The 144,179-nt window shown below is 37.9% G+C and overlaps 7 protein-coding genes, 1 long non-coding RNA gene and 2 other non-coding genes across 13 annotated transcripts; 4 read left to right on the forward strand and 6 right to left on the reverse strand.

The window, feature by feature from the left end:
- Positions 1-36,397: 36,397 nt before the first annotated feature.
- On the reverse strand, positions 36,398-36,873 carry LOC139196057 (protein neprosin-like). The gene is made up of 2 exons (XM_070821722.1): positions 36,853-36,873; positions 36,398-36,787 (listed from the first exon to the last, which is right to left on the reverse strand). The coding sequence occupies exons 1-2, from the start codon at positions 36,871-36,873 to the stop codon at positions 36,398-36,400; spliced, it is 411 nt and encodes a 136-aa protein (XP_070677823.1).
- A 6,177-nt stretch (positions 36,874-43,050) lies between these two features.
- TRNAG-CCC (transfer RNA glycine (anticodon CCC)) lies at positions 43,051-43,121 on the reverse strand. The gene has a single exon. It is a non-coding gene; the product is annotated as a tRNA-Gly (tRNA).
- Positions 43,122-44,315: 1,194 nt separating this feature from the next.
- On the forward strand, positions 44,316-45,769 carry LOC103448412 (uncharacterized). 3 transcript variants are annotated; one of them, XR_003773080.2, is made up of 4 exons: positions 44,316-44,719; positions 44,809-44,895; positions 44,990-45,086; positions 45,309-45,769. It is a non-coding gene; the product is annotated as an uncharacterized lncRNA (long non-coding RNA). The 3 variants fall into 3 exon arrangements; XR_011580967.1 differs by having other exon boundaries at positions 45,336-45,769; XR_531215.4 differs by having other exon boundaries at positions 44,990-45,769.
- Positions 45,770-49,531: 3,762 nt separating this feature from the next.
- On the forward strand, positions 49,532-52,140 carry LOC103448411 (laccase-11-like). Its single transcript, XM_070822261.1, has 6 exons — positions 49,532-49,866; positions 49,953-50,104; positions 50,201-50,445; positions 50,540-50,668; positions 50,754-51,677; positions 51,802-52,140. Exons 1-6 carry the CDS (start codon positions 49,705-49,707, stop codon positions 51,930-51,932), a joined length of 1,743 nt encoding a protein of 580 aa, XP_070678362.1. The 5' UTR covers positions 49,532-49,704; the 3' UTR covers positions 51,933-52,140.
- An 8,533-nt stretch (positions 52,141-60,673) lies between these two features.
- Positions 60,674-62,386, reverse strand: LOC114824786 (syntaxin-112-like). Its single transcript, XM_029102030.2, has 2 exons — positions 62,164-62,386; positions 60,674-61,917 (listed from the first exon to the last, which is right to left on the reverse strand). Exon 2 carries the CDS (start codon positions 61,889-61,891, stop codon positions 60,998-61,000), a length of 894 nt encoding a protein of 297 aa, XP_028957863.1. The 5' UTR covers positions 61,892-61,917; positions 62,164-62,386; the 3' UTR covers positions 60,674-60,997.
- A 6,523-nt stretch (positions 62,387-68,909) lies between these two features.
- LOC114825312 (small nucleolar RNA U30) lies at positions 68,910-68,995 on the forward strand. Its single transcript, XR_003773954.1, has one exon. It is a non-coding gene; the product is annotated as a small nucleolar RNA U30 (small nucleolar RNA).
- Positions 68,996-74,919: 5,924 nt separating this feature from the next.
- LOC139196387 (protein ANTAGONIST OF LIKE HETEROCHROMATIN PROTEIN 1-like) lies at positions 74,920-77,147 on the reverse strand. The gene is made up of 4 exons (XM_070822262.1): positions 77,096-77,147; positions 75,946-76,457; positions 75,626-75,851; positions 74,920-75,531 (listed from the first exon to the last, which is right to left on the reverse strand). Exons 2-4 carry the CDS (start codon positions 76,453-76,455, stop codon positions 75,149-75,151), a joined length of 1,119 nt encoding a protein of 372 aa, XP_070678363.1. The 5' UTR covers positions 76,456-76,457; positions 77,096-77,147; the 3' UTR covers positions 74,920-75,148.
- A 2,760-nt stretch (positions 77,148-79,907) lies between these two features.
- On the forward strand, positions 79,908-82,080 carry LOC103448493 (universal stress protein PHOS32). The gene is made up of 5 exons (XM_008387750.4): positions 79,908-80,271; positions 80,671-80,750; positions 81,357-81,475; positions 81,637-81,713; positions 81,811-82,080. The coding sequence occupies exons 1-5, from the start codon at positions 80,049-80,051 to the stop codon at positions 81,834-81,836; spliced, it is 525 nt and encodes a 174-aa protein (XP_008385972.1). The 5' UTR covers positions 79,908-80,048; the 3' UTR covers positions 81,837-82,080.
- Positions 82,081-95,269: 13,189 nt separating this feature from the next.
- Positions 95,270-95,596, reverse strand: LOC103418134 (uncharacterized). The gene has a single exon (XM_008356279.1). It carries the CDS (start codon positions 95,594-95,596, stop codon positions 95,270-95,272), a length of 327 nt encoding a protein of 108 aa, XP_008354501.1.
- A 24,610-nt stretch (positions 95,597-120,206) lies between these two features.
- Positions 120,207-124,221, reverse strand: LOC103448410 (transcription factor bHLH63-like). Of its 2 annotated transcripts, none has more exons than XM_008387673.4 (7): positions 123,259-124,221; positions 122,672-122,896; positions 122,428-122,562; positions 122,259-122,330; positions 121,281-121,487; positions 121,093-121,192; positions 120,207-120,402 (listed from the first exon to the last, which is right to left on the reverse strand). In XM_008387673.4, exons 1-7 carry the CDS (start codon positions 123,757-123,759, stop codon positions 120,365-120,367), a joined length of 1,278 nt encoding a protein of 425 aa, XP_008385895.3. In that variant the 5' UTR covers positions 123,760-124,221; the 3' UTR covers positions 120,207-120,364. The 2 variants fall into 2 exon arrangements, with proteins under 2 accessions (XP_008385895.3, XP_008385893.3); XM_008387671.4 differs by having other exon boundaries at positions 121,281-121,490.
- Between the last annotated feature and the right edge of the window lie 19,958 nt (positions 124,222-144,179).

The raw sequence follows: 144,179 nt of genomic DNA on the forward strand, positions 1-144,179 counted from the left end.
TTGAGTCTCTATAATCTGTTTTGAGTCTTGTGACTTTGTTTTGAGTCTTGTAAGTTTAGTTTCATACTTTTAAGTTTGTTTTCACATATTTAAGTCAGTTTCAAGTGTTTTAGCAATCCTTCCTAATCCCCGGCCTAGAACGATCCCTACTTACATTCTTTACTACAATTGACAACAAGAGGGTTTAATTTGTGTGCTTATATATTTGGCATCACCACCCTCTTGCCGACTCCTTTATGATCTTCCACTGTGCTTGTAGAATATCGAAAGCTCTCTCAACATCTTTCTGGTATGCCTCTTGGTGTAAGGTAAAACACTTTTTAACGTAATTCGTAGGGTTTGGAATTGCTTGGACAAGTGTCACCCACTTTGGGTAGATGCCATCTGCCAAGTAATACCCTTATATTGTACTGATGGTTGTTGATATAGTAGTCAAGTTGAGGTGATTTACCTTCCATCAGATTATTGAAGAAGGGTGAACGCCCAAGAACTGTAATGTCATTTTGGGATCCAGAGACTCAAAAGAAAGCATGCCAAATCCATGTGTCATATGAGGCAACCGCCTCTAACACAATAATTGGCTTTCTTGACCTTCCGCTAAAGCCACCTTGCCATCCGGTCGGACAATTCTTCCAATTCCAATGCATGCAATCTAATGACCCTATCATGCCCGAAAAGCCATGGTCTTTAGCTTTGCGAAGGAGTCGATCCAGATCTTCTTGATTTGGCTCATGGAAGTACTCCTCTTTGTAAAGATGAACAATTGTGTCACAGAATTCAGAAAGAGTATCAAGGTATGTAGACTTAGACATACTGTATGTATCATCCATCGCATCAGCTGGGGAGGTATAGGCTATCATTCGGAGTGCAATAGTAACCTTCTGATGAGGTGAGAAACCAGTGCGGCTGGCTCTGTCTAACTTCTGTCGAAAGTATGGATTGACCTGCTAGACATCCTGAAGTAACTTGAACACATGACGCCTCATCTGGGAACGACATTTGAAATCCTCTTTTGTGTTCCCTGAGTTGGGGTTGAAGTAGTTGTTCATCAGATTGTCATGTACCATCGCTCTGTTTCGTGGTTTATAAGAGCGACCATTAATAGAGCCACCCCATTGAGGTTCCTCAGTTAGCTGACACACCATGGATGTAGCTATGGCTGCCACATATTGAGTGTTGTGCCATGCTTCATCTTCTTCATCAGACTCCTCATCTTCTCGTCTCATCTGCGCCCATTTTTCTTCCAATTCAGAATTGGATTCGGACCCCCAGTTGGAATTTGAAGAGAATCCAAAGTTAGAATTCATTTCAAACTTGAATTGAAAGAGATTAAGTTGAAAGAGTTTGAATTGAAAGAGATTGATTTCAAAGGTGTGTGAATTATAGCTCAATATCCACCCTATTTATAGCCAAAAAAAAATTCAAATCCAACGGCTAGCTGACGTTAGCTAGCCGTTGCTAGCCGTTGGATTTGAATATTTTTTTTTCAGGCAAATTTTTTTAAATTTAAATAATAAATTATGTTTGACCCTCGGTTGGAGATGATTTTTTGTGATAGGGCTAAAATGAGACCTATGGCCATTTGACCTTCGGTTGGAAATGGTAAGAAATATGGCCTTGCACTGTTCATTAAAATATTAATTTGTTGGAGGTCCAAAGGGCTCAAACGAGCTCTCTGGTCCTCCTTCGGTTGGAGATAGGCTTACAAGCCACATGATAGGCACTTTTCACACTGAACCGTCCATCCTTATTGAAAGCCACGAAAGCTAAGTGGCATGGAAATGATAGCCTCGCACTCTTCGTTGGAGAATAGGGATCTAATAATGGGGACCTTCCATTGTTTTGTTTAGTGGCAGATAAGATCAGAGACTAAATTAACCTCACGGAGCAGAGGCTTTGGAGTGAAAACACGAAATCGATAGGGATATGGGATCCAGTGGTCCCCCCAAATGTCCACAGCCTCACTCCATTTGGGTTGCTTGCAAGGGGCATTTATGCAGTAAAACTTAAGGTGCGTGGTAGTTAGTTGGGTGAATGATCGTGAGGTAAGACTCAAATGGGTTTGGTTATGTGATGATTCAACATATGGAGTGAATGCTTGCAAGGGCCATTTAATTTTTCTTTTGCTACTTTCTTAGTTTCTCATCCATTGCATATGGCGTGTTCAAGATGGACCCTTTTTTCTATGCAAGTGTTGTATTTCTTTCAGTCCAAAATTTCAATAGTCATATAATCTCGCTCATCGTAGCACTTATTTGTCATTATCATTTCTTGGTTCAAAATACTTTGGAGAAATGTTGTCAGTTTCTTCAAACTATATGCGATTAGATATATATTTATAGTGCTATGAACAATATCAATTTTTGTAGGATTTTTTTCTCACAAGGATGGAAATCCTTTTATTGTTGTTGTGTAAAATGTTGTCAAATATTTGCCAGAGTTACTGCCTTTTTTTTAATTGGGAGCTTATATTTCGATTTCAAGCTGCCATATGACCGAATAACATAAGCATTTTCGTTGTCATTATAATTTTCTGAAGGATAACTAAATAGAACAATATTTTTATCATTTTCTGCATGTAAATGGGACAATGTTTATTAAATATTTTGTATGCAAATACCACTGTCAATCCATAGCCACAAGAACTACCTAGGTGAAATATGTCGATCTAATCTTTTGGACAAAGCTGTCTAGTTAACGTTTTCATCGTAAACTGGGTTAATTGCCGCAATTATTTTACGTAATGTATTGGTTTTTTTTTATTGTTCTTTTATTTAGGAAAAATTAGTATCCGGTCCCTAGTTCTTACTGTTCATTGACTAAGACCTTATTAGTTCTCAAATTTTGATTCAAGTCCCTAGCATTAATGTGATAATTACATGTTTATTATATAATTTTTTAATATAAAAATTAGTAATTAATTTAGGGTTTAATACTCACACCTGTATTAAAATTCTAATTAATTTTCAATTCAAACATTTCCAAAATAATAATAAATTAAATTAAATTAAGTTTGTACCTATTAGTTTTTTTTTATATATATATAAAAAGATTCTCAATTTTTAATCTTAAATGTACCCATTCATATAATTTTTCAATTTTTTTTAATCTTAAATGTACCCATTCTCAAATATATCAATTTGTTATATTTATAATGTACCCTTTTTTTTAATATAAAATCCTTTCAAATTTTTTAATCCATGTTTAAACTTATATGGGTACATTCTTTTTCGTTGATTTGAGAATGTATCCATGTTTTGGTACAATAACTTTTTTTGTTAATTTTGGTTAATGTACCCATACATATATGTATATACACACACACACACACAATATAATAGAGAGTATAATTTATATTTTATTATTTTTTATTCCATAAATTATGGGTTTTATTTAAAATCTCATTAATATAAACAATTACAAATTTCAATTTTTAATTTTTAATTTAAAAAATATAGTAACTTACATTATTACATTAATGTCAGGGACCTCAATCAAAAATTAAAAACTAACAAGGTTTCAATCAAAGAATATTGATAGTTAGGAACCGCATCCAAAGTGTCCCTTTATTTAATTCTGTTATGTGTATAATTTTGTGTTTTGTTTTGGTTTTTAACTAATGTGTTATGGTGGATATATAGGAAAACTTTTGGTGCTCCGGTGGACAACTTTTGTCATATTTTATCAATGTAAATCAAACAATATTCCCTTTTTTTTATTTTTTGGAGTAATGAGTTTTTTCAGTGGTGCTAATTTTTGAACAATTTATGATGCTATTTGTAAAATTGAGTCAAAAACGTTTTTTAACAACTATGATATAGTTTGATTTCAATTCATAATTACTTATTTTGTTAAATTTAAGATTGAATGTGTTAGTAAATCTTTATCCTTTATGTCCAAATACATATATAATGTTGTATGTATAGTTTTTATAATGTTGTTAAGCATTTTCAGTGTGTTCTTTTTGTGTGTCGAGGGTGAAAAACGCGTCATTCGCAGAAGCAAAACAGGGGACATCTTCTACTTCATAAAGGAAGAAGAGGTTGGTTTGATTGTGATTGCTTTTCTGATTTGGTTAAATTCGAAGTTAGTTGGCTTGCGTCTAATTTAGTTGTTTGTGTTGTTTGCATATGTAGTTGTTTTGTAACTTAGTTGATTTGGGTTTGTAAAGTTTTTTTTTCCATACTATCCACAAACTGACACACCCCGACCAAGATCGAGGCATGCTGGCCGTCACGTGAAGGTGACGTAGCCATGTGCACAGTGCGGAAGCAATAAAGATAAGAAATATACAAATAAATAAAAACCGAAAGCTACTCATGTGCACTAATAAACAGGAAGTGCTAGGAGTGAGATACAAGTGTAAATACTTCTAATCATGGAAATTAACATATTAGCCGGAACCCCTGTAGAAGTCTGTACAGTTGAATTCATAGCTTATTAGTCAATCTAGTCGGAGTCACTACAATGACCTATACGGCACTACACTGCACACAAGTCGGAACCACTAAAAGGGTCTGTACGACAAGACTGGGTGTAATATAATTATGCTCAATACTACGCTCTCATGATAGCTGGGCGATAAATCGCTGGTCACCTACGAGTCGGAACCACCTATGATGGTCTGTATGACAAGACTGTACACCTAAATTGGATCCAAAGTGAGCATGTGGTGCGGGAGGTGACATTATATACAGGCTTGTGCTATATCTCTGGCTAAATCACAATCACTCTAGGTGCAGGTTTATGAGCTCAACGTTGCTCTATCACATGTCACATTATCGATAATTCACATAACAAAACATAACTCACCTGAGCGTCCACAACACCACAATTATATATATATGCAAACAATTCAACTCATAGTTTAAGCATAATTCAATAGGCATGACATTTTCAAAGCATACTTTCATTTAAACACATTTTCTGGGAAATATTAAGTATATAAATATACACTGAAAACCAAAAACCCACTCACTGGTATGTTGAAGGGTCGTAGCCCCCTAATCACCCTTGACTGCGCTCGTCCTCGGGATAAGTCTCCCCTATATGCGAAACAACTATAAAAACGTTAATTTAAAGCACCTAGATAAAACTAGCTAATAACTTCTCATACAATGCTCAAATGGGGTGTTTAAATATACCAACGTAATCTACACAACTCCACGAACATCCCCATATTTTTAGAAAATTTTTTTGACCAACCATGCGCCGGCCAAGGCACGGCCAGACGCACCGCCCACATGCGGGCACACTAACGGTGGCAGTAACGGCGTTAGGGAATATTCCATCCAAAAGCAAGCATATTCCGTCAATTATTAACAGTGTCATCTAACGCTGTTAGCATATTTCGTGAAAACTGGTGACTTCGCCGGTTTCTGGATTTTATTTCAAAACCTTATATCTTCTTCGTTTCTTAACCAAATTCTATGAAACTTGACCCATTTTGAAGATCTCACCAAGACGAACAAAACCATGCTTGAGTTGAGCCCTGAAACCACCAGAAACCCACTGGAAAAAGCCTTGATATTTTGGCAAATTTTAAAACTCGTCGTTCTCGATAATCCGGCATCCAAATTCTTCCAATGAACCACTCCAAGCCTCATGAGGACCTCCTTAAGCTACATATAAGCTTCAAATCCCAAAAAACACACAATTTTACGATTGCATGAATAGTGACATAAATCGGGTTAGGGTTTTCACGAGTTTTCGAAGAAGTTCTTACCTAAAAATGGCACCATTCAATTCATATGAACCTCAAGAACATGATGGTGTCCTTTAAACCCTCCATCTGCAAACTTTCCACCAGTTTTTGTTGTTAATCCGTACGGGAGAAAGGAGAGAGGGTGAGTTCGAGAGAGAGAGCACGGGAGAGAAGAGAGAGAAAGGTACTTTTTGTGTGTGTGGACCAAATTGGGTCACCAACCAAACAACTAAACTTAAAAAAAATTATTTAGTCCAAACCTTAGCACATTTACACACACCACCGCTCAAGGGTAATTTCGTCAATTCACGTTATCGATAACTATAATTCAGGATGGGTTATGACAATGCACATGCATATTCATGTTATACTCACTATTATTCACTTCACTGAATATTAACAATATTTTTCTCTTGCAATTTTTTCCCATGTTAAATTGTCAAGCGACAAGCAATACAAACTTGTATGAATTTTGTTTCTTCATTGTTAATCTACTGATGCTAGGGATAATTTGAGCTTTTACATTCTTTTGAATATTTTTCATATTTGATTCGCAGGATCAGTGTCACTGTACACCTTTTCGCAACTATTTGTTCTGTCTATCTGCCTTCCTCTGTGTAATTTTAGTCAAATTGAACTACTTTTTTTAACTTCAGATTTAACTGAAGTGCTAAGACTTAGTAAAATGAAAATTTACTTTGGTTTGATGACATTTAGGTGTTCAGTGTTGAGTCTATGATTATTAGGTCCACAATCATTGGCTACATGATTTTTATATATTTTAACCATAATATGTCATAAAATTTTCAATCCCACAACTACGCGCAATTCACTCCCGCAACAACACGTGGGTCACAATTTCTAGTATTTTACTAACACTCGAATTAAAATTTTAATTATTTTAAAATCACACTATGTTTCTTCCTTTGTTTTTATAATTAAATAGTTTGTCAACTAAAAATTAATAATAATTTTAGTTTTGTGTACCAAAGTAATACACTTGGGGTAATGCTAGAGAGACTAAATTTGGAGACAAAATTTACAAATTAAATGATATGTCACCAATAAGAAGTAGCACGTTTATGAACGCTTAAGTGATAAACCAATATTTAACTTCCATGTCCTTTAGTTTTAAAAATATTGTCTACAATTTAGTCTCTCTAGCTAGCATTACCCAATACACGTAACATGGGGATTAGTGAAAATGTTGATTGAAAAGATAAATAAAATGATAAACTACATTTTACTGTTGGAAATGTGCCCTAAAACCAATCATATGATGATACTTTACGGACATTTCAAATGTTAAACTAATCTAGTTTAACATATAAAGGGCAAAGATTATTGTTTGAGCCGTCTCATATAAATGTTATATGCTTAAACGATAAAGTCCAAGGAATATGTGATTGGGAGAATGCAATCTAATGAAGTTAGATTAATGAGACCATTCTTTCGTAGACACATCCTAAATGTTCCTGATCATAGGATTACCAATTGGGCATTGACAGTCCGTTAAGATCAGTACGTACTGTGTCTTCTCTCAGGGAGAGTGACTAGTCTCGAGTCATTGGTGTGTGTGACATCAAGACAAGTACGTAGGTGCTCAATAAGAGAATGAGTTCACTGAACGTGATCAACGAAGAGTTCTTATATTCCATGTCACATGAGAACTCATGGTTGGGATAATGCAAAGTAGTCCTTTGACCTGAGGCATCACAGTTGTCTTGTGGTTAAGTCCTTAATCTTTGATTATGTCTAATTCACCCCCTAGGGGTGTCACGGCATCGTTGGGGTTAAGCCACTTAGCTATGGAGACAAGTAAATGCGCAACAAGGGATCTCTAACCTTCAAACAGTTGAGGGAGAATACTCTATGATATGATTTGGAATCTCTGGCCAGAGTATGAATGAGATTGGGGAATGCGTTCCAAATCACATTCAAGGAAATCATATAAGCAAACGATTCACATTGGATAGTAGACATGAGTAAATAAACTATCATACCAAACAATGTGGTCAAGAGTATTAGATTAGAGAAGGACCGTATTGCATTTGTAATCCCGAACTGAATAGGTTCTCTAACCTCTTCTGATTAGCTTGGGTAACCATGACATGCTGCTAGGCGTCAACCATGGTTTGTGGAAGCCCTATACGTGTATAACCACTAAAGGGAGAATTGAAAATTGTTTCAATTCACAATCGATGTAAAATTGTTTTAATCGCCCACTGCCTCGCTAAAAGGAACCTAATGGATCGCACACCATAAAAGGTAGAGATTGAAGATTAAACGGAAATGAGTAAGAATGATTAAATGGTTTAATCATTTATTTATGGCAAGGATTAATTAATATGTTAATTAATCAAACGAATTAGTTCGTTAAAGACTTCGGGATAGTTTTGGACCTTAAGGCCCAATGGGCTTCGAACGTCAAGCCCATTAACTTAAGTTGTATGACAATTTAATGAATAAAGATTCATTAAAGCCCAAAAGCCCATAAATCCCTATATGGCCGGCCATGAAGATGAATTAGGGTTGTTTGGTTATTTAGGTCACTTAAAGAAGTGACTATATAAATGACTTTATAACAAAATATTCATAATGAGATTAAGGGTTTATTTTGGGTGAAAATGGGTGAGAATTGTCTCTCCATTTTCTCTCTAAAGAAGCTAACACCTTGGAGGGTACATCTAGCAATCCTACTACTCCAAGGTCACTCATTTCTTCTACAATCAAACCTTGGTGAAGAGACTTAGAGGTTCTCAATTTTGGGAACTTAGAGAACCTATTCTTCCATCCAAATCCATGGATCTAAGAAGCAAGGAATGAAGGCCCTATCTCTTTGGGTGATTAGCCTTTGCTTATGCAAAGAGGAATCTACAAAGGTATTAATTTCAACTCACTTTGTTTTGAGTTGATTATTGGTTCACCAATCTACTAGGCTTTGAATTTCATGGTAATGTTTTGTTTTTGAGTGCATGCAAGCATGATTCCGCTTTTTAATTGTTAATTGCATGCTATATGATGTTGCTCAAATGAACATGTTTTTCAAAATAAATCCTTCAAGTGGTATCAGAGCCTAGGTCTAGTAGTTGGTGAATCCTTTTGGGTTTTGTAGTTCATAAGTTTATGATTTAAAAGTTGTAATTGTTACAAGCTTTATTCTTGCTTCTTTGAATGTAAATTTTGTTTGAAAATTTGCCATCTCAAATGTTGTAGATGTAGTTCATATGAGCATGAATATTGGAGCTAAAATTTGGTGCCATGATTTTGGGAATTTTCGGCCAAATCCAAAGGGTGATTTTTTGGGTTCATGTTTGTCTTGTTAAAATGGTTTTAAGGTGACTTTTGGAACCCCTAAGTACCCTAGGATGTTAGCCTCATTTTGAATGATGAAAATTTGAGTTTTTTGGCTTGAAAACATTCATGGAGCTCTTATGGGTTTTCATGGATGTTCTTCATATGTTCTTGATGTTCTTGCCAAGAACACAAAGGTTTGTGTTTTGATTCAAAGTTTTGATTTATTTCATAAAGTTTATGATATATGTTTTTCAAATGATTTATCATGTATTTAAAGTGTTAAATATTTGTATAAATGATGATGGAAACATCAATCATCAAAACATATATTAATTTTATGAAAGTATTTAAAGTGTTAAATATTTGAATAAATGATGATGGAAACATCAATCATCAAAACATATATTAATTTTATGAAAGTATTTAAAGTGTTAAATATTTGTATAAATGATGATGGAAACATCAATCATCAAAACATATATTATTTTTATGAAAGGTGAAAGCACTACTTGATTGTTTTTGACAAAACTAATAAATCAAAACACCCATCACTCATTTTTATCCCTAAAAACCGGCCACCCTAATAAAATAGGGTATTTTTGGGGCTTTTATGCAATTACATAAAGTTTTGATACTTTTGTGTATTTGTACTTTGACCCGAAAGTTTACGTTTTGACGTTAAGGCCTAAAAACGCTAAAGGACAAATTGTTTTGCTCCTTTAATGAAGTTTTTGAATTTATTTAAATTTTGGGTTCTAGTTGTATTTACATGAAGTAGTGACTTTTGTGTTTTTACAAAGTGACCCCAAAAGTTTATGTTTTCGCAATATGGCCCAAAAAGTTGTGGTTATTGCATGATGGCCCAAATAGGATGAGAACAAAATTGTTTTGTCTCTTTAAATGAGAATTGGATTTTCATTTTGTTTAGCTCCACTTAAATCAATTTTATGGATACAAAAACCAAATGAAAATGTTGCATTCAATTAATTAGTTAAAGCGTTAATTAATTAAAGGATGATTATGAACCTAAGCCTAATATAATTGAGCTATGTGAAAGGCGTTTCAAATTTGTTTGAACCATGGGAATGTGTAGATTAGATTTTGGTTGTAATTTGATTTAATCAAATGTTGTAAAAGGGCATAAGTCCTTCTTTACTTTAAGGTAATTTGTTTTATGCAAATGTTGTAATGAGCATAAGCTCATCCTTTACTTTGAAGTATTTCTTTCTTGCTTTATATGATATGCATGAAAATGAAGTAATTGGGTCCAACGCCCCTAAGACAACACGCCTTAATGTGATTAAACGCGTAACTAAAATCAATCTCCATCCCTAGACCGAGATTCAACACAAGGCTCGTGTTGAATCTAAACAAAGGTTCATAGTCATCCTAAGGCCCTAAGGCAACTATATAGTCCATTAAATGAATGCAAAGGTAATGTTAGTAGTATCATATACTCTTGCTTTAAAAACCGTTTTATAAGCATAGTGGGAGTATTATATACAACTAAAACAATCCAATGGACCAATAGTTGTAATAGGACCAAAATTGTTTTAATAGAGATTAAAATATATATTTGTATGTGATGAGACCTAAAACCCTCAACCAAACCATTATTAAGTTGATAAGCGTGAGAGTGCTTAGAACACTCTTTCGTAGGCCTTCCACCGTGGTGGCTCCAATCGTTTATGACTTGTACACCGGCTTCACCCTATCATGGGGGAGTACAAAGTGCATGCTTATACTCAGGAGGAATCCATAAACATATGATGAGGTTAGTGTAGGCAACGAGGATAGCCGACATCGTATCATCGTGAGGCTATTCTTGAACCCCTTCACAAACTAAGCATGGTGGGAATGACTTAACTAAGTGCAATGGAACCAACATCATATCATTGTGAGGTGACATTCTCTAGAGGCCAAATAAGATGGGTACTTGCATTAGTTGCAAATGAGTAAGCGTACTCTCTCATTATTATTGTTGCTAGCCATATATCGTATCATCGTGAGGTGGGCTTGGTAATAGTGAGCCTCCCATAACCTACTAAGAGTTTCATCCAAAACTCTCGAATTCCAATGAGGGATATGGAATTTGCCAAAAATAGTGGGTGATGCTATTTGATTTAAAGACCCGAATCAAATGGCTTAAAATCAATCAATTTATATACGTTATGTATTTGTTTACCAATATATTTGCAAACGCTATCCAACACTTGACAAATAAAAGCCGAACGTTTAGTTTACGGACTTGGTACTACAAAACCATAGATTGTCTTTAATGGCTTGTAAATGTACCTAAGTAGTCTCATCCTCACAATCTTCCTATTGATAATGTATCATTAGAAGAATATGTTAGAAAAGGTCTATCATAGAGAGGACAACACTTTTAATGTCATAATTCTTCAATTACAAATTGTTGTATGAAGAAATAGGAGTTGCTTTGAACAACCCTTAGTCAATGCAAACACTTAGTGCTTGTTTCTTTGTTAAATGAACAAAGAACTTGAGAAGAAAGCACAAAGGCATGGACACTTAATGTGCCATGATTCTTCACTTGCAAATTGTTGTATGAGGAAATGAGAGTTGCCTTGTACAACTCTTGAAAGTTTGTAATTATGTTTAGAACATAATGGTTGGTTGACAAAAATAGTCCATTAACATGGACTTATGATGATTTTGAATCATTGAGTGTTGAAGTGTTAAACCACTTAACGAGACGGAAACTAGGCAAGGACTTCACCTTTGTTTCCCCTATCCTAATGGTTCACTAAGTTTATGGTAAACTATGTAGTGAACAATAACCACATACTCTCCAAATTGTTTGATGTGTATAACACAATTGAAAAAGGTTTCAAGAGAGATAGTGGGAGTTTAGGGACCATGACTAATGTAGTCAAAGGTGAAAGTCAAATAAAGAAGATAAATAACTCCAAGGGAACAAACTTTCTTTATGAAAGGATGGACATTGGAAGGGGTATTTGCAAGAAATGTCTTGCAAGTGTCAAGAACACACCTTTCGAAGGTGTTGTAAATTGTTCTTGAATAGTTCAAAACAGTTGGTTCTTCTACTTGAATGTATGATTCCGTATTAGTAACTATGTTTTACAAATCGTTGTAAAAGTGTGACTAATAAGAAGTAGAAGATATATGAGAGAAGAAAAGGTGCTTCACATACGGAACGTGAATAAGATATAGATCTCTGCGAAAGCAGATAGTACTTACTTCCTCATATGAACTACCAAAGAAATTGGATTATAGTAATCTAATTGATTGTCTCTATAGTAGAGATAATATGGTAGTGTTAACTGTTTAGAAAATAATGATGCTTAAAACCCAAAAGGTTGCAAGGTAGTGACTAATCCCAACTAAAGTTGTGATACCTCTAAAAACATAAATTACGAGTTGGTCATAGATGGACGCTTTGGATCGTTAGATCCGGATCCAATACCTTCTTGTTAAAATTGTATGGAGGCGAAATGTTCGAATCTTTATTCTTTTGGAAAGAAGAAAGAATCACAAAGTTGTTGAGGTTAATTCACTTAGATGTTAGTGGCACTTGTCCACAACATAATACTACTCATGTTATATGACATTCACCGAAGATCACTCTCGGTTGGACTATAGTTTATTTTGAATAAACACAAGTCCGAATACTTTGCAAAAGGTTTCAAAGAATTCAAGAAATGTAAATAGATGAGTAAGATATCTAAAGTATTTACCTCCTTAGATTTGATCCAAGGAAAGGTAACACTTTAGATGAGTTTCCTTGAAAGATATCAAGGAAAATAGCATCATAAGATAATGTATTTCTCCATTAGGAGAAGAACGAACTCGAATAAGATTTAGTTCGTTAAATGTTATCTATTACCCATATATAGGATATATACTTCTAAAACAATATGATTGTCGATGAGAAGATCTTCCAATATTTTCATGACTCCATAAGATGTAGTTGGAAAAGAAAGACAAATCTTAAGCATGTTAAAGATTTGGGGTTGTGTGCTAATAAGCAATATTCGTTTGATAACAATCTTGTAGGATATCCTTAAAATAACTTTTGGATATCGCTTCTATAAACCAACTAACAAATGTTGTTTTGTTGGGAAGTTCATTGTAATCCTACAATGTGATTTGCCTAAGAGCAAATGAACGAGAGATAGAACTCAAAGAATGGGTTCTTTGAGAGACAAGGAAGTAATCAACAAATATAACAACCTAGTTCCTATACCACAAGCTCCAAGGTAGTCGATAAGAATGAAAATCCTTATGACTACATTGAGTGCATATACGATATATACTCAAGGAAATGGTAAAGTACCATTTGACTCGAAATAATGAAACCTTCATAGCTAATTGGTAGCTTAAGGTAACTACAATCAAAGAGAATGGTTGACTTTGAAGAAACCATCTTTGAGGTAGGCTTGGTTTCAATTAATTCGAAGATTGCTAGCTACAACTAAAATGGTGATTCAATGTTTTGACATAATATGGGTTTCCGAAACCATTATTAAGATAGTCTTGATAATATATGTCCAAAACTATAAATCACAAGACATGTAAGTTGTAGAGATCCATCCATCATGGATCTTAGCAAGTTAGTGGGAGCTATTTGCATTTTATGAGGAAAAAGGATCAAATCGTTTGATTTCTCATCAAGATGTAAATGAATCTTTTGTTTACGAGTTTTACAAAAGATTAGTGGGAGTTAATCATGTTCCTAAAATTTAAGTATATATGATATATTAATTTTGGAAATGAAAAGAATACTTCTTCGTTAAAGTTATGACTTTAATACATTATATGAAGATAGAATGTATATGGGAGATATAGTCTATATACATGGGATGGAAATCTATAATGATATATTTCATGATATAATTGGATTATATCAATCCCTAATAATAGACAATGGATGCTAGGAAGTTTCTCATATGATGATAAACTTCAATAAGAAGGACGATTCTAGTGAGACTAGCAAGTTGCCCTTCTCAAAGGGAACGTACCCTTTGACTCCCATAAAAATAATGCGTAAATTGAATCCTTTATGCATAAGCAAAAAGGTGATTTATGTATTTCATATTGTATGAAAAACATTGATATGAGTTGTACCTAGAACGGTACAAGACGATATCAGTGCAAGCCCAGGATCAGAACCGTGGCAACTGTCAAGTGAGTCCTTAAGTATTTAAGAAATACTAAAGGATAGATTCCTCAAAGAATGAGGAAGAATTAGAGTAACGTAATGGAAGCGTAAATGTATTAGATTATGAATCTAATCCATCATTGGATGTTTCTTCATTATGAATGAAGAGATAAACAAATATCTCTTTATTATGACTAAAGAGATATTTGGATGGAAACATTAAAGTAATGACTTTAGTGTGTTCCATTATGAATGCAAGATATATTGCCATATAGAAGTTTACAACAATGTTGTTTGGATGGGAAAGTTCATTTATGAACTCTCTATTCGATTCCAACCAGAAAGTGTATGACACTAATGGGGCGATAGCTCAAGCCTGGGAATCAAGGTCTCATCAAGATCCGAACACAAATGAGAGACTGAACCACATGATTGAGAATCATGTATAATGGTGACGTCGTTATTCTCAAGGTTGCTTCTGTGGATAAACACATATAGATATCCATTGACTAGGCCTACTACTCAGCCATTTATGAAATGACTACAGAAGAGGTATCATCACTGATGACCAATGCTGATTGGCTCTAGTGCAAGTGGGAGATTGTTGGAAATGTGCCCTAAAACCAATCATATGATGATACTTTACGGACATTTCAAATGTTAAACTAATCTAGTTTAACATATAAAGGGCAAAGATTATTGTTTGAGCCGTCTCATATAAATGTTATATGCTTAAACGATAAAGTCCAAGGAATATGTGATTGGGAGAATGCAATCTAATGAAGTTAGATTAATGAGACCATTCTTTCGTAGACACATCCTAAATGTTCCTGATCATAGGATTACCAATTGGGCATTGACAGTCCGTTAAGATCAGTACGTACTGTGTCTTCTCTCAGGGAGAGTGACTAGTCTCGAGTCATTGGTGTGTGTGACATCAAGACAAGTACGTAGGTGCTCAATAAGAGAATGAGTTCACTGAACGTGATCAACGAAGAGTTCTTATATTCCATGTCACATGAGAACTCATGGTTGGGATAATGCAAAGTAGTCCTTTGACCTGAGGCATCACAGTTGTCTTGTGGTTAAGTCCTTAATCTTTGATTATGTCTAATTCACCCCCTAGGGGTGTCACGGCATCGTTGGGGTTAAGCCACTTAGCTATGGAGACAAGTAAATGCGCAACAAGGGATCTCTAACCTTCAAACAGTTGAGGGAGAATACTCTATGATATGATTTGGAATCTCTGGCCAGAGTATGAATGAGATTGGGGAATGCGTTCCAAATCACATTCAAGGAAATCATATAAGCAAACGATTCACATTGGATAGTAGACATGAGTAAATAAACTATCATACCAAACAATGTGGTCAAGAGTATTAGATTAGAGAAGGACCGTATTGCATTTGTAATCCCGAACTGAATAGGTTCTCTAACCTCTTCTGATTAGCTTGGGTAACCATGACATGCTGCTAGGCGTCAACCATGGTTTGTGGAAGCCCTATACGTGTATAACCACTAAAGGGAGAATTGAAAATTGTTTCAATTCACAATCGATGTAAAATTGTTTTAATCGCCCACTGCCTCGCTAAAAGGAACCTAATGGATCGCACACCATAAAAGGTAGAGATTGAAGATTAAACGGAAATGAGTAAGAATGATTAAATGGTTTAATCATTTATTTATGGCAAGGATTAATTAATATGTTAATTAATCAAACGAATTAGTTCGTTAAAGACTTCGGGATAGTTTTGGACCTTAAGGCCCAATGGGCTTCGAACGTCAAGCCCATTAACTTAAGTTGTATGACAATTTAATGAATAAAGATTCATTAAAGCCCAAAAGCCCATAAATCCCTATATGGCCGGCCATGAAGATGAATTAGGGTTGTTTGGTTATTTAGGTCACTTAAAGAAGTGACTATATAAATGACTTTATAACAAAATATTCATAATGAGATTAAGGGTTTATTTTGGGTGAAAATGGGTGAGAATTGTCTCTCCATTTTCTCTCTAAAGAAGCTAACACCTTGGAGGGTACATCTAGCAATCCTACTACTCCAAGGTCACTCATTTCTTCTACAATCAAACCTTGGTGAAGAGACTTAGAGGTTCTCAATTTTGGGAACTTAGAGAACCTATTCTTCCATCCAAATCCATGGATCTAAGAAGCAAGGAATGAAGGCCCTATCTCTTTGGGTGATTAGCCTTTGCTTATGCAAAGAGGAATCTACAAAGGTATTAATTTCAACTCACTTTGTTTTGAGTTGATTATTGGTTCACCAATCTACTAGGCTTTGAATTTCATGGTAATGTTTTGTTTTTGAGTGCATGCAAGCATGATTCCGCTTTTTAATTGTTAATTGCATGCTATATGATGTTGCTCAAATGAACATGTTTTTCAAAATAAATCCTTCATTTACACCCTCAAGTTTATGTCACATACTAAACTCTTGCATTATCTTTTGAACATTGCAATGACAAACATAAATTTATGAACTGGTTCAATGTTATACCTCTGTTAGTCAATCTATTTGTTTGACCGTTAAATGTTGACTAAACAAAGATGGAACAAACATTTATTACAACAACAACAACAACAACAAAGCCTTTTCCCACTAAGTGGGGTCGGCTATATGAATCCTAGAACGTCATTGCGCTCGGTTTTGTGTCATGTCCTCCGTTAGATCCAAGTACTCAAGTCTTTTCTTAGGGTCTCTTCCAAAGTTTTCCTAGGTCTTCCTCTACCCCTTCGACCCTGAACCTCTGTCCCGTAGTCACATTTTCGAACCGGAGCGTCAGTAGGCCTTCTTTGCACATGTCCAAACCACCGGGACCGATTTTCTCTCATATTTCCTTCAATTTTGGCTACTCCTACTTTACCTCGGATATCCTCATTCCCAATCTTATCCTTTCTCGTGTGCCCATACATCCCACGAAGCATCCTCATCTCCGCTACACCCATTTTGTGTACGTGTTGATGCTTCACCGCCCAACATTCTGTGCCATACAACATCGCTGGCCTTATTGCCGTCCTATAAAATTTTTCCTTGAGCTTCAGTGGCCTACGACGGTCACACAACACACCGGATGCACTCTTACACTTCATCCATCCAGCTTGTATTCTATGGTTGAGATCTCCATCTAATTCTCCGTTCTCTTGCAAGATAGATCCTAGGTAGCGAAAGCGGTCACTTTTTGTGATCTTCGCTAGATTGCTCCGGTCATTAGTGTGGATAAGTATATAAATGGATAGAGATAGGAAAGCAAACACAAGATGTACGTGGTTCACCCATATTGGCTACGTCCACGGAATAGAGGAGTTCTCATTAATTGTGAAGGGTTTACACAAGTACATAGGTTCAAGCTCTCCTTTAGTGAGTACAAGTGAATGATTTAGTACAAATGACATTAGGAAATATTGTGGGAGAATGATCTCGTAACCACGAAACTTCTAAGTACCGGAGTGTGGTATCGTCTTGACTTGCCTTATCTGTCTCATAGGTAGATGTGGCATCTTCTTTGGAAGTACTCTTCCTCCATCCAGGGGTGGTAACTGTAACTGGTGGAGATGCACAAGGTAATGTATCAATTTCACTCGAAGCTTACTTGTAGTTTCAGGCTCGGTCAAGCGCGATACAAACCATGTAATAGGAGTCCCCCAAGTCGCCGAGCTAGGGGATCTGCTGAAAGAGGTGACAGACAAGGTAAGCAATCAGAGCTCCGGCTGATTGTTCACATTCTCCCTATCTTGCAGGCAACATGAAGGATAAAGAGAAGAAAAATGAGAAGAGATGATCATGAAGGATAAAGAGAAGAAAAATGAGAAGAGATGATCATGAAGGATAAAGAGAAGAAAAATGAGAAGAGATGATATGGGATACTTTTGCTTTTGAAGAAGTAACTTTCCACAGGCTTATTCTTGAACTGGGTTGGAGGGTTTTCTGGTTTCCTCCAGAGTATAAGGCCGACTGAAGAATTTGAGGGTCAAAACAAGTCCATCAAATCTAGAGTACGTTCGACCCTGCTGATATGGGATACTTTTGCTTTTGACAGAGTAGTGGATGTATCGGCACGTGTGTGCTGTTATGCTTGTCTCCACATGCTTCCTTGTATCCTTCTCACTTGCCCTATCTGTTCCTCAGGCAGATGCGGTATCTTCCCTGGAAGCATAAGATGTTGAAGATGAGTACTCGAGAGCAATGCCAGGTAAGTAATCAGGTAAGGGGTTCCAGGCAGTCAGTTCCTGGCTGGAAGCTTGATTCCAAGTGCTGACTGATTGCTCTTTTTCTTCTTGTCTTGCAGGCAAGAACAAGGCCAAAGGAAAAGACAGGGAAAAAGCATGATATGGGATACTCTTGCTTTTAACCCTTATGATATGAGATATTCTTGCTCTAGTATAGCTTGTTTACAGAGGTATTATCGGGGGGAAAGAAAGCTGAATATTTCGAAAGGCTTCGTTTGGAGTGCCCTCTCAGATAAGAGGAAGGGTTGAGCATTTTTGCAGGTCTGCCTGTCCGTTGGGGATGGAGGTCGACATATATAGGAGTCTCCCTAACATCAAGTAATAATGTTATTCCTTTACCCTGCTTGGTCATAGCACGGTAGTGGGAGCTGCCAGCTTCACATGTTTTAACTCTGTCAGAGCACTTTGAAAAAGTGGTATGTGGTATCTGGAAAGCTGATGTTGCGTGTGAAGATTACAGACAAGCTTTATCCAAGGAGATCCAGCTCTTGAAGTTGGGAAAGTGGTGCCTCTTCGGTTTTCGAACAAGCAATCCTGTCGGGGATCTGGCTCTCGAGATTCGGAGAACGATGCCTCTTCGATTTTTGAGAAAGCAATCCTGCTGGGGGTCTGACTCTCGAGATTCGGAGAGCGGTGTCTCTTCGATTTTTGAGAAAGTAATCATGTTGGGAGTATGACTCTCGAGATTCGGAGGGCGGTGCCACTTCGATTTTGGAGCAAGCAATCTTGTTGGGAGTGTTTTCTCGACTGTGAGTAAAGGTTGGGCATGTTTGCTAGTCTACCTTGCCACGAAGCACAGAGGTTGACACACAGGGACTTTCCAATTATCCAGCAGTGGTACTGTTCCTTTACCCTCTCTTCGATTTTTGAGAAAGTAATCATGTTGGGAGTCTGGCTCTCGAGATTCGGAGGGCGGTGCCTCTTCGATTTTGGAGCAAGCAATCTTGTTGGGAGTGTTTTCTCGAATGTGAGTAAAGGTTGGGCATGTTTACTAGTCTACCTTGCCACGAAGCACAGAGGTTGACACACAGGGACTTTCCAATTATCCAGCAGTGGTACTGTTCCTTTACCCTCTCTTCGATTTTTGAGAAAGTAATCATGTTGGGAGTCTGGCTCTTGAGATTCGGAGGGCGGTGCCTCTTCGATTTTGGAGCAAGCAATCTTGTTGGGAGTGTTTTCTCGAATGTGAGTAAAGGTTGGGCATGTTTGCTAGTCTACCTTGCCACGAAGCACAGAGGTTGACACACCGGGACTTTCCAATTATCCAGCAGTGGTACTGTTCCTTTACCCTTGTGGGTAATAATATGGTAGCTAGACCTTCAAAATTTATGTGTCTAAACTTTGTTAGTGTTGTTTCTTTGCTATTCTTTTACCCTTCTTGGTCAGAGCGATGTAGTGGGAGTTGCAAGCTTCACATGTCTCAACTTTGTCAGAGAACTTTGGCAAAGTTATCTGTGGTACCCATGAGCTACTGTTGCGTGTGGGAAGTGGGTGATTGAACAGTACGATTCATGTGCTTTCTACTTCGCCAGAAATCTTCGACAGAATGCCCATAATTTCCGCAAAGCTGAGTGTGCGTGTGACAGGTGCTGACAAGGCTGGAAAAGTAGGTGCCTCTTTGATTTCTGAGATCGGCCTTCGTGGTCTCTGAGCAGCCCAGCTTTTGAGAAAGCAAGCCTCTTCGATTTCTGAGATCAGCCTTCGTGGTCTTTGAGCAGCCCAGCTTTTGAGAAAGCAAACGCCTCTTCGATTTCTGAGATCGACCCTCGTGGTCTCTGAGCAGCCCAGCTTTTGAGAAAGCAAGCCTCTTCGATTTCTAAGATCGGCCTTCGTGGTCTTTGAGCAGCCCAGCTTTTGAGAAAGCAAACGCCTCTTCGATTTCTGAGATCGACCCTCGTGGTCTCTGAGCAGCCTAGCTTTTGAGAAAGCAAACGCCTCTTCGATTTCTGAGCAGGCGCCTCTTCGATTTCTGAAGCTTCGTCGAGTGCAGATTTTTATAGGGGCTGACATTAAGTTCCAAAGCACACTTGAATATCCACCAGTAGAAGCTCCATTCTTGCACTTCTAAGATCTTGATTTGTCCGACCTCTTCTCTCTTCAACACCTTTGAAAATGTTTGGCCCCTCCGACCGTCGTTTTGACTTGAACCTTGTTGAAGAGGCAGCCCCGCCTTCTTCAGACAACATATGGCGCCCATCCTTCGTCTCCCCTACTGGTCCTCTTACCGTTAGGGATTCCGTGATGAAGAATGATATGACCGCTGCGGTAGTGGCCAGGAACCTTCTCACTCCCAAAGATAACATACTACTTTCCAAACGGTCTGATGAGTTGGCTGTTAAGGATTCTCTGGCTCTCAGTGTTCAGTGTGCAGGTTCTGTGTCTAATATGGCCCAACGCCTATTTGCTCGAACCCGCCAAGTTGAATCATTGGCGGCTGAAGTGATGAGTCTCAAACAGGAGATTAGAGGGCTCAAGCATGAGAATAAATAGTTGCACCGACTCGCACATGACTATGCTACAAACATGAAGAGGAAGCTTGACCAGATGAAGGAATCTGATGGTCAGGTTTTACTTGATCATCAGAGATTTGTGGGTTTGTTCCAAAGGCATTTATTGCCTTCGTCTTCTGGGGCTGTACCGCGCAATGAAGCTCCAAATGATCAACCTCTGATGCCTCCTCCTTCTAGGGTTCTGTCCAGTACTGAGGCTCCGAATGATCCCCCTCCGGTGCCTTTTCTTTCTCGGGCTCTACCGACTGCTGAGACTTCTCCTAAGCAACCTTTGTGAAGGCTCCCTCTTGTTTGTTTATTTTGACTCAAGTATATGTACATATTTGTAACTTATCGGGGATATCAATAAATAAGCTTTCCTTCATTTCAACGTATTGTGTTAAATACACCAAAGCCTTCTTCGCTAGGTTCTTTGAATTTTCTTTTGTTGAAGCTTGTATGTTGAAGCTTTGTGAGTGGAGCATGTAGGTTGAGGTAGTGTTCCCTTAATTTCCCGAGTGAGGAAAACTTCTCGGTTAGAGACTTGGAAAATCCAAGTCACTGAGTGGGATCGGCTATATGAATCTTAGAACACCATTGTGTTCTGTCCTGTGTCATGTCCTCTGTTAGATCCAAGTACTCTAAGTCTTTTCTTAGGGTCTCTTCCAAAGTTTTCCTAGGTCTTCCTCTACCCCTTCGGCCCTGAACCTCTGTCCCATAGTCGCATCTTCTAATCGGAGCATCAGTAGGCCTTCTTTGCACATGTCCAAACCACCGTAACCGATTTTCTCTCATCTTTCCTTCAATTTCGGCTACTCCTACTTTACCCCGGATATCCTCATTCCTAATCTTATCCTTTCTCGTGTGCCCACACATCCAACGAAGCATCCTCATCTCCGCTACACCCATTTTGTGTACGTGTTGATGCTTCACCGCCCAACATTCTGTGCCATACAGCATCGCCGGCCTTATTGCCGTCCTATAAAATTTTCCCTTGAGCTTCAGTGGCATAAGGCGGTCACACAACACGCCGGATGCACTCTTCCACTTCATCCATCCAGCTTGTATTCTATGGTTGAGATCTCCATCTAATTCTCCGTTCTTTTGCAAGATAGATCCTAGGTAACGAAAACGGTCGCTCTTTGGTATTTCTTGATCTCCGATCCTCACCCCTAACTCGTTTTGGCCTTCATTTGCACTGAACTTGCACTCCATATATTCTGTCTTTGATCGGCTTAGGTGAAGACCTTTAGATTCCAACACTTCTCTCCAAAGGTTAAGCTTTGCATTTACCCCTTCCTGAGTTTCATCTATCAACACTATATCGTCTGCGAAAAGCATACACCAAGGAATATCATCTTGAATATGTCATGTTAACTCATCCATTACCAACGCAAAAAGGTAAGGACTTAAGGATGAGCCTTGATGTAATCCTACAGTTATGGGAAAGCTTTCGGTTTGTCCTTCATGAGTTCTTACGGCAGTCTTTGCTCCTTCATACATATCCTGTATAGCTTGGATATATGCTACTCGTACTCCTTTCTTCTCTAAAATCCTCCAAAGAATGTCTCTTGGGACCCTATCATACGCTTTTTCCAAATCTATAAAGACCATGTGTAAATCCTTTTTCCCATCTCTATATCTTTCCATCAATCTTCGTAAGAGATAGATTGCCTCCATGGTTGAGCGCCCTGGCATGAACCCGAATTGGTTGTCCGAAACCCGTGTCTCTTGCCTCAATCTATGCTCAATGACTCTCTCCCAGAGATTCATTGTATGACTCATTAGCTTAATACCCCTATAGTTCATGCAATTTTGTACATCGCCCTTATTCTTGTAGATAGGCACCAAAGTGCTCGTTCGCCACTCATTTGGCATCTTCTTCGTTTTCAAAATCCTATTGAAAAGGTCAGTGAGCCATCTTATACCTGTCTCTCCCAAAACTTTCCACACTTCGATTGGTATATCGTCTGGGCCTACTGCTTTTCTATGCTTCATCTTCTTCAAAGCTACAACCATTTCTTCCTTCCGGATTCTACGATAAAAAGAGTAGTTTCTACACTCTTCTGAGTTACTCAACTCCCCTAAAGAAGCACTCCTTTCGTGTCCTTCATTGAAAAGATTATGAAAATAACCTTTCCATCTGTCTTTAACCGCGTTCTCTATAGCAAGAACCTTTCCATCCTCATCCTTGATGCACCTCACTTGGTTTAGGTCCCTTGTCTTCTTTTCCCTTGCTCTAGCTAGTTTATAGATATCCAACTCTCCTTCTTTGGTATCTAGTCGCTTATACATATCGTCATAAGCCGCTAACTTAGCTTCTCTCATAGCTTTCTTCGCCTCTTGCTTCGCTTTTCTATACCTTTCACCATTTTCATCGGTCCTATCCTTGTATAAGGCTTTACAACATTCCTTCTTAGCCTTCACCTTTGTTTGTACCTCCTCATTCCACCACCAAGATTCCTTTTGGTGTGGGGCAAAGCCCTTGGACTCTCCTAATACCTCTTTTGCTATTTTTCTGATACAACTAGCCATGGAATCCCACATTTGGTTAGCTTCCCCCTCTCTATCCCACACACACTGGGTGATTACTTTCTCTTTGAAAATGGCTTGTTTTTCTTCTTTTAGATTCCACCATCTAGTCCTTGGGCACTTCCAAGTCTTGTTCTTTTTTCTCACTCTTTTGATATGTACATACATCACCTACAAGCGATGTTGATTAGCCACGCTCTCTCCTGGTATAACTTTGCAATCCTTACAAGTTATACGATCCCCTTTCCTCATTAGAAGAAAATCTATTTGTGTTTTTGACGACCCACTCTTGTAGGTGATCACATGTTCTTCTCTCTTCTTAAAGAAGGTGTTGGCTAAGAAGAGATCATATGCCATTGCAAAATCCAAGATAGCTTCCCCATCCTCGTTTCTCTCCCCAAAACCATGGCCACCATGAAAACCTTCATAGTTGCCTGTCTCCCTGCCCACGTGTCCATTTAAATCTCCTCCTATAAATAACTTCTCCGTCTGAGCAATTCCTTGCACCAAGTCTCCAAGGTCTTCCCAAAATTTCTCCTTCGAACTCGTATCCAACCCTACTTGAGGTGCATATGCACTAATCACATTGATAAGTTCTTGTCCTATTACAATCTTGATTGCCATGATTCTATCTCCTACCCTCTTGACATCTACAACATCTTGTGTCAAGGTCTTGTCCACGATGATGCCAACACCGTTTCTCGTTCTATTTGTGCCCGAATACCATAGTTTAAACCCTGAGTTTTCTAGATCATTTGCCTTACGACCAACCCACTTAGTTTCTTGTAGGCACATAATATTTATCCTTCTCCTCACTAAACTTCTACTACTTCCATAGATTTTCCCGTCAAGGTTCCTATATTCCACGTTCCTAAACGCATTTTGCTCTCTTGAACTCTACCCTTCTGTCCTAGCTTCTTCACCCTTCCCCGTCTAATCGGATCAAAGTACTTCTTTTGTGTGTCCCGTGTAAAGTTGATAGGAGCATATGCTCCCAAACAACTTTGAGTTGAGTCGTTCGAAAAGAAGTTTCTATAGCCCCCTTGCTCATTTAACACTGCATCCGGGTGCCGATGGAGATACAACGACCCTTGCTCACTTATCACTGTGCTCGGGCCACACAGCGCGCCACTTACGGGTGACGCCCTAGCTTTAGCACGATTTCGTTCTGGATTCATTTTCATAAGGATTCGACGTAATCATGGAGTGCCAGCTGTCGACTACCTGACGCCCTCCCCTTCCTCCTTTATCCGGGCTTGGGACCGGCAATGTAAGATAAACTTACACGGCGGAGTTGGAACAAACATTTATTGCGAAGGAAAAAATGTAACACATGGAAAAATGTGGGTCCCACCCCTTCAATCCTACGCCCCTCAACACCTTTCTCCCACCAAACTCCATGACGTAAGCTTCTTCACCCCTCTAAACAGAATCGTCACTTGTTTAGCTAACACATTCTCCCTCATATAATGGTAGTCAATTTCCACATGTTTGGTCCTTGCATTAAAAATTGGATTTCTAGCTAAGGCGATTGCAGAAATGTTATCACACCAGAGCTATGGTGGAGATGGAAGAACAAGACCAACATCAACTAATAACTTGCAAATCCATGTCAATTTTGTTGCAATGTTGGTAAGTGACCTATACTTTTGCTTATGTGGAAGATCTTCCTACGGTTGGTGGTTTCTTGGCACTTCAACTGATAAGAGAATCTACCAGAAAAACATAAAATCCGTCGGTAGACCTTTTGTCTATACTTTGAAAATGCATCTGAAAATGTAGTGATAGTAGGAGGTTTAGATCACTTTGAAAACCATAAATCAAGAGAGAGTGTCCCTTTAAGGTATCTGAGAATGTGCTTAACTGCTTAAGAATGTGACAGTCTTCGATTTTCTTGAACTGACATACCAGATTCACTGCAAATGATAAATTTGGCCTTGCCCAAGTTAAGTACTGTAAGCCACCAACCAATGACTTGTATTCCTCAGGATTGGCAAGTAAAAGAGAATGATGATCCAACATAGAAGTGCTGAGTGGAGTAACATAAGAATTTGAACCATTCATATTAGCCTTCTTAAGCAAGTCTAAGATGTACTTAGTCTAAGAGATTAATATACTAGATGAGGATTTCTTGACCTTAATGCCAAGAAAATAGTGAAGTGATCTCATATCCTTAACAGGAAATAATGCACTGAGTTGAGAAATAACATCTTGACACACATGAGTATTAGGACCAATAACAATAATATCATCAACATAGACCAAGATGAAGACTAAAGTTGTATCCTTCATTACAAATAAAGAATGATAATTCTGTGAATTTGAGAAGCTAAAATACTGTAAAGCATTGGTTAATTTTTCATACCAAGCCCGATTATGTTAAAGTTCCATGCAGAAATGCATTACTCACATCAAGGTGATTAAGAAACCAGTTAAACTTGGTTGCCAAAGTGAGCAGAAGTCTAATAGTTACAAGCTTGTAAACTGGACTAAAGGTTTCAGTGTAGTCCAATCCTTGTTGCTGGTGAAGTCCTTTGGCAACAAACCTGGCTTTGTACCTATCAATGGTACCATCTGGCTTCCTTTTAATTCTAAACACCTATTTTGCATCAACTAAATTCTAAGAAGAACTTGTAGGAACTAGAAACCAACTACCAGTTTGAATGAGAGCATTAAATTCTTCTTACATTGCTTGCCTCCAATGAGAGTGTTTAGATGCTTGGAAATAAGAGTGTTTAGATGCTTGGAAATAAGTTTAAGGTGTATAATCTTAAGACATATCAAAGGGAAAATGATGTTTTGTAGCTAAAAAGAGTTTTAGGTTTGAAGATACCAAATTTGAATTTGGTTTGCATTGCACGAGTGTTAGTTGTAGGCAATGAAGTATGAGATTCTGGTAATGATGATTGAGGTGCAAGTATAGGTGCAGGGATAGGGATATATGCAGTAATAAGGATTGCAGATGTAGAACTTGGTGAGGGTGAAGATATAGGTTGAGTCATAGGTGTAGGAGAATGGGTAATTGAGTTGACATAGGGAAAACAGAACTTGATTTCACAATGAGTTCCTTTTAAAGAAAAGGAAAGGTAATTTCATCAAATATCACATGCCTTGAGATGTACATTCTTCCAATGAGAGAGTCAAGACATTGTACCCTTTATCAATTCAGACTATAACCCAAGAAGACACATTCTTCGCTTTTTGGATCAAGTTTGGATGTCGTATAAAGCTTCAACCATGGAAAGCATCTGCAGCCAAAAAATTTAAAAGATGTATAGTCTAGATATCTATGAAAAAATGATTCTCGAGGAGATGATTTTATGCTAGTGGGCATTCTGTTGGTGAGATAGATAACTGTAGCAAAGGCTTCAACCTATTAGGACTTATGAACTTTGGAAGCTGCTAGAAATGTCCTGGCAGTTTCAACCAGATGCCTATGCTTACACTCAGCACAACCATTTTGCTCTGGTGTGTGAGGGCAGCTAAGTTGATGAGAAATACTATGCATTTGGAGATAATTAGGAACTTAAGATTTAAGAAATCTCCACCATAATCAAATCTTAAAGTGACAATCCTAGAACTGAGCAAATTCTCAACCAAAGCTTTGAAATGAACAAATGAATCAAACACATCAGACTTGGATTTAAGAGGGAAAAACCAAGTGTACTTTGTATAATCATCAACAAAGATGACATAATATATGTCCATTTACAAAAAGAAGTGGTGTAGGACCCCATACATTTGTGTGCAAGAGTTCTAGAGGTTTACTTAAAGTACAAGAAACAGGAGCAAATGACAACTTAGCACATTTGCCTAAACCACAACTAGAACATAAACTTATTTATTGTACTTGAAATACATGACTTAGATGCTAGCTTATTTAGTATTTTGAAAGCAAGATGGCCCAATCATTGATGCCAAATATCCTAAGAAGCTTTAGAATATATTGCAAAAGCCTGTTGATTTTCAGCAATAGTAGAAGCATGAAATGGATAGAATCCAGCTTTCGCAAGGACTTTAAAGAGCATTTTTCTCCAAAGAAAGATCATTCACAATAAAGTGAAAAAGATATAAATGAATAGAAAACCAATTGTCAAGTATGAACTTATTGGCAGAAATCAAATCTTGCTTAAGATTAGGAACATGCAAGACATTTTTGAGTTCAAAGCAATGAAAGGTGGTATTAATGGTAGAAGAACCAGAATTAAGTATAGGCAAACCTTTGTCATCACCAATATATATTTGCTTAGGACCATTGTTAGACTCAAGTTTCTGCAGGTTTGTGTACGAGTTGGTCATATGTGAACTAGCACCATAATCAAGAAGCCATGTAAGAGTAGTAGTGACATTGTATGCAATCTGAGAATTCTTGGATCCATAGGTTAGATTCATGCGTTGAAGGCACTCCACAACTTCATGATACATTTGGTGACATATTTGACAAGAAATCCTTCTGTTATAATTGTTAAACTGAGAATGAGAGCCACGATTGTAACTCTGATTACCTTGATTGCCTCAATTGTACCTTTGATTGCCCTGATAACCTTGATTATACCTCTGATTTCCACATTTCTAAAAATTCATAGGGTTTGAAAAATTTCCACGATTTTGAATACCAAAGAAATTGAAATTGGATCCGCTCTGAGTAAAGAAGGCCTGAGAGCCTGAATCACCAGTTGGTGTTGGAAGAATTCTCGCAGAGGAATTAAAGGCTTGGATTGACACTGAAGAAGAACTTTTCTTGTGATTAGTCAACTGAATTTCCTTGCTTAGAAGAAGGCCATGAAGTTCATCAATAGTAGTATAACCAAGTCAAAATTGAATCACATCAATGAAATATTCATATACAGAGGGAAAACCATGTAAAGTAATAGAAATCAACTTGGAATCCTCAATTGGAGCACTGGTGTTGGCAAGAGCATCAACAATTTCTTCAATTTGTCGAAGATAGACCACAACTGTAGTTTCACCCTTGGTGATGTTGTGAAGATGAGAATGAAGCTCATGGATGTGCAATTATGAAGCAGTCGCAAGTCTTGATTCCAATTTTGACCATAGCTCATGAGCAGAATTGACTCTAACATTGTAGGGGATGAGAGAATCCGAGAGTGTAGAATTAATCCAGATCAGAATGTTTTGATCATTCTTAAATCAAGTCACGTACTGAGGATTCAGAGTACATGTGCGATTTCTAGACGAATCAAAAAGAAATTTGGGCGATGCTGTCATCTTTCCATCAATGAGGTGAGGTTGTACTGACGAAAAATCGGAGCAAATAAAGCACTCCAGGTAAGATAATTTGTTGTGGTGAGCTTGATTGGAACCATAGAGCCAAGATTTTGGATCATGATTAAAGAAATTGTCGAAGGAGTCAAGGAATTAGGGCAAGAATTTGAGAGAAGAGCAGGATGAATTTGAGAGGCAAATTCAGATGAAGGAGATCCAGAAGTCGCCATTGCTAGATTTCTAGGGTTTGCATCTTTGAGGAAGAAGATGAGCGGGAAGCGATAGAAGGTGGGTCGAAAAGGTCGTTAGACAAGGGCAAAAGATACCATAATAGGAAAATTATTATTTTATTTCATAATGAATAAGATTATATGTTTGTATATATACTAGTGATAGACTCACTGGTATTAACAACTAATTACATCTCATCTAACTAATCACCAACTATTTACAAAAATGTTACAACTAACCTATAACAAACCTCAACTATCTTTAGTAGACTTATTTACAATATTACCCTTATTAGTCGGCTATTTTGATTTCGCGGCAGAGACCAGGAGGGAGACGCAGTCAGAGGTTAGAGAGTACACATTAAGGGAAGATTGTGCGATACGAACCCAGATCCCCGTCATGTGTTGTTGGATGAGCTTAAGTGGAGTTTCGAACGACCAAGTTTGACAATTCGTGGTGGCGGAGGTTGATGAGCTTGTTAAAGGAAAGAAAATAGTCAATGATCTTGTTGGAGTGCTTTTTGGGATATAGAAAATAATCAATGATCTTGTTGGAGTGACTATAGGAAGCAAATGTAATTACCTAGAATTAGTCTACACTTACTTAGAATAGCTCTAGCCATATGTATAAAATTCCATATTCATCTACCAGTTTTGTGTTAATGAAATTTCAAGTTCTACAGGTTCTACATTTCAATTTGGCATCAGAGCACCAATCCTGGTGACTCTAAAAGCTCATACACCTTTGTTGCAAACACGCCCAAAATTATTACCAAATACAGAGAAAAGGAAAATGGCTTAATCAAAATGCACACAAACAATTCTCACCATCTATGACCCATTAACTCTACACCAATATGATACAATAAAACTTAACCTAATCAACGTGTTGCTCGACAGACACAACTACGACCAATGGAGCCGTTCTATGCCTCTTAGCCTCTGCACAAAAAATAAGCTGGGATTGATTGAAGGAACTATCAAAACTCTTTCACCAACTGTCCCTATGTTTCTGGTATGGCAACGTAGCAATGATATGGTATTATCATGATCCACCCTGACATAGACGGTGATGTACTGCATACCAACACATTCGTTACCACTTGGAATGATCTAAAGGACATGTTCTGCCAAAACAACGATTACAGAATTTATCAAATCCGACAAGAAATTGTCGAATGTTGACAAGGACAACAGTCAATCTCCACGCACAACACCAAGACAAAATCACTTTGGGATGAGTTGGATTCGTAAAATGAATAAGTTAAATAACTCATTCTTGATTGTCTGAGGCTTAATATTGATGATAAGAACTTTACCTGATACACATAAATCCCATGGCATGATCCTTCAGCACGAGAAGTAGATAGAAGTGGTAGGTTGGCGAGAAAATCCATCAAGTTCTCATGCGATGCAGACTAATAGCTCCCAACAGACTCAATGACCTTCCAATTCTTATAAGTCCCTAAAGTGCACATATTGAAAGGAACACAAACATTGGGTGGATTAATGCTTTTATATCAAAGGATTTCCAGAAGGCCATAAATGGCATAGGAAGATTGTAAAACCCAAAATAAAAGGGAACCAGCCAACAATAATGAGGCAAAGCTAGCATCTCACCAAGTCGAAAAAATTAAAGTACCAGCCATTGGCAATCTAAATTTCACGACCGAGGAATACGTTGAGCTCATTGCCATGCTTCACAACCAAAAGAGTAATGGTCAATCATTCTCAAATGTAACAGGTATTGTCACATCCACATGAAACATAGCACAATATGATTCACATTCGACATTATATTGGATTATGGATAAAGGGGCAACGAATCACATATCTTGTTCACCACCAACACATAACAAACATACTGTTCAAGATAATTTTGTTGGGTTGCCTAATGGAGGGCAATCAAAAATCAAAGACAAAGGATCCGTTAAATTATCACATAACCTGTCTCTTGATGGGATCCTTCATGTCCCAAAGTTTCATGTGAACTTATTATCAGTGAGTAAATTGAGTCGGGCCTTGAAATGTAATCGTGATTTTTTTTTTCTTCAGATTTTTGTGTTGTATAGGACATGGCTATGAAGAGGATGATTGGTTTCGGCAAACATTTTGATGGGCTTTATTACCTTACACCGAACAAAATCCTCACCTTGTCAATCATGTTAACCGTATCTCTGTTCTTTGGCATCAACGCCTCAGGCACCCATTGCATGCACCTATCTATTCACTTTCCAAAACTATCCCAAAAATAACGTTTGATTCTAAGCACATTTGTGATGTTGCCACTTAGTACAATGGTCTAGTGGTATTCCTCTTCACTTGTAAGTAAGAGGTCTTAGGTTTGATTCTCTCTAAAAGCGAATTTGAACCACATTTGCTAGCCCATTGTGAGGCTAAGCCAACACCCCCCTTAGTGTAGAAAATATCGTTTGTTCAACAAAAAAAACACATTTGTGATGTTTGCCCTTTGCCAGTAAACTCGATTGTCATTTATTTCTAGTTCAATTAAATCCAATGCACCTTTTGATTAAATTCATTGTATGTATGGGGACCTCACAAAACTCAAACACATTATGGAGAAAGTTATTTTCTCACCAATGTGGATGATTTTCTCTACAATAGGCAATCCCCAAGAGGAATTTATTCCAACGAAGCTCTAATACGCATAAATACTTTGGCCAAACCAACTAAAGTAGTCCTATTGGAAATGCTCAGGTCCGACGCTTAGGATCGACAAAAGGATTCAAAAAGTGTTTCCGACCCACACGTTGACGTCAAAGTTTCCAAAGAACTTTCACTTAAGATTCACTCGAAACGAACATGCAATTCAGACTAGGAAGAAATCCTTTTGGTACGACATTGCAAGAATAGAATACCACATTGCAAGAATAGAAGTCCTCACCCCAAAAACCAGGGCGAGGTGTGGAAAAACCAACTCCACTTGAACGAATATCATGAGAGATACATTGAAACTCTTACATCTGATGAATGCAGTACAATAAGTGCGAAAGCAAGGGTGTTCTCATGGGTTTAATGTTTAATTCATGATACCAGGATAATGTGGTGTTCCGGGTATCACAATGAGAATACTTTACGAATACTAAGTTTGGAAGGCAACGTTCCCCCTGAATCAATGTTGCCAAGGAGAGCTAATATCCTCTATCTTGGGCACATAAACTTATCCATATTCCACTTCGCCACTTATTTTTCACATGAAGTTCGTTACTTAAGAGAAGTTCATTGGATCAAGATTTCTTCCAAGTAGAGAAAATAATGAAAGAAGCATATTGTATTATGACAAAAGTTTATGAAAGGGACATTGCCTCATTTCTAACCAGAAGCGAGTTTACTTCAACCTCTTTTGGAACATATTTCCTTTTGAGGGTATAAGAAGATTCGCCAGGGGCATTCGGTGCTAGGTCGTTCTCGGAGTCACACTTTTTTTGCTCTACCTCTAAGTCCGACATCTCACCCAACAAATGTTGAGGAAGAGGAAAGTCCATATGCTTGATCTCCTCAAGAATTCTGAAGACATTTCATCCCCTGGGATGCTCTCGTCGAGGATATTTGATAAGGAATCCGACGTTGAACTTTTCTTCATGTAGTTTCTTATGATCTTCTCGAAGTGCAGACACCTCGAAAGAATATCCAACGGTAAACTGTTGGAGTTTCGCGATACGCTCGTCATCTTTACTGCAGACCTCTTGACGAAGATTCTTAACCTCTTTTAAAATAACTCCCTGCTTCTTAGCCAGGCGTTCTATTCGGAGGTTAACACACGCTTTGATTCTTTCCTTAAGGCAACAATAGCTTGGTTCATTTCTACCTTGGCTTGCCTTTCGAGCCCCAATTCCCCTCGAATCTACTCAAAGCTTTCTCGGTAATCTTTAGCCTTCACCTCTTTGACAGTAGTTAGGTCACTATAACGAATTATATTTGCCTGATAGGCAGAGTCTGAATCTTGTTGCTTGGTGACACGCCCCGATCCCGGTGTCCGAAGGACAACAGGATGACCAAGTGCTGGCTGACATCCGAAGGTGTCGCAAACCATTTCTACTATATGAGTTTTCTAAAACTAGGGGTTAGTACGTTGAAGAATAATTGTTTAAGTATTACATATATATAAACTTAGTCCACTCATGTTTTGTTTTGCGCCCCCTTAAGGACCTAGGAATGACGAATATGACCCGAGCTACAAGGCATTCCCATATCAGTGAATTTGTGTCCTCCACTCTGCGTAAGACATCTCTTGTAATCACACTTTCTAATATTCCTTTCACTTGTATCTCGAATTAGTAGTATGCTCTGAACATGTTCATGTATTATCACTTTTAATATGTTGATAGTTGAATATTCTCCTTCTATTACTGATCAATACCTTATTACTATTATTTTGTTAAGGTTTGTATTTTGATATTACATTGCGTGGTTACGCACAAAAATTATATGCATTTACATGTTCTCGGCGTATACATTCATAAAATAGTTTGTGTCACCTTTGGGTGTCGGCCAGCACGTGGCCATCCCATTGTCGTTCAAACATCGGGATCGGGTGTGTCACTTGGCGTGCACACTCTTGAGTTCTTTAGATTCGGTTAACAAATGTTGTTCCGCCTCAATCTTTGCCGCTGTTTCAAGACCCGTAACTCACTCAAGCTCTTGGATCCACTTTTCTTGTCGAAATAAGGTGACCTCTGTCTAAATGTTGGCCTATTACAAAGAGTATATCAAATGGGATTTGTGCATATCAACAAAGTAAAATAGAGAAGATCAAGATAGATACCTTATAGCGACTCCCGTAACACCGCATCATGACATCGTTAAGAGAGGTACATGTTCCTTTTGAGTCGTCAGAGGCAATAATTGCTCTAAGCAACGCATGGGCGTAATCCACATTTTGAAGACCACTGGTGTTCGAAGGAAAAGCAATTCGGTCAATTGAAGGCCGGATCACAAGATGAGGATAAGTTGTCCTCTCAGATCTTGACAAAACCATTTGGAGAAGATCATTATAATTGAATGGCTTATCCAGAAACACTCGTGATTGAGGGACATAAGTTAACGCCAATGCAATAGAGGACACAACAACTTCGCTCAACATAGATGAATACTCGGTTGAAGAACAAAAAAAGCAAAATGAGACTCCAACTCCGACGACGAGGCAGCACCACCGAAGGATACAAAGGAATTAAAGAAGGCAGCTTATCTGCCACTGATGTAGGGGCAAAGACATTGGGATTTGGTGACATAAGAGCAGCCACACGTCTTTTTCTTTGGAGAAGGATTTCTTCTTCCCCTCCAAGACCTTTGAAAGACGTGTCACTAATCGTCAGTTGAGGCTGAGGAGTCACAATAATTGGACGAGAAAAAGAGCTTCTAGGATATTTCTGCTTATTTGGGACAGGTCATAGTGCAGTCGCTGGTTTAAAAGAACGAGCCCTTCTATAGACACTGTGAGCGTTAACCCACTTCGGATCCTTTGGAGGAGTTTAGAACAATGAAAAGCATCGATATCCTTTCCCCAGTCAATGAAGCACTCAGTGGAGAATAGTCATTTCTAGTTAAGATAAATAGCTAGAATTTGTATTGCTCTGTGAATCAAGTCTGCACGGTACAGTCTAATTTAAGCAACTTGTCTTTGAAGTTAGGAATGGTTTGAAGGCTAGATCTGATCCGAACTCCGCTAATGTCTTTTACCTATGCTCCGTCAACAACCAGTGTATCTTCAAACCAATCTTTGTCATGACAAGGGATGTCCTGGATATATAAGTCTCCCAAGCAAAGCTAGTTCTGGCAGCCAAATAATACTGATTGTTCGAACACGACCTAATGTTATGCAACATCCTAAACTCGGGGATATCTAACTTAGCCCCTAACCACTAATTAAGCAACTCGAAGTAGGTAAGAAGCCTAAAGGCGGCAGGAGGAAGATTGTAAATGGCAATGTCATAACACAACAAAATGCCCTTCAGAAAGGAAGAAAGGGGAAAACAAATGCGCAATCATGGTAGATCAGCATAAATATTGTGGCCAGGCTCCTACCAGACATTGCAATTGTTCAGAATGTCGCGACACATTTCAACAAAAGATTCACCCTCTTCTTGGTTACAAACTCTCGTTAAAGGAAGATTGTATGGAGAGACCCTGATCGATTTGGATTTCTTACTCGAATACACCATTGGGTAAAGATTAAAAAAAGTTAAGAGAGTTTTGAAATAGGTACGGATAAAAGTTGGAGCTTTTTTTGACAATGAGGGTTTATGGTGAAAGAATGAAGAGAGGTTAGATGATATATAGACACAGTTTGAACAGGTCATCTAGCCGTTGAATCTAGACCGACTCCCTTTGGACCAATTGATCTGACGATTGGGAGAGGCAAAGAATTTCAGAAGAAATTTCTTGTGTCGTGTGCGCAAATTTTGGACACGATGTTTCATCATTGCAAGTTTTATGGCACGTTGCACGAAGATAGACGCTTGAATCTAAAACGATGTCACGTCAAAGTTAAAAGTCACCTCGCATTCATGAAGACTAAACGCTAAATATTCCAACTTATCTTCAAAGACATGGTCTTTAGTAACAATCAATCCTCAAGGGGAACATGTTGACAAATAGTTAGGGGCAATTGTGGGACCATGGTTTTCCTGGGCTGTAGTAAAAGCTTATTCGAATATTGCTACTTCAAAAGTCTGGTCATGGACTCACCAATTTTGGGCGAAGCTTTATCAGACGAAGTAGGATGCCACCATCATTCTGCTTCGGGGTAATAGGTGGAGTCCAAGCGATTCAGCTGAATGACCATGCTTGTTCCTCAAGACATGCTATTTGATCCAAATATGGACTCAATCAAATCCTATATGTCTTGGAGTCCCTACAATCTAGGGATAGGCGTACGCCGCAAGTAATCACACTTCTAAGAGGATGCAATATCTACTTACTAGATACTCTCTTGGATTCTCTCGGCTTAGATCAAGGATTCTATCCTAAAATGGTCTCTCCCACAGTATAAATACACCCATCTAGGGTTCATCTATGGTAATGCAATCTATACACCTGAATTCTCTTGCCCACTGCTTGAGTCTCAAATCATTCACTAACTTGACTGTCACAAAGCCTTTGGCACAAACCCCCCTCCCCGACCAAGGTTTGCTCACAGTTGTTTGCTATTTTGCAGGTTGCTCCAGACTGTACGGATTTGTGCTCAACCACCGGTTATGGAGGTGCGCAGATTTGGTTCCAACCCTTATATTTTTACTTACCACAACTTATAATCTAACCGGGAATGGATGGGATAATGAGCATCACTGCCGCTTATATGGTTATGGTTGGTGAGCAAAAATGTGCTCTTCTTCTTATGTATTAAAGAACTTAACTGAGTTTCCTATCTTAATGCATGGAAACTCTTATTTTGTTGCTCGTGTGGCTCGTACGAGGGGCTCCTCAAGCAAATTGATCTTATTCGGCATTTGTATAATACAAGCATAGCAGGTCTTATTTTCTTCCATAAAATGAAGTCTGTACATTCATTCTAAGTTCCACAATTACCACCAGGTCCTCCAAAGAGGAATCTATAACGCCAACCCTCGAGCCATGTATCTTTATCGTTTTGTAAGGCATAACAACCTGTTCCATCTGCATGTTCAGTAAAAGAATCACAATATGTGGGAATCACTTGTTCAAGACCCTTCAGCATGTAACGAACTTCTTTGAAATAAGCAGCATGATCATAGAAACCATCGGGGAATTGACCACCCCCCATCGGAGGGATGTCTTCGTTTTCTTTAGTCATGGCAATGCCTCCCCACCCCGCATCTTCAGCCCTATTGAGTAAGCCAGGAACTATTTCCTTTGGCCAATACCCCACTGTAATATTCGATTTTGCACCTATCTGAAGCCACCAATTTTCTGATACTGGATCCTGTGAATTCAAAGTAAAAGAAATTTACATGAAAGAATATTAACAAAATATAATGTAATAACAACTTTATTGCATGATTCCAACATTGAAAAGCAACACAAACAATTACCGGTAGATTGACAATCCGACATCATATGTATCTCCACCAAACTTAGATACTGGTCCTAGAGAAGTTTTTCGGACCAGTTGTCCGGTCAGTTTGTACAAACCCCTGGCAGAGGAAATCAAAGCACCCGGTCTTATCTCCATCTGCCTATATGTTCAGAAAGACGAAGTTGAGTACGTACACTAATATATGTAGTTCATAGGAAAATGTATTCTTCTGCCGGATTGTACTTCTTTACATTGTACGATTGTGAATGTGAATAATAAGTCATGTTGATTGTTGCCTACATGTGTGGTTCACAAAAGTCTGACAATATAAGCATATGATTGGCAACATAAGCATTTGTATGCTAACAAAACATTTTACATGATTTTTACTGCCTTGGAAGGAAAAATATTTTGAAGAAGGAAAGGAAAGGAGAAAATGAAGATTACCAACTTACCCAATACACAAATAATTGAGGAATGTCATCGCTGTTTATTGGTTGTGACACCTATGACAATATGACATATTTTGATGAGTTTATACTAGATGAAGAAAGAAGTTGGAAAATCACAGATTGCTGTTTAGAAATTAAAGATGTATCACATATATGTACATACCATCACCCCAGCAATAAGAACATTATAGTTTCCCTGCGGAGCACCTTCCACCCAAACATTGGAGTGCTGGACCAATCCGGCGATGAGGGTAGCTTGTAAATCGAACAGATCCCAGCTACTCCATATTATGCGACGCCGGCTTTTTGGTTTATTCTAACAAACACTTGCTGAGTCTCACAAGAAATGTGGTAGATATTAGATGGTCTAGACCAGATATTTGAGAAATCATTATATAATGTACACGAATTTGATCAAGGCATCAGTAGTGATCAGTGTTTACATGAGTGTTCGGGGAAAGGGCATTAGTTTTTGCGGCATTGCGAAACATTTGAAGTGAAAGACTTTTGGCCATTACTAAATCATCCTTTGTTGTTCTAGGTATAGGAACTGTTCCCTCAGGGCATGCTTCCATTTTAGACAATGTTTCGGATATCGGATCAATCACAGGAGCTGATTTTTGAGTCTCAGCTGGAAATGAAGTTGGTCGCAGCTGCATAAATCATCCAAAAATTATGTAATTAGGATTAAAAGAGGCACAGCTACTGTAATTAAAATTTTTCATAACTAATTTCTTTTCAACAAAGAAATAGGAACATTGAAAGAATGGAAAAGATGAATCAATTAATTTATCTGGGTTTTGTGATTCTTGAGCAATTGGTTATCAAGTGCAGGTTGGCTATAAATGTCTATGCAATCAAAAACGTCATCTCCACGCTTTGACACAAAAATTAGAAAAATCACAATTCAAAAGTAAAAGATAACTTCTTTCTTTTCTATAGAAAAGCAGTTGGGAAGTGATTTCGGCAGTCCCATTTTTCCCCAAGTCACCTCCTTCTGTTTTTCTGTCTTTGGATTGATTAAATAAAAGAGGAGTTAAGGATGAGTTCGGATGGAAAAAACGTATGTGAAATCTACTATCCTGTGTATACTTTTGCCGTTTGTTCGAAGATTTATTTTATTTGTATTATAAAAATTAAACATTAAATTGAATCATATATGCAACAATACCTGAATGGTTTTGACGATAGACTTGTTAAGACTCTGAAGTTGTCTTTCCAATTCCATGTCATCTTCTCCTGGAGTAGTAGTCGCCATGACTCTGCTGCAGTCATGTTTTCTTAAACATAAGATGACCAACAAAGCTGTTCTCAATCTGGAGCTCATGTTAGCCGAACCGCAACCGACGATAAGAGGACTAAACTTGTCTAGATATCTACTTGCAAGCCTTTTCCTGTGAAGCAACAACAAGAGAGGCCCTTTGAATATATGCATAGTCAGAGGTTGTTTTGCAAATTATGCATGTGTGACAGGTTGCAGAGAACCAATTTGTTTTTAAGCTGTACACCCTCATAACAAGCCAAGCCAATTTAATTCTCTCACACATAATTAATTTGTGGACTGGAGAGAAAAGTCTAGACTTCGTGAATTTCCTCACAAGGAAATAAAATCGGTTCGTATGCTTTTGTAGAGGAAACGTATGTATTATAAGGGTAAACTACTGTCTACTCCCTCAACGTTTTATTCAATTTCAACTTGATAAAACAACTAATTTTTTCAATTTCATACAATGACTCTTGTTTCGTACCAATTTCATACAATCGTTAAAAAATCTGATAAGTTGACCATTAAATGATAACGTGATGACAAATGCCTAGCCCATTTTTTGCCGACGTGGCAGATGCACGGGGGACATTAACTAGTACAGCAGCAAGAAATGGATAGAAAACAAAATTACAGCCTACCTTTACAAAGTTACATTTCAGAGGTTTCCGTAGTCGCTCAACAGCTGACTGAATAGCTGGTAATATATCCAAAATAAATTGGTGATAAAATGTAAAATACTTCTGCAAATTCCTAATGTTTTCAATTTCTAATGTTGCACGGAAAGCCCTTAAAAATCACTGCTATTAGCTTATCGAGAAATCACCGCTCCATCCAAAAATAAACGTCATACTCATATTTATGTGTATATAAATATAAAGCATAGGAAATAACAAGGAGCTGAGTGAGTGAAGAATAACAGAAAAATAATTCCTTCGGATCGATAGGAATTGCCGCTACTCCGATCGAAATGCCTTGGACTCTTGTTTTTCTCCTTTACTCTGTAGGACTCAACCTTCACACACACACACACACACACACACACACACATATATATACAGGGACGAAGCTAGAGATTTGTATCAATGGGGGCATCCTCAAACAACAAAGTTACAATTAAAAAGCTAAAAAAATTTACTAAACAAACACTTATATATTAATCTATAATGTTTTTCATACAAAACACTTTGAATCATTGTTGGCGAAGTCAGTCATATTGATACTAAGAGAAATGCTAAGGAGACCCTCTCAAAACGGGACTCTCCATCACCTCATGTTTTTTGGCACAATGTTTAATGATGTTGGTACGGGGATTGTACTAAAAACATGAGGTGACGGAAAGTTCATGGAGAGGTCCACTTTTGGAAGAGTCTCCTTAGCACATTTCCCTTGATACCAATTAACATATAGGGTTTGATTTTTATTTTAATTAGGATTGGTCATTGAGATGCAAAATTGTGCAATTTTTCTGCACCCCAAACAAAATTTGAGTGGGGGCATCCACCCCCTCTAGGCCCATAGCGGCTCCGTCCCTGTATATATATATATATATATATATATATTTAATCTTTTATGTATTTGTGCCCATGTGGCAATTCACACATGTGTAATGAGCTAGTTTATAAAGCCACTCTCTCTTCCAACACTAAGAAATAATTAAATACATTTTTACAAAAATTGTGCCATTCTTCTTCTTCCTTCCTCCACCTCCATTTCTGTAACTTGCAAGCAGGGCCGGTCCAGAGATTTTTAAGGCCCGGGGCGACGTCAAAAAATGTGCCCTCATTTCATATAAAAGATATTTGTTTTCACACGTAAAACATCAATAAAATTATATTTAGAAAAACACTTCAAATTCAATAATTTAAAAATATGGAATAATTAATTTATTTTGTATCAAGAGAAGGAAACTAAAAAACTTCGGGCTTAGAAGTAGATAAATTATGAGTTTTGTTTTCCATCTGAACTTTTAAAGTGTTATTGTATAAATCGTGAGTTATTTTTTCTTATTTAATAACCTCTTCAATATAAGACTAAAAAAATATTAATGTTTTTGAGTCTTTAAGGATATGTATAAGTAATGAATGAACACTAAATTAAACATTTTGATGACACGTAATATTATTTCAAATTTGGTCTAAAATTTTAGTCTGCGCATTACTCTTTGCTGAAGATTAGACTTGAATTGGAATGAATATTTAAAAATAGCAACCCACATAACTACTAGCTAGTAAATAAATTAACAACCAAACAAAAATTTGTAAAAATTGAAAAAAATAAACATGCACATAGCATTTCGAACTTAGGACCTCTCATTAATTTTAAACAACAAAAACCATTACTTCTAATTAAACTTCTTGATCATTTAGCCAAATTTTATAAATTTGTATTGTTATGAAAAGAAATTTTTTAAAATTGGAATGTAAATAAGCACACATGGTGTTTTGAACCTAAGACCTCCTCATTCATTTTAAACAACAAAACCACCAGTTCTAGTTAAATTTCTTTGTCACTAAACCAAATTTTATAAATTTATACTCTTATAAAAACATATATAAATATACCACCCTAATAATTTTGGCGCCCCCAATATTTTTGGGCCCCAGACAGTCATCCTGCCCGCACTGGGCCTGGGCCGGGCCTGCTTGCAAGATGAGGTTGAGGTTGAACCATCTCTGGATTTGGTACTTATTATTGGTATATCACCCTCCAGCCCTGGTTTCCCTTCCGTGCATGCCCCATCATACAACCACTACTCGTTTTACAACCGCGTTGCTTCCCTGGAAGCTTCCATGGCTTCCTTGGCTTCCTTGCCCTCTCTGATCGATGAAGTTGTTTCTAATACGTTGGATACTAAGCTCCGGGTTTATTTTGAGCAGTTTCATCATGAGCTTCAATTTCGAGGTGGTAGGAGTGGCCCTTCGGTTTCTGCAGTCTCTGATGTTCCAGATCATTAGGAAATCGAGCATATTTAGCAACCTTGAAGTCCTACCTATAATGGTGGAAGTCAATCTCCATGTCCGCAGTGGTCTCAGCACATTAATTTCCTCGATTCATTGAGGGTAATGATCCCTTGACTTGGATCTACAAGGCGGAGCAATTCTTCTTATTCTACAACACACCTGAATCTCACTGTGTTCTTACTGCCTCCTTCCATCTGGATGGTGAGGTATTGTGGTGGTTTCATTGGATGGACAGCTTGCATACAATACCTAGTTGAGATGAGTTCACAAGAGAACTTTACAAAGAATTCAGGCCTCTGGAATTTGAAGACAGTGTTGAAGCTCTATTCATGTTATGCCAACCAGGTACTTTTGGAAACTATATTTCTGAGTTTAGGCGTTTAGTAAATAGAACTCATGATGCTGGTCATGTGCTGCTTATGAGTTGTTTCGTAAAGAAAGCTCAAATTTGATGTGAAATTGTTGAAACCTACTATTGTACATGAGGTCACTGCTATTGTTGTGCAATTAGATACTAAGATTACTAAGCTTAGAGGAAGTCAATCTAAACCAACTCCTTACCTAAATCACAGCATGTAGTATCCACCACTAATCCCCACACTATTCCTAGATCGGGTAACTTAGCCATTAAGAAATTGTCCCTGATGAAATTCAAAGGAAGAAAAAGAGAGAGAGAGAGAGAGAGAGAGAGAGAGAGAGAGAATGTTGGTTTTGCACTAATAAATGGACCAAATGACGCAAGTGTGGGTTAAATTCAAACTGAGGACCTGTCACTTCATCGCCAAATTTCGGGTAGATAGGTAAAAAAGGTCTGCATCCTAAACTACGAAGGTGGTGCATTAAATGCCAAGTTGGGGTGACCCAAGGCTAATGTGTTCATTAATTGAGGGCATATATAAAGGGATGAAGACCTCCTGTGTTGGGGTCGGATAGCTAAGAGAAGAGATGATGTATTAGCCAAGCTTTATTGAGTCTTGAAATTAATATAGATCCAAGTACCACAAAGGACGTAGCATAGTTTTGAGGGGAGAACCACTTATATCTCTGAGTCTAATCCATTTCATTTTGTATCCAAAGCCGTCCTAGGGTTTAGAATTTTAATTTGTTAACCTCCCATTTTTTAGAATTCATATAGTGGAAGTACAAGCTATGGAATCAATGTTCATCGAGTGGAAGTACAAGCTATGCAACCACTATCAGACTTTTGAAACTTATGGTGGAGATTTGACCCATCCACCTCATGGTTTTGAGCATAGGACGAACGAGTGACACTAGTTTTGTGGTTCTTTTCAAAAGTTATAATTTCTAGAGATGGACTTCTTCCAAAATGAACCAGTTGGACATCTTAGAGACAATACGCCAACAACAACAACAACAACAACAAAGCCTTTTCCCACTAAGTGGGGTCAGCCATATGAATCCTAGAACGCCATTGCGCTCGGTTTTGTGTCATGTCCTCCGTTAGATCCAAGTACTCAAGTATAAAATAAATGCGCATCCAGGGAATCGAACCCTGGTCAGTACCGTGGGAGGGTACTATGATACCACTACACCAGATGCGCTTGTTTCATAAGGATTCGACGTAATCATGGAGTGTCGGCTGTCGACTACCTGACGCCCTCCCCCTCCTCCTTTATCCGGGCTTGGGACCGGCAATGTTAGATAAACTTACACGGCGGAGTTTTAGAGACAATACGCCAGTGAGAATAAATTTGTTTTTCAATTTTAGTATAATTGTACGAACATTTTAGTTTTAGTAATAAAATGCATTATTTTTTATATTGTGATATCTTGTGAGATTGATATAATAAAACTAGCATATGGCCACACACAAGGTGTGTGAAATTTTTTTTATTTTTGTTTTTGAAGTAGGAGGAGAGAGGAAGAGAGTGATAGAGAATCTGGGGGTGGGAAGAGAGGTTTATTTTTTATTTTTTTTAGTTTTTAATTAGAGATATGTTAGAAACATATAGATGAGGCTTTGAAGGAAAAGAAAAAAGAAAATTTATTGTTGTGTAAAATTACATTTATACCCATATTTCTTATTCATTTTCAATTTTAATTAGAGGTTAAACTGGTAATTTTATAGGTTTTGGTTGACAATAAGTGTTTTATTAATATGTACTTTAGATTAAACATAATTTAATATATTTTTTTAAATAATAAAATACTATTGCTTGACGAAGGCTGTTGACAAGCTAGTCTTTTCTAATTTTTTTTTATCATAAAGCTTACCCGGTGAAAATTTAGTCGGGTTTAATGTATTTTATTATTTTTTCGACAAAATAAAACTTTGCTCGATAAAAAAATTTGGTCGGGCATGTAAGGTTTGTAAAGCAAAGTTGGTCAACACAATTTTCCTCGCACTACTATAAAAGTGGCTTATTGAGTCAGCAGTTGGTATTAGTTTTATATAATATAGTGGCAGATTAGACATTTCCGACGGCCACTTTAAATGGTGTGGGAATTACTGTCGGTTATAACCAACATAAACTGTCTATGTTGCTTATAACCGACATAGACTGTTAATATCGCTTATAACCAATATAGTTTTTAATCTTTTTAAATGGTGGTGTTGTATAAAAAGATAATCTTGTCGCTTTCAATCGACATAAAATTAATGTCGGTTAAAAAGAGAATCGTGTTGCTTAAACCCGACATTAATAATTATTTTAAAATATTTTAAAACTTCCTTTCGGTTGTAGCCGACAGGTTCGTATTTTTATATATCCTCTCTCTCAATAATATCAAAACCCTTTCTCTCATTTCGCTCAGCCCTCTCTCCCTTTAATATCATAACCCTAGCTGCATCTCATTTCCCTATAATGAAAAGCCCTAGCCGCACCTCATTACTCACTCTTCTCTGCAAAAACCCAAAACCAACGAGTTTGCCATGGAAATGTAGGCACATCTAAGCTCCAATAAGAAGCAAACTAATACTTGCTAGTTTGATTTGTGTATGAGTTTCTGGATCTGCTAAAGAAATAATGGGAAAAGGCATAATAACATTCCAACAGCTCAGATCCGAAACAAAAAGGGTAAAAAAATCCGCTGCTGACACATGTACAGCGGCTGCAGATACAACCTAAGAAAGATGCAGAGGTCCAACAATCATAGTACTCGTCCCCAAAAGTCCGATCTCAGCTAATCTACAAGAAAGGTAATAATCTTTTCTGGTTTCCTTTCACAGATGTGAGCTCGGTGTGCATTAAATATGTATGTATATGAATGTGAACTCCTTGTTTCTAGTTGTGAGCAAAACAATGGCTGATCTGGTGTCCACAAGGGAAATGCAAGGAGTGGCTTGGTTAAATCACAATTCCAAGCAAACAAAAGGTAAGAAACCTTGTTTGTACATGTTGTAAGTTTGATCTTAAAAAATATGGCTATGTATCATGGCATGTCTCATATTTCTGCATTGTCTGTGTAGGACACTCGAACCTAGGGTATATTCGACAAAGGAAATGTTGAAGTTGCAGATCCAAAGGCAAACAAATTATCAACTGACACATCTTCGGATCTGAAAGGTATACGCTCATCTGTGCTGAGATTTTTCTGGATCTGCAACGTGTGTGAATGGATATGGAATGCATGTATCATTTGAAGATACATGTGGACCATTTGGAACTTGACTTTCTTTGAGAACAAAAGAAAAATCCACCTCCAAACTAAATAAATGACATGTTTTTTTTTTTTTTTCGAATGCATTAGTGATAGATCCGCTGACAACAATCGTGTTTCCTCAATAGCTCATGGTGTTGTTTACATGTTGTAAGATCCCATAGCGCCCGGGGGAGGGGAGGTGATGTGCCTTCTATGTACATGCCCACCTCCCTATAGTGAGACGCTTTTTGGGTGGAAGACCAAGAACAAAACTGTGAGGACGTGGCACAAAATGGACAATATCTTACTATGCAGACTGGGATGTGACAATTTAGTATCAAAGCCACTCCCCGGCCGGAAGTGTGCCAATGAGGACGTCCGACCTCTAAGGGAGGTGGATTGTAAGATCCCACATCGCCCGAGGAAGAGGAGGTGATGTGCCTTATATGTACATGCCCACCTCCCTATAGTAAGACGTGTTTTGGGTGGAAACCCAAGAACAAATCTATGAGGGCATCGCCCAAAGCGAACAATATCTTACTATGCGGATTGAGATGTGACAATTTGGTATCAAAGCCACTCCTCGGCAGGAAGTGTGCCAACGAGGGCGTCAGGCCCCTAAGGGGGGTGGATTGTAAGATCCCACATCGTCTTTGGGAGGGGAGGTGATGTGCCTTATATGTACATGCCCACCTCCCTATAGTGAGACGCGTTTTGGGTGGAAGCCCAAGAACAAAATCGTGAAGACGTGGCCCAAAGCAGACAATATCTTACTATGCAGATTGTAAGATCGCACATCGCCCGGGGGAGAAGAGGTGATGTCCCTTATATGTACATGCCCACCTCCCTATAGTGAGACGCGTTTTGGGTGGAAGCCCAAAAACAAATCTATGAGGGTGTGGCCTAAAGCGGAAAATATATTACTACGCGGACTGGGATGTGACACTTGTGGTAGGAAACTTTTTTTTTTTTTTATTATTAATAGTTTGTGGTGTCGCTTAGTTGTTATTTTATTTATTGAATTGGTAGGTGGTGTTGGTTAGGGCCGACAATATGGTTGTTTATTTTATTTATTAAATAGTTAGGTGGTGTTGGTTAGGACCGACACTACTATCCTTTTTTAATGTCGCCTATATCTGACGTGAGTTTCAATGTCACTTTTATCCGACACCACTATCCTTTATTTTATTTTATATTGTTTTCCTTTTTCGTGACGGATTAAGGGGACTAACCGATATCAAAAGTCTTTTCGTGACGCTAGCACTGATGTCGGTTCTTTTATCCGACATTGCATGAGTTTATGTCGAATTTTTACCTATTATCCGATAGAAATTATGTTTTCATGTCGGTTTTTGGACTGCCAGTTATAGGTAATTTTGTAGTAGTGTCGACGAAACTGTCATTGGAAATCAGTCGGAAAAAGTGCTTTTGCTCGACAATTTTTAAGTTTCGTGGGACGGAAGTTCGCGCAACGACCTTTGACAAAAAAAATTCGAACAGAACTTAAGGCGACGAAATGTCATTTTGCCGACTAATTTTGTTCATTTGGAAATGTGTTTTTTTGTAGTGTTGTGTTGCTTGTATAAAAATGTTTTATTAAGAAAGATTAATGGTAAAACTAGTTTTTTCGAATGGAAAAAATTTGTTGTCCATGACAGATTGGATGCCAATGATGAAGGCAAGACAAACGGGAGAGCAGGTGCTAATGCATGAAGGCAAGTTGTTGCAACGTGCCAGTTGCAAGGTCCTGAACCTTTGTCCATGAGCTTTTACTTTTGTAGTTAGACTACATTAACTTAAAAAGAAAAAATTAGTATCCAGTCCCTAGTTACTATTGTTCATTCTCTGAGACCTCATTAGTTTTCAAATTTTGATTGAAGTCCCTAGCATTAATGTGATAATGAATTTACATGTTTATTACATAATTTTTTAAAATAAAAATTAGTAATTGATTTAGGGTTTTAATACTCACACCTCTATTAAACTCCTAATTGATTTTCAATTCAAACATTTCCAAAATTAAAAAAAAAAAATTTAGAACAAGTTTGTACCCATTAGTTTTTTTTTTTTATAAAAAGATTCTCAATTTTTTAATCTTAAATGTACCCATTCATATAATTTTCAATTTTTTTAATCTTAAATGTACCAATTTGTTATATGTAAAATGTACCATTTTTTAATATAAAATGAACCCAATTTTTCAATATAAAATCCATTAAAAAAAATTTTTTTAATCCATTTAACTTGTATGGGTACATTCTTTTTTATAGATTTTTTAGAATGTATCAATGTCAAGTTTGATCGAAGAAATTTACTAATGTTATTAAGCCTAATATCTTTTTTTTTCCTATGGTTTTGAAGAATATACCCATGTTTTGTTTTGGTACAATATGTTTTTTTTGTTAATTTAGATGAATGTACATATATATATATATATATATATATATATATATATATATATATATATATGTATATATACACACACAATAGAGTATACTTTATATTTTATTATTTTTAATCCCACAAATGATGGGTTTTATTTAAAATCTCATTAATATAAATAAATACAAATTTCAATTTTTAATTTTTAATTTAAAACTATAGTAATTTACATTATTACATTAATGTCAAGGACTTTGATAAAAAAAAATTAAAAACAGACAAGGTTTCAATAAAAGAAGATTGATAGCTAAGGACCGCATCCAAAGTGTCTCCTTAAAAAAATACGAACGTCCCCACCAACCTACAAACTAAGAGTTTGTTTGATAACTATTCAGTTTTCAGTTTTCATTTTTTTCAGTTCTTATGCATTTCTTCCAAATTTAGCGTTCTTCTTCCACTCTTCTTCATCGTTTTTGCCCCGGCCCCATACACTTTCTCCATACGTATCTCAAGCACACACAAAAAAGCTAAAAGCTAACAAAATAGTTATATCAAACAAGCCCTAAGGGCTTGTTCTACACCCTCAAAAAAGACAAGCTTTCTTGATTGCATTTGTCCAACAGTCATTAATGTGAATGAAGTCTTCCCTCCTTGCAAGTGGCAAATCCATTACTCTGAAATCATCAATTCTTCGTTGAACCAAGTCTTGGAAGTTTTTCCCAACTGGTGGGTTAAACTAAGAGCTCATTTGTTATAGATGATTGAATTAGAATGGATAAATAAAGGGATCACTATTCTAAAGTATGTTTAAAGAATGAAAAAAAAATTGTAACCAACCCAAATGTAGGAGAATAATTACTCATGACGAAAACTTATCAATTCCAATCGTCCCCTAGATGGAAAAAACCCTCTTCATGTCTAATCATCTTTTAATCCCTTAAAATGAAAAAGCATTCCCCTCTACAGTCAAAATATATTCCTTGGAATTCGGAGAGTAATCAATTCCAATCAAATCTTTTATACCAAAAGAGGCCTAAATTTTCAGGAATCATGGATGAGAAGGAAAGGTGTGAAAGTAGTAGAGTTGGCGCAATGGTGTCATAAGTTTGTACGGGAAACAAGCTAAGTGGTAAAAACTTGGGCTGTAAGACATAAAAACTTGGGCTGTAAGACAAGCTAAGTGGAAAAACATTTCATCTTCTACTATTACTCACTGTGCAGTGGACAACTTATGAAACATTTAAGACTACAATGTCACACATGAGACGCTGAGAGCTCCTCCCGTTGCAAGGTCGGATCCAGGAATTTTCATAAGAATGAACAACAATTTTTAAGGAGCTCGAGAAGTGACCCAACCCAAGAAAAATAGGGTGAAATGTTTAAATGTTCCTACCAAACAACTAGTCACCAACCATATGTTGATCAGTTACCATTTTTAGATGGTATTGTAAGCTTTTGTCCTCAATAAGCATGCAGTATAACCAAATATGGAATAAACAATTGATTCCAAGGCTTAGAAGCAAGGTTCTTCTTGTTTCCCTTCCCGTATTAAATGGAAAGCTCTTGTGATTTTTCACATTAAACTAAAAGATTTAAATTTTGACCACCTACGTATACTTTATAGTTGGATCTATATTAATCTAACAATTCAAATTCGAATTAACAATTTTAACAACATAATATGTTAGACTGTAGAATAAGAGGAAGTTTCCTATTTAGACATGACACAAAACCGAGCGCAATGGCGTTCTAAGATTCATATAGCCGACCCCACTTAGTGGGAAAAGGCTTTGTTGTTGTTGTTGTTGTATGCTTGCAAACAAATCAATATGATGCTCCCAGAAGATGAGGAAGTGCATATATTAACAAGAAATATAATACACTTGAAGGCAACCATTTTCTTGACGTTAAAGCTCAGAGAGCTTTGTTTGGATTCACATATAGCTCTCTTTGCTTATAAATATACTTTCCCAAGCACTAAAGTAACAAGATTAATTAAGGTCTTCAGCAACTCAATTTTTCATAACACCAGAGTCCTAAGTCCCCATCAGTCGTTTGCTTCAAAGCTTCCATATGCAACCTGTACGGCCTCTATCTAATGCTTAATTTTTTTAGAACTTGGGCCAGCCTTATAAAACCATTAGACCTTGACCTTCTATCATGTCCGATCCCTACAAAATTTTCCGTTGCATACGAACAATCCGGTCTAAAAAAATGGTGAAAATCAACAATTTCTGCTGGGGTTCTGGTCTTCTCTACTTATGCTTTGTTGGGTTATTTTTAACTCCGGGTGAAGCTGCTTTGAAGAAGTACCAATTCGATGTGAGCAATTCGTAATGGCAGCCTTAACATGCAGACTATAAGTTTATTTATCCATTTATTTACTGATCATATACGTTCATTTTCAGGTTCAAGTGAAGAATGTTAGCAGGTTGTGCCATTCGAAGCCAATTGTTATAGTAAATGGGAGGTTCCCTGGACCTACAGTTTATGCTAGAGAAGGAGATACACTTCTTATAAATGTTACCAACCATGCAAAATATAACATGTCAATTCACTGGTATGAACATTTATATTTGAATTTATTTGACTAATTTAGCATGATTAATACGAACATTTGGGTTGTACTGATGAACAATTTGGTGGATTTTTGCAGGCATGGACTGAAGCAATATCGCAATGGGTGGGCAGATGGGCCCGCCTACATCACACAATGCCCTATCAAAACAGGGAACAGCTATACCTACAATATTACTGTAACCGGGCAAAGAGGAACACTTTGGTGGCATGCTCACATCTTTTGGCTAAGAGCTACTGTCTACGGAGCGATTGTCATCTTGCCGAAACAAGAGGGTGGATTTCCATTTCCTCAGCCTTACAGTGAAGCTAACATTGTCTTAGGTGGGAGAGTGCGACCACAAGTTTTTGAAATACATGTAGAAAAATTCAGATTATATGCAGAAAATAATTGTTTTGTTTCTCGTCAATGCTGTAGGAGAATGGTGGAACAACGACGTCGAAGAGGTTGTTAAGAAAGGGAACCTACTTGGATTGCCACCAGATATGTCAGATGCACACACCATCAATGGGAAGCCAGGGCCTCTGTTTCCATGTTCTGAAAAACGTAAGCCAGCTCCTTCTAAAGAGAGATTCTTAGACACCAGATATTCGAGATGCTTCTTGTAATTTCTGGTTTGTTGCTATCTCAGATACCTATGCATTAGATGTTGAACAAGGAAAGACGTACCTGCTACGAATCATTAATGCTGCACTAAATGATGAGCTATTCTTCGCCATTGCTGGCCACAATTTGACAGTGGTAGAAATTGATGCGGTCTATACCAAACCATTTACAACCCAAGCAATTCTGATAGCACCGGGCCAGACTGCGAATGTTCTTGTTCAAGCAACTCAAGTGCCCAACAGATATTTCATGGCTGCCAGGCCATTCATGGATGCACCCATTTCCGTTGACAACAAAACTGCCACTGCTATACTACAATATAAAGGCATCCCAAATTATGTATGGCCAATCCTTCCTCAACTTCCAGCAGTCAATAACACTGCTTTCGCATTAAGCTACGATGGCAAGCTAAGAAGTCTAAACACAGCTCAGTTCCCAGCCAATGTACCTCTCAAAGTTGATCGACATCTTTTTTACACTATTGGTTTAGGAATCAACCCCTGTCCTACTTGCCTGAATGGAACACACCTCACTGCTGCTTTAAACAATATCACTTTTGTGATGCCACAGATTGGGCTGCTTCAAGCTCATTATTTCAACACCACAGGAATATTTACCACAGATTTCCCAGACCACCCTCCAACGCCTTTCAATTACACTAGTGCTCCACTCACAGCCAACCTTGGAACTAAACAAGGCACCAGGCTTAGCAAGATTGCCTTCAATTCAACAGTAGAGTTGGTGCTACAAGACACCAATCTCCTCACAGTGGAGTCTCATCCCTTCCACCTTCATGGTTACAATTTCTTTGTTGTTGGCTCTGGAATTGGGAACTTTGACCCCAAGAACGACCCGGCTAAGTATAATTTGGTGGATCCTCCTGAAAGAAACACAGTCGGAGTTCCCACCGGTGGTTGGACTGCGATAAGGTTCAGGGCGGACAATCCAGGTAAACACATCGACACAACCAAATAGTGTGCTGCATGAAACTTCAAATTTACTAATTAAGCAAGTTATTTGTTATTTTTAGATATTTTACTAATTTCTTTTGAACGGCATTTGATCATCGTTAGGTGTGTGGTTCATGCACTGTCATTTGGAGCTGCATACCAGCTGGGGTTTGAAGACTGCATTTGTGGTGGAAAATGGGAAAGACACTGATCACTCTGTCTTGCCTCCACCTAAAGACCTTCCACCTTGTTAGTTCAATGCACATACGTACTGGGAGAACTCAAATTTGGGTTTCTCGAAGAAAATGAACTATTATTTATTTTGAGCCTTTTGTCTGACAAATTCTTGCAAACATTACTGCGAAGTGCAGGAGTTCTACAAGCAGAACTCTTGTTCTAAGACCAATAAAAGAATGTAATGTGTATCGGATTGTTTTAAATGTGAATTTAGTGTTGGAGTGACTTGACTTTCGCGTGTAATTAGGAGGATTTGTTCCAATTTGAGTCCGTATAATTAGGGTAAATATTGTTGCATATTCTTACCTTGTAAATCAAGTTCGTACTATATATTTGCTTCCTTTGTGAGAAGAATGATATCAAGAATTGAAAGCCCATATAAGCCCTCAATTAGCATGGTATCAGAGCAGAGATCCTAAGATTTCTGCTCTGCCTGTTCCCTTCAAAAAAATTTCGAGCCTTCATGGAAAATCTGCTGCCTCTTCATGGTGAAATCCCCATCACTGGTTCCACCCTAACCGATGTTATACCTACTACTACTACCCTAAACACTAATAATCCCGATCCTACCATGAACCCGATGACTCTACCACAAGTTGTAACACATATCATCCATCACGATTCATACGCTACATCGATTGATATCAAATTTAACGGTGCCAATTATGAAGTTTGGTCCTAGATTGTCAAGATGTTTATTGCTGGTAAAGACAAGTTGAAATACTTGTTTGGAAGTAATCCTCATCCCCTACTGATGATCCAACTTTCACTAAGTGGGGCATAGAGAATGCCATTGTGAAAGGTTGGCTAACAATCTCTATGGTACCCAATCTAATTGGGTATTTTCTCTGACTACCAATGGTGAAGGAAGTGTGGGATGCTGTTGCTTACAAGTACTATGATGGCTCCGATATTTCTCAAGTTTACGATCTTGCCTACAAGGCCTCTCGCATGAGGCATGATAGTTGACTAGTGGAGAGATACTATAATGACCTTTGATAGGATTTTTAGGTACCTACGCAAAGAGGTTAAAATCACACAAAATACTTGCAAGATAACAAGGTTGTTGTAGTATAAACGGCTCAAGTAAGGTCGTTTTCCGTAGGGATTATTTTAAAAAATTTATGAAAAACCAAAATATAATTGTTTCAAAACAAAGATGGGAAAATGGTGATTTAATGACCTAAATTAAGAAAAACGAAATTAATTAAAATCTGCAATTTTAAGAAAAAAGAACAAGGGAACAATTTTTAGAATTCAAAATGAGAAAATAATAGGGTTCTACCATCACCCTAACAATCCTACGTAGTTCTTCTAATTCCTTACGAATTACACGTGCATAATTTGAAGGTTAGGTTTTCCTATAGTATGTCCTACTTGGAACCTCCAACATAGAACGCATATCTAACATGCAACTCGTCTGTGGCGTCCAGATCAAATGTGAACATGCAAGACTCATTAAGTTTTGTGAAAACCTTTTGAAAAACCATTTAACTCCTAAGATGCGTCGTCCATCCTAAGTAGCTACACATGTTAACCACAAGAAGCCTTAGTCAATTTTAGGGATAGACCTCCTCCAAAGTTGCATCAAATTACTTTTGTAAATATCCTAATGGTCACGAATTACTAAGACAAACATATAGTTTAAAGCACAATGATTTACAACTCAAAACTTGCATGCATAAATTCATAAGAAAATTAAAATTAAACTACGTATTCTTGCTAAGGATCATGGCCTCACCCTATCAAAGAGAATTAGCTACGCATATTCATAATTAAAATCAAAAGAATTGTATTGAAATAGAAAAAGAATGAAAACAACTTGTAGAATAAAGTCCGAAAATCTCTAAGCTCTAGCCAAATTCTTCTCTCTAATGTTGTGTACGTTGACGACCAACCCTAGGTCTGCCAAAAGGCTTATTTATACTGCTCTAAATAAAATCCTCCTAGTAAAAGGTCTTAGAATCAAACTAGGAAACCAAATAAATTGAAATAAAATAGGAAACATAATCCTAAATTGACTTGGTAAATTCCCCTAGAAATCTGCACAGCCACGTTTTGGACTCATAACAGCTCCAAAACTGGCCCAAAATAGCTGGATTTAAAGCTCGTACTATTCTGAGCACTTCTTCAGAAGACCACGAACCCATCTGAGGTCATATTGGGCTCCAAAAACGCACTTTAAACCCAGAAACGTTACTTTCCAACAACGCACACTGCTCTTTTAATAAATCTCCAGAAAATAACCGCTTGGTAGAAAAATCCCAAATTTTGAAACGAATAAGCCAAGAGACACATGAACGTCCTCCAATTTGAATCACTCCAAAATTCGTCCGTTTGGTACACGTCCGTCAGTATGGCAAGAAATCGATTATCGACGACCCCATCCAATGAAGTGCAACACTGACACTGAAATTTATAATAAAATTGTTCAAACGGATCGTGTTTATACATTGCTTGCAAGATAAGACAACACATTCAATAAAATTCATAGTGACATTCTATAAACTGAGCCCCTTTCCTCTATCGAACAAACCTTTGCTTATCTTTGACAAGAAGCTATGAGACATGCGGTGATGAACAATAGTGCAAGAACTTTGAGTAATGGGGCTACCATGGTTGCACGCCCAGCAGCGAGAGCCCCTCCTTCTTCAAGGTCATGTCTCGAGCCCAAGAGAAGCCCATTGGACCGAGCTTAGGACTATAGCTCTAGGCCAATGGCTTAAGCCCAGCTTAGGGGTCCCTATTTGTTGCCAAATAGCCCCACGACCCAACACATGTCCACTTCAACCTAGGACCAAGCCATTTGTTCCCATATGAATAAATGTTTTCAACCACGTGGCTATCCTGAATGGCAGTGAGAGACATGGTCGTGACCAATGTTTTCAACTACGTGGCTATCCTGAATGGTGGAAACCCTTAAAGCTTCAAAGACAATGGGAACGAGAGAAGCAAGACACCAAGCAAGGACAAGCGAATATCACAACCTCGATGTCTCAATTATCTTTAATATCTCAGGATAATCCTCATATTGTTTCTTGTTTGATCGAGTTTTTTCTGGCGTTATCAAGTAACTGTGGTTATGCCTTACATGTGAATAGTGATAATATTCAATGTGATTGGATTATAGACTCCGATGCTACGAACCACTTGACTTATGACCCTCAAGATCTAGCATGTGATTCCACCCGACTACGACATAAAATCACCAATGCGAGTGGTGTAACCTCTCCTGTTACTGGTACTGCCACTGTGCATCTTACTTCAACTCTCTCTCTTTACCTAATATATTACTTGTGCCTCCACTAAAGCATAAATTGATGTCTCCTGGTCAAGGTACTGAGCAATTCAATTATTGTGTACTGATGTATAAGAAGTTTTGTCTTATCTAGGATATTCTCACGAAGAAGATCATTGGTCATGGTACTAAGAGGGGGATCTCTATTTTTTGGATGATGTTAGTACGGGCCGAGTTAATCTAGTCTAAGGAACAATTGATCACAAGAGACATCAAGTATGGTTGTGGCATCACCATTTGGGTCATCGGTCTTTCAATTATTTACAAATATGTTTTTGGATTTGTTCGTTGCATGTTCTAGTTCCGATTTTAAGTGTGGCACTTGCATTCTTGCTAAAAGTCATCATGTTTCTTATCCGTTGAGTTCTAATAAAAGTGTTACTCCTTTTGGATTAATACACTCTAATGTTTGCGAACTATCTCCAATTACTATTTTTTCTAGCATTCAATAGATTGTGATTTTTGTGGATGATTGCACACGAATGACCTAGCTGTATCTTCTTAAGAAAAAAAGTGATATGTTTTCAGCCTTCAAGGTGTTTCACACCATGGTTTAGACTCATTTTCATGCTAAAATGCAGATTTTGCATTCTGATAATGGCAAAGAATATGTTAATCATGATTTTGCCCATTATTTGACTAATCTTGGTATCCTCCATAAAACTCTTGTCCTCAGACCCCTCAATAGAATAGGGTGGCAGAGCGAAAAAATCAAGATCTTTTAGAAACTAGCCGGGCCTAGTTAATTGGTGCGATTGTCCCATGCTTCTCTTGGGATGTTGCAATTCAAATTGCTACATATCAATCGAATGCCGTCCAAAATCTTGGATTTTTAAACACTATTACAAGCCTCTACGTCCCTCTTAATGATACCACCCCATGTCTTTGGGTGTGTCGGATTTGTTCACCTTTAAAAAATCAACAGACAAAACTTGACCCTTGTGCTCTTCGTTGCATTTTTATGGGGTATTAAGTACTTCAAAAAGGGTATTATTGCTATCATCCCCCACTTGACATATGTATGTCACTACGGATGTAACCTCATCCTTCATTTTCCTCCAACCCTACTCTTCAGGGATAGACAAGGAATGAAAACCAGAACTGGACCAAACTACAAGCATAGCCAGCAGCTCCAATGGCACTGCTAAGGCCTCGTTTGGGATTGAGGTGATTTTAAAAAAAGCCACTGTGAAAAAAAGCTGAGGGTCATTTTTGTGTTTGGTAAACTGAAAAAAAAGGGCTTATTTTGGAAGCTGCTATGAGAATAAGCTGAAAATCAAAGGAAAAGCTGAAGCTGCTATTTGCTGCTTTGAAAAAAAGCCAGTTTTTTCAAAGCACACGGAGCTACAGTGCTCCTTTAATGAAAAGACACACTATCATCCTGCTTTTTTTTCCAAAAGCACTTTCACAAAAAAGTTTACCAAACACTCTACTGGCTTTATTTCACAGCCGCTTATTCTCACAGCACAGCCGCTTATTCTCACAGCAGCTTTTTTTCAAAGCACAGCAATACCAAACCAGCCCTAAATATGCCAATAGATAACATGGCACTGCCAGCCCAACCAATAACAGCTGCAACACTGCCAACTTGGCTAGCAGTGCTACTGCCCACACAGAAAGCCACGGGAACAGTGCCAATGGCAGTCAAACAACCACTAGACATGGCTGCAATGGTGCAACCACTTGAGGTTGAGGTTATTGATGATATTAATTACTACGCCTATTGATGTGTCTAATATTTTGAGTTCTCAGTTATCTTGCAGTTACAATTCAGGAATACCACATCCTCGATACTTGCCAGACGAGGGAAAAAGAAACAAATATCTATTGCCAACAATGTGTCATCACAGAAATTGTCAAAACCCAACAAAGCTGTCATACAACAAGTATCCATTGATAGTACTCCGAGTTCCTTGAAGGAAGCATTATCCAATGCTCAGTGGACCCAGGCGATGGAGGAAGAAATGAATGCACTTTAAAAGAACCGAACGAGGGATTTGGTTACATTGCTGCAAGGAAAAAGAAGAGTAGCGTGTAGGTGGTTGTATACAATCTAGTACAAATTTGATAGGTCCATTGAAAGGTATAAGGCACAACTAGTGGTCGAGAGTTACACCTAGACTTATGTTGACTATATAGAAACATTTGCTCTGGTAGCAAAGAATAATACATTTAGAGTGTTGCTCCCATTGGCAACCAATTTAGATTGGCCATTACAACAATTTGATTTGAAAAATGTTTTTTTACATAGGAATCTTAAGGAAGAGGTGTACATATAAATCCCACCAGGGTATACATCAATATCACAATCGGGAGAAGTATTGAAATTGAACAAGGCATTGTATGGATTGAAACAATAACATTGAGCATGGTTTAGGAGGTTTCGGATGGCTATGAGAAAGTATCGGTTTAGGCAGAGCAATTCCAACCATACACTCTTCCTAAAACGTCGAGTGGGTAAATTAACAACACTCATTATTTATGTGGATGACATGATTGTTACAAGCGATGATAAGGAAGAAACCTTGAAATTAAAGTATTACTTGGCAACCAAGTTTAAGATGAAAGATCTTGGTGAGCTTAAGTATTTTTTGGGTATAGAAGTGGCTAGGTTGAAACAAGGCGTATTTCTATCTCAAAGGAAATATGTTCTAGATTTGTTGACAAAAACCAGAATGCTTGACCATAAACTAGCTGACACTTCTATCATTCAGAATCATCATCTTGCCGTGTACCCTGACCAAATCCCAACTAACAAAGACCATTATCTAAGGTTGGTTGGGCGATTAATCTACTTGTCTCACACTAGACCTGACATTGCCTATGTTGTAAGTATTGTAAGCTAGTTTATGCATTATGCAAGTGAAACCCACATGGGTGCGGTTGAACAAATCCTTTGCTACTTGAAGTTTGCACTAGGTAGAGGCACCATGTTTTCGAAGAATGGACATTTTAGGTGGATGATTATATTAATGTAGATCGGGTGGGAAATATTACTGATCGACAGTCTACTTCGGGGCATTTTACATTTATGAGAGGCAATTTAGTGACTTGGCAAAGCAAGAAACAGAAAGTGGTTACTTTGTCAAATGCAGAAGCAGAATACAAAGGTGTGGTGATAGGAGTATGCAAATTAGTATGGCTTCGGCAGTTACTTATGGAAATTGGGTACCCACCGACGTCTGCATCAAATCAGTTTTGTGACTAAAAAATGGCCATTGATATTTCACGTAATCCAATTCAGCGTGATCAGACTAGACATGTGGAAGTGGATATCCATTTTATTAAGGAAAAGTTAGATACAAATATTATTCAATTTCCTTTTGTAAAATTTGAAGATCAGTTGGCAGACATCCTGACAAAAGTCGTTGCAAGTCAAGTCTTCTACAACTCACTCAACAAGTTAGGCATCAACGATATATACGCATCAACTTGAGGGGGAGTGCTGGAGGAAGTCGACTTTTGTGTGTAATTATGGGGATTTGAGTCTGTATAATTATGACAATATTTTGTTGCATATTCTTACCTTGTAAATCATTGTATTATATATATGAGCAAATTGTAGAAATCGTCCCTCAATTCTAACTCAATTGGAGCGATGGTCCCTCAACTTTATTTTCGTGATCATTAGTCCCTCAACTTGTCAAAATGTGCAACTATAGTCCTTGTTGTTTACTCTATCAATACTTCCGTTAAACTCAATCACATGTGTGGCACGTGTAAGGGCAAATAAGGAAACATAATTTCGCGAGGGTTGAAGTTGATGAAAGCAGCAAAGGGGGCTCGGGTTGCTGGGGTTTACGAAGAAAAACATCCCAATGGAAATTTCATCTGTACCCAATTGAAACTTCCTTCATCCTCAACCCAATCTCATATTCTTGAAATCACCTCCATGTATGGCAATAATCCACTGGAAGTAGATATAAAATTTGTCCAAGAGTAAAAGACGGCCAAAAAATAGAATTACATTCCTTCCCATACTTTGCCTACTCATATTTGTCACATCCCGACAAGGGCTTGACTCTCACAAGAACTTCCCAGTGGATCATTTATCTTGGAGTTGCTCTCGCGCAATCTCGCTTAACTTCGGAGTTCCTATGAAATCCAAAGTCAGTGAGCTCCCTAAAGGCATCGTGCTATAGAAGGTGGGCATGTACATATAAGGCACATCACCCCCTCTCCGTTGATCGATGTGGGATGTTACAATCCACCCCATTTAGGGGCTCGATGTTCTCGTCAACACACTTCCGATCAGGGATTGACTCTGATACCAAACCGTCACATTCTGACTCAGGCTCCACCACATCCTGGGCTCGACTCCGTCGTAGCACGATATTGTCCGCTTTGGGCCCCGATCATGCCCGCACGATTTTGTTTCTGAGAACTCCCTAGTAAGTCACCCATCCTGGGATTGCTCTCGCACAATCTCTCTTAACTTCGGAGTTCCTATGGAATCCGAAGCCAGCGAGCTCCCAAAAGGCCTTGTGCTATAGAAGGTGGGCATATACATCTCTTCGTTGGTCGATGTGGGATGTTACAATATTCCTCCTTATCGGCTTCTTGGTACTACTGGTAACACCTCCATGCCTTCTCCTCATTGGCAGTGGCTTCCAGATCGTTCACGTTGCTCTTGGGTTCAGTGAACCTTCTCCTTCATGCCTTCTCTTATATACTAGTGGAGTCAAGCCTTCTCCTCTTCCACACTACATCATCCATACGCGCTTCGAATCCACTGATATTTTGCAGAAAACTAGTAAGTTTCTGCTGTTGTTTTTCTTCACAAAAAGACGATTATTGTCATACATGGTGGGAATTTGAAGAATATGAGATTAGGCATGGAAGAAGTTTCAGTTGGGGATGAAGTTTCAATTGGGCATGGAGGAAGTTTCCCTTGGGACGTTTTTGTTCGTAACCCCAGCCCACTTTGCTACTTTCATCGACTTCAATCCTCACGAAATCATGTTTCCTTATTTGCCCTTACACGCACCACACATGGCTGAGTTTAACAGAAATATTGACAGAGTTAACGGAAAGGACCATAACTGCACATTTTGACAAGTTAAGAGATCAATGGTCACAGAAATAAAGTTGAGGGACCTTTGCTACAATTTCCTCTATGTATATTTGCCTCCTTTGTGAGAAGAATGATATCAAGAATTGAAAGCCCAAATAAGCCCTAAATTAGCATTTAGACCCTATTTCTTGCAACAAATTTATGCGATGACATTGGCAATCAAAACATGAGTTTCAAAGATTTTAATCTTCGTATGCCTCAATATCTACTAAAAGTAATTTCAAGCTCTCGCTATCCTAATGAACTCATTGAACACCCTCGCTTCGAACCTTACATGTTACGTTATGAACCCAAAGCTCCTAAAGCTCTCCAAGTCCTGGACCAAGACGACAGATAACTTTCTGACATATTTATTGACACAACATGAAAAGGAAACAGACACCAGCTTCAATGAACAATTCTAACAAATTGAATCTCCAATTACAAAAGGGCATTCAGATCACAAGTAAGAACTACGCCAAGCATATCCAAACTAAAGAACCTCTTTTCCGAAAATTACAAACAACAGGAAGAAAAAAGACGTGCAAGGATGAAGAAATTTCATCAGACATATTGCAGCACCCAGAAAAGAATACTGATCCATGTCATCACGCATTGCATTCTAGATGACAAATGTAAAGCAATGATGCAATCCACGGGCCAAAATTCCATCTACAGTAACAATCAAACCATGGTTGAACATGAACTTTTACCTCCAAAAATTTCAGATATTAAGCAAAGATGGAAACCAGACACACAAGCAACATAAACAACACAATAGCGCCAATCCAACAAACCCATTTTCCTCTTCTCTTTTTCATCTTCTTAGCATCAGAAAGCGCATTAGTTCCATCATTAATATAAGCCCCAGCACCAGCCACATTCTGTTCGATGTCATCCAACTGTTCGCCTTGCTTTTCAACCAACACAGCCATGTCAAGGAACACTTGATGGAGCTCCGTCAAGCTTCTCTGTATGTCCTTCAAGACCTCATGCCTTTCCTGATTCTCCATCACCAGCTCCGCCTTTCCTTCGAAAGTTTTGACCTGCCCATTTGTCGAAATCATCTTATCAATCACTTCATCACTCGCTTCCTCCCCAGTGGCACTGAAATACCTCCTCTTGAGACCGTCTTTGTGCTCCTTAACAATCTGTTCTCTCAAGATCTGAAAATCATTCATAATCTCTCTCAGCTTAATTCTCAAACCATTCGTCACCGAAATCCTCATTCGATCAACAGGGCTTCCTTCCTTGTAGGCCGCAGACACACTTCGATTAGCCACGTTACAACGATCAAGCGACTCCAAACTCGCTTTGATGCTTTTCGCTTTCCTCAGAATAGTAACCATATCAGCATTGATTCTGTCTCTCAACCCTCTGAGCACTTTAGCACTGTGAGTGGACTTGGTTTCTTCATTCAGGTCCTGAAGATCAACAAGGAGGTTTGTGATCTCTTCCATGTCAGCCTTCATTGCGTTCACTTGTTCGAAAAATCCGGCGAGGTTCTGTTCGTCAGCGGCGTCAAGTTTCCCCATTTCAAGGTCAGGTTGGGACTCGAGATCTTTCATAGCCTGCTTCTTGAGATCCACGTAACTGAGGAATGACTTGGTCATTAGATCATTCATCTTCGGGGAGATTTTCGAATACCAACCTGGATAAAAAATTTAGGACTTCAATTCGTTAAAAACCATGTTAGAATAAGAGATTACGTCTTCCAATTGTTTGATTTATGAGAATTTGGAACAAACCAAAAACATAAACAAGAAAGATCATTAAATTAATCGAATCTAATTCAGGAATGTCTCTTTACGTTCTAAATACAAACATCAAGCACAAAATTATTCAACAAAAAATTAGAAATTAAAAAAAAAAAAAAAAAAGGGGTAAGAAGGAAAACCTTGAAGAAATCGATTCTAGTGCATTGAAAGCTGAGGATCGATGGGAGCGTTTGGGTGCTTCAAGAGTGTTTGAAAGAAGTAGAAAAGCCTTCAGCATTTGTAGGATTTTGGTTTTCTGCTTCTTTTTTTATTTTATTTTTTTCACTCTTAAATTTCAAATTTCAAATTCTAACAGCGCTCCACTTCGTCCACGTAGCCGTTATGTTAATGATGTCGTTTGATAGGATTTCATGTGTTGCCCTACCTTTATATTTCCGTTTAGTTTTCTCTTTTTTTTTTTCTTTTTTTTTTTTTTAAATTTTTATAATTTTTTTTAAAATAGTTTAGATGTGGCAGTTTTCCTTCAACAGTTTAGACTATTCAGTAGTACCAAAAATGAAGGATCATGATTTAATTGATGATTTTTTTTGGGTAAATTACACTTAACCATCTCATGTTTGAAATCTATTGCAACCTCATACAACATCTTCAAAACATTTCACTTTCATACCTTAAGTACTATTTTGTTTCAATATAATACATCCGTAACATTTTATATCTATTGATCCGTTAAGAGATAACGTGGATGCCACATTTGTGCCACGTGGCAAAAAAAATTATAATTAAAAACAAAAAACCTGAAAACCTAGAACCCCACCCCCACCTCCCCCGCAAGCCCCCCTCTTCTTCCTCCTGAGCCTCCCAACCACCTCCCAAGCCTCCACTCTCTTCACCTCCCCTCCCATCCAAAAACCCACCCTATCCCACCCCACCCCCTAACCCCACATCTCAGTACTCGGAGTCAATCTGGGGGGCTCGATTCGTCGCTGTCGTTACCTCCATCTCATTCTCTCTTTGTAACTGTTTCTCTCAGGTACGAATACAATATCTTCTTCTGAGAGAGAGAGAGAGAGAGGGGGAGAGAGAGAGAGAGAGAGAGAGAGAATTGAGCTCTATTCGTAGGTGTGTAAGTTGTTGGTTGTGTCTCATGGGTTTTGGTTATGGATTTTGATATGCGTGTGTTGATTTATCCAAGGTTTCATAGATGGCGTCCAAGCGGATCTTGAAGGAACTCAAAGATCTGCAAAAGAATCCTCCTACATCATGCAGCGCCGGTAATCTCATCTTCCTGTTTTGAATTTTTAAATCGTGTAGATTTTCGGAAATAAAATTTTGAAATCCATGAAATTTCTGGGGTGTTTTTTTATTTTTTTTTTTATTTTTCCGGATTGAGAGCTAAAATAGAGCGATTTTTTACGGAGATTTGGGGAAGAAGAAGAATAAGAAGAATTGGGAGCAACCACGAACCGTCACTGAGGTACGGAGTTTTCTTAGCCTAGCTGGTTATTATAGACGGTTTGTTAAGGATTTTTCAATTATTGCATTACCGCTGACGAGGTTAACCAGGAAGGATGTTAAGTTTGAGTGGGATGATAACTGGGAGCAGAGTTTTCAACAATTGAAATATTGTCTCACTCATGCACTTGTTTTGGCGCTTCCTGATGATAGTGGTAATTTTGAGATCTACAATGATGCTTCCTTGAATGGTCTGGGATATGTGTTGATGCAGCATGGTAGGGTGATTGCTTATGAATTGCGACAGTTGAAGCCTCATGAGATGAATTATCCTACTCATGATCTTGAATTAGCAGCTATTATCTTTGCTTTGAAGATGTGGAGACATTATCTTTATGACAAAAATTGTAAGATCTTTACGGATCATAAAAGTCTTCAATATCTTTTTACTCAGAGGAACTTAATCTTCGACAATGAAGGTGGATTGAATTGCTTAGTGATTATGATTGCACGATTGAGTATCATCCTGGTCGTACAAATGTGGTGGCGGATGCACTTAGTAGGAAGCCTCAAGGGAGAATTAATGCTTTGTACACTTGTAATTTCCTCTTCTTGTGGATTTGAGGTCCATTGGAGTGAAGTTAGGGGTGGAAAAACCAGATGAAACCTTACTTGCTAATTTTTAGGTCAGACCAATATTAATTGATCGAGTGCTCGAGGCTCAAATGAATGATGAAGAAATCCAGGAGTTAATTGAGGCAAGAAATCAAGGGAAAAAGAAAGATCTCAGAATCCGAGAGACTGATGGCATGCTTATGTAGGAGAATAGAATGTACGTGCCGAAAAATGTGGAATTAAAGAAAGAAATTTTGGATGAAGCGCACTGTTCGGCTTATGCAATGCATCCTGGAGGTACTTAAATGTATCATACCATTCGACCATTTTATTATTGGCTGGGTATGAAAAGAGAAAGTGCTGAGTATGTGAGTAGGTGTGCTATTTGTCAGCAGGTCAAAGCTGAAAGGAAAAAGCCATTTGGATTGATGTAGCCATTTCTCGTTCCATAGTGGAAATGGGAAAACATTACCATGGACTTTGTGTACAAGCTTCCTCATACACGAAATGGTTATGATGGAATTTGGGTGATAGTTGATCAGCTTACTAGGTCAACGCATTTTATTCCAGTGAGAGAAATATTCTTTAAGTCGATTAGCCGAATTGTTCATATCAAAGATTGTTAAGTATCATGGAGTTCCAGTTAGTATTATCTCGGATCGGAATCCTAGATTCACTTCTAAATTATGGGTGGCATTTCATAAGGCTCTTGGATCGAGGTTACTTTATAGTACGACATATCATCCCCAAACATATGGACAATCTGATAGGACTATTTAGACATTGGAGGATATGCTGAGATCTTCGGTATTGCAGTTTGGCGACGCCTGGCATCAGTGGTTAGATTTGATAGAGTTTGCATATAATAATAGCTACCATTCGAGCATCGGTATGTCACCTTTTGAGGCACTTTATGGCAAATCTTGTCGTACACCTTTATGTTGGTCAGAGGTTGGTGAAAGACATTTGGTGGGCCCTGAGATTGTGGATGAGACTACTCAGAATGTTCAAGTAATTAAGACTAACCTGAAAGCGGCCCAGGATCGACAAAAAAGTTTAGCAGACAAGCATGCTACTGACCGAGTGTATAAAATTGGTGATTGGGTGTTTCTGAAGTTGTCACCGTGGAGAGGTGTTGTATGGTTCAGAAAGAAAGGTAAGCTAAGTCCTAGATACATTGGACCGTATCAGATCACCGAGCGAGTCGGTGAAGTTGCTTACAGGCTTAAGTTGCCTCCAAAGTTGTCTAAAGTGCACGATGTGTTCCATGTTCCCATGCTTCGTCATTATGTTTCAGATCCGTCACATGTGATACCTCCTCAACCATTGGAAATTAATCCATATTTGACTTATGACGAGGAGCCAGTAACAATTTTGGATTGGAAAGATAAGGTTTTGAGGAATAAGACTGTGCGCTTGGTGAAAGTTTTGTGGAGGAATCACTCGGTGGAGGAAGCCACCTAGGAGACGGAAGAGCGTAAGTTAATGTGTGAAATTTCAAGGATGAAATTTTCTTAAGGGGGTAGGTTGTGACAGCCCGTCCCGAAATATTTTATCGATGGTGTGAAATGACTTATATACCCTTAGACGTTTGGTGGTGGTGTGTAAATAGGCCAAGGATTTGGGCCAATCCATTTTCTTCCTAATATTTTGGACTCAATTAGAAGTAAAATTTTTATTGGTTTTGTTTTGTTGCCATTTGGACCACACACACACACCCAAACTCTCGTTAACTCTCTCTCTTTTCTCTCTCGGATTTTTCCCATTTTCTGTACAATCGTACGGACAGCTTCCAAACCAACACTTCCAATCACGGATCAAGTTGTTTAAGATCACCATCGTACTCCTCGTGATTTCACAAGTTGAATTGTATCTTTGGGACGACGAACGGTTCACGGGAACGCGAGATACCCGAGCTCTGGTAAGATGCACTGTGATCGTTGTAATTTCACTGAGATTTAAGGCTTAAGGGAGTCTTAAAACAGCTTTGCAGGGGCTTACGACAATTTTGAAGTGTTTTGGACGTTAGGAAGCTCAGGTTTGACTAGTTACAGGGTTTGGCCGGTTTCCTCGAATTTTTCCGGTGAGATTCCATTGGTTTTAGGACCTTAAAGTGGTAAGAATGTGTTCTTCTCATCCTAAGCTTCAGTTTGGTACAAATTTCATGAATTTTGGATGAGAAATGAAGAAGATATGAAGATTTGAAAATTTTCCAGTTTCCGATGACACAGGCGGTGGCCAGCAGCGGCTTCGGCGAGGTTCACCGGAGAAGACGAAGAATATTCCATCAAAATTAATGGAATATTCATGACTGCGTAAGGTAATGTTGTAAGCTTCTGTTAATATTTAACGAAATATTCTGTGGAATATTCCTGACGGCGTCAGGCTAAATGACGGCAGTGGCCTGCGCTTTAGGGCACGTCTGGCCGTGCCATTGCCAGCGAGTGAAGGCATGTGGGGATCGAGAATTTTTTTCTAAAAATATGGGGATGTTTGTGGGGTTGAGTATATCTCGTTGGTATATTCAAACACCCAAATTGAGCAATGTATGAGAAGTTATTAACTAGTTTTGGTTATGTGCTTTAAAATAATGTTTATATAGTTGTTTCACATATAGGTGAGACCTATCTTGAGAACGAGTGTAATCAAGCGAGACTTGGGGGCTACGACCCTTCCACATATCAGTGAGTGGGCTTTTGGTTTTCAGTATATACTTATATACTTGGTATTTTTCCCAGAAAATATGTTTAAATGAAATTATGTTTTGAAATGTCATGCCTATTGATTTATGCTTAGACTATGAATTTATATGGTATGCATAAATGTGATTTGACGCTGTGGACACTTAGGTAAGTACCATGTGAGTTGTAGATTGTGTTATGTGAATTGATGATTATGTGATGTGTGTTGAGAGCTTATAAACTTGCACCCCAGTGTTAGTGCTCCTACCCGTGGTTAGGGCACAGTCCTTCACATGATGTTCACTTCCCGCACCATGCACTCACCTTGGATCCAAGTTAGGTGCATAGTCCCGTAGTACAGACCACTATAGGTGGTTCCGACTCGTAGGTGACCCGCGATTATTCGCACAGTCTTCAAGTAATCGTAGCACTAGAGCGTATTTATTTTACACCTAGTCCTGTCATACAAACCACTTTAGGTGGTTCTAACTCGTGTGCAGCCATACTTGTTGAGCTATAGATTCAGCCGTACAGGCCACTTTAGGTGGATTCGGCTGATATGTTACTTCTCATAAGTTAATTCACCTGAGTTACTTATTCACTTATTTTGAGATATTTGGCATGACATACTTTTGAACATTACTATTCAGAGCATGGTTTTGAGATATGTATATATTCTATTTTTTGGGAAATTATACAGGTTTTACGACACGGGGTTACTATCTTTTATGTTGAAATGGTTTTGGAAAACTTTGTTTTTGCCCACTCACACTTTCTGTTTTGCGCCCCTCCAGGTTTTAGGTAAGAGTGCTTGTTGGTGGCTTATGAGGATTTGACAGAGGTTCTGACAGATTATCACCAATGTAGGATCTCCTTTGGGTGTGGCATAATTAGTATTCGTCCTGCTGGACTTCACTTAGGCTACTTATGCTCTGGTTGTGCAATCACACTTAATATCACACTTGCACCTTATCTTATCTAGTGCTCTAGTTGATTTGATTTTTTTTGTTTATTCGCATTTCATATATTAATATTGCTTCCACATTGTGTACATGACTACATTATCCTCAGGTGACGGCCATCATGCCTCGATCTAGGTCGGGGTTTGTCAACTATACCCACAAGGTAACAGATTTCCCATCGGTTAACTGTTATATCCATCTTCGTCAATACGAAAAATATATTCCTTCTGTTTACGCATTATAATTTAGTAAAAATTAATTTCATCATCTAATATTGGATGTATAAAATGATTCAAATGCCACTTAGTACTACGATTTAGTTGTATTCATTTTCACTTCTAAGTGAGAGGTCTTAAGTTCGATTCTCACCAAATGTGAGTTTGAACCATATTATTGCTAACCTATTGTGAGGCTTAGCCTATCACCCCACCCTCTCAGTGTAAAAATATCGTTTATTAAAAAAAATGATTCATATCTTGTGGACTATAAAAATTAAAGCATTGTATTTAAAACATTGATGACATTAGCTGATCTTTGATATCTTCCATAAGTACCATTGAGTTCTCATTGATTTGATTCAAAACTTTTGAACTTTCTTATAAAATGCAACTTTTATATTATGAAGGTAATGAATTCGGTGAATAAAGAAAATATATAAATTATATTATATATTATTTGGGTCGAATTCGGGGACGGATACAAATTGGGAGCCCTATAATCATATTCAAAATCATAACTGAATAATATTCAAGATTTTTCACCATTCCCAAATTTTCATACCCACATCTGTTCCATTCATGCAGTTATCTACCATTGCCATCCCCACTTATCGGTGATTTTACATTTAGTAAGCTCCAAAAGAAACTTCCCCTTTGGAGAGACCCTTTGAATAAGGACTGCCAAGAATAATAGATGGGCCTGAACATCAGCCTTTTCGATTAAAAACAATCCCAGCTGAGAGTTATCATTCGTAGCCCATATCCACCCAATTCTTAGCCCACAAGGGGAAGGCAATCAAGGGCACTGTTCCCCGCTATAAATACTAACACCACGAAGCAAAACCTAAGTTACCAATCTGCTTCTTCGTCTCCTCCCTCCAACCTATTCCTTCACTCTTTCTCAATTCAAACTTCTCGCCGCCCCGAACTCCATAACCAAATCCTCTCATCTCTGTTTTCGTTGTATTATTACGGTTTGTAGGAGGCAAGCAGGTGCGATGATGATGAGAAATTTATAATCTCGTTAATCTGATCTTGTATGAGGAGAAACTATCTCATCCATTCATAATCGTTCTGAGCACCTTCTTCCTTCTTCCTTCTTATTCTCATTTATTTTATTTGAACTCAAAGTTTTCCTGCTTTCTGTACTTCTGTTTTTATTTTGTTTTAGATTTTTTTTGGGTTTTTCTTGTTCTGGGTTTATTTTACAATGCGTCAAATTTGTGTGGAAAAAGGTCAGAAATCGTGATTTGTTTTTTTGGTCAATAAAAATCGTGGGGTTTTTTTTTTGGTCAATAAAAATCGTGGATTTTTTGAAGAAATATTATGCAATAGTTAATTGCCATGAGTCTTTTGAATTGGACTAGTCAGAATCTGGGGTTTTAAACTTTGATCATAACCCCTAAACAAGAATAATGCTGTGTTTGAAAGTGCTTTGTAACGAGGTGCCTTTGGGATAAGTGTTTATTATAAGAACATTGATTTTTTATTTGTAGAAATATCACATTATTTAAAAAACAAATCATTTATAATAAATTAAATAATTTGTTACTAATAAACAATGAAATTTTATTGCAAAAAGTGCATCAACTTAAGCTTCTAATTTTTTAATTGGCAAGAGTTCGATCATCTTCAATAGTCGGATTAATATGAGTAGCCGAGTGATTTCTTTGATTGCCCTTCTTCATTATTGTCAAGGCTATCATTCACGATTTGAGATTTTGATGTAAATTGGCGTCATTTTTCTATTTTTATAATTGATAGTTTAAAAATAACAAACAAGAAAATTAACAAATTTCAGAAAATAAAATTATGTCATTTTAATTTTCGTCATTTTAATTTATTTTAGTGATTTTAAATTTTTTCATCTTCACCTTTTCAAACTGAAGAACTTGCACAAAGACAATTACCTTTTAGAGTAAAAAATAAAGGCAATTTTATGGCCCTTACCATAAATTGTCATTACCCTCTGCCAATTGGTGGAGATGCTAATGGTGTAGCGCTAAACTTGTTATTTATGTGTCCCTCTTGGCATCAATTTTTGAAGCCTTTTCATTTTTTATAGAGGTCAATTCGATTTGGATAGATCGACGATTTGAGAAACCAAATCGCTTTGGTTAGACTGGTTTGGTTTAGTTGGCTCTGTTCACTTGTGCCCTTTTTCTTTTACCTTAATACTCAATAATTTCGCTCACTCTTATTTAATACAAAATTTTCCACTTACGGTAAGTTTGATTCAAATTTCTTGTACTTATTTAAATTTCGATCATTCACTAAATTTGGGACATGATGTTCATTGACAAACCTCAACCTAGATTTTTTTTCAGATAGACACCAAGATTGATGCATGCTGACCGACACCAAAAAAGTGACTAAACTATAACATGCATGATGACTTAAATTAAGTGACAAATTATTAAATCTACCAAAAATTATGCTCTGAATAGAGTGTTATTACCAAATTTAAACACACGTAAGAAACTGTTAATCCTAAAAACTACCAAGCCTACGTGGCGCGCAGGTTGAGTAATTAATAAGCTAACTACGTTATTCGGTTATGTGCGGGGCATGCCAACTCATCGGCCGAGCTCGACCGGGGAGTAGAATGTGTTGATGTTGCATTGGGCGCACTGCTGACTTCTTGATCTTGTGACTACAGCCGAGGAAGGAACACGTCTCGGCCTTCGGGTTCTAGAGCCTGAAGACAAGGTTGTTAGTCTTGCAAAGTTCACGGATCATTGGCGTCAGGTTTGGTCACGATGATTATATTCGTAAGAGTATAAGTACGCCACCAAACTATACGGACACAAGTACTCAAAAGAGATGTATGTCTTGATGGTGAATGTGGTTAGACCATCAAAATGCCGAACTCTAAAACTTACTTGTGAATATCCAATCATAAAACAACTTGACGTTCAATGCGCCGAGCTTAGTAATTTGTAACACCTCACTTCGTCAAGAAGGCTAGTGAGATGACCCTTGCCAATAAGGACTCGAAAATCCTTCTTGACCGAGACTTGGATAGATAATCAATCGGTCTCGACGCAGTGCTGTTTATCCAAACTGAAGGTGCTCCGCGGTCGACTGATTCTATGGCAACAGTGCTATTTCTCCAAACTGAAGATGTCACTGGTTGTTTTCACAGTGTTGTTTATTCCAATTGAAGATATGTCGGTGGAAAAAGAAAATAAAAAAATCTCAAGGTTGTTGAGAGGTTTCGCCTAGAGAGAGAGTTTGCGCAGGGTAGTTTGTGTGTTGACTTAGAGGGAGCTTAAATGATGCAGCGCACCTTGTATTTATAGCATTGATATCTTCTGCTTTGCATGGCCGGATACTTTTGTAGAGTCCAACTGCAACTCCAACTCGCGAAACTAAAATACTGATCTGTGGCATAGGCTAAAGCCTATCTTCCAGATGGCTACCGATGACTTTCTGACAAAATGAAAGTCTATCCAACCAAAAACTTTCTTATCTCATCATCATAGCCTAGCCTACTTATGCTTCTTCTCTCACCATCATAGCCTAGCCTACCTAGGCTTCTTATCTCATCATCATAAATTCCACCACCTTTACACCCATCCATGCATGCATCCTGATCCCCGTTCACTTTTTACTAATTATCACCATAATTTAAAATGGATAATAATTAATTCAAAATCCAACCCCATTAACAGTTTCCAAGTGAAGTCATAATATTGTCTTGTCCTGCATGCTTCATTATTTGATGTCGTGCATATTCTGGATTTAGAGTAATATTAGGTTCAAATAATTTAATATATTACTAAGAGATAATATCATGATTAAAATCACAATATTATTTCTCAATCATAATTAAAAATCATTTCAACCACTTTGTTGTTCAACGGTCTAAAATCATGCTCATTCAACGACCTCGATTACTCGGGTCGATAGTGTAAAATCAAGTCCAAACAGAAACAACATTTATTCCAACACATTATCTCGAAGTGCCACACCTAATGAATCTCGGACTCTCTACTACATGGATAACAACATTCTTAAAGCATAGTTTAAGTTATGAGTACCACAATCAAGGAAAGATACCAATATATTCAAGTCATAAGATCCATTCTAAGATAGATGTTTATAATAGAGAATTAAATTAAGAAAAAGTGTCATCCTCAGTAGGAGCAATTCATAGCTGACGATGTTTAGGCCTCAATGTCAGAGTAGTTACTGCTACTATGTTTTGAGGGGGCAAAAAACAAATGAGTAGACAAAAACGAAAATTTTCTAAAATTAATTTCTCTTTTGGAACATACTAATTCCCTGCTTTAATCCTCTGGTTTAGAAACCATATATGCATAAAATCCTTAAGATGCCGGAGTAGCAAAAATAAAATCATTTAGGAGAGGAGCAGTTTTGAAACCGGGACGTATGGGCAAAAACTCAACATCTTATCCATTAGAATATTAGACCACATACCTATAAATCCCATGTATTTCTCATTCTCAACCATATTGCATTGATATTTCTCGTATAAATTTATTCGAGCTTCAAAAAATATTCTGTAAAGTGTTACGGGACTTTCATCCCATAGTAACATTTTCTCCAAAATACTTGCAGATAAATTCCAGAGCATGTCTCGAGCTCAAAGGTCCAACATGAAACATAATAACCCTTCTAGGGTCATTTTACTCATTTCAGATAGAATGGGGCGAAATTAATAGAAAATTACGAACGGGTCATAAGATCCATACATATACTTCCCATATAGACTATATACCATTTTGTTTCTTTACAAACGATAATATCTATACTAAATTCATTTAAACTATAAGAAATAAGAAGAGTTTAGAATCAAGTTTGTACTATTCTCACACCCCTTTATCCTTACAGACACCTCTTATTTCTTTTGTCCTTCATTTCACCCGATGTACCACATAATTGAGAAGAATATATAAAAAGTAAAATGATGAATGTGGATAGCATCATCCTAAAATCAATGCGCACAGAGTTAATGAGAAAAGCATATATTTTACCAAGGCAATTAAATAAGATTTGTCATCCCGCATTCCAAAGGTGAAACAAATACTGTAAAGAATCCTACAAGCATAAGAAAATGGAGGCAACAAAAAGAAAAGTCAGAGAACGTAGACAATCTAAGTACACAGATCAAATTAAGAAAATGGAGGCAACAAAAAGAAAAAGTCAGAGAACGTAGACAATCCAAGTACAGAGATCAAATTCATTTAGTACTACGGTTTATCAATATTCTTCTTTATTTGTAAATGAGAGGTCCTAAGTTCAATTCTCACTAAATAAGAATTTAAATCATATTATTGCTAAACCATTGTGAGGCTAAGTCATCATCTCCCTTTAGGGTGCGTTTGTTGCGCCGGACTGTCTCGGACTGGACTAGCTGCCGGGACTAAGCTGGACTGGCTTAGACTGGACTAAGCTGGACTAACTTAGTGAAGCGTTTGGTGCAGTCTCGGACTAAGAAGCAGGATAAGAAAAACAGTACTGTTCACCAGATTTGTGTTTGCTTAGACTAGAACTACAAATTGTTGCCATTGTGTAATAGAGTAATGCTACAAATCTCATGATATGGGTTAATTGGAGCATATTTTTGCCATGTATATTATGAATCTTAAAAAAAATTGACAATTGTTTTGTTTCTATTACCTGCTAATAGAATTGGGTTTAATTTGCAAATGTAGCTTGATTTAAACTCTATCACCCAACAGAAGAAAAATAATAGTGGCCAATACATGCAACTTCAACAAATACAAGTACATAAGATCTCCATAATTTAGAAAATCCTAGTTAACATTAGTTAACATTAGCCAAAATAGATCTCCATAATTTACAAAATGGCTAGTTAACATAAGCCAAAATACTAGTGCAAAGCTAAGTTATAAGTCATAACATAAGATTGTATGATTAATAAAATACATCCATGTTAACGTTAATAAAATACATCCATGTTAACATTAGCCAAAATCCTCATCCGTTTGCGTTGTCGCTTAAAAGCCTTTGGACGAACACTTTCTTGAGTTCCGGTTTGATTGCCCTGAACACTCCCACATTTTTTGGTTTATCCAAAATAAGAGACAATGCATCAATTTGATCCATAGGAGAGAGACCCATTGCTTCAAGTTCATTAGCTATGTCAGTATGATCTGCAGTACCTTGAACTAAAGCTTCAGTTACCATTTGCATCCTCTTCCCACTTTCAACATAAAAATCTTTCAGTCCACTGATAAGTGCCTCGGTTCCATCACTTGAACTTCCCACAACTCTTTTCCTCTTTCTTTGGCTATTTTCAGATGGGGTGCTTTGTTGGCTTTGTTGGTTCATTGAAGAAACAAAATTTTCACCTCCAATATCACTTTCACCAACATGATCATGACTTTGTTCCTCCACCATTTGAGCAGGGGTTTCGGCTACATTACCTGTAGCCCGATCTTTTCCAAATATATATGCAAATCTATCAAACAGTGGAAAAGGTTTGCTTCTCCATCCATCGGCTTCTTTATTTCTCTAAGATTATATCAACATAGCAAAACTAAAATTTAGCATGCGTAACAAATATAGCAGCAAGAATATAACTAATGCATAAATAAAATAGGATATGAACCTGCACATAAGTTTGCCATGCGTCATCACTGTCAACTTCAACGCACTTTTTGACATCATTCCATGCAAATCCACTTGTGTTTATCATGTCAACGACCATACTATATGTTTTTTTCCATTTCTTCAACTTGGACTCAATATGTGGATTTGCCTTTATATTTGAATGAGGACATAAAACATTGACAGCTTTTGCTATTTCAACCAAAGTACCTTGTTTGAAAGCACCGGTGTCACACCGTTGCTTCCGAGCAACAAAATCCTCAAGAACTCCTAGTAATACTTCTTCCTCAAATGCTTCCCATTTACGCCTTCTTCCTTTTGGCTCTTGAGTAGCATTCAAAATATTATCGTTATCCATACCTAAACAAAAAATATTTTAATGAAGGAAAATACCATACAAATAATCAATTTGCATAATATCCAATCAACTTGCATAATATCCAATCAACTTGCATAATATCCAATTAATTTGCATACCATCCAATCATTGTGCTAATATCTAACAAATGCATGATAAAAAGGAATACTAAAATAAAATGTTATCATTAAAACATATAGCTAGTTCGGTTGCTGGTTCCTAATTGCTCTCCACTCATTATACATTTCCTGAGCCATATCATTCCTCATTGCAGTTCACTGGTCCGATGTTTGAACACTACCAACATATTCACCTTCTTCTGTATTTTGTCCATCTTCTATTATTGGCAAATTCTCCATTGGATCTACTGACATCTCTTGCCTAATAAGATTGTGTAGTAGGCAACAAGCGGTAATTATTCGACCTTGTGTCCTTATCGGATAGAAAGATGGACTCCTTAGTATCGACCACCTTCCTTTTAGCAAGCCAAAACAGCGTTCAATTACATTCCTTGCCTTAGAATGCTTCATGTTAAAATATTCTTCCTTATTAGAAGGTGTTCGTCCCTCCCATTCAGATAAATGATAAGGTATTCCTCTATAGGGTGCAAGGAATCCTTCACCATTTGTATAACCACCATCTACAAGGTAATAACAACCTAATGAAAAAAAAAACAGACCTTATTAGTGTTTTGTAGTTGACAAACAGAACTAAACCTAACTTACAAAGTTGAGACTAAGTAATAGTCTTACCCGCTGGTACCTTAAAACCATTAGGCCTACTAATCGCATCATGTAGCACTCTAGAGTCTGATGCGGAACCCTCCCACCCCGGAAACACATATATGAACTGCATATCTCCTGAACACACACCTAACACATTAGTTGCGACTCGACCCTTTCTTGTTCGGTATCTTGGTTTGTCAATTTCAGGTACATGCACATCAATGTGTGTTCCATCCAATGCTCCCAAGCAATTCTTAAAAACCAAAAATAATAAACTTTTTGTTAATTTATACAAAGGGAATGAAGAGTTAAAGCTTAGGGAAAATGAAAAAAATTTCTCATCATACCTTAAAACATCGCCACCTAGCATCTGTAGAATCAATAGGCACAGGCTGGGGGACTTTTAGTAGGGTACCTTGTAATCGCAAAATTCCTTGCAATACGCTATTGAAATACCTACTTATAGTCTCTCCCGACCTATAAAATCTACCGCCAACACTACGATTCTTAGTATGATGTGCTAATATTTGTAAAGTCATACACACCTGTTCCTCTACAGACACCAAACCATCAGTTTTTACCCTCCCATCTTGACGAAGTAAGTCGCATAATATGCCAAAAGTCCTTCTATCCATTCTCAATTCGTTAACACATTCAGTATCAGTATTCCCTATTATACCATTCAGATAACACAAACTAATCTCTCGTCTAATAAGTGAACGGTTAGTCAATGTGGGTCGTTCAACATGTCTCTGTTTGCCACGTAGCATCATCACCACAAGAATCGTACAAATACAAATTGTCTCCAAATAAGACATCTCTAACAATAAGATCAATAAAAGCTTCCTTCGATCCATATCTATCCAAACAAAAAAAAAAAACAATAAACAAATTAACTAAATCATTAACCCGAGGCAACAAATATACATATGGCGTTGAAAAAAAAAAGTTATCATTAACCCGAGGCAACAAATATACAGGTGGCGTTGAAAAAAAAAAAAGTTTTCATTAACCCGAGGCAACAAATATACAGGTGGCGTTGAAAAAAAAAAAATTTTCATTAACCCGAGGCAACAAATATACAGGTGGCGTTGAAAAAAAAAAAGTTTTCATTAACCCGAGGCAACAAATATACAGGTGGCGTTGAAAAAAAAAACTTTTCATTAACCCGAGGCAACAAATATACAGGTGGCGTTGAAAAAAAAAAATTTTCATTAACCCGAGGCAACAAATATACAGGTGGCGTTGAAAAAAAAAAAGTTTTCATTAACCCGAGGCAACAAATATACAGGTGGCGTTGAAAAAAAAAAACTTTTCATTAACCCGAGGCAACAAATATACAGGTGGTGTTGAAAAAAAAAAAGTTTTCATTAACCCGAGGCATCATATTCAAAATGTTCTACTCTTATACATCTATAAACATGTGTCTAAGAACACTAGTATGAGGATTGCTATCATTGCTAGGCATTGCATGTGAAAAGGGAAATTAAAGGACACCTGTAATGCAGTAGCCTTAGCCTTAGCCTTCCGTTTATGCTCCTCTTCTCTGCAACCAACAACCACAACAAATTGCAATTCAGCATCAACCCCACACAATACAAAACATTCACATTGTATACACACTGCATACATACACACTGCAAACACAGTACATACATACACACACTACATACACTGCATACACTACACACACACTACATACACTACACACACACACTGCATACATACACACTGCAAACACAGTACATACATACACACACTCACATACACTACACACACACACTACATACACTACACACACACCCTGCAAGTACACACACAATGCATACATACATACACACACTGCATACACCCTGCATACACCCTGCATACATACACACTGCATACACAGTACACAAACACACACACTGTATACACCTTGCACACACAGTACACAAACACACACACACTACATACACTACACACACACACTGCATACACTACACACACACCCTGCAAGTACACACACAGTGCATACATACATACACACCCTGCATACACCCTGCATACATACACACTGCATACACAGTACACAAACACACACACTGCATACACCTTGCACACACAGTACACACACACTGCACACACACACACACTGCATACACACTCATTCACACACACACTGCACACACACACACTGCTTACACACTGCACACACACACACTGCACACACACTCACACTCACTCACACTCACTACATACACTACACACACACACTGCATACATACACACTGCAAACACAGTACACTACACACACTACATACACTGCATACACTACACACATACACACTTATTCACACACACACCGCACACACACACACTGCTTACACACTGCACACACACACACTGCACACACACTCACACTCACTACATACACTACACACACACACTGCATACATACACACTGCAAACACAGTACACTACACACACTACATACACTTCATACACTACACCCTGCATACATACACTACACACACACTGCATACATACACACTGCAAACACAGTACACTACACACACACACTACATACACTACACACACACACTGCATACACTACACACACACCTTGCAAGTACACACACACTGCATACACCCTGCATACATACACACTGCAAACACAGTACATACATACACACACTACATACACTGCATACACTACACACACACTACATACACTACACACACACACTGCATACATACACACTGCAAACACAGTACATACATACACACACTACATACACTACACACACACACACACACACACACACACTACATACACTACACACACACACACACTGCATACACTACACACACACCCTGCAATACACACACAGTGCATACATACATACACACACTGCATACACCCTGCATACACCCTGCATACATACACACTGCATACACAGTACACAAACACACACTGTATACACCTTGCACACACAGTACACAAATGACACCGTAATCTTATATTATTACATACGAATCGAATAAATTCAAGATACAAGATCTTTGGACCAATTTTATGAATCAATATTCTGTTAAACGTCCTTGATTCGGTATCAATTTCCTAAGACACATAAAGCAGAATAATAGAGCAACAGAGTAAAACCAGAACTCAAACTAATCAATCGTGCCTCAAGAAGATCTCCCTATTTAGATCATATCACCAGATTCACCACATCCATTTCTACCAAATATCACGATGCAGACTATCCGTTCCAAACCATTAACGTAATCCGAATGAAACACTCAAAACCAAGAGCGATGCACACATCTAAACATAAAGTTGATAAAAATCTCAACATTAAAGAACCATTTCAACTATATTGGCATAGAAGAAAAACCAAACGTCTGTGTGTGTGTATACATATGCAACTCAACCACTACATTCCTCATCGAAACTTTTGATTCGTTTATAAAATTGAACAAACAACAATTACCAAAATCAAATTAATCCGAATTCCAACTAATAAACAACCTAATCAAATCATACATCGATCAAGCAAACCAATCAAATCTCCACAATTTCCATCAATAATTTTCAATCAATGGATTTGATTAGATCCAATAAATACCTAAACAGATCCAACGATGATATTGTTGATGGGGATGAAGATCAGCTTGACGAAGAACCCGACGAAACCCATCACGACGAACCCGATCGCTGTCCGGAGCGCGACCTTGGAGAATTCTACACGACAATCAACCATCAAATCTCATCAATTACACATGCATATCAAAGAATATAACTTGTGAGAAAACACAGATCCGACCCGAATGCTGAATTACCTTTGCGATCGGGCTTGTGGCAGCGCTTGACGAGGCGAATGCTGTCCTTGGAGAACTCTCGGAGCAGATCTGTTACGTGAAGACGAGGGAGCGGACGACGAGAGGAACAGATGAGGAGCAGGATGCAGATGAGGGCGACCAGGATGCAGCTGACGGCGAGCAGGACGCAGAGATGAGGATGAGGAGGACGACGTGAGGGAGGAGGTCTTACGAATCCGGACGTTTTTGGGGTGGTTCGCTAAGAACTGCTAGCGAAGGGTTTAATCCGTGCGAGTCGGATCTAATCCCATTAAACGTAATCCTTGCCCCTACCAAACATCAGACTACAATACCAATTAGTGTAGTCTAGTCCAGTCCCCCCTAAGAAGGTCAAACAAACACGCCCTTAGTGTAATATCGTTTATTAGGAAAAGAAAAAAAAAAAGGTACGCAAAGCAAAGGAAGGGAATCCACGTACACACCACACCCAAAGTCTCCTGCCTGGCGGTTCTGCACCAAAACCGTAGCCCATGAATTCCCGAACAAAACATCCCAATAGATACAAATCGACAACAAAAATCCAAAAGCCATAAGAAACCCACATCATTAAAATCATCCTTAATTCGGTTCTGCTAATCATACGATAATGGCGCTGGAGACGGTGAAGGAGGACGAAGAAGTTTACAGGTGGAGAGAAGTACAGCTGCTTCAAATCGCAGAGCTGGAGAGAGAGGAGCTTGTGAGAAGGCGAGGCCGTGACATTGTCATAGCTGTGGATCATGGGCCCAACAGCAAGCACGCTTTTGATTGGGCTCTCATCCATTTCTGCAGGCTCGCGGATACCATCCATCTTGTTCATGCCGTTTCGAGTTAATTCATTTCTTCATTTGCAAGCTTTCTTGATATTGTTCTGTATTTTTACATTTTTACATTTTTTTTAATTTTTTTTTTATGTTAGTATTCAATTTGAATCTGAATTACACACCTTGAGTGTTAAATCTTTTGTATAATTATTGTGGTGAAGAGGTTTTTCCGTGAGACAGGTCCTATGAGACTTTGTTCTAACAATGGGGTGGGAGGCGTGTTCGTGGGTTCCACCCCGTTGTTTCAAGGAGAGTATCGAGAGAGTTCATAGGACGTGTCATATTAAAGATTTGTTTTTATTCAACCGTAGATGCATATGAGTCTCATGTTATATGTTTGTTCCTATCATGCAGTACCTAGACGGTTATCTTGAGCTAAACTCTTCTTATTTTTTTCGTGATTAGATGTGAAAAGCGAGATTGTTTACAATGCAAGCGAGGGGCTTATGCAGAAGCTTGCTATGGAGGCATTTGAAGTTGCCATGGTGAGTCTAATAAGGGTTGTACTTGGCGCAAGCGTAACTTAATGCCCTTTCAATCATGTGTGGAACATTAGCCATGTCTAATTTTACATGTCAACTGTTGATGATCTAATTTGGGGCATCCAAAATTGCACATAAAATTGCACTTAAACAACTTTTGGCCATTGCAATTTCTCAAGTAAAGTTGGCATGATGAGTAGTCATTTGCAGCATCAAATAAATGAGTTCCATTATTTGCCTACACTCTTGAATAAGCGTAATCTAGTCGAATTAATTGGATAATGCCGAAATAGCATCATAACAGTAATAATGGATACCCCAATGCAGCTTGAACTGTTTTTATCGGCAAATGTTGACTTGCCAAACTGTCTGAGAACATAAAATGTGTGGTTACCACATACTATGAATCTGAGCTATCGATTAATGCCTGATTTTTGTATTCATATTCTGGTAATATAAACATCTGACAATACAGATTTGTCAAGATAACGTATTTACTGTTATTCTATAGGTAAATAATGTGGACAATTATGAGAACCAACTGTAAGTTATTTTCTTGCATTTGGAATTTCTCACATCCAAAATTTTAAACAATATTTATGGAAGTAGGTAAGGACTAGTGCCCGGATTGTGGAAGGGGATCCTGGTAAGGTAATTTGCAAGGAAGCAGAACGAGTAAAGCCAGCAGCTGTGATCCTAGGTACCAGAGGCAGAGGATTCATTCAAAGGTACCCTTCCTCTCTCTCTCTCTCTCTCTCTCTCTCTCTCTCTCTCTCTCTCTCTCTCTCTCTCTCTCTCTCTCTCTCTCTCTCTCTCTCACACACACACACACACACACACACACACACACATAATTCATTTACTCACTTTATTGCTGGGATTTCTTCAGTGTACTACAAGGAAGTGTGAGTGAGTATTGCATGCGCAACTGTAAATCAGCTCCGGTTGTAATCGTTCCAGGAAAAGGTATTATTTTCCATCTTATATGTGAATGGAACCAGCTTAAAGTCGATTGCACATAACTTTCTTTTGAAACATAAATATTTGTATCTTGAATTGGCAGAAGCTGGAGATGAGTCGATGATCTAGCTAGCGGAGCTCATGGTATGTATAGAACAGTTTAGCCCTTGATTACTGCTGTGCAATTTCTTTTAGTACCTTGCTGGATTATCTGGACGTAGTAGTTGGAACTTGGTATGGTTGTAAGACTAAGAATCAATTGGCCAAGTCCTACCGTAAATGGTTATTCGGATGAAATGGTCAAAATTTAGAAAAAGATATGTGGGCTGAAAAGTATATTTCATTCATACATGAATAAGAATATATACAATTACATTCTTTGCACAACAACGTATTAGCCCTACAAGTTAGGAATACAACTACAATTAGGATTACAATCCCCCTCAAGTTGTTTCTACTTGTCTAACACTCCCCCTCAACTTGGAGAGTGGATGTCAAGAACTCCCAACTCGTGTAACATAGTCGAAAACTTTTCCTTCCCGAGAGGCTTGGTGAACAAATCCGCCAATTGGTGTGCCGTACCAACATACTTGGTTTCTATAGTGCCATCTGCAATCTTATATCGTATAAAGTGACAATCCATCTCAATGTGACGAGTTTGCTCATGAAAAACAGGATTAGTGGCTATATGTAACGCTGCTTGATTATCACAAAATAAAACGGAAGGACCATCTAAAGGAATGTTCAAATCCTTCAACAAAAACTGAAGCCAAATTAACTCATAAGCACCTGCCATAGTTGATAGGAGCATATTTATGCGACTTAGTTAGCTTGGTCTCGTGCGTTTTCGTAGTTAGTTTGTGTTTATTATAGTGATTTAAGCTATTTTCGTGTGTGTGTTTGTCTGTCACAAAACACATTGTTTTTAGAAACCCTACAAAAGTGGCGCCTATTCCCTTCTAGAGGGCTTTTGCCTTGCCTTGCAAGCCATTCCCTTTCCCTCCAATGTGTGCCGCACCCTTCCTCATCCAATTCCTATTGGATTCTGATTTAGTTGGCCTTTTTCCTTGTGGATTTGGGTTATGCAAATCCTTTTCAGAAATTAATTGGGCCAAACCTTGTTCTTAGTGGATTTAAACACCTTTGCCGCACCCTAGGGCCCTAATTCTCTTAATGTGCTAATTCATAACCCTAATCTGATTCACCCTAGGGTTTGGCCGAACCTATATATACATATTTTCAGCCACAATTTCGTCCACCACCCTTCTACCATTCAGAAACATATCTTGCCGCACCCTATACACCCTTCTACAACCTGTGCCGCAACTTTGGAGAAGAAGATACCCTTGTCGTGCCTTCCATTGATGAAGGAGGACCTTGTGCACAAGCCACCTGCATCCTTGGTAGTTCTAAGAGTTCTTTCTTCCCTCGTTTTAATTGCTTTTTAATTGCTGTGAACATGTGAAATATAAATTCCACGTTGGGATCAAGAAACCTCAATACCCAAAAAATATTTTAAATCACCAAGGTCTTTTATCCGAAAATGATCACGGAGAATAGAGTTCAAAGAATCAATGGCACTAATGTTGTTGCCTGTAATCACAATATCATCCACATAAATGAGTAAGGCTGTGAAAGAAGTACCGAACTTTCTGGTGAATAGTGAATTGTCAGCTTTGGATTGTTGAAAACCAGTGAAAAGAATGGCACTAGTGAATTTGGCAAACCATTGGCGAGAAGCCTGCTTGAGACCATTAAGGGACTTGTGAAGGCAACACACAAGATTCTCCCCTTATCGCCGAAGACCAGGATGAGGAGACATATAAATTTCCTTATGCAAGTCACCATGCAAAAAAGCATTATTAACATGGAGCTGATGAAGAGACCAAGACTCACTAGTGGCAAGAGAAAGAAGACAACGCATCGTAATCATCTTAGCAGTAGGAGAAAAAATGTCATGATAATCAATACCTTCAGCCTGTGTGTAACCTTTAGCAACTAAGCGAGCTTTATAAGTCTCAATGGAACCATCATAATTATACTTCAGTTTGTACACCTACTTATAATCAATGGGAACTTTGCCAGGGGGCAAGGTAGTTAAAGTCCAAGTACCATTGGCATGTAAAGCTTGAAGCTTCTCATTCATGGCACGACGCCAATTAGGGTCATTGGCAACCTTGGTAAAGGATGATGGCTCCACATTCCTACTAATAGAGTAAATATATGAAAGATGTTTGGGAGAGTAACGGTGGTAAGAAATAAAATTACAAGGTGGATATCGCGTACCTTTTGAAGAATCGAGTTGCGAAGTTGAGGATTGGTGTGGTGGCAGAATCACCTGCAAGCAAATGTAGTCTTTTAAATAGGATTGGGGTTTATGGGTACGGGAAGAAGTTCGTTGGGTATGGGGAATGTCAGGATGAGGTGTGGCTGGGAGATGAGGGGGTCCGTGGGTAGTTGGGTGGAATCTGAGGTAGTATCGTTGGAAGGAGTAAGTGGGGTTGGGAGTGTAGTGGTGGGAGGGTGGAAAGGTGAGGTGGCAGCATTGGAAGGGGGCATGAAAGTGGAGCTGGGTGAGGTGGCAGTATGGGAAGGTGGCGTGGTGTCAAGAGATGGTGGATAGGAAAGGTCCAGAGGAGAGGGAAGAGACAGTGTAGGCATGGGGGATGGGGTAGGGGTGGGGTTAACGGCAAAAGAGAAGGAATCTTCATGAAAGATTACATCCTTATTGGTCAGAGTGCGGTGATTGTATAGGTCGTATAGTTTGTATGCTTTCTGTCCATTAGGGTAACCAAGGAAGATGCGATAATGGGCTTGAGGGGAAAATTTAGTTTTGTGAATGACAGTGGTGGCATAGGCTAGACAACCAAAGACATGGAAATGGTCATAGGTTAGGGTTTTGTTATGAAGAACCTCAAAAGGAGATTTATTATGGAGAAGAGAGGGTTTATTAGATAAGCAACTGTAAGAACACATTCACCCCAAAATTTTAGAGGAACATATGATTGGAAACAAAAGGCGCGAGCAGTCTCAAAGAGGTGCCTATGTTTTCATTCAACAACGCCATTTTGTTAAGGGGTATAAACACAAGAAGTTTGAAAAAAGGACCCCATTGTCTGAGAACAAATTACGAAGAGAAAAAAATTCACCTCCATTATCAGTATGAATGCATTAGATTTTAGTATGGAATTGGGTATTGACATAAGCAAAAAAAATCCTTGATTAATTGTTGAGTATCCAATTTATGTTTCATGAGAAAGACCCACGTAAAGTGAGCAAAATCATCCACAATGGTTAAAAAATAATGAGCTACAAAAAGGGAAGATTGACAATTCGAGCCTAAAATATCACAATGAATTAAAGCAAAAGGAAAAGTCGTTGAAATTGAACTTTGTTGATGCACAAAATCAGCAAGGACTTTGGTACAACAGAAAGTGTTAAGTTTGTGACCTTCGCTAGATTGCTCCAGTCACTAGTGTGGATAAGTAAGTAAATGGATAGGGACAGAGAAGCAAACACAAGATGTACGTGGTTCACCCAGATTGGCTACGTCCACGGAGTAGAGGAGTTCTCATTAATTGTGAAGGGTTTATACAAGTACATAGGTTTAAGCTCTCATTTAGTGAGTACTAATGAATGATTTAGTACAAATGACATTAGGAAATATTGTGAGAGAATGATCTCTATTTATAGAAGAGAGTTTCTAGTTTCATTTTGACATTGACACGTGTCGTGTTGTGATTGGCTTCTGATGTCAACACATGTTGCGCTATGATTGGCTTCTGATGTCGACATGTGTCGCGCTGTGATTGGCCTCCTGGTTGGAGGGAAACTCTTCTAGGTCCTTGATAGTATAACGTTGACCGGTGCTCAGTAGTTTCGGGATTGGTCAAGTACGGTATAAACAGTGCTTCCTTATGTTCCCGAGTGAGAGAAGCTCCTCGATTGGGGACTTGCAAGATCCAAGCTATTGAGTAATCACGAAACTTCTACGTACCGAAGTGTGGTATCATTTTCACTTACCTTATCTGTCTCATATGTAGATGTGGCATCTTCTCTGGAAGTACTTTTCCTCCATCCAGGGGTGGTATCTTTAACCGATAAAGATGAACAAGGTAATGTATCAATTTCACTTGAAGCTTACTTGTAGTTTCAGACTTGGTCACGTGCGATACAAACCCTATAGTAGGAGTCTCCCAAGTCGCCAAGCTAGGAGATTTGCCGAAGGAGGTAACAGACAAGGTAAGCAATCAGACTTCCAAGCAAGCAACCTGGATCGGAGGTTCAACTTCGGCTTCTAGTTGATTGTTTTCCTTCTCCTTGTGTCGTAAACAGCAACAAGGATAAGGAGAAGCAAATGGAGAAGAGATGGTATGAGATACTTTTGCTTTTGAAGAAGAAACTTTCCACATGCTTATTCTTGAACTGGGCTGGAGGATTTTCTGGTTTCCTCCAGAGTATAAGACCGACTCAAGAATTTAAGGGTCAAAACAAGTCCATCAAATCTAGAGTACGTTTGACCCTGATGATATGAGATACTTTTGCTATTGACAAAGTAGTGGATGTATCGGCACGTGTTCTGTTACGCTTGTCTCCACATGCTTCCTTATATCCTTCTCACTCGCTCTATCTATTCCTCAGGCAGATGTGGTATTTTCACTGGAAGCATAAGATGTTGAAGATGAGTATTCGAGAGCAATGCCAGGTAAGTAATCAGGCAAGGGGTTCCAGGCAGTCAGTTCTTGATTAGAAGTTTGATTCCAAGTGCTGACTGATTGCTCTCTTTATCCTTGTCTTGCAAGTAAGAACAAGGCCAAAGGAAAAGATAGGGAAAAAGCATGATATGGCATACTCTTGCTTTTAACCCTGATAATATAAGATACTCTTGCTCTGGTGTGGCTTGTTTGCAGAGGTATTATCAGGAGGAAAAGAAGCTGAGTATTTCGAGAGACTCTGCTGAGAGTGCCCTCTCGGATGTGAAGAAAAGTTAAGCAATTTTTTTATTTGCAGGTCTGCCTAGCTGTGGAGGATGGAGGTCGACATATATAGGTTTACCCTTCTTGGTCATAGCAATGTAGTGGGAGCTGTAAGCTTCACGTGTTTTAACTTTGTTAGAGCACTTTGAAAAAGTGGTATGTGGCATCTGGAAAGCTGATGTTGTGTGTGAAGATTGCTGACAAGCTTTATTCAAAGAAATCTAGCTCTCGAAGTTCGGAGAGCGGTGCCTCTTCGATTTTTGAACAAGCAATCTTGTCGGGGATCTGGCTTTCGAGATTCAGAGAACGGTGTCTCTTCAATTTTTGAGAAAGCAATCATGTTAGGAGTCTGACTCTTGAGATTCGGAGAGCAGTGTCTTTTCGATTTTTGAGAAAGTAATCTTGTTGGGAGTCTGACTCTCGAGATTCAGAGGGCGGTGCCTCTTCGATTTTTGAGCACGTAATCCTGTTGGAAGTCTGGCTCTCGAGATTCGAAGAGCAGTGCCTCTTCAATTTTTTAGAAAGCAATCCTGTTGGGAGTCTGACTCTTAAGATTTGGAAAGTAGTGTCTCTTCGATTTTTGAGAAAGTAATCCTATTGGGAGTCTGGCTCTCGAGATTCGGAGGGCGGTGCCTCTTCGATTTTTGAGCAAGCAATCTTGTTGGGAGTGTTTTCTTGAATGTGAGTAAAGGTTGGGCATTTTTGCCAGTTTGCCTTGCCACGGAGGATGGAGGTTGACACATATTGGGACTTTCTAGTTATCAAGCAGTGATGCTGTTCATTTACACTTATGGGTAATAATAGGGTAGCTGGACCTTCAAAATTTATGTTTCTAAACTTTGTCATAGATCTTTGGCAAAGTTATCAGTGGTACCCGAAGAACTGATGTTGCGTGTGAAAAGTGGTGCCTCTTTGGAATCCGGAGAGTGGTTTCGATTTTTGAACCAACGACCTTGTTGCCCTTTCTTTTATAAGGGCACCAATTGTGTGCAAGAAGTACATTCAGAGAGTTATTGCTTGTAGGAATTTTCCCCTTACTTCAGAGATTTATTGCACCTCATTTCTCCTTTATCATTTTTGAGAATGTTTGGCCCATCAGACCGTCGTTTTGACTTGAACTTTGGTGAAGAGGCAGCCATGCCTTCTCAAGACAACATATAGCTCCCATCCTTTTTATCCTCTACTGGTCCTCTTACCGTTGGGGACTCTGTGATGAACAATGATATGACCGCTGCGGTGGTGGCTAGGAATCTTCTCACTCCTAAAGATAACAGACTACTTTCCAAACAGTCTGATGAGTTGGCTGTTAAGGATTCTCTGGCTCTCAGTGTTCAGTGTGCAGGTTTTGTGTCTAATATGGCCCAACGCCTATTTGCTCGAACCCACCAAGTTGAATCATTGGCGGCTGAAGTGATAAGTCTTAAATAGGAGATCAGAAGGCTCAAGCATGAGAATAAACAGTTGCACAGGCTCGCACATGACTATTTTACAAACATGAAGAGGAAGCTCGACCAGCTGCAGAAATCTAATGGTTAGATTTTACTTGATCATCAGAGGTTTGTGGGTTTGTTCCAAAGGCATTTATTGCATTCGTCTTTTGGGGCTGTACTATATAATGAAGCTCCAAATGATCAACCTTCGGTCCTTCCTCCTTCTGGGGTTCTGCCTAGTACTGAGGCTCCGAATAATCACCCTCTGATGCCTCATCTTTCTCGGGCTCTGCCGACTGCTGAGACTTCTCCTGAGCAACCTTTGTGAAGGCTCCCTCTTGTTTGTTTATTTTGATTCATGTATATGTACATATTTGTAACTTATCGGAGATATCAATAAACAAGTTTTGCTTCATTTCAACGTATTGTGTTAAATACAACAAGGCCTTCTTCACTAAGTTATTTGAATTTTTCTTTTTATTGAATCTTGTATGTTGAAGCTTTGTGAGTGAAGCATGTAGGTTGAGGTAGTGCTCCCTTAATTTCCTGAGTGAGGAAAACTTCTCGGTTAGAGACTTGAAAAAATCCAAGTCACTGAGTGGTCGTAAGACTTCCGAGTATCAAGGTGCAGTAGCATATGGTAGGAGTCCCCCAAGTCTCCGATTGAGGGAGTTAACGAAGGAGGTGTCTTCCTAGTAGCCAAGTTTCCAAAGTAACAAAACTTCACCATTTTCCTCTCTAAGTGGTAGCCCAAAACTCTTCCTTCATATATATTTGTTATGAAAGTTGTTAGGCCCAAAGAAGATGAGGCCTAGGCTTTTTTTTTTTTTTTGAATTTTCGAATGTTCGAATTTCCAAATTTTTGAATTTTCGAATTTCTGAAAATACATATATATATATATATATATATTAAGCTTTATAAGTGAAGCTTTGTAGGTGAAGCTTTGAGGTTGAAGCTTTGTTGGGTACCATGAATTGATTTTGCTTCACACTATCTTGATCAAGATAGTGTGAAGCTTTTGTGTTGAAGCTTTATAGGTGAAGCTTTTGTAGGTGAAACTTTTGTGGTGGGTGAAGCTTTTGTGGTGGGGGAAGTTTTTGTAGGTGAAGCTTTTGTGGTGGGGGAAGCTTTTATGGGTGAAGCTTTTGTTGGTGAAGCTTTTGTAGGTGAAGCTTTTGTTGGTGAAGCTTTTGTAGGTGAAGCTTTTGTGGTAGGTGAAGCTTTTGTGGTGGGTGAAGCTTTTATAGGTGAAGCTTTTGTTGGTGAAGCTATTGTGGGTGCCACAAATTGATTTTGCTTCACACTATCTTGATCAAGATAGTGTGAAGCTTTTGAGAATTTGTAGTTGTCATCCATTGATGAAGCTTTGTTGAATATCCCTTTTTTTTCTTTTTTTTTTTGGGAAACTAGAAATTTGAAAATGTGGAGAGACAACATATACAAATTTTGCTTCCACATTGTTGAGCAAGAGATTGTGATGCAAGCCACACCTTGTAGTAGTTGAAGGTTTGGATGAACCATATAAATTGAATTTGCTTCGAACAGTCATGAATTTCCCTCGAATGTTTGAGAATTGTAGTTGCCCTCCATTGATGAAGCTTTTGTTGGCACCATAAATTGGTTTTGCTTCACACTATCTTGATCAAGAGTGTGTGAAGCTTTTAAGAATTGTGGTTGCCCTCTATTGATGAAGGTCTTGTTGGCACCATAAATTGGTTTTGCTTCACACTGTCTTGATCAAGAGTGTGTGAAGCTTTTGAGAATTATGGTTGCCCTCCATTAATGAAGCTCTTGTTGGCACCATAAATTGGTTTTTCTTTACATTGTCTTAATCAGGAGTGTGTGAAGCTTTCGAGAATTGTGGTTGAACTCCTTTGATGAAGTTTTTGTTGACACCATAAATTGGTTTTGCTTCACACTGTCTTGATCAAGAGTGTGTGAAGCTTTTGAGAATTATGGTTGCCCTCCATTGATAAAGCTCTTGTTGGCACCATAAATTGGTTTTGCTTCACGCTGTCTTGATCAAGAGTGTGTGAAGCTTATGAGAATTGTGGTTGCCCTCTATTGATGAAGCTCTTGTTGGCACTATAAATTGGTTTTGCTTCACACTGTCTTGATCAAGAATGTGTGAAGCTTTTGAGAATTGTGATTGAACTCATTTGATGAAACTCGTGTTGGCACCATAAATTGGTTTTGCTTCACACTGTCTTGATTAAAAGTGTGAAGCTTTCTACAAGTTGTAGTGTTTGCATTGTTACAGAGGGGAAATATCTGAAGCAGATGCAAGAGGGCTGAATGCTAGGAGTTCACATGTATAAGTTGTACTACTCGTCTTTTGGTAGGTGGAATGAATGGTGACTTGCTTTCATCACTTGGTTGGTGGTACGAATGTGAGTTCTTTCATCACCTTTCATCACATTTCATCACCTGGTTGGTGGCACGAGGATGAGTTCCTTCTTCACCTGGTTGGTGGCATGAAGGAGAGTACGAGTTGTACATTTCATCACCTGGTTGGTGGCATGAAGATGAGTTCTTTCTTCACCTGGTTAATGGCATGAGTGGTAAGTTACCAAATGATATTAGAGTACTAGTTGTACATTTCATCACCTGGTTGGTGGCATGAAGGAGAGTATAGGTTGTACATTTCATCACCTGGTTTGTGGCATGAAGATGAGTTCATTCTTCACCTGGTTGGTGGCATGAGTGGTAAGTTGCCAAATGATATTAGAGTACGGGTTGTACATTTCATCACCTGGTTGGTGGCATGAAGGAGAGTACGGGTTGTACATTTCATCACCTGATTGGTGGCACGAAGATGAGTTCTTTCTTCACCTGGTTGGTGGCATGAGTGGCAAGTTACCAAATGATATTAGAGTACTAGTTATACATTTCATCACCTAGTTGGTGGCATGAAAGAGAGTACGGGTTGTACATTTCATCACTTGGTTGGTGGCATGAAGATGAGTTACTTCTTCACCTGGTTGGTGGCATGAGTGGCAAGTTGCCAAATGATATTAGAGTACGGGTTGTACATTTCATCACCTGGTAGGTGGCATGAAGGAGAGTACGGGTTGTACATTTCATCATCTGGTTGGTGGAATGAAGATGAGTTCTTTTTTTCACATTTCATCACCTGGTTGGTGAGAATAAGGGTAAGGTGTCGAGACATATTGTAGCAAGTGTCGAAGACACAAAGTATGTTGAACCCTTTCGAAGTACAGTTGGCTTATGTATGGATGTGTTGGAATGTAAGATGTTTATGTATGAATGTGTTGTAATGTATAATGTTTATGTTGATTGATATGAATGATGCTTATGAATGTTTTGCTATGCATGAAGGGATCCATGCTTTTGATATGTGAACCATGTTGGTTGTAACACTTAATATCACATACTTTGTGTCAAAGTATGCATGTTGAAGCTCTGAGTTGAATTATAAGGGTATGTCAGCGTAGACCAAGTGTTCCAGTGCTAGGAACGCAAAAGACTCAGAAGAAGTTGTCTGAATTCCCTCTTCTTTAAATATTTTCCGACTGGCTTGTGTGACAAAAGATCTCAAGCGGTTGAGAGTCAAAACATTTGTAATGTGTATGCCTTTTTATAATAGCATCTCCTTCAGTACCTAGTCCTTCACTTTGAAAGAGTGAGGCTTGGCCCCATAGTCATAATAGTCGACGGTACGTTCACCCCTGGTTGTATTGATACGAACTTTTATCCTTCTTATTGTAATGGGCTTGCTGAGAGTAAAAATCCTTCCTCTTACCAAGAGACAGATACGTTTGGTGACTTAGCGAGTTGCTAAATGAGGCAAGAGATGATGCAATAGGTGTCTGAATGCCCAATATCTCCTCACTTGGTAGAACTTGACTTCCACTTCCCATTTGTTGATAGGGGTTAACCATATGGGGGTTCCCTTGGTATGTCTTTGCTTCGGCGGAGGCGTGGTTGTAAGCTTGTGCCATCACCTCAGAGTAAATCTTCCAAGTGTTGGCATTGATCAAGTACTTGAGGAAACAATCATGTAGACCTGTCGTGAAGGCCTTGAGGGCGGTCTTGTCATCTACCTCAGCAAAGCAAGAATACTCATGGCTGAAGCGACCGACATACTCTCGTAGTGACTTATCCGGTTTCTGGCCAATAGTGTACAAGTCATCTGCAGAAAGCAAGTGATCGGTCTGGAAGATGTGTTGAGAGACAAACAGTTTCCTCAATTCCTCAAATGAGTCTACTGTCTCAGGTGGAAGACGACAATACTAGTTTAGAGCTTCGCCAGAGAGGGTGGAGGGGAAGAGAAGACATCGCTCTTCGTCGGTGTGCATCCGATATGCCATGGTGGACTCAAAGAGGTTAAGGTGTTCAATTGGGTCATTCCTTCCAGTATAGAGTTGTAAACCAAGCTTTGTTTTTTTTGTCTTCGCTTGAAGGGGGTGTCGATGATCCTTCTTGTGAAAGGGTCAGGCCTGGGTTGGTTCCAGTCAGGTATCTCGGCCTGACGTTCAGCCTTCAACTTGTTTACTTCCTCAAGGAGCTGTAGGACAATAGGGTCATGAGTGGAGTTATGTACCACTAGAATTTTCTTTCGTAAGTCTCCATCACCTCTTGGAAGTAGGAAAGTTTGAGCATGGGTGTGTGGTTTTTTCTTGGACTCGCCGTACTGACTTCTAGGGCGAGTCTGTCGAAATACCTCAGAGTCCCCCGTACCTTCATGTTCTTCTGGGACCTATCGTTCCTTCCCTAGATTGGCAGCTGGCCTGGGTCGTGGGAGGAGACCGAGTCTTTCAGAAACCCTTGGGTCATTAATCTTCGAGCATATATGGAGGGGATTCTCTCGACATTGCTTTAGGAAGTCTCGGCAGTCACGATAAACGGCTTTCGATCCTTCCAACCCTTTTGCAAAGAGGTGTCTTCCTCCACTTCTTCTACTTCGGGTCGAAGCATCTGGGTTGAGAGAAGTTTCATGTTGATCAATGTTTTGATGATTAGCCCACTTCTCATCAGGGATACCCATGTCGAATGGAGGTGACCCTCCGTGTTGGGGGGCACCTAGATGATGGTTGATGTCCACAGGGGCAACGAGCTCGCGTGTTTGAGTACGCCTAGTTCGTGGAGCGTCTCAAAGAGCTTCTCATACTGCTTCTGGAAGACCTCATTCTTCATTGCTATCTTGTTGTTATGAGCTTCTAGCTCATCGACTTTAGCTTGAAGAGCAACCCTCTTTCCTTCCTTCTTTCATTGCTTCGCACTAGGTGCAAGAGGGGTGTCATTCTGTGTGTTGTGGCTTCCTTCGCTCCCCATGTTGGAAAATGATGCATGGTCAAAAGAGAGTGTACGAATGGTGGAAACCAACTTGGCAAAGCTGAAGAAAGTGGGAATAAGTGTCGTTCCCACAGACGGCGCCAAATGTTGATGCACAAAATCAGCGAGGACTTTGGTACAACAGAAAGTGTTAAGTTTGTGACCTTCGCTAGATTGCTCCGATCACTAGTGTGGATAAGTAAGTAAATGGATAGGGACAGGGAAGCAAACACAAGATTTACGTGGTTCACCCAGATTGGCTACGTCCACGGAGTATAGGGGTTCTCATTAATTGTGAAGGGTTTACACAAGTACATAGGTTCAAGCTCTCCTTTAGTGAGTATTAGTGAATGATTTAGTACAAATGACATTAGGAAATATTGTGAGAGAACCTCTATTTATAGAAGAGAGTTTCTAGTTTCATTCTTACATTGACATGTGTCGTTTTGTGATTGGCTTCTGATGTCGACACGTGTTGTGCTATGATTGGCTTCTGATGTCAACACGTGTCGCGCTGTGATTGGCCTCCTAGTTAGAGGGAAACTCTTCTGGGTCCTTGACGGTATAACGTTGACCGGTGCTCAGTAGTTTCAGGATTGGTCATGGTACAAACAAACTTAAACCAAAAGGTTGACGAGTTTGTTTCACCAAAGGACAAACATCACAAATATGACTAGAATCAAAAGAACAATAAGAAAACTAGAAGCTAAAGCTTGCAAATGAGTAGATGAAGGGTGACCAAGGTGCCTATGCCATATGGAGGACAGGATGTTGATGATGTTGCAGAGAGGGTGACAGGTGGGGATAGAGGAGGCAAGGGCCATGAGGTAATATAGATCGCCATATTGCTTACCCACACCAATCATCGCCTTCGAAACCAAGTCCTGCAAAACAAAGAAAGAAGGAAAGAATGTTATGGAACATGATAATCCATCTGTAAGCTTACCCACCAATAAAAGGTCCACTTTAAAATTAGGGACACATAAAACATCTTTCAAATTAACCGAGGAATTTTAACGAAAAGTGCCATTTAAAGTAATTGGAGTGGTAGTACCACTAAGCAAAGAAACAGGTGGCAAATGTGAAGCAGAAGTATTAACTAAACATGAAGCTGAAGAAGTAATATGATATGTAGCTCCACTGTCAAGGATTCATTGACCATGATGAGAAGTTACAGGTAACAAACCTTTGGCAAAGTCATCACTGAAAACTGCAAGGGCATGAGGAGATGAAGAAGAGTCTATAGTGTCAATTAGGGTAACAAGGACACATAAATGCTATTAGGCTGAAAGGTAAGGCATTGCAACCTGTACATCATGCAAAGTGGGCTGGGCTTGCACATGATGGACTAAGGGAGGGACAATAGCATTGTGGACCTGGGGGCTGTTGTTGGGCCGATGACTAGCATTGTTAGTGTTGCGTGTAGGACTGGCAGTGCCATTCCTGCATGAAGAACCAGCAGATGCAGTGGACGTGGATGAACGATAGGGTGGCTGCAATGGTTGTCCATGGAAATGATGACGAACAAGGTAACCGTGAAGTTTGTGACAATTTTTACGGGTGTGAAAGTTATAGTTGCAATAGGTGTAGTGGAGAGGAGGGCAGTAGGAGGAAGTACAGGAAGAGCCACGACCCGCCATGGCTGCAGATTGGTCTGCAAAAATAAGGGAGCCCAACGAATGCTGTTTTTCAGTCTGAGAAACTAAGGAACAAGCTTGGCAAAGGGTTCATCAAAAGAATATGGTCCCGAACGGCAAAGAAAGACTCATTAAGCCTCTTGAGGAATTGTATAAGTTGCTGCCTTTCATTCTTGGTGCCATAAGAACAGGTGTAGTGCTCATTGTATGAGGCAAGTTCGTCCTAAAGGCCTTTGAGGCGAGTGAAATAGGCGGAGAGGGATGAAGTACCTGAGGAGATGGTGGCGAGTTCACGATTGAGTTGGATGATACGGGGGTCGTTGCTTTGGGAGAACTGTTTGCGAAAATCGTCCCATACGGCTTTGGCAGTGGTGGAAAAGATGACGGACTCGACAAGATCAGGCTCCAAAGAATGAAGGAGCCAAGAAAGAATCATGTCGTTGCAGTAGTGCCAAGTAGCATGAGTATCAAGATCCTTGGAGGAGGACGGCTCCTCGATATCACCATTAAGAAAACCAAGTTTGTTCTTGGTGCTCAAGGAAATCTCCATGCCGTTCGCCCAGGTTGTATAATTATCTCCATCAATTTTTTGGAGACAAGAACAAGGTTAGGATGATCATAATGGTGAAGCTAAAAGGGGGTACTGCTTTCAGAGTTTCCCATGATGGAAGAACAGGAATGGCAGAAGAAGGCTACCGAAAAAATTTAAAGAAAAGCTAGGGTTTTGAAACCTGCTCCGTATACCATGTAGAAAAAGATATGTGGGCTGAAAAATATATTTCATTGGTACGTGAATAAGAATATATACAATTACATTCCTTGCACAACAAGCTATTATCCCTACAAGTTAGGAATACAACTACAATTAGGATTACAATCATATCTAGACTCTAAAAATATGTTTGGATGAAGAAATTTAGGATTACCAAGGAATTTTAAAATGAATGAAATTGAATTGACGGGATTTTATTTTCTAGAATTTTTGAATTTTCTAGTTTGGTTAGCCTAAAAGAACAATGGAATTGAATACGGAATTTGTTATTTTTAAGCTCTCAATCATAAAAATTAGGAAATGACACCTATGTACATGGAATATATACTTGGGAATTGGAGGTCCCAAATTCCAAGTTTTTTTTCACGCGGAAATTCTAAATTTCTATGTTTATGAATCTAAACAAAAGAATTCGTGCATGTCAATTTACAAATTCTTACTTTTATCTGAATTCCAAGTTTATTTCCTTCATCCAATCATAGTGTAACTATGTTTCTACTTGTCTAACAAAATGCATAGCAATGTTTAAGCCGCAGGTATTAATCAAGATCTTTGATTATTTAGATTTTCCCTGAGTGTTGCCTCATTACTTGATGTCTTAAACTCATTTTACGGAACAATGTGAACCAGCAGATTCGGCTGGTAAAAATATAGAAGAGTAATCATGTTAGTATTAAGATGAGATGGGATTCTCACTAGTCACTCCTTTTATCACTGTGTTCGGAACTTTCACTTGGATCTTTTCTACCCTCAACAATGAAAGATTCTTATCTACATCTTCGGATAGATCCCCGTTAGTATGCGACCCATCGGACTCATGGGGATATATCCCAATGATACATGAAATTCTCTCATCAATTGTGTGCCCAAACGTAAAATTACCGAGATCACAATTAAACCAGTTTTATTTTGAAATTATACATCATGTTATCGTAGAAGTATTTACACAAAAACTGATATAGGCTCAGTGCTAATCCCATTGGCCAATACACTCTTCACTTATAACTAGGTAAACTCGTGTGATGAATGGTATAGGAACAATTGCTGTATAAGATTTAGCCCAATTTGGGTCACTGGTTTTACAATGTAGAAGGCCTCAAGCCTATGAAGATATTATAAGGAAATTATAAAAACCCCCTTCCAAACATTGTTTTTTTATTCAGTCACCCCTTCATGTTTTCCATTTAGCTCATAGTCCCTAATTTGAAAGCTGGGCACGCAATTGTTGATGAATGCTCAAATAAAACAGAGAAAGTTTCGGGGATTAACTTTTGTAACTGGGGAGACCAAAATTTTTGGGCAGAATGGCCGGGAAACTAGCAATTATCGAAGACTTTTAGGTAGACCTGACATTCGTGGCGTGTTTTTCGTATTTGTGGCATACCCAATATTTTAATGGATCGTGCCGTGTAACACTCATTAATATTATCATGTAATATGACATGACCTGTTACCCGTAAAGAAAATATATTTAAAATCAATAAATAATGAAAAATTAAAATTTAAACTCGGTGAGTAGAATAAAGTGTAAACAACAATCAACGGTTAAATTTAAATATAATATTTATGGATTATGGTGTGGGATTTTGGAGTTGACCATTTCTTGAAAGTTGTAAAGTTTGTCATTACGAGTTATTGTATATATTTTTTTACATTTTTTCACACTCCTACAATAATAATTATTATTTTGCACTATAATAAAAACACTAGTCATGAGATTTGGAGGGTTTTTAAAGACTTAAATGACCATGTACCATCGTCTAAGTGTAGAGGATGTAATCATGAGCATTTATATATGCTTTCATATTTTTCAGACTTGTACATTAATAATTATGAATTTTATTTATTCTGAACTCCCTTAAAAAATATTATTCATGAGGGTTTGTATGGTTTTAAAAATTCAAACGACGATGTACCCATCCTCAAAGTGTACAGGATGCAGTCACAGGCGTTTGCATGTTTTTGCACTTTTTTTCGCACTTGTAAATTAATTATTATAATTTTTTTAATGTGTTTGGTATTTTTAAATGACTTGATATTTTTATTTTTAATGTGCTTTATGATTTTTTTTAATCTCACTCTTTGCCTATAGTATACTATAAAATAAATAAAATTAATTTTTTAAATTTATATAAAAATAATACAATAATACATATTTAATATACAATATGTATATATACATTATAATTATTGTATTTTATAGTATGTTTTTTTATAGTAGTTTAAAAAAATTAAATTCATCAAAATAATTTTTTCCTTAACGTGTCGAAATAGGTTACCCATGTGTAAACCTGTTAATGACCCGTTATTAACGGGTTCTTATCGTGTGACCCGATAATGACATTATTAGTTATCGTGATGACTCGAAACCTGTTATTTTTGTGTCATTTATGTGTTGTATTAACGAGTCGTGTAAAAAGTTGCCAAGTCTACTCTTAGGGTGTGAATAGAATAGGGGTGTATGATAATAGGGATAAAATCTAAAACTAAAGTTTCTAAGTAGGTGTGGAAAGGAAAGACTCAATGTCCATGTGGTAAACAAAATAGAAAATATGAAAAGGCTTATTATATTAACACCCCACAAATTGTTGAATAAACCTCACATACTTAATACACCCCACATTTGTTTTTTCACTTAAAAATTATCTTAATACACCCCATATACTTTCCCATAATACCCCCACTCCCCACATTCTCAATATACACCTTATATTTTGTATATACACCCCACATTTTCCAACTTGCCTCTCAAACTGTAAACAGTATTGTTCAATGCTTCCGGTGAATGTCTCTTATCAAGCAGGTCATGTAGCACACAAAGCGCCACCTCCAAAAACCGACTGAGACTCGCCTCCGCAACATTAACAAGACCGAGTGATGTATTTGTGTGCATAAATTTCGTGACAACGAGTCCAGCTAGAAGTTGTTGATCCGCCTTCACAAGCTTTGATATGAAATAGGGGAAGAGTATTCTTTTGAAATGCAACAGTCATCTCTTGCTTTGCACTTCGGCGGCTTGAAACTTGTGGGATATGTTCCTGACCAAATAGTAGATGTAAGATAAGATGTTTTCGTGCAAAGAGTTGGAGATGATAGTGCGCAAAAATAATTTTTCTCAATCAACATGTTTGTAGTTTCATTGGTTTGAGTTTTGTTCAACAATAGAGGGTGAGAGGGTTTTGATAGTTGAAAAGATAAATAATACACTAAAAGTGATTTGGGGTGTATTTAGAATTTTTTTTAAACCTAATAAGGTCAAAATTATCATTGCATAGTGGGATAAATAAGTCATTTAATATTAAATTTTAATGTGGGGTGCATTCAACATTTTGTGAGATGCTAATATAAAAAGCCATATGAAAATACAAGTAGATTATTACAACCTAATGATCCTCTATGAAAATATGAAAATACAGGTAAACAAAATGGATGAGGATTCTCTCCGGATTCTCTTTGTGAGGATATCGAGAATCATTTCATCATATCAGTTCATCGTATATTGTACGGTCAATTTTCGTCAAGTACTGTTTGTGTTCAATTTTAAACAACGTAAAAATAATTTTTGACCGCAAGATGACAGATAAACGGACACGATGAAGTGATTTTCGGGATCCTCACAAAGAGAATTCGGATAAAATCTTATTCAGTATTTTATGAAATAAAAGAAAGCATCTTTTGGTCAAACCTTGGACCTCTGCATACAAGCCCAACAATGGATTGGGCTACACTGTAGAAAAATGCTTTGTTGGTAGTGCGAAGTGATTTTCACACTCACTCATATGTTTTATTTTGTTCATCGATTATCTTATTTATTAAAATCAATAGATAGGGAAAATACAACAGCGTAAGAGGACAAAAAAAATTGTGCAGAATTCACTCTTCGCGATAATTTGTTCTGAAATAAGAGTAAAAAGGTGAGTTTTAAAAAGATTTATTCTTCTGGTTAGAGATCAAGTAAAATGTCTTTCACCAGCTTGTTTTTTCAAATGATAAGATAACGAAAGTAAATTCATATAAACTTCAGGGAAAACTAAAACATCTTCCACCAGCTTGTTGAGTGTTCACATTTGTTATCGTTATCCACCTATCGTAGTTAACCATTTCCTGAAGTCCTATACACGGCAAGCATTTTGGATTCCTCTTGTCAAGAAAAAAGACAGAAAACTTGGGAGCTCTTATTAGCTCCAAACAAATTTTTTAGAGTTGCACTGATATTTATTTTTTTTGAAATTCAAGTACGATATTCATTTCATAATGGGAACAACGTACAATCAGAGAAAAGAGTGTCCCGCACCAACAAACTTAATAATTAAAACTGTCCTCCAAAATAAGATCAGAAATTATATCAGGAGGGTCCTCAAACCAAGAAATGGGATGCTCCAAAGTTAAACTAAATCTAGCTAACCGATCAACCATTGTATTGGCATCTCTTCGCACAAAGTTAGCTTTCCACAGTTGGAAAGATTGCAGGATCCGTCTTGTGTCATCCATCAAATGCCAAATTATTTTGAATTGCAGCTATCACCAATAGTGCATCTCCTTCCAATATCACCTGTTCAGTCTGCCATTGGTGAGCAAATAAAGTAGCTTCACAAGCAGCTGCAATCTCCGCAAGCATAGGTGATGCAATACTAGTCAACTTCAAAGCTGTAGCTGCTATAAAATCCCCAGCTGCATTCCTGATCATCACGCCAACACCTCCCACTACATCATATTCATCTCACGCACCATCAAAATTACATTTAATCCATCCTTCCTCCGGCTTCTTCCATTTCTGCACATTGGCAGCCTTGTTATCTGATTGCACCTCATTCCACTTCTTAAACTCCAACAACCAAGTGTGAGCTTGCAATTGGATTTCCTGTGGTGGTAAAACCAAGCCTTTCCAAAGCATTGCATTATGAGCATTCCAGATATTCCAAAGCAAAACAAGCACGAAATCAAAGCTCTATATTAAAAGAGAATAAGCCAAGCAAGCCAACCATTCTTGTAACCCAACCTTTCTGTGCCGCATAGTTTGTAGTCCTAATGGGCTTGAGAACCATGTTGCCGCCGCTCGAGAGCAATGCAAGAAGGCTTGTTCAATTGTTTCAGGTTCATTATCACAGAAGAGACAACAATCATCCATAAGTACCTTTCTCATCTTCAAATTGACTCTAGTCGGCAAAGCGTTCAAACATCCCTTACAGATACAAATTTTGACTTTACCTGGTACCTTAGCATGCCAGAAAGCCTTCCATAAAAACTTGATCTCCATTGTCATCGTTGAACTGATCAGTATATCACCATAAATTTCACTGCAAGTTCGAGCAACGAAGTATGCACTTGTTTGTACCATACTTAGGGCCTTCGTATTTAGACCTCGTATAAATACTCGGAGGACTCAAATGTAATTATGTAATGAATGAAGGGGCAAATATGTATTAAGTGAGAAGCCCTAATTCTATAAAAGGGCCTCATCACCCTCACAAACCTCAAGCTGTCATCCTCACATACAGAGGCCTCACATCCCCTAAATAGAGGTCTCATCCTCACCACAATCCCTGCTCTCAAACTCTCTCTTTCTCTAGGGGACTCCCCCTCACCCTTGTAATCCATATATACAGTTAGAGAGAAATACAATCAACATCAGTGTGGACGTAGCCCAAACATTGGGGTGAACCACAATACATCTTGTGTTCTTTACTTTCTTGCAAATTCACAGTCGGATTTACGTTGTTCCAAGACCCCTCCAGTTTTATGCATCAACATTTGGCGCCGTTTGTGGGAAACGACACGAAAAGCTATGTCGATTCTTTTTCATTTTTTCATCTCACCACCGTGCGACCTCACCACAAGATCCACCATGAATCTACACAACCCAGATGTTGTTGTTGGAGAAGGAAGTTCATACACTTGGAGGAGTATGGGAAGGAGTTGGCTGACGCCGCCATGAGCTAAGAAGCAGCAGCAAGTCTCTGCTGCTGAGATGCACTTGTTTGTACCATACTTAGGGCCTCCGTATTTAGACCTCGTATAAATACTTGGGGGACTCAAATGTAATTATGTAATGAATGAAGGGGCAAATATGTAATAAGTGAGGAGCCCTTATTCTATAAAAGGTAGGCCTGGCAATTCCTGACACGACTCGATAACCCGACACGACACGACCCGAAATTAACAAGTGTTCGAGTCGACACGATAACGAATCGGGTATTATCGGGTAACCCGATAAGCACCTGTTAAGATAACGGGTTGGTTCGGGTATACACGTGGGTAACACGATACACGATAAGAAGAATATTAATTTAATAATTTTATAACCCTAAAAAAATACTATAATAATTATATATATTAATTTAACAACTTTATACCCCTAAAAAGTTTAAAACTATAATAATTATATATACTATAATAATTATACCCCCAAAATATTAACTATAATAATTATATATATATATATATTAAATTTTAAATTAAATTTTATACCCCTAAAAACTGTAATAATTATACATACAAAATAAATAGATTTAAATCTACTTAATATATATATATATATATATATATATACCATTGAACTTGATGGGATACACGAAACTAATTTCAACGATCCAACCGTCAAACCTGTTTGTACATGCTTCGACATCGCATACACCAAAAATCACAAAAAACAAACATTCAGAGATCAAGTAATGAGACAAAACTTTTCGACGGTTATAAAACAAAAAATCACGATTTAACGGTTAGTTTAACTTCGATTTTGATGATTTTTTACAACTACACTTGTTGACTCTATACAAATACAATGAATGAATTCAATCATCAATTTAAAATATTTACACAAGTAGATACCACAAAATCTTATGTTATACTTAATGAAAGTATAAATAAACTCTAAGTGTTAGTGAATCTATCGTTTTGATGGGATACAAATTCTATGAAACTAATTTCAATGATACAACCGTCAAACTTGTTTGTATATGCTTCGAGATTGTATACGCCAAAAATCACAAAAAACAAACATTCAGACATCAAGTAATGAGACAAAACGTTTTGACGGTTATAAAACAAAAAATCACGATTTAATGGTTATTTTAACTCCGATTTTGATGATTTTTAAAAACTACACTTGTTGACCCTATATGAATACAATGAATGAATTCGATCGTCAATTTAAAATATTTACACAAGTGGATACCACAAAATCTTATGTTATACTTGATGAAAGTATAAATAAACTCTAAGTGTTAGTGAATCTATCGTTTTGATGGGATACAAATTCTATGAAACTAATTTCAACGATCAAACCGTCAATCTTGTTTGTATATGCTTCGAGATCGCATACGCCAAAAATCACAAAAAACAAACATTCAGAGATCAAGTAATGAGACAAAACTTTTCGACGGTTATAAAACAAAAAATCACGATTTAACAATTATTTTAACTCCGATTTTGATGATTTTTTACAACTACACTTGTTGACCCTATACGAATACAATGAATGAATTCGATCGTCAATTTAACATATTTACACAAGTGGATACCACAAAATCTTATGTTATACTTAATGAAAGTATAAATAAACTCTAAGTGTTAGTGAATCTATCGTTTTGATGGGATACAAATTCTATGAAACTAATTTCAATGATCCAACCATCAAACTTGTTTGTATATGCTTCGAGATCGCATACGCTAAACATCACAAAAAACAAACATTCAAAGATCAAGTAAGGAGACAAAACTTTTTTACGGTTATAAAAAAAAATCAAGATTTAACGGTTATTTTAACTTCGATTTTGATGATTTTTTACAACTACACTTGTTGACCCTATACGAATACAATGAATGAATTCGATCATCAATTTAAAATATTTACACAAGTAGATACCACAAAATCTTATGTTATACTTAATGAAAGTATAAATAAACTCGAAGTGTTAGTGAATCTATCGTTTTGATGGGATACAAATTCTATGAAACTAATTTCAGTGATCCAACCATCAAACTTGTTTGTATATGCTTCGAGATCGTATACGCCAAAAATCACAAAAAACAAACATTCAAAGATCAAGTAATGAGACAAAACCTTTCGACGGTTATAAAACAAAAAATCACGATTTAATGGTTATTTTAACTCCAATTTTGATGATTTTTTACAACTACACTTGTTGATCCTATACGAATACAATGAATGAATTTGATCGTCAATTTAAAATATTTACACAAGTGGATACCACAAAATCTTATGTTATACTTGATGAAAGTATAAGTAAACTCTAAGTGTTAGTGAATTTATCGTTTTGATGGGATACGAATTCTATGAAACTAATTTCAACGATCAAACCATCAATCTTGTTTGTATATGATTCGAGATCGTATACGCCAAAAATCACAAAAAACAAACATTCAGAGATCAAGAAATGAGACAAAACTTTTCGACGGTTATAAAACAAAAAAATCACGATTTAACAGTTATTTGAACTCCGATTTTGATGATTTTTTACAACTACACTTGACCCTATACGAATACAATGAATGAATTTGATCGTCAATTTAAAATATTTACATAAGTGGATACCCCAAAATCTTATGTTATATTTGATGAGAGTATAAATAAACTCTAAGTGTTTTGATGGGATACAAATTCTATGAAACTAATTTCAACGATCAAACCATCAATCTTGTTTGTATATGCTTTGAGATCGCATACGCCAAAAATAAAAGAAAACAAACATTCAGAGATCAAGTAATGAGACAAAACTTTTCGACGATTATAAAACAAAAAATCCTGATTTAATGGTTATTTTAACTCCGATTTTGATGATTTTTTACAAATCCACTTGTTGACCCTATACGAATACAATGAATGAATTCGATCATCAATTTAAAATATTTACAGAAGTGGATACCACAAAATCTTATGTTATACTTAATGAAAGTATAAATAAACTTTAAGTGTTAGTGAATCTATCGTTTTGATGGGATACAAATTCTATGAAACTAATTTCAACGATCCAACCGTCAAACTTGTTTGTATATGCTTCGAGATCGCATACGCCAAAAATCATAAAAAACAAACATTCAGAGATCAAGAAATGAGACAAAACTTTTCGACCGTTATAAAACAAAAAATCCTGATTTAACGGTTATTTTAACTCCGATTTTGATGATTTTTTACAATTACACTCGTTGACCCTATACAAATACAATGAATGAATTTGATTAGTCAATTTAAAATATTTACGCAAGTGGATACCACAAAATCTTATGTTATACTTAATGAAAGTATAAATATACTCTAAGTGTTAGTGAATCTATAGTTTTTATGGGATACGAATTCTATGAAACCAATTTTAACGATCCAACCGTCAAACTTGTTTGTATATGCTTCGAGATCGTATATGCCAAAAATCACAAAATACAAACATTTAGAGATCAAGTAATGAGACAAAACTTTTTGACGGTTATATACCAAAAAATCACGATTTAACGGTTATTTGAACTCCGATTTTGATGATTTTTTACAACTACACTCCTTGACCTTATACGAATACAATGAAAAAATTTGATCGTCAATTTAAAATATTTACACAAGTGGATACCACAAAATCTTATGTTATACTTAATGAAAGTATAAATAAACTCTGAGTGTTAGTGAATCTATCATTTTGATGGGATACGAATTGTATGAAACTAATTTTAACGATCCAACTATCAAACTTGTTTGTATATGCTTCGAGATCGCATACGCCAAAAATCACAAGAAACAAACATTTAGAGATCAAGAAATGAGACAAAACTTTTCGACGGTTATAAAATAAAAAATCACGATTTAACGGTTATTTTAACTCTGATTTTGATGATTTTTTACAACTACACTCCATGACCCTATACGAATACAATGAATGAATTTGATCGTCAATTTAAAATATTTACATAAGTGGATACCATAAAATCTTATGTTATACTTAATGAAAGTATAAATAAACTTTAAGTGTTAGTGAATCTATCGTTTTGATGAGATACGAATTCTATGAAACTAATTTTAATGATCCAATCGTCAAACTTGTCTTTTATTAGGCTCTTATTTTCGTGTGTAGATGTAGTACTTAAATGACAAATATGTTTTAATGTTTTGAAGTAATATTTATGTTGTAATGTGTGGTATGTGCAAATTTAAGAAAAAAATATATTTTTCTTAACGGGTCATAACAGGTCGGGTCACTTTACCCGTTTGGTAAAGTGACCCGACCTGTTAAGGACCCGTTAAGATAATAGGTGTGACACGACACGACTCGTTAAGATAACAGGTGTTACACGAAAACGACACGAACACGAAAGACACAACCCGTTTGCCAGGCCTAATAAAAGGGCCTCCTCACCCTCACAAACCTCAAGCTGTCATCCTCACATACAGAGGCCTCACATCCCCTAAACAGAGGTCTCATCCTCACCAGTCCCTGTTCTCAAACTCTCTCTTTCTCTGGGGGACTCCTCTTCACCCTTGTAATCCATACATACAGTTAAAGAGAAATACAATCAACATCAGTGTGGACGTAGCCCAAACATTGGGGTGAACCTCGATACATCTTGTGTTCTTTACTTTGTTGCAGATTCACGGTCGGATTTACGTAGTTCCAAGACCCTTCCGGTTTTGTGCATCAACAACACTCATAGTCATAAAATTTCCTTTGGGGTCTTTAATCCAAATCAACTCATCAGGTGGACTAAACAAACTTAAAGGAATGCTCCTAATAAGGTTGGCCTCTTCTTCAAAGAACATTTGAGATATCAACTACGTATTCCATCAAACACGATATGAGTCCACCATAAGAGATCTCATAGTAAGCTAGGATGTACTCCTACCAGTAAAGGACTGAGCACTTTTGCATAATTCTCGCACGGTAGCCAATTGTCACCCCAAATTTTAATATTCAAACTGTCACCTACCAACCATTGCGTTCCACGCTGAATCAAAACTCTAGAGGCTACCATGCTTTTCCAACAATAGGACAAATTTGTCTTCATCGTAGCTTGTAGAAAATCCATTTCAAGAAAATAACGAGCTTTAAAGACTTGAGAAACAAGAGAGTGTGGTTGCTGGATAATACGCCAACCTTGCTTAGCAAGCAAAGCTAGTTTGAAAGCGTACAAATCTTTGAAGCCCAAGCCTTCCTCGCTTTTTAGCTTACACATCTTCTGCCAACTCACCCAGTGAATACATCGTTTACCAGCTTCTTTCCCCCACCAAAACCGTGTAACCATTTGATTTAACTTATCATAGAATGTCTTCGGAAGCAAGAAAGTCTGCATGGTATATAAAGGGACTGCCTAGGCCACAGTTTTAATTAAAATCTCTTTGCCAGCACTACTTAGAAGACTCACATGCCATCCATTAAGTTTTTTCCATAGCCGATCTTTGATATATGCGAACGTGGTCTTCTTGGATTTATCAGTGAAAACCAGCAACCTAAGATAACGATCATGGTATTCCACCCGATTCATACCAAAGCAATTAAGCATCCATTTCAGTCACATTCACATTGAACGTTACACAACTTTTGGAAAGATTAACTGCTTGCCCGAAGCCAACTTATAAGATCTCAACAATTCCTTTAGTTCACAACATTCCTGCAAAGTACTTCTAGCAAAAATAAAGCTATCATCTGCAAAGAGGAAATGATGTATACTAGGCACACCATTACAAACCTTAATCCCTTGTATCCGTCCTTGAGCCTCCCACATATCTAACAATGCCGAAAGACCTTCTGCACAAATCACAAACAAGAACGGAGACAACGGATCCCCTTGCCAAATACCCATTTTAGGTTGTAAGAAGCCCCCTGGTTCCCCATTAAGCTTGAATGAATTAGAAACTAAAGTGACACACATCATTATCCAAGTAATCCCTTCCTCAACAAACCCCAATCTTCTCATCATTTGTTCTAAGAACATCCATTCGATGTGATCACATGCGTAAAATTAACTTTTTGCATCATACTCCCTGATGAAAGAAGATAGCGAACTCCATCACATATATCATGACCAACAATTGCCTAATGTTTTTGAGAAAACCCAGGAGTCATTCCGTTTGGTCCTGGCACTTTGGTAGGGTGCATTTGAAACAAAGCAGACTTTATTTCTTCATCAGAAAATGGTAACAGATGAACGATTCATCTCGATCGTGACTTTTGGTGCAGCCGCACTTAGAATTGCAGAAGCATCTGTTACACCCATGGAGTCAAACAATTTCTGAAAATAATCCACTATTACCAAGGCCATACCATCCTTACTTTCATGCCACTACCTTGTTTCATCAAACAAACCGTGCAACCCATTTTGTCATTGTCGTCGAGATGTTTTTTTGATGAAAATATATAGTATTTTGATTTCCAAGATGCAACCAATTCTCTTTGGACCGTTAACGCCAGAATGCCTCTTCTTGTGCCAATAGCGAGTGTAGTCAAGTATACAATTCATGCCCTTGAGCAATAGTTGTTTCAGTGAACGGCTTACCAAATAAAGCTTGTAGTTTATCTTCCGTTGCCACTATTTCACAAGGAATTGAATGTTCAGTGCTCTTCACCCATTTTAACAAATGCGCCCTTGTCGCCTTAATCTTCTCCACAACTTGATACATAGGGGATCCAATGCAATTTGTAGACCATCCCTCTTGTATTGTTGTCTCACAACCATCCTGCAATGACCATCCATCTTCATATCGTAAGCTTTTCTTAAACTTTGTTATTTTCCTGACCTCCCACTCCAACAAGATCGGAATATAGTCCGAAGACGTAGGCTTCATACGGATAACTCTGAAACCCATAAATAAATCAAACCATTTATGTGTGGGGAGCACTCTATCTAAACGAACCTTAATACCACAACCCCTCGTCGTTACCCAAGTAAACTTGTTGCCTACAAAGCCCATGTCTTTCAGTTCACAATCCATCAACGCATTTCAAAATCCTTCCTTTTGCCTTTCACTTCGTACATCACCACCTTCCTGTTTAACAGCTTAGACAACTTCATTAAAATCCCCAAAACAACAACCTGGTAATGACGAATTTTCCTTGAGATGTCGAAGCAACTCCCATGATTTGTAATGTTCAGATTCAACTGGATAGCCAAAAAGAACGTAAGTCTCTAGTGAAGGGCATCTCCCACTCTGCCCACCTCAAAATCAATATGATTCGAAAAATATAAGCGGAATGAAAGTTGGGCTTCCTCTTTCCACATAGCACACAGGCCACTTGACCGACCAGAACTCGGTACAGTAAGCACATAATCAAACTATAACTGTGATTTTAACTTCTCCATATGTTCTCTAAAGCTTTTAGTTTCACACAAAAAAATCGTTGCGGGATCTTTAAAGAGAAAGGGTATCTTAAGTGCTCGAATTGCACGGAGGTTACCAAGCCCCCGACAATTTGAACTGATACAACTCATTGCAATCGGCGGGGCTGAACCTTGTCAGCCTCCGCTGTTGTAAAATTCATTAAGCTTGAAGAAGCACGTTTCTTTGTGGCATGGGATCTTCCAACAAAATCCCTTCCCGATCCATACGTTTCCCCAGTTCAGGGAGAACAAACTTACTATGATGCACCCTCCTATTTCCTTTATTACGTCCCAAGCGTTGTTTGAAATTTTTTCCGTCCAAATTCCCAGTTCCAAAAATGAACGGATCCAGATTGAAAGGATCAGATCCCAACGAAAGTGTAGGTTCAACCTGGTGATCATAGCTTTTCTTCCCAACATCCCTAACCTATTCATTCCCTAAACGCCAAACACTCATACTATTCTGAGGTGGACTATCTTGGTGAATAAAGACCCATTGCCATACATTCGACGTCAGTATCTCAGTACCAAACAACAACAAAGGTTGACTTGGACTCAATAAAGGCTCTTTAGGTGGTGCCACATATGGCAAGATTGCCATAATATCATCCTCCCCCATAAGCTTTTCATTAAGATCAAGAACAACCTGGTTTGTCTGCCTCTCCTCGGCTGCATTCATAACCTACGTGCTCAATCTCAAACCACCTTCCTTTTTACCCCCATTCCACGACTCGTGTATTTCGGAGTTTGCTCCATCTTGATTACCTCCACCAAACTTGTCTTCAGCCCGTACATTTTCCTCCATAATATCATCCATGATTGGCACTGATATAGTCTAACCACCATCAGGTCCCAACCCAAACCGTTTACCAGCAGGCTTTCTGTATTCCTTCCCTAGTACATCATCTTGAAACCACCTCCTATAAGGTTTAGCATAGTCATCATCCTGTCATCCGTGATATTTTTCACACTGGTCATCCACATGATCCATTATGCCGCATAAGAAACAAGTGAGTGGCAATTTTTCATATTGAATATTAACATTCAAAGTTTGACCTTCTAACTGCAATGCCATGTAACGTCTCAGAGGTTTTCGAATATCCAATCGGACCCTAATTTTGAGAATGCTTCCAAATTGTTCCTCCTTTCTTTTCTGATCAATGAGTACATAATCCCCAACTGGTTGCCCAGAAACTTCCCCATCTGGCGTGTCATATAACAGAACGGTAATCCCTTCACTTGAATCCAAAATTCCTAATGAAACAGTGGAACCCTCGTTGGATTGGTCATATTATCTGCCTCTTCAAGAACAAAAAGGAACTGTTTATTAAATAGCCAGGCCCCCCTCCTTTAGGATGGTGGTTCGCTCATAAAGAGAGTTGAATCCGAAAACAAAGTGATCGTCTTCGAGATTGAATATCAGCACATGCGCTTTAGGGCGCCATAAATTCCTCATATGTCGCTTAAAGCTTTCCTTGTTGATTGGTTTAGAGGACAGAACTTTGCCTACCAGAAACACCTTGACGATTTCAAAGATCCCACATCTTGTTTGTCAACCATGATGACTTTCTGTTCCTTCTCTGTAATAGCAAACTTCCCTGAGAATTTTGAAACTATTTCTTCCATTATCAACAGTCCTATTGTAAGCCAAGACCAACCCCATGTACACACTGTGAAACACCTTATTGAGAATTGCAAGACTCTCTCCCACACCATTAGACAACTGGAGCACACTCAGCCTTCACGCCTGCCTCCTCGCCGGAAATAGCAGTCAGAATCACTGAAAAGCAAGCTTTCCCAATATTCTCAGCCGTCACTCTCCTATGATTTGCAAAGAAAACCTAGAGAGGCTTTTTGGATTTTATGCCATGTGTAGATGCACTGATATTTGCAGTACACAGTAAGAATCTATGTAGTTTTTGAGCTGTCATTCATTCAAATGGCACCATGTGAGCGAAAGCTGACCAAAAAGACCTAAAAGACCTAAAAGATGACTAAAGCAAAAATTTTCCACACCAAGTTTGGAGTGGACAAAAGAAATAGGGAAGGCAAGATCATCTATCACCATCAAAAGGAACAAAGAGAATCAAAGGAGATCATTCATATGGATAGGCTAGGTCCACGAACCACACCCCTTTCTGACTATTATATTTGGCTAAAAAATGAAGTGAGATGAACTTTCTTTCGATTCGTAACAACAAGGATAAGAAGTGGTAACTTGTATGCAATCTTTAGTGGTCCAAAAACCCAAACAACAACGGGTGAGACCGATGAGTACTGACATGTTTGGTGCGATTTAGTCTGGTCTTTACCAGTTGTATATCGATGGAAACATGAACTAGGTGGTCCGAAAATGTTATTTATGGGTTTGGTAACATGCTGCATAACCCCAACCGATCAATCATTTCTTTCTAGTTAATCCATGTACTCATCTTTCTTTGGTAACACTTTCATTTTTGGTTTTCAGTTTCATTTTGCAGTTCAAAGGATGGCGAAGAGACACATAGGGAAAAATAGAGAGAACAAGGGAGGAGGAAGGGGTGAGATGGATTCGGGACAGAATAGTACCTAAATAAAAAGAAAAACTAAAAACAATTCCAAATAGTTTTTACTTTCAAGTTTTTGTTTCACGCATTATTCTTCATTTCTCCATTTCTCTTTCCCTCATTATATTCGAAAACAAAGTGTTGCCAAACAAGCTCAAAGATTCTCCCAATTTATATGTTCATTTTCTGTCTAGGGTTGCTAGGAATTCAGCTGAGAAGTAAAGTCCCCTTCTCTGTTATAAGTGATAACAATGGAAAAACCTTAGAAGCTAAGAAAACAAGAGAGAGAAAGTAGAGAGGGAAATTTGTTTACAACTGAATGAATTATTTTTATTCAACACACTTAGAATAATTACAACTCTTGGTATTTATACATCTCTCTACTAATACCACCACCAATAATACATAGACACTTGTCATAATCCTAAGCACTCATCATATCATTAACTCTAACATCCCCCCTTAAGCTCATGTGGCATACTGCCAAGCATGAGATTGGAGCAATTCCGAGTGAACTGAGGTGAACACAACCCTTTAGTAAACATATCTGCATATTGATCTGTAGAAGCAACAAATTGCAGAACAATTGTCCCTTGTTGAACACGTTCACGAACGAAGTTACAATCAATCTCAATATGTTTGGCTTGGAGTGCAAAACAGGATTAGTGGCAAGAGCCATTGCGGAAATATTGTCATAGTGAAGGACGGGAGCAGAGGAACAAGCAACACGCAAATCTCGAAGAAGCTGTTGTATCCAGATGACCTCAGCAGTGGTTGTGGCCATTGCTCTGTATTCCACTTTAGTAGACGATCGACTCACAGTATGCTGCTTTTTAAAACTCCACGAAATGGGAGTATCACCCAAAAAAATAACAAACCTTGTGGTTAATCGTCGATCATTGGGATCGCCTGCCCAATCGGCATCTGTGTAAGCGTTTAACAGAGAGGATCCGGACTTAAAACTCAAGCCTACTATCATAGTACCTTTAAGATATCTCAGAATACGCTTCACAGCAGTAAAATGAGTAGCTAATGGGGAATGCATAAACTGACACACCTGATTGACAGAAAATGAGATATCGGGTCGTGTAAATGTAAGGTACTGTAGAGCCCCAACAATGCTTCTGTAGGTACTAGGATCTGACACAGGTTCACTACCATGATTCAGAAGCTTCTGATTAGGATGACAAGGTGTGGAACAAGGCTTACAGTCCAGCATATTCATCTTTTGGAGCAATTCTTTGACATATTTGGATTGATGTACAAAGATGCCCTGAGACTGATACTCAATCTGTTGACCAAGGAAAAAATGCAAGAGACCCATGTCTGTCATTTCAAACTCACGGATTAACTGAGTAATGACATGCTGAACTTTCACAACATCACTTTCATTGAGGATAATATCATCAACATAAACAAGGAGAACGATAATGGAAGACTCATCACACTTGACAAACAAAGAGGGATCTACATATGAAGCTTTAAACCCAAGTTTAAGTAGATAGCCTGAGAACCTGTCATTCCATGCTCGAGGAGCCTGCTTAAGACCATATAAAGATCTCTCCAACTTGCAGACATAATCAAGACACGTAGAATCCACAAACCCTTGTGGTTGAGACATGTAGACTTCTTCCTCAAGGAAACCATGTAGAAAAGCATTCTTGACGTCTAATTGTTTAAGTTTCCAATTGTAAGAAGCAGCTAATGACAAGATTAACCTAACTGTGGTTGGTTTAACCACAGGGCTAAAGGTCTCATAGTAGTCAATACCAGCCTCTTGAGAATACCCTTTAGCAACAAGACGAGCTTTGTATCGAGCCACTGAACCATCTGAATTTTTCTTAACCTTGTAAATCCACTTGCAGCCTACAAGATTCTTGCCAGGTGGTAAAGGAACCAGTTTCCAAGTTTGTTGTTGAGTTAAAGCATCCATCTCTTCTTTCATGGCAGTTTGCCCTTGAACACACTTGACTGCACTAGAGAAAGACTGAGGTTCCTTGATATCAGAGGCCTGACCAATATGAGCAGAAAAGACTTTCTTTTTGACAATTCTAGATTTAGACTTGGTTTGCATAGGATGGCAGTTCTGAGCAGGTAGACACACTTGTTGCAGATCCTCAACCTGAGACACAGTAATATTTGGATGTTCGTTGGAAGACATAGAGGAAAGAACCGGTGAAGCATCCTCAGCAGGAGTGAATGAAGGAACAAGATCACCAGAAATATTGTGTTGAGAAGCAGTGGACTGAGTAACATGCTGTGGCCTAGATGAAACAGAACTGGAGTGTGGTGAACCAAGAAAGGAACAAGTGGTTAGAAGACTAGGGGAATGTGTGAATGTATTGGGATGTATAACAGGTATAGGTAATGAAGGATGCTCAGAGACAACCTTGGGAGGCACAGACACATCATCAGAGAATGAAGGAAAACTGGATTCATCAAAGACAACATGTCGAGATACCAACAACTTTTGATCTGTGAGAGAGAAACAAATATACCCTTTATGTTAGGAAGCATACCCCAGAAAAATACATGCATTAGTTTTTGGTGCAAGTTTATGAACTCTGTAAGATTTCAAAGAAGGATAGCATAAGCACCCAAAAATCCGCAAATACTCTAGTTTAGGTGGAAGGGTATATAGTAATTCAAAGGGAGACTTCATATGAAGAACGGGTGTAGGCATCCTGTTTATGAGAAAGATTGCAGTAGCACATGCATGAAACCAGAATTTGGAAGGTAAAAAAGCTTGTTGTAAAAGTGTAATAGCTGTCTCAACAATATGCCGATTTTTTCTCTCAACCAACCCATTTTGTTTTGGGGTATAAGGACAGGATTTGTGATGAACAATTCCTTTGGAAAGAAGAAAACTTTGAAATTGAGTACTAATATACTCCCTACCCCCATCACTTTGTAAAATTTTTACATGGGCAGCAAACTGATTTGAAATAAAAGCAAAAAAATGGACAAACACAGAGAACACTGCAGCTTTATTAGTCAATGGAAAAATCCATGTATATCTTGTACACTCATCAATTAAGGAAACATAATACTTGTAACCTTCAAGAGACATACTAGGTGAGGGACCCCACACATCAGTGTGAATTACTTCAAATGGAGTGATGGATTTGGAAGCAATTACAGGAAAAGGTAGTTTGGTAAACTTGCCTTGCAAGCAAGCTTTACACATCTGAGACTGAGCATTACAAGCAAAAGGAATATGAGATTTACTAAGTGCCGCAGTGACTATAGACTGTGTAGGATGACCTAATCGATAATGCTACAATAGAGAAGAAATTTGTTTTTGACCCATATAAGCAACTGGAGTAGAGCCATGAGAAAGAGACCTCTGTGGTTTGAACATAGGTATTGGATAGACAACATTATTACTCAGCCCTTGGAATATCATTCTCCTGGTGACCTTGTCCTGTATACAAAAAGAAACATCATCAACTATACAGCGACATTTATTATCTTTGCACAATTGATTCATAGATAACAAATGCTGAGACAATTTCAGAACATGCAACACAAAAGGTAACTTGAAATTATGGGACTTTGTGGGAAGAAAAGAGGGACCAATGTGTTTGATCAATAAACCTTTACCACTAGCACTGGTCACAGTATCATTGGAAGGATATGATGTTGCCATGTGCAGATTTGATACATCGGAGGTCATATGGTTGGTGGCTCCAGAGTCAAGTAGCCAAAAGTCTTGTTGAGGAGCCGAGGAGGATGAACCAAGACCAGTGTGCACAGCAAGTGGAGCATGGGACTGAGGCATAGCAGATGGAGGAAACTGAGAACCATGATTCGGTGAAACCATAGGCTGTGGAGGACAAAATGGATTCCACATAGGAACCTGACCATAATGACCATTATGCTACGGAGTAGGCAGAGATGAAGGTACACCCGGAGAAAAATGACTTGAGAATCCAGAAGAGGTATTGTTTCGATTAAAACATATAGCCGCCACATGACCAACTCGATGACATATCTGACAGCCATGTTGAAAACAGTTCAAGGCAGAATGACCTTTACGATCACAGATTTGACAGATTTGATTTGGATTATAAGTCGAGGATATAGATTGTGGTGTGGCATTGTGCTGAAAAGATTGAGATACATTATAATATTGAGGTTGAGCATACCCTCCAGAACCATTATACTATCCTCCAAGACCATTATACTGTCCACCAGAGTTGTGACCACCATTGTACTATCCTCCAGAGTTGTGACCATGAAATTTCTTCCCTTGTCCTTTTCCTTTGTAATTATTGCCCCTAAAGTTATTTCCCCTAAAATTATTGTATGAACCAGAACTTTGTTGAGTGACAAATGCCATGGGAACATTAGTCATAGGAGATAAAGGCAATTGTTGAAACCCGGGAAACCCCTGAAGAGACGTATTTGATACTGGCATAAAGGGCGACATGAAGTTAGGATAACCAGAAAAACCTTGAACCATTGGAGGTACAGATTTTGTCCCTAATGGCTCTCCATGATCAAAAGGAGAACCAGAAGCTTGAGTATACATAGCAGACATTAAAGGAATCTGTTTAGTAGCTTCATCCAAGGTGGATTCTTCTGCCTTCAACTGAGATCGCAATTCCTTTAGAGAGACAAGATTTTCCCGTCCACGAATGACTGCCTTAATGGTGTTATATTCACTGGGTAGACTTCACAATGCCACAATAACAATATCCTCATCAGAAATAGCTACACCAGCAGCAGCTAGTTAATCTCTAGACTCTTTGATCCGCTGAAGATAGACATCAACAGATTCTGGTCATTTCTTGATATTCTGCAAGTCAATCTTTAGTTGAACAATACTAGTTCTAGTGACACTGGAGAAATGTTCCCGAAGATTCATCCACATCTCGTTGGAACTCTGACAACCAATTATGCAGGACAAGGCAGAAAAAGACAATGTAGCAGAAATCAATGTCATTAAAGCTTTGTCATGAATTTTCCATACTTGATAAGCATCAGAGACATGGTGATTATTCTCAACAGTTTCATCATTAAAATCAGAATCATCAAACTGAGCAGGACAAGGAATAGAACCATTTACAAACCCAACAATTCCATTTCCTTCCAGGAGGAGTTGCATTTGAAAATTCCAGGTAACATAATTGGAATCATCAAGTTTCACTGTGACAGTATTCCCAACACTTGGAATTAAAGACGAAATAGGTGATTGTGTAAGAGCTAATTGCATATGAGTCACCATATTCGATACAAATGAAAGATTACAACAACCAGTAATTGCAATACAACTGCAATAAAAGCCACTAGCAACCACAACAACTAGTATGAGCAAGACACCAACACGTTCGAGTAGACAAAACACGAAACCCCCAAATCTTAGGGCAGAAAAATGGAATTCGCACTGCGCAGAACAAATATACGCAGTAATCAAATGCAAAAGAATCGACAGCATCTGATACACGAAGACAATTACGATTGCAGCAAATCAACCGACACACAAACTCCGATCAAGAAATCATCGACAATCGATCACAATCAGCAAGCCAAAACACCAAAATCGCAGCCAACGAAAACGAAATAGCTAGTCAGAGAAGTCACCAAACACCGATCATTGACGGAAAAAGACGGCGGAAGCACTAGGATCGTCAACCGGAGGGGTGAGTCGCACCCGGCGAAGATACCATGATAACAATGGTAAAACCTTAGAAGCTAAGAAAACAAGAGAGAGAAAGTAGAGAGGGAAATTTGTTTACAACTGAATGAATTATTTTTATTTAACACACTTAGAATAATTACAACTCTTGGTATTTATACATCTCTCTACTAATACCACCACCAATAATACATAGACACTTGTCATAATCCTAAGCACTCATCATATCATTAACTCTAACAATATGCACCTAAAAGGGTAGTTGATGTAGATTCATATATATGAACATGTAGAGTCCTCTTCCATTGAAGGATCCTTAAATAATAATAATTGATCGCCACCTTGTGGTGCTTATTCTGTAACTTTTCTCAATGACTCAAATCATCTATACTTTGATACATCATTCATTGATCATTCTTGCAAAAAATTAGACAAATTTAAAACCATTCAGACATCCAATTGTAGTGAAGCAATAGAAAATAGACGAATACGATTTTTCAAAGGAACACTAATATGATTACCACTTAATCCAACTGTCAAATGGTTTCAAATTTTGATATATTTTTGTAAAAATGATTTTTTAGGAAAGACCTAAGAGATTCACGGTTAGATCGTTGGAATACGATGTGGAGTGGGGTGTGTGACATTTTTGTATAGAATTATCCATTAAGTGATTTACTTGAACAACGGACGATTAAGAGATTGTTCAAATGTTCTTGATTAGCTATTTTAACCCAAAAAACAACTTGGTGAATAGTCACTAAGCTAAATATGAAAAGTAAAACTGATAAAAAGGGCTTGAAAATTTTGAGTTTTAATGATAAAAATAAAATAAAGGGTAAAGTGAATAGTACCATGATTGATTTTTTAGTGTAAAAATGTGATTTTTTGTTAAAGTGAACAGTACTAGGAGCTTTTCATACATTGATGGCACAACGATAAAATAACAACCATACAACGATGACGATATGTAAAAACTGATCATTTCTGCAACTAAATGTAAAAAACTGACCATTTTAGCTAATAACTCTTTGTTAGCTAGTGTTATTGGAGATCCAAAGATAAACTGGCCAACCAATAGGGCTTTACCTTCCTATTCACTGCTAAATTAACCTAAAAGGCTCTTGAAGAAGGATTTTTTTTTATTTTTGAACAAATGATATCATTTACACAAAGGGAATATTTTCTTCCTATTTAACTACATTATCAAACAACATTTTACCCAAGACTTTGACATATGATAATTCAGAAAATGGTAGTAAATTAAAGGGGAAATTACACAAAACTACCTCAATTATGGATCGAATTACAATCTTATACCTCATGTTTTAAACATTGCAATGTCATACCTCAACTTATGAATTCGTTGCAATGTTGGATCTCCGTTAAATTTTTTGTCAATTTGGTTGTTAAATGATGACATGATAGAAACCATACCCAGTCCTTTGCCAACTGGAATAATAAATTAATTAATTTTTGATAATTATTAATTTTTATTTAATAATTAAAATTAATTAAAAAAAATCTCTCTCTCTCTTCTCCCCAATTGCCGATCTTCATCTTCTCCCCTCCCCTCACTCCTTCCTCCTCCATCACTCCCTCCTCCTCATACCAGCCCATCCCAAACCGAATCCTACTCTGACTCGCAGCCTCCTTCTTCCCCCCACTTCTCGACCCTAAACTCTGATCGCCGACGCCAGCCTCGACAAATTACTCAAGCCAGTGCTGACCCTTTGTCACCCCTAAACCCAAAGAGGCTCTCATGCAGCAACGGCCCCGATCTCATCTTTATCCTATTCAACCCCAGCGAAGACGCCAAAATGGGAGACATCCGCAGACGACTTTTTCGTAATCGCGCCGGTTGAGCTCTCAGAATTTGCCTAGTGAATCTACCGCCACCAACAGAACTGGTACCGAGCGAGTCATCTTTGGATGTGGATTTGGAATTCTGATTTTGCAGGGAAGGAGGCGCAAGGGGAGGAGACGATCGGAACTAAAGGGAGAAGATGAGATCGGCATTTTGGGGAGAAGTGAGAGAGAGAGAGAGATTTATTTTAAGTTAATTTTAATTATTAAAGAAAAAATTAATAATTTATTAATAATTAAATAATTTTCAATTACTTTTAATTAATTAAATAAAAATTAATCTTTTTAATTAATTTTTTATTCAAGTTGGTATAAGAGTGGGCCCTCTCCTGTTACATCATCATTTAATAGCTAAATTAACATGAAATTTAACTGAGGTATGACATTACAACGAATTTATAAATTGAGGTATGACATTGAAATGTTTAAAACATGATGTATGATATTGTGGTTCAACCTATAATTAAGATAGTTTTATGTAATTTATCCTAAACGGGTAAACTAAGGGAAATTTCAATGGAGGCACCTGACTATCACATGTATAATTAATCAGCACTCTTTGTTTTTGCATAATTGTCATCAGGGTGTCTCATCAAATATTTATATTTTCCTCTCAAAAGGGGGGTGGGTCGGTCCACGGGTAGGCTCATGGCCACTATCCGTCATCTAGTGCTTGCCTGAACTTGTCTTTTAGTTCCATCCGTCGGAAGTACAACTTGCATTCCATCATCAATCTTCAAAACATGATTAGGCAATTTGTCCTTCCCATGATTGCATTCCATCATCAATCTTCAAAACATGATTAGGAAATTTTTCCTTTCCCATGACGCCCCGCCGCCGCGCGGGGAGGGGGGGTTGTAGTAATTTAGTTTGTAAAAGAACAAAAAAACTTTAAGTGTCACGGAGTTGTATCATTTATGTTCATATTTCTATTCTCGTGACATGGCACGTAAGATATGAAATTAGAGTTTAGGGTTTAGGATTTAGGGTAGGAGGGAAATAAAAACAACGGAAGATATTTGTGTATATAGGAGAATTTATTTTATTCATACTATGTTGCAGGTATACATACAAACAGATATATAAATATGTTATGTACTTAAGAGAGTAGAAAAAATAATCTGGATCAGATGCATTGAGTAGACTCTTCCAAGAATCAAATGAGCGATGTTTGATTCACATCTCCATCTTTAAATTGCTACCTTCAATGGAACCTGCAAAAATAACATACATGAGAGTAACTCTATAGCTAATTTTCCCTTAGTCTGGATTGAAATCTCCGACCAGATTTTTATTGAGTCTCATAGTTAGCACCCTATCCTTAGTTTTTGTATGTTTTTCTTCTTTTTCAATAAATATCAGACTTCAACTCAAAAAGATACAATAGAAAAAAAAATATGATTGACCAATGAAAAGCACCATCATTATATGATTGAGTGAATTGGAGCCTAAACTTTCTCTTGTGGGGACCATTTCATTTGAGTAAGACTTGATATACACCATCACCATTATGTGGATTACAGACTCAATTTGCACCAGACCTTTAGCTGCTCACCCTTTCTAATCCATAATGTTTAGGCAAGATCGTAATCATTCAGAGAAAAAGAAGAAAATCTCTACTTTTGATCGATTTAGGAGCAACAGCAAGATAACCATTCATTTAGAAAAAATATTCTTTCCAACAAAGCGATATTCCAAGCTATGCTAATATACGCTAATCTGGAAAGTTTTTCTTCGCCCAATTAGAAGGGACCTAAACTGCTAAGCAAAATATTTAGACATTTGTGGGTCTATGTGGTCCATAATCTCTATCACAGGTAGTTAAGCCTAATAATTCTTATATTACAGGAATGTAGTTATGGGCATTGGTATGAGAATGCAGGAGAAAGATTAGTTCTATCTACCTGTAAATGGTTGCGATTGAAAGGATGATCTTCCTTGTTGAAATTCCACATTGAAAATGTTCTGTAAATCAGCATCCCAAATTGCCGTAGGTTGGGCTTGCTGCAAGTGGCATATACTATTTTCGATAAAAATATTGCTAAAATTTTACAGGTTCCATATAACTGATACAAGAGTTTAAAGACATTACAGTGAAACAGGATGTGTCAAGAAATGGTTCAGGGATCGAACCAGGAGCTCTTATAGCTCTTTGAAGCGCCAAATCAGTGGAATTTAACCCCATATCCAACCCACAAGATGCCAATTGTTGCATTGGATTCAGCTGAAGATACGCAGAATTGGTCATTTCTGATGACATACCAATCGTCTGAAAATTGGCCGCGCACGTAGGAAGCATCTGCTGATTTGAAGCGAAATGAGAGTATAAGAAATGGAACTTTGGACAAACAATTCTTCATTAGTTCGCCAAAAGAGTAAAAACATTATTCTCTTAAAGACCATTTTTTTTTCTTCTTCCTGATAAGCCATTTCAACCAAGTTTGCACATCAAATTTTTGAGAACTACAGGGATGGTAATTGGGATATCTATAAAAACCAAGGTTCTAAAAGACGTTAGACGCTAGTTGGGCAGTGGGTTAGGGCCTAGCTCCTAGACGGCTAATTGGGGATTAGGCGGACCAGGAAAATTTAAGTAAATTTATTATATTGTATCAATAAATGCTTATTTATACTTTAAAAAAACTCATAATTGTATTGAAATACATACATTGCATAATAAACAAACATATAGATTATAAAGTATTATTGAAAACATGGGCAACAAGCATATAATGAATGTTCATCCACGTATTCAACAAATCTATTACATTTTATTGAAAAACTAAAATCCAAAATGAAAGTTATTGATTTTCTATCTAAGCAGGAATCATGACCTAGGCTGGTGCTTAGGGGCGAGTTTAAGCAGGCTAGGCGGGCACCTAGGAGGGCTAGGCGGACGCTTAAGCGGGTCAAGACGGCCTTTCTTAATTTTTAAATGCCTAGGGACTAATTGTGGGGGTGACCAACCGTCTAGCGCCTAGGCGGGGATCAGCAGCCTAGCTCCTATGCGGAGATTTTTAGAACAGTGATAAAAACTGATTGGTCTTATAGAACTTAAAAGATTACTGACCTCTTTTGCAAACAAGTCATCGATGTTGAAGTGAAGCCTCGGATTCACAGCAGCTAGTTTCATAGACAGGAACTGTTAATTATGAAGCGGATCCGTTTAAGAATACAGAACAATAAAAAGATTTCCAAGTACTTAAACCAATGATGGGAAAAGATCAAATGTATGTCACCTCTACTTGTCGTTGGAGAGACTGAACATAATTGATGATTTCATCAAGCATGCCGGCCTTGCCAGTTATCTTGTTGCATCCTGGCACCAAATCTTGCAGATACTTCATTCGTTCACTGATTTTTTCCCTCCTAACCTGCAGGATCATGAGACCAACACAAGGCATAAATAACACGAAATCGAAGAACAAAGTTTACACGCGGTAAAAGTTATATGTAAATTTGAACCCCATATGTCCTACTCACCCTCTCAGCCAAGCTGTGGCTATCAGTGGCCTGACCTCGCCGCGCGCGGACATGGATGTAATCAAGCTTTTGAACCTCAGAAGCTTTTGAATTGTCCTTTGAAGTATCAGCAGAAGATTCTTTGTCGTTGTTCTTGGTGCTGATTTGCTCTGTGATCTTGGAGTCCCCTTCCTCTGCACAACTTTTCATTCTCTTCTCAGTGCTATCACTTTCTGCAGTTGCAGCCTGGAAATCCCAAAAATAGATATATATATGTAATCAGCCAATTTCTCAAAACATTCAATACTTCTCTCACGGCCTATTGAAATTTGTAACTTAAATTCCAAAAGCTGACTCAATTTAAACAGACATCTTATGACAAAAAAATCAAGCATTTAAAATAGAAAGTAAATAAAGGAAAAAAAAACACTACTACAACACAAAAAACGAACAAAGTACAATCCAATGTATATATATACATATACATTTTTGGGATATTGGATGAAACGAGGACTTAATTCCAAATTCTGAAATGAGTAAAATAAGATAATGCATCTTTTCGATCAAATATTGACGACATATTAGAAAGTTGAACATAGAGGGCACACCTTATTGCTCTGCACCTTATCAGCCTTCCTCTTTTTAGAGCTTTCCTTCCCGGCCGGCAAGCTAAGCTTTTGAGACAAAACGGTGTCGCTTGACTTGTTCTCAGCGGCTACAGTGGGCGAGCAACTAAAAGTCCTGGAAATGTTGTTATTGAGAACATTACCCCTCTCTTCCAACCCTGCAGTTCCATTATTATTCATGACCAAACCACAAGACCCGAAACCCAATTCTACCCACCGGTTTTCCGAACTCGGGTCGGGTTTCACTGCCGGGTTACCACCCAGAAAACCGTGAAACCCCTGAGCATGAATTGGAAGGGAGAACACCCCACTATGCTCGCTCCCGCCAAAATTATACTGAATTTGTTGATCATGAAAGTCGCTCTGCTGCCACTTCATCCGGTCCCTCTGCTTCTCCATCACCGTCATGTCGGTACAGTTTCCGGCGATGAAGGTCCCCGGCGCGTTCATACAGTTCAACATCTCCGGTGAGGCTCTGTTCATCACACAGACAAAAACACACACAGATTTTGGGAACCTCTGAAATCTAGCTATGTGACCAGAAATCGAAGGGGAAACAATTGATGGGTAGTAATACTTTCGGGGTCTGGATAATGGGTAGTGATTAGTTTTGGAAAATGTGGTGAGATTGGTTAGGATTATTACCTCATGCCCAATACATTTTGGAGTTTTATAGGCAAGGTTTTGATCATAAAGTAGTAGTAGTGTGTAATGGGAGCTGGTGGATGATGGTATTGGAGCAGTTGGAGAGAGAGGGAGAGAGAGAGAGAGATGGAAATGTGAGAGAAAGCTAAAGAGGAGAGGGAGGGGGTTAGGTATATATAAAGACGAAGAAAGGGTTGGCCGGATTCTGACAAAGAAATAGCCGGAATTATTAGAGAGAGATTTAAGATGATGAGAGACAGAGAGAGAGAGAGAGAGGGAGAGAGAGAGGAGGATGAAGCAACTGGGGCAGAGAGCCATCGAATGTATCCACATAACCAGAGGCCGTGGGTTGTGGGCCATGGTTGACATGACCGCCACGTGCTCTTGTCCGGATTAAAACGGAGTGTTAAGCCAGGTTGCTAGGTTTAGGGTTCCGACGGAACGGGGTTTATTTTGTGGTGCTGCATGCTAAATATGATTAGCAGCGTCTGACGACTGCATGATAGTCTAGGTCTACATGTCTTACGGTGACGACTACCTATCACGGTAACGGATAACTCGAATATGACTAATTGACAATGACATGTTATATTTTGATTCTATTTAGTCTAAGTATTATAATACTATTTAGCATATTAATCATTTAATTATCAATTTGCTCTTTAGTAATTAATACAAACATCCTTGCATTGTTTTTTTTTTTTTAATACAACATTATTTTACTTTAGAGGAGAGGTAGGGTATTGGATAAGGTCACTAACTAGGTATCAAATACAACAAAAATATAATACGTTATTGTTATCCATGTATGTCGAATTTGACAACTCTCACTTGTAGAAGAGGAGGGATATCAACGGTAGTAATAGTTGGTAACGTCCTTGCATTGTTAGATATTGGGTATCATTGAATTTTGGATAGTGTATTTAAATACTTGACAAAGTTACCTTTTTTTTTTTTTTTTCAACACAAAGTTTAGGGTAAGGGGAGGCTATGTCATCCTAGGGTTAAGACATATCACAAGGCTCTTTGAGGAGTTACAAAGGGGTCTTAGCCTATTTTTTGGTTTTCATAGATCATCCACCAAAAGGGGTTGTTAGCAAAATGACTCGAACCTGGGCCTTGGTCTAGCAAAGAAAACAATCATTTCCAACTCAACCTTTTTTTTTTTTTTGACAAGGGACATTAATGGATATTTTATTAACACAAACCAATTTACAAGAGATCAAATGGGTACATATTCTTTAGTGATCAATTTCTTCATCTGGAGAGAAATTCACGCAATCAACAAATCAGAGAAACCCCTACATGGCTACCATACACAAAAATTAGGTCCAAAAGGTATAATCTGTCACAAAGGATGAAGGAGAAGGCAAGGTCTCTCCTTCGTCAGGGGAGGGGAAGGGAGGCGCGAGGTAAGGGAAAAGGAGGGGAGGCGCAAGGTAAGGGAACAATGGAAAGCAATGCTGCTGCTGCCCCGGGGGGGGGGGGGGGGTGAGGCGGTGGTAGGGGAAACGGAGGGAGAGTGGTGGCATGGTGTGTGGGTAATGGTGCGTGTGGTTATATCCCTTACGTATGTCAACACTCATGCCCTATAAGGGATACACGTCTAAGGAACCCTTTAAGATTTTGTGTTTAGCCTTTAGGATATGTGTGTATTGAAAATGGATTACAGAAGATGTCAGCGGCACAGATATAGCCATACACAAATTTTCAACACAAAATGGATAAACAAATTATGCATCATGACTTTCTTTAATTTATCGGAAAAAACAACTCTCTTTGTTAGTCCTATTGAATGTTTTGGCACTCAACATGTAGAAGCAATGAACCAATACAAAATCACAGTGAAATACAGTGTCACTCACTACAGTTTCCACGGCTGATGATCATACGCACTACTTTTATTGCAACAATCATTTTATTACGTGAAGTTGGCTAGTTGCAATAATAAAAATTTTAACATAAAATAATAATGACAATATCATTTAGCAAGGACAGAGTAAGGCTGATCGGAATACAATTACTTCAAGCGGAGCTGGACCAGATGGAGCAACGGTACCACCATCACCCATCTTCCATGGCAATAGGCAAAGTCCGAGTGACTCTGCTCGAATGACCATGCTTGTTTCGCAAGACATGAGATCTGATTCAGATATGGACTCAAACAGATTCCTTATAACTTTGGGAGTTCCTACAATCTAGGAATTGGCGTGCGCCCCACGTAATCATACTCCTAAGAGGACGCAATGTCTACTTCTAGATATCCTCTAGGATTCTCCAAGTATAGTATGAGAATTCTATCCTAATGAGGTCACTCCCACAATGTGGGATTTTATAGTAAGCCCACATTACGTTTTTGCCCTCAAGTTTCGTTGCTCATAATTTCTTCGTTATAGTTCTGTTTCGTGAACGGTTTTGCCTATGAGTTCGTTGAATCGAACTATCTGAAAATGCTAAGATTGACCACAAAAGGTCTACGAAATTTAAATGACTAATTATGAAACATCAAACCTTGTAACTAACAAAATTTTCAAAATTTTTACGGAAATGAAATAAATTCATATAATTACTAAATACGAAAATTTAAATAGTGAAATATGGGGGCGGGATTTCACACCCTAAATAGCTCAGTCAAAGTAGAATCATAATCAACAAAGAATCACATCTTTATTTGAGGACCCATATTGGTACGTTGCGACGACGCAACTTGGCATGGAAAATGCACACCTAAGACGCTTAAATACAAAATGTCAGTTTTGTACCTAGTAACCAACTATAACGCCCAAAATAGGTTAGGTGGCAATGTGCCTCAAGGCGGACCAATATAGCTGCATACACTACTTCATTTTACTATTTGCGCGACAAACCAATATAGCTGCATATACTACTACATTTTACTACACCTAAGACGCTTTAATTTTACGTTCTGTTTTTTTAATTTTGTAATAAAAATAAATTGCATTTTTTTTGGTAATAAAATTAAATTGCAATTAAAAAATGTAATGAAAAGAAAAATAATATATTTAAATTAATATAAATGTATGTACTATGTACAAGAAAGATGTTTAAAAGTAAGGAAGTAAAAAACTAATAAAATAATGCGATGTAATCTACGTGGTCATCATGCAGAGGTGGCTGGAAGGTCTCGAGGTTGTCGACAAGCTCAAAGGTCGAAGGGGCAGAGGTGTGGCTATGTCGGGTTGGAGGGGCTCGGAGGTTGAAGGGGGACGAAGATCCGAAAGACAAATGCTGGACTGATTGAGGGCCTGTACAATTTGTGACATCTGGCTCCTATATGAGGCGAGCTCAGTCCTAGGGTCTTTGACTGCGATAATGAAGGGGCTCTAGGTTTCCACCGTCGGGCATTCCCCATCCCCCTACAATTTGTGACATCTGGCTCCTATATGAGGCGAGCTCAGTCCTAGGGTCTTTGACTGCGATAATGAAGGGGCTCTAGGTTTCCACCGTCGGGCATTCCCCATCCCCCTATAATTTGACCTCGGCCTTTGCCCGAGAATCTGATCCAAGGTCTCCGTAAGGATCTAAAACCCTACATTTGAGGGATCCACAAACTCAAGCGGGTGATCTGCGCCTTCAACTAGAGACAAGGTCCCAAGGTGTTTTTCTTGGCTGCAAAGAAATATAAAATTAACATTAACCCAAAACTAATAACAAACCTACTAAAATTTCGGCATAACCTCCCTATAATTAAAACATTTCCCAAAAACTTGAAAATAACATAAACAATATATGTATCCAACATAATGATCACAACTATTTAATAATAGGTTCAAAACGATGACAACAATAAACAATTTATATAATAATTGTCTAATGCTTAAATGACATAACTTAACAAACTGAACCTAAAATAACAAAACTAAGTTAACCAAATTCTTATTGTTGATGCAAAAAACCGGGAGGTCTTGGAACAACGTAAATCCGACATTGAATCTGCAAGAAAGTAAAGAACACAAGATGTATCATGGTTCACCCCAATGTTTGGGCTACGTCCACACTGATATTGTATTTCTCTGTGAGGGAGAGAGAGCCTCTGAATAAGAGAGTGAGGCTTGAGGTTTGTGGGGGTGTGAGGCCCTCCCTTATTGTGAGGGTGAGGAGTCCCTTTTATAGACTAAGGGCTCCTCACTTATTACATATTTGCCCATTCATTTATTACATAATTACATTTGAGTCCCCTGAGTATTTATACGAGGTCTAAATACGGAGGCCCTAAGTATGGTACAAACACTTATCATATTTCATATTTGGTATTCCTTATAAGGTTTGTACTTTTGCCAACATTGTATGCACTATTACAAAATGTAAATACAATCCAACTCCGCGATTTGCATAAGTAAACAACAATTATTTTCAGTTCAAGGAAGCATATGCATGTGAAAAGCACAATGATATGTCTGCTTTACACATTTTCTTTCTACTTACCTAAATAACTAACGATCGAACTTAGAGCAACTTGAGCTCAAATTTTTGAACAATATTAAACTAGTAAAACTTGGAATTAAGCAAAAAAATTGAGCAAATTTTTTTAAAGACACGTTGTTTTCTTCAAAGAAATAATGACCAACCTCCTAGCATCATTTGGCAATCCAATATCACGTACAACAGTCTATATGGAGAAATCACCAAGACACTATAGGAAAAAAACAGTTATCAACATACGGGGTGATATTAAACTTTACCTTGTTGTGACCCTGATGCATCAGTAGTGGATGCCGATGGTGTGTCGGGGTGTGCGAGGTCGGCGGTGACCACTCCTGGCACTAACAGGTAGCGCCACTGATGAGGCTGATGATGCCAGGGCCTGGGAGACCCTGGGACCAATCAGCAAGTGGTCCACTTGTGTTGGAGCAGTGGCAGCTGATGGAAGAGTCGGGGGAGGCGAATGGGGTGCAGTTGTCACAGCCTTACGACTTCTAATAAGGTTTGGCATTTGCACAATTAGAAAGAAAAAAATTCAGTAAGTATACATAAATCCCATCACATGCTAAATTATGTGGCATATCACTCACACCAACCCCACGCATAACTAAATCAATCATTTGAACCATATATATACCGTTAAACATAAAACAGACAATTAAACCATAAAAGCATCTAGACCTATATGCATTTCATTAAAGGAGGAACAAAAAACCAATCCACTTACCTATATGCATTTCATTCAAGGAGAAATATGCATTTCATTCAAGGAGAAACCAAAAAGCAATCCACTTACCTATATGCATTTCATTAAAGGAGAAACAAAAACCAATCCACTTACCTATATGCATTTCCCCATTCAATTAAACAACAAGAAAACAAAAATATATACTGTACTTAGAGCCAATTGACTTGGGCAACAACTGCCTTATGTAGGCCTCGAAACATAAACACAAACATATCCTTCAACATACCTAATATGTGGCATATCACTCACACCAACCCCATAAAAGCATCTTGACCTATATGCATTTCATTAAAGGAGAAACAAAAAACCAATCCACTTACCTATACCCATTTCCCCATTCAATTAAATTGACTCAATGTATAATCATGTTCTTATCTTGTTTATCGTAGGAACGGAGCAAATGTCAAATGATAATTTTGCTGGGCTCTGTTCGATGACTTTGAATGGGGTATAGGGTTGTCTCAGCAAGTTGGACTCTATTACGTTGATTTCGATGACAACAACAAGCACTACCCTAAGCAATCATCTAAGTGGTTCTGTGATTTCAAGCATAACAATGCTTCAATTAGTAGATCGACTTAGTTACATAATCTCTCATTCCGGTTTTATGCAGTACGTACTTCATATTTTTCTATAATCAAGACTCTTGCATGTGTGACTTTAAACAATATATGTATGCTACTAAGATTTTTCTATTCAATTTGTGGTATACATCTGTTATATCGTGGTAAGACTACTTGTGTAGGACAGTTTAGGTTAGGTTACACTTCAAAAAATATAAAAATACAAATAAATCCAAACTAAGTTTTCAATTTTGTTTCGCAATTTAAGTAGTACTGGAAAGAGGTCACATTGAGTTTTCAGTGTTTTCAAACCTGAGTTCAAACTAGAAAGAGCTCAGATGTTCACTAATTTACTTCTGGAAGTATAAGGCTCGAAAAATTCAATTTATTACTATGATGAAAACTGAACCTAAAAACAGCCTCTAATACACGACAACACAAGATCTAACACTAACCGAATGAAAGAGAACAAGAAAAACTGACAAATGTGCATGCAGATATTGCATTATTGCAATCTGCATTCCAAGCACTATAAGAAACCAACAGAGATTTACAAAAATATACAAAAAACTGCTATGGCATACATACATTCAATTATACACAGAGGTTTAGTCATATACAAATATACATACATATATACACATATAGAGAAAGAGAGAAAGAGAGAGAGAGAGAGAGAGAGAGAGAGAGAGAGAGAGAGGGTTAAAGGTGCTGACCTTCTGAGAGGGGTGACACTCGAATTAAGGATTTTGAATTGAAGGTTTCCTGAAGTTAGGATTTCCTGAGGTAGAAGCAGCGAGCATCAAAACATTAGAACCCTAATTCTACGTTATTGTTTGGAATTTTGAATTGAGGATTTCCTTAAGTTAGGGTTTTATGACTCGAATTGAGGATTTATTATTATTTTTTTCTATATTGGAGTTTTAAACTTCACTTTGCATTTGCATGTGCGTTATAAATGTGAATTTTAAAACCCATTCTTCCTGGTCATATTAGAACCCTAATTGTAGAACCCTAATTCAAAGCAATCATCAAATCAAAGCAATTATTCAAAACATTAGAACCCTAATTGTAGAACCTTAATTCCTAATTTGACTAGAGTTAAGTAAATTGAAATTTACCTCATAGGGAGAGCGCTGTCAGATGAGGAAGAGATAGGGTTGTCGGATGAGGAAGAGATGGTTGTCGGAGGAGGAAGAGATGGTTGTCGGAGGAGGAAGAGAGAGAGGGCGCTGGAGGAGGAAGAGAGAGGGCTGCCAGAGGCAGGAAGAGAGAGTGCAAGGGAGAGCTGAGGGAGATGGCTATCAAAGGGAGAGTTTATAGAGATGAGAGGTGAGGGGAAAGTGGGAAAGTGATTGCGATTTCAGTTTAATCCCGAGGTTATTATCCGATGAACAGAAGATATTCGTCGCAATAATTTTAAATTTTCACAAGATTATTTTCGTGCACGCCCAATTTTCAGCTCATTGCACGACGAAGAGTAATTAATTTTCCCGCAAATGCCATTCGCGCGACGAATAATATTTTGTTCGTCGCGCAATGAGCTGAAAATTTAATTTACCCGGGTTAATTTTTTAAATTTTATATTTATTCAAATAAAACCAATTTATTTATGACATAAGATAATTAAATTACAAGAAAATCATTTACTATGTTTTACATGGCAAGTTGCAAATAAATTGCATTATTTATCGTCTGAACTATAATAACTTTCGATATCGTTACTATCATCACTTTTAGTCTCCCAATACTCCTCGATAACTACGTCATTGTCGTCGTTTGGGCCCACTGCAACATCGTATCGCTGAAGATCACCGAGGTCAATTGTAATTAACTGAATAGGTATTTCGATTGAAGACACTCCTTGTATTTGAAACATTTCTTGGATAAGATTTGTATCTCGAAGTGTTTCCGCATCATTTTCCATTTAAGATTCTAAATGTTGGTCAGCGACATTGTTGACGTCGTAATCAGTTGGGTCTTGTTTTGGTATAGCATACACATTCCTCTTATCCATCTTCTAAACAACTTTCCAACCTCTCCTGACTTTAAGGTCATCTAGATACACAATCTGTTTTGCCATGTTTGCTAAAATGTAAGGGTCGTCATCGTACCAAGTTTTGTTAATGTTCACAGATAGTAAGCCATGGTCAATTTTAACACTTCCTTGCCTATTTGGGTTTGTATCAAACCATCGACACTTAAGCATGATCACTTGGTATCGGTCTTTTGTAAAGCAATTGCACGACAGTTATTAGTTTGCCATAGAAATCAATGTCCGTACGCCTCCACCTGGGACATGGACATCGCTATTTTGCGTACACAATTTGTCATCTCATCCCCAAAAACTTAACGTCGTTAACATGGCAACCCGAGAACAATTCAACGTGAATCGGGCCGAACGCCAAGTTAAATAACTTTTCACTGTAAGTGGGGGAATTCGATGCTTTCTATTTATTCACCCAATATTATACAAAAACATACACATGTTAGTTTGAGAAAATTAAATATTACAATATATATGTCAAATACAGAACACTTATAACTTACATATTCGAGAAACCACTGTGGAAACAATTCTCGATGGTTCTTGGAATACAAATGTGATGGATGTTCTCGCTTCATCATCTCTTCATGCTCATCTAAGTATGTCATTATCTCATCATAATTGTTTAGTACGAACCAATGCACTACCTCCCTATCATTTTTGGAAAATGACTCTCCTCGTACAGGATCTCCAAAGGGTCGTGTGCTTAGGGCAAAAATAGAAAGTTTCTCCTTTCTCACTCCCCCGTCATTATTGCGTTAAGGAAAATTGAAAGCCACCTCCACATCTTTTAAATACATTCCATAGAAAGGAAGCGACTCATATTGAACCCAAGCCTTTATAATTGATCTTTCGGACTTATCATACGTGCGCACACCGTTTGTCATAAATCCTTTAGCTTATCAACCAATGACCTTAAGTAAACATCGATTGACCTGCTAAAATCCTTAGTTATCAAAAGAGTCATCATGATGTATTCTTTTTTCATGCATTTCGAAGGCGGCAAATTATATGGGAATACAAAAATCCACCAAGGGTTGTGGTATTGGTTTAGAACCCTGAACGGATTGAATTCGTAAGTGGCAAGTCCCAATCTAACATTCTGGGGATTAGCAGCAAACTCGGGGAACGTTTGATCAAACTTTTTCCATGCCTCCCCATCTGCAGGATGCCTCATCACATTGTTGTCTACTCGTTTTTCCTTATGTCATCTCATGTCTGTGGTAGTATGCATCCACATATACAATCACTGCAAACTAGGTTTCAGGGGCAGATAACACATGACTTTTTGTGGGATCTTAATCATTCTATTCTAAGATGTCATTTTGAACCTTGACTCATTGTATACAAGGCATTTATCCAATGCTTTATTCTCTTTGTAGAATAAAATACAATTGTTTTTGCAAGCGTGATTTTTTTCATAACCCAATCCAAGATAGTTCAACACATTTTGCACATGTCTATGGTCTTTTGGCAAAAATTGTCCTTCGGAAACATTCTTTTGAAAACCTCCAAAAAATAATCGAAACACTGGTTTGATATATGAGAGTTTATTTTTCCATGCATTAGTTCTGCAATGGTCGTGAGAACGGAAAAGCTCTCGCACCCCTGGTATAACTCTTGGTTGGCATTTTTAAATAATTTTTCATATTGTTCGAACTTTGCACTGGCCATTGGTGTAGGCACATCATCTTCCCTTTCCTAATTGGTGTTTGTAGATGCAAATGGAAAAGCATCATTTATAATATCCCTGACTTGTTCATAAGGATCCACAATAGGTTCAACATTGTCCACTCCTATAGCGTTTGAAGACGAAGCATTGTCTAATTGTTCCCCATGATGGTTTCAGGTACTATATGTCTCAATCATTCCATTCCTTACTAAATGAAATCGAACATTTTGAATTGTCTCCCTTAACGTGTTGTTACACCTCCTACAAGGACACCGGATTCTAGTTGCATTTGGGTTGTGTGTACGTGCGAAGTCAATAAAATCCTCGATTCCATCCAAGTATTTGTCTGCGCATCTGTTTGGGTTCTGTATCCACGTCCTGTCCATAATTCCTGGAACCACAATAACAATACAACAATCACAACAACTTCATACAAAATGATAATGTCATCTTACGCCTCCGGTAAGTACCCTATCCCATTCGGGAATGCATAGTCATGTCACGTAATTTACGGCTACATCAGATTAGATTTCGACGTGGATGAATTTCGGCAGCATCTCAATACAGTTCTTCAGGTGTACAACGTAGATATAAAATACCTATGTACCACCCGAAAAACTTATAGAGATGACACCGAAATCTCCATAACCTAAACCTAATCCTTCAACCATAAACTACGCATCATAACTGTGCATTCCCAAACTGTCCAAATAATGGGACAATTCAAGAATTAATTGGACCGCAGTCATGCTTTAGCATCCATGTGCGAAATCCAACTAATCCTCGAACGAGAAATTAAGTTTTACTAAAAATAAAAAACAAGTACGAAGTTAATTTCAATTAACTCCATACATCACAACACATATTTGTACGTCATGTACAAATTTACAACATAATATAAATATAATTTCACAACCCAATATAAACATAACAAACTAAGTTCAACATAATTTAATTAATTTTATATTTTTAAAAATTAAAACGAAGAAAATACCTTCTCAATCGTTCTCCACCAATCACTAATCACCACACAATATCCCTATAGACAACGAAATTAATGGCGTCAGTATGAATTTGCATTAATACTTTTACCCTAACGACAAAAAACGCTTACCAGACACACCGAGATAGCTCGATCAACCTAGAGAAGAAGATGGATGGAGTATTAGATGATGAAATTGAGAGAAGATGGAAATGACGGATGTCGGGTTAAGCAAAATCGAAGGGATGAGTACAGAGGCACAATTGAGAGAAACTGAAATTTATTTTTTTGCAATTTGCCTCTGCACATGGTTGAATCCAGATTAAAAAGTTCACTTTTGGAAGAATGATTTTGCGCGATTAACAAGGTCTTCGTCACGCAAATATCCTTTGAGCGACTAACATGGTCTTCGTCATGCAAATGTCATTTGGGCGACAAAAAAAAGAAACATTCGTCACGCAAGTTTACCATTTTTTATGGGTAAATTAATAGTAGCCCCTCAAGTTTGAGGTCTATTATAACCCCATACAACATCTTTAAAACATTTCACTTTCATATCTCAAGTACTATTTTATTTCAAGATAATACAGTAGTTAGATTTTCCATCCATTAATCCGTTAAACGCTGATGTGGCTGCCACATTTGTGCCACGTGGCAAATTTTTTATTTTTTAATTTTTTTTAAACCTGAATTTTCTCAACCAAAAAAAAAAAAATTAAAACCCATCCCATCTCCCCGCAACCCCCCCCCCACCCATCCACCTCACAGAAACCTCATTCCTCTTCCTCACCCCCTCCTCCTCCTCTCTTTTCCCTCATATTCATCTTCTTCCCCCTGCAACATAGCCAAACCCACCCCCACCTTCCCCGAGCGCACCCGCACCCACCCTCTGCACCCATTCCTCCCATTTCACCTCACGAACCCGATGATGGCGGACGGGATCTGGGTTTTGTTTTTTTTTTTTTTTTTTTGCCCTTCTTCTAGGTTGCAGGTAAGGGGTCGGGCGAACCCGCACCTACCCTCTGCACCCACCCTCCACACCCACCCTCATACCAACCCTCTTCCCTCCTCTACACACCCCACTCCTTAAATCCACACCCAATCTTCCCATTTTCACCTCACAAACTCGACGATGGCGGACGGGATGTGGGTTTTTTTTTTTTTTTTTTCTCCTAGGTTGCAAGTAGGGGTTGGGGGAAGAAGATTAAGATGGGGGAGAAGAGAGGGGAGGAGGAGGGGGGAAGATGAACTTAAGGGGTGTTTTTTATTTTTTTATTTATTTATTTTTCTGGGTTGCTGAGAAGATGAAGATGGGGAAGAAGATGGGTGCGGTGGGGTGTGTAGAGGAGGGAAGAGGGTGAGTGCTAGGGTGGGTGAGGAGGAGGACGTGGAGGATGGGTGCTGTGGGTTTGGGAAAGACAGGAGGGGGGAAGAAAGGGGTGGGTTGCAAGGAAGGGGGGTCGAGGAAGATGAAGATGAGTGTATTTTTTTTTTCTGCTCTTCTTCTTATGGGTTGCAGGTTGCAGGTTGGGTTTTTGGGGTGGGGGGGAGGGAGGGAGGGAAGAAGAAGTGGGCTTTGGTTTTTGGTTTTTTTTTAATTTTTTTTAATTTTATAATTTATTTAGAAGATTTAGGTTTTAAAAAAAAATTAAATTTTTTTTTAGCCATGTGGCACACATTTGGCAACCACGTGGCACAAATGTGGCAGCCACGCCAGCATTTAACGGATTAATGGATGGAAAATCTAGCAGATGTATTATATTCAAATAAAATAGTACTTGAGGTATGAAAGTGAAATGTTTTAAAGATATTGTATAAAGTTGTAATAGACCTCAAACTTGAGGGGTTACTATGTAATTTACCCTTTTTTTATTTTATTTCCTTTACTTTACAATTTATTTTTTTCAACAAATTGCTCAACGAAAACATGTATTGTCGCGCAATGCATATTTTATTTATTTTTTTTATGTTTTTATGTTTTATTTGTATGTATTGTAAATTTTTATTTTATTATAAATAAAAAAACTCAAACCTAATTAAACATTACAGTAATCAACAAAACTAATTTACTATCCCAAATAGAAATTATAATTAATGTAAATATTAATACTCATCCGCATAACATATATTAATTAATTAAATTAAATATGAAGTCCACAAAATCAATTTTTTTTTATTTTATAAAAACAACCGTCATCAACTTCAATCCTCCCTCGCCCGCAACACATCAAACTTCCACTACCGGAAACTCTGCTTGAAAAGCCCATCCACATAAATCCGTTGCTTCTCATCGGTTTCATCAACATCCCAATGAACCTACATTAATGCCAATAATAATAAATTAGTAATTTAAAAAATACTACGTTTTAACAAAACTAATTGTTCATTATTTACTACAAACTTACCAATAACTCTCCCAGCATGGACTTCTTCAACTCCTCAGGGACCTTTTTCCAAGACTCAAACTTGGTAGAACAACCCTTCTGCACCTTTTTCCAAGACTCATACCTAAATTTGGCGTACGCCTCAACCATATGTTTGCCTTCAAAGTTGGCACTTGCTTCTGTTGATACCTCTCTGATTGCACTACAAGTTTCTTTTTACCAGAACCTTCTCCATAATCGGCTATTCATTTTGAAACAAATGTTTTTTGAAAACTAAGGTTCTGAAACTGTGTTTGTATAGCACCAGGACACCTTTGCGCGATGAACCCATTTGTCATGCAAATTGCATCATAAATGAGCAATAAATGGGAAGGTTTGAACGCAGTCTAACTGTGCTTTGTGTGACAAACATATGATATTCGTCGCGCAAAGCTGTCTTACGTGACGAAAATAGCGTCGCGCAACATATTGCGTGACGAATGAAATAATTGTAATTATAAAGTTTACATACATAAACTTTATAATTACAAACAAATATTCAGAAAATATTTAATACCTTAAATATTTATTCTAAAAAATAATTAATACTTTAAATATTTACTCTCTAAATAATTAATACGTGAAATATTATTCTATAAATAATTAATACTTAAATATTTATTCTATAAATAATTAATGACTTAATCCATACAATTATGTTCAGCATAAGTACGATATTCATTGAAGATTGAATTGAAACCTAATTAAGTCCAAATACATAACTTTAAAAAAAAAAAAAAATCTTAAATTTAAATATTGTCATACATAATATAAATTTAAAACTACTATTTGGATTGTCTTGGTCCATTCCGCAAGACTTCATAACGCCACCGATTGTAACCTCCTTCCAATGCATCATCCATCAACTTCATCAACTGTTCGTTCATATCATCATCAAGAGTATACTTACACTGTTACACATATATGCAAATAATTAATTCCAACATATAACTAAAAATTTCACAAACTTAATTATTGATCCATCAACAATATACTTACTAATCGTTCATCCATCACAACCTTCTTCACATTCCCGGGAACATCTTCCCAAGAACGCCACTCAACAGTGGGACAATTATTCCCCATGGCTACAGCAATCGCATGCACAAACTCAAAATGTTCCCTCAAATCATGCAGGTTGGCATCGCACACACTTTCATCCTTGTTTTTATTCGCCATCCTAGCATGAACATAATTGTGAAGAATAAGGAGAATAGAATTGTGAAGAATAAGGACAGAAGAAGCGCATGGTTATAGGAAGGTTATGACCTTTGCATGACGAAGGCTTTGTAGCCCAAACATCTGTATTAAATGCGATATTGATTCATCTGATTCACCTGCAGTAAATGGTCAAATCTAACAGGAACTTTTGTGCCAAACAAAATTACCCTGCTTTTTCTTGCTGACTTTACTTGACGCCAACAAGTATTCATCGCGCAATTTTTTCCCCTATCTTTTCTATTTTGGGCGACGAAATATTGTTCGTCGCGCAAGCTGTTTTTTCTACTAGTGATACAAGATTGCATAGCCCAAGGCAGAAATTGCAAGCTTGGTGCCTTCACCAAGGTCCGGGCCATCATCTTAATTGTGCTTTATGATCACTTTACGAGGGTATTTGTAGTAATATAAATAAGGCTATTTAGCCACAGGGTTCTCTATGCATCAATTTGGAGAACTTGGCTTAGAGAGTTTTTGACGATTCAAGTTATTTTAAAAGGTGTTTTCAATCATTTTCTTAATAATATTTCTTTTGATTTTAATTATGATTATGCATAACTAATTCCTTTTTGTTAGGGCGAGTTCATGAGCCTTAGCATGAATACCTAGTCTTTATTTAATTGCTTATGATATTATGCATGCTTACTTTGAATTATTAATTAAACTATCTTTGTCTTAGTGCTTCGCAACCATTAGGATATTTAGATAAGTAATTGGATGCAATTCGGTCAGAATATTACCGAAGGATTGAGTATGGCTTCTTGTGGTTAATAATTGTAATTTTACTTAAGGCGAATATCACACTCTAAAGGGTTGTATGGTTTTTCAAAAGGTTTTTGATGAGTTCATATTATGACATATATTTTACCCTATTCTTAGTTATAGTTTATTGGTTATTTTGGTAGAGTTTTGATACTTTTGGTATATATTTTCAATGTAGGACATTCGACTTCCTCTGGAGTAAAATGTTCGTGAGTGATTCCAATTGGAAGATGTTCGTGAGTGTTTCAAGATGATTGGTTCAAAATTTCAGATTTTTTTCTACCAAGCCGTTTGACCGTGGTGATGAAAAGAAGGCACATCACAGCTTTCCCAGATTGACATTTCTGGACGTTTTGGACATTTTGAAGGTCAAGATGGCATATTTTGAGGAAGACTCCTTCTGAGGATTTGTTAGAGATATCTCAAGATTTTAAAAGAGACCTTTTAGGACCAAATCGAAGTTGATTTGGTCGATCAAAAGTCTAATTTTCTAAGAAGTCCGAATCTCATTTCAAATAGGAAACCTTTTATTTCCTAGTTATCTTATTATATTATGTTTCCTAATTTTTAGAATACCTTTCCTAGTAAAAATTTTATTTTGTAGTAGTATAAATAAGGCTTATTAACCATTAGGAGGAGAACTCATCAATTTGGGGAACTTAGCTAGGCATTGAGGATTTGTATTTCAAGGTGTTTTCTATCCTTTTTATATTTCAATAAAATTCCGTTTGTTTTATGGTTGTTTGTAACTAATTTCCGTTTGCTAGGGCAATGCTTTGAGCCTTAGCATGAATATGTAATCTTTATTTAATTGCTTATGATATTATACTTGCATACTTTGAATTATTAATCACTATGTTTAAATTGTATCTGTATCTTAAGGCTTAGCTACCATTAGGATGTTTAGACAAGTAATCGAATGCAATTCGGTCGGAATGCCATCGGAGGATTGAGTACTGTTTCTTGTGATTAGTTGTAAGTTCACCTAGGGCGAATGCCACGTCTTAGGGGTTGCATGGTTTTTCAAAGGATATTCACAAAGGATAATGAGTCATGCATGTTCATGTTTGATCTGAATGCCACAGATGAATTGCATATTTGATATACGTTCTAGCTTGAATGCCACAAGTAGAATATGCATAAGGAAAACCTAACCTTCAAAGTTGCATGTTTAATTCATAAGTAATTGGTAAATCTACATATGATTGTTAAGGGGATGACGGAACCCTAGGCTTTTACAATTTCATTTTCAAAATGTTTTCCGTTGTTTTTTTTACTTTGCTAATTTCTTTAATCATTTTAATTAAATTCGTTTTTATTCTTTTTAAGTTCAAAATCAACATTTTCCGATCTGTGTTTTCAAATAATTGACTAAGATTTTGGTTTTGCATAAATTGTTTTAAATAATCCATGTGGAAACGACCTTACTTGAGCCATTTATACTATAACTACCGTGTTCTCTTGCAAGTATTTTTAAGTGTTTTTATCCCTACTTTTGCAGGTGGTAAAAATCTCTATCAGTCTTCACAAAGCTTAATGAGTCTTGCATGTTCATATTTGATCTGAATATCACAAACGGATTGCATGTTAGATATATGTTCTTGCTTAAATATCACGAGAAGAATATGCATAAGGAAAACCCAACCTTCAAAATTGTCTGTGTAATTCATAATTAAGTAATTGGTAAATCTGCATAGAAATTTTAAGGTGACGGTAGAACCTAGTGCCTTTTTATCATTGTTTTTCAAAAACTGTTTGTTTTCAATTTGGTTTCGTTAAAATTTTTTTCTTACTAATTTCTTTAATTGTTTTTATTAAAATTTATTTTTATTATTTTAAATAATTAATTAAGATTTGGTTTTTATATAAATTGTTTAAAATATACCCTATAAAGAACGACTTTACTTGAGCCATTTATACCACAATTACTTTGTTTTCTTGCAAATATTATTAAATAATTTTATCCCTATTTTCGCAGGTGGTAAAAATCTCAATGCTATTCTATTTCAAGGTAATAATATTTTGCATCTCCATTTTATCCACATAGACATCGAGTCTATCTCTATACTTTAAACTTATTCAAGGTCTTAAGTTTAAGATTACATTTAGAAAGTGACAGATGGATTAAGAAAACAATATATATATATATATATATATATATAATTACAAGCAACCCAATATATAAAGTGACATTTATTTGGTCATAAATTATTTAAATATAATGCCTTGGTAGTAATTATTTGTCACCATATTAGGTACGTACTCACCTGAAAAAAAACGTAAACATTCTTAACATTAAGCTTCTCTTCACATAAGCTTAATGATGCAACACTTTGGATTGAGACTTTTGGGTTGGAATCAATTACTCTTTACTTGAAATTTATGCAGCCGTTTGAAGGTTGAAGCAACAGAAGGTAACTAGATTGTACATAACAATTTTCATTTGTGGGAACTCGTCCAGAGAGGATGAGGGCTACTTCCACTATCAATTCGTGGACCCAAAATTCATCCTCTCTCTCTCTCTCTCTCTCTGTATAGACACACACATATATATACATTATACTATATAATAAGACCTTCTGAGGGGAAATTGGACCTGGCCTTCTCTATCTCATTTCCTCTATCACTTTATCTGTGGTCTTGATGAACAGAAAGCAACTCTTGGCCCCATATTTTTTAGTGTCTTCCAATTTTGCTCACTCAAGTCTCAAGTGCTTTCCATCTTTACACCTGGTTTGACCAAACTCTACCAAAAAGTATGAATCTTTAATAACCTTCCTTTGGCTAAGTACTTAGCACCATTAAATAATAAACAGGTCTCCACCACCTAGGAGGGTCGTAGATTTATTTTGGACATGGGGTCCAATTCAGCAAAAATATAAACTAAAATTATGGGATCTAATAATTTTCTGTCATATAAAAGGTACATGTGTTTGTTAAAAAAAAAAAAAAAGGTACATGTGCATGCCAAGGTGGCCCCTCGATATTTTATTCTATTTTTAGGAAATATGTCGGAAAAAAAAATCTATTTTACAAGTTTATTACATTTTTGGAACAAATTTTTTGTTGATATTTTTAGTTCTCTCTAAAACTTTTCATTTTGTTCCTCATGTAAGTCTACTTTTCTATTGAAAGCTATTGGTACCCAATGATAGAACGCTGTTTTAATAACGTGATGACATTCATACATAATATTGTGGAGCAAAAAATCATTACAAAAATTCTAGTGGTGACAAGTGGACTTTTATTCAAGAAGGACAAAATTGTCCTTAATAAATGGGTAGGCTTCTCGGATTCTCCCACGTGCAGCACACATCCCTGAAGGGCTCAGCAGCTGAACACCACTACCCACAGCTCACCTAACCATGACAAGGAATTAAAGATAAGGATTAATTACCCAAATCCTATCTTTAATACATTCGTAATTAAAGATTGACTCCAATCAAGTAAGTAATCCTAATTTAAACCAAATAAGGATTATTACCCTATTATCTCAAGATATTATCTCCTATTAAATATCTTGGGAATATTTAGAGAATATTTTCTCCATTTAACCTTATATGGCCGGCTCTAGCCCTATAAATACTCCATATTCTACCAATTTCTTAGAGCTTTTGACAACCCTAAAAAGCCTCAAAACACTTTACTCTCTCAGAAAAACTAACTTAGGCATCAGAGATCTGTTGACCTAACCCCCCCCCCCACCTCGTGGGTGCGTGAGGCTTAGGTCTCTGATCAAAGGTGTTACTTGTTTTGTAGGTGCATTTTCGTCAACACTGAAGACGGCAGAAATTTGCATCTACAAATTGGTGCTTTCATTGAGAACTGATTCAAAATACTCGAAGAAGCCTCTCGCATTTGTTTCTTGAATTTTCTATTATGTTGAATTTCTCACATGTCGTAACATTAATTCCTAGAAAAGTTTCATGATCAATCCCTGGAGAAATGATACAATGGTAGAAAATTCACAAACTACTACGAACGAAACACCGTACGTGCAAGGATTTGGATCGGGGAGTGGAAATGAGGACATAGCCCCATGATGAAGGTCCTTAAGGCTGGACATGATAGTAGGAGGAGCCTTACCGCTGTGAAGCCGCATCACCACCGTGACCCAGCAGCCATGGCAAGGCCATTAGGCCACGACACCACTTCCACTTAACGCAAGGCAACCAAACCCTAAGCAAGAGGCCCAAGTCCATTTCCAAGCCCGTGGGCAGGAGGCTCAGAACTTGGCAGCTGCCACAGCGAGCTCTGGGTAGGAGACCTAGCCCAATGCAACAACTGGCCTTGTCACACAGTAGGCCCAAACTTGAGCCTAAACTTCGGCAGTTGCTGCCAGCCAAGCAGGAATAGGTCACCAGTGAAAGAAGGCATGGCGCCCAAGTCGTATACTAGGTTCTCAGTCTCGATCAGCCAAATCCTTCGTGACCTCAAGGCCAAGCCATGGTTCAAGCCGCCGCCGCCGCTTATAAAGGACGACACCTCAAAGATAGACCAGACCAAGTATTGTGCATTCCACAGGGGTTTTGGGCACACAACCAATGAGTGCACCACATAAAGGAGGTACCTTGAGCAACTCGTAAAGGAAGGCAAGTGCGACCAGTATATCGATAGACTGGCTGCCCAGCCAAGGCGAGAAGCAGATGCCGATGCCGAACAGCCAACCAAGACAATTTGAATCAATGGAATCTTTGCCAAATTCGAACATCTGGGGGCCACAAATAACTCCAAGAAGAGGAAAATCTAGCATGAGAGATCGGTCAATTAGGTTCAAGCCATAGATGATGTACTTGGACTAATCATTGGCTTCACCGAGCAGGACGCTGAAAGAGTAGATTTTCCACACGATGACGCCCTGATGATTTCTGTACAACTGACCCATGCCATCGTTGACAGAGTCATGGTGGACAATGGCAACTCAATTGACCTCTTACAACTGTCAGTTATCCAAAATATGGGGCTGGAAAGCACTGTCCAATGCAAAATAGAGGTCTTGATCGGATTCAACGGACTTACCTCAATTGTCATTGGCACTATCACACTCAACGTAACCAGCCCGCCCATCGTCTCATTGTAAACCTTCATGATTTTCAGCGACCCATCTCTTCACAACATGATATTGGGCCAACCCTGGCTAGTGAAGATTGGAGTTGTGAGCTTGGTCGAGTATCAAAAAATCTGATTTCATATCCTGGGAGGAGCAGTTTGAGAAATCAAAAGGGACCAGGCCATGTCCAGGTGATGCACTGTACAAGTTCTCAACGAGTCGACGAAGAAATCTTTCGCCCCAACAGTAGCAGCTGAAGTGTAGAAATAAGACTTTACCTCCGGCAAATAGCAATTACAGTAGGCAGGTTAAGAAGATGGCGTTAAGGTTGACAATACCCTGGAAGATGA

The sequence above is a fragment of the Malus domestica genome, chromosome 05 (assembly GCF_042453785.1).
Source record: "Malus domestica chromosome 05, GDT2T_hap1".
Lineage (NCBI taxonomy): Eukaryota > Viridiplantae > Streptophyta > Magnoliopsida > Rosales > Rosaceae > Malus > Malus domestica.

Excerpts from the sequence above, each read along its gene's own strand:
- LOC139196387 (XM_070822262.1), bottom strand. The coding sequence starts at position 76,455 with ATGGATCGAAGGAAGCTTTTATTGATCTTATTGTTAGAGATGTCTTAT. Across the intron at positions 75,852-75,945 it reads CTAGGTGGCGATGTTTTAAG|AATTGCTTGGGAGCATTGGA; the intron begins GTATGATGAGAA and ends TTGGTTTTTAAG. Across the intron at positions 75,532-75,625 it reads TGGTTTTAAGGTACCAGCGG|GTTGTTATTACCTTGTAGAT; the intron begins GTAAGACTATTA and ends TTTTTTCATTAG.
- LOC103448410 (XM_008387671.4), bottom strand. The coding sequence starts at position 123,759 with ATGAACAGAGCCTCACCGGAGATGTTGAACTGTATGAACGCGCCGGGG. Across the intron at positions 122,563-122,671 it reads GCCACAGCTTGGCTGAGAGG|GTTAGGAGGGAAAAAATCAG; the intron begins GTGAGTAGGACA and ends ATGATCCTGCAG. Across the intron at positions 121,193-121,280 it reads TTGACACATCCTGTTTCACT|CAAGCCCAACCTACGGCAAT; the intron begins GTAATGTCTTTA and ends TGCCACTTGCAG.
- LOC103448411 (XM_070822261.1), top strand. The coding sequence starts at position 49,705 with ATGTCCGATCCCTACAAAATTTTCCGTTGCATACGAACAATCCGGTCT. Across the intron at positions 49,867-49,952 it reads TGAAGAAGTACCAATTCGAT|GTTCAAGTGAAGAATGTTAG; the intron begins GTGAGCAATTCG and ends GTTCATTTTCAG. Across the intron at positions 50,446-50,539 it reads TGAAGCTAACATTGTCTTAG|GAGAATGGTGGAACAACGAC; the intron begins GTGGGAGAGTGC and ends TCAATGCTGTAG.
- LOC139196057 (XM_070821722.1), bottom strand. The coding sequence starts at position 36,873 with ATGTTGGAATCATGCAATAAA. Across the intron at positions 36,788-36,852 it reads TGTTGGAATCATGCAATAAA|GATCCAGTATCAGAAAATTG; the intron begins GTTGTTATTACA and ends TTGAATTCACAG.
- LOC114824786 (XM_029102030.2), bottom strand. The coding sequence starts at position 61,891 with ATGAATGATCTAATGACCAAGTCATTCCTCAGTTACGTGGATCTCAAG.
- LOC103448493 (XM_008387750.4), top strand. The coding sequence starts at position 80,049 with ATGGCGCTGGAGACGGTGAAGGAGGACGAAGAAGTTTACAGGTGGAGA. Across the intron at positions 80,751-81,356 it reads AGGCATTTGAAGTTGCCATG|GTAAGGACTAGTGCCCGGAT; the intron begins GTGAGTCTAATA and ends TTATGGAAGTAG. Across the intron at positions 81,714-81,810 it reads TGTAATCGTTCCAGGAAAAG|AAGCTGGAGATGAGTCGATG; the intron begins GTATTATTTTCC and ends TTGAATTGGCAG.
- LOC103418134 (XM_008356279.1), bottom strand. The coding sequence starts at position 95,596 with ATGGAGATTTCCTTGAGCACCAAGAACAAACTTGGTTTTCTTAATGGT.